At 44.6% G+C, this 144,179-nt stretch overlaps 1 protein-coding gene across 1 annotated transcript; it reads left to right on the forward strand.

The window, feature by feature from the left end:
- The first annotated feature begins 38,653 nt into the window (after positions 1 to 38,653).
- Positions 38,654 to 114,475, forward strand: KLHL23 (kelch like family member 23). Its single transcript, XM_069225302.1, has 4 exons — positions 38,654 to 39,381; positions 47,010 to 48,224; positions 94,038 to 94,190; positions 97,037 to 114,475. The coding sequence occupies exons 2-4, from the start codon at positions 47,012 to 47,014 to the stop codon at positions 97,345 to 97,347; spliced, it is 1,677 nt and encodes a 558-aa protein (XP_069081403.1). The 5' UTR covers positions 38,654 to 39,381; positions 47,010 to 47,011; the 3' UTR covers positions 97,348 to 114,475.
- The last annotated feature ends 29,704 nt before the right edge of the window (positions 114,476 to 144,179 follow it).

The following is a 144,179-nucleotide window of genomic DNA, read 5'->3' on the forward strand; positions in this document are numbered from 1 at the left end:
GTGGATTGCTGCATGCAATGAAAAAAAAAAAAAACAAAAAAAAAAAAATATTTTACAAAAACAAAATGCAGGTCAAAGTATCATTGGCATTGCTTTCAAATTAACAAGCTCTGAGGATAGCGCAATTCAGTTGAACTATAACAGTATCAATGAAGCATCAAGCGCTGAGGAAAGTGCAGTTGTTTTTGAGACTCAAAGGCATACCTAATTAACAAGCATTGAGGAAAGTGCACTCAATTTTGAGTGAACCATCATGAGACATATTCATAGCCAGGAAGTGCCAGCTATGTGTAATTTTTGTTCATGACAGAACATTGTGGAAATTAAATGGTATCAAGCCTTTTTTATCTCATCAAGTGAGTGCATGGATTAACTGCTGAGTAAAACTTATCTGGTTACTGTTTCTCTGTATTTCTTCTCTCTACAATTCCTGAAAACAAATAAGAATCACATATTAACTCCTTAACTGCTGAGCCTTTTCCCTCTAGGAGTGAGCCCTTTTTTTTCGCAATTTAGAGTAGTTTGTACCTAGGGCTCCATAACTTTTTTTCCACATAAGGTATTGTAAAGAAATGGCTCCCTGTTGCAGTTACCCCCCACTTTTTGCCTGATACTGATGCTGACTTGACTGAGAAGTGTGCTGGGTCCCTGCTAACCAGGCCCCAGCACCAGTGTTCTTTCACCTAAAATGTACCATTGGCTCCACAATTGGCACAACCCTGGCACCCAGGTAAGTCCCTTGTAACTGGTACCCCTGGTACCAAGGGCCCTGATGCCAGGGAAGGTCTCTAAGGGCTGCAGCATGTCTTATGCCACCCTAGGGACCCCTCACTCAGCACAGACACACTGCTTGCCAGCTTGTGTGTGCTGGTGGGGAGAAAATGACTAAGTCGACATGGCACTCCCCTCAGGGTGCCATGCCAACCTCACACTGCCTGTGGCATAGGTAAGTCACCCCGTTAGCAGGCCTTACAGCCCTAAGGCAGGGTGCACTATACCACAGGTGAGGGCATAGGTGTATGAGCACTATGCCCCTACAGTGTCTAAGCAAAACCTTAGACATTGTAAGTGCAGGGTAGCCATAAGAGAATATGGTCTGGGAGTCTGTCAAAAACGAACTCCACAGCTCCATAATGGCTACACTGAATACTGGGAAGTTTGGTACCAAACTTCTCAGAATAATAAACCCACACTGATGCCAGTGTTGGATTTATTAAAAAATGCACACAGAGGGCATCTTAGAGATACCCCCTGTATTTTACCCAATTGTTCAGTGCAGGACTGACTGGTCTGTGCCAGCCTGTTGCTGAGAGACGAGTTTCTGACCCCATGTGGTGAGGGCCTTTGTGCTCTCTGAGGACAGAAACAAAAGCCTGCTCTGGGTGGAGGTGCTTAACACCTCCCCCTGCAGGAAATGTAACACCTAGCAGTGAGCCTCAAAGGCTCAGGCTTCGTGTTACAATGCCCCAGGGCACTCCAGCAAGTGGAGATGCCCGCCCCCTGGACACAGCCCCCACTTTTGGCAGCAAGTCCAGGAGAGATAATGAGAAAAACAAGGAGGAGTCACTGGCCAGTCAGGACAGCCCCTAAGGTGTCCTGAGCTGAGGTGACTCTGACTTTTAGAAATCCTCCATCTTGCAGATGGAGGATTCCTCCAATAGGATTAGGGATGTGCCCCCCTCCCCTCAGGGAGGAGGCACAAAGAGGGTGTAGCCACCCTCAAGGACAGTAGCCATTGGCTACTGCCCTCCCAGACCTAAACACACCCTTAAATTTAGTATTTAAGGGCTCCCCAGAACCTAGGAAACTAGATTCCTGCAACCTAAGAAGAAGAGGACTGCTAAGCTGAAAACCCTGCAGAGAAGACAGAGACACCAACTGCTTTGGCCCCAGCTCTACCGGCCTGTCTCCCCACTTCTAAAGACACTGCTCCAGCGACGCTTCCCCCAGGGACCAGCGACCTCTGAATCCTCAGAGGACTGCCCTGCTCTAGAAGGACCAAGAAACTCCCGAGAACAGCGGCCCTGTTCACCCAAGACTGCAACTTTGTTTCCAAAGAAGCAACTTAAAGACAACTGCGTGTCCCGCCAGAAGTGTGAGACTTGCAACTCTGCACCCGACGCCCACGGCTCGACTTGTGGAGAACAAACACTTCAGGGAGGACTCCCCGGCGACTACGAGACCGTGAGTAGCCAGAGTTGCCCCCCCTGAACTCCCACAGCAACGCCTGCAGAGGGAATCCCGAGGCTCCCCCTGACCAAGACTGCCTGACTCCCAGATCCCGACGCCTGGAAAAGACTCTGCACCCGCAGCCCCCAGGACCTGAAAGATCGGAACTCCAGTGCAGGAGTGACCCCCAGGAGGCCCTCTCTCTTGCCCAGGTGGTGGCTACCCCGAGGAGCCCCCCGTTGCCTGCCTGCATCGCTGAAGAGACCCCTTGGTCTCCCATTGATTCCAATTGAAAACCCGACGTGTGTTTGCACACTGCACCCGGCCGCTCCCGTGCTGCTGAGGGTGTACTTCCTGTGCTACTTGTGTCCCCCCTGGTGCCCTACAAAACACCCCTGGTCTGCCCTCCGAAGACGCGGGTACTTACCTGCTGGCAGACTGGAACCGGGGCACCCCCTTCTCCATTGAAGCCTATGCGTTTTGGGCACCACTTTGAACTCTGCACCTGACCGGCCCTGAGCTGCTGGTGTGGTAACTTTGGGGTTGCTCTGAACCCCCAACGGTGGGCTACCTTGGACCCAAACTTGAACCCCGTAGGTGGTTTACTTACCTGCAAGAACTAACAAACTCTTACTCCCCCAGGAACTGTGAAAATTGCACTGTGTCTAGTTTTAAAATAGCTATATGTGAATTATTTGAAAAGTATATATGCTATTGTGATTATTCAAAGTTCCTAAAGTACCTACCTGCAATACCTTTCATTTAAAGTATTACATGTAAGATTTGAACCTGTGGTTCTTAAAATAAACTAAGAAAATATATTTTTCTATACAAAAACCTATTGGCCTGGAATTGTCTCTGAGTGTGTGTTCCTCATTTATTGCCTGTGTGTGTACAACAAATGCTTAACACTACTCCTTTGATAAGCCTACTGCTCAACCACACTACTACAAAATAGAGCATTAGTATTATCTCTTTTTGCCACTATCTTACCTCTAAGGGGAACCCTTGGACTCTGTGCATACTATTCCTTACTTTGAAATAGTACATACAGAGCCAACTTCCTACAGGTATCCATACTAAATTTGTGTCCTTTTTTCCATCATCCTTAGGATTCTAAAGGTGTACAGAGTTTATGGATTCCCCTGGAAGGATTGAGAAAATATGCAACATATACCAAAATCTTACGTTTTTTTTGAAAAATAGGAAAACAATGCTCTGAAAAAAAGTGTCTGTTTTTTTCTTTAAAATTGCATCAAACAACAGTTTGCTGTGCTAAAGTCACCATCTTCCTAGCTTTCAGGAACGTGCAGAGCTGAATCAAAAAAACAAATTTTTTGTCAAAGAGGTAGTCAATTTTTCTTAGTTTTTGTCCTCTCAACCTGCTTCTAGTTTATGGTGGAAACCAGTGTGAAACCTATGGGTGATCCAGGAAACCTATAGATTTTTAAAAAGTAGACAGAATTCCGAATTCAGCAAGGAGGTGCAGATTCCTCAAGGTTTTCCAAAAGAAAATAACTGTTGACATAAAAAAATATTGGAAATGAGTAGGGGAAAAAACGGCCATTTGTGACACCGTATTCATCTGTAACATTTTGTCACAATGGCTGATTTACAAAAGCAATGTACCATTACGTCAGCTAGATCCTTCTCGGTGTGGCGATATACCCAATCTGAGGTATTCAGGGCCATTAACCGAGCTGCACTGCACAATGTTTTTTCATTGTGTACTGATTATGACCAATTCATACGGTCAAACATATAGAGTGAAAATAGGTATTAAGGAAATCTATGTATTGCTGAAATGGGCTCAAGATGTTCTACTATTCTATACTCCCACATGTCTTCCGATAAAAATGATACCACACTTGTGTGGGTGAGCCTAGTGCCAGCGACAGCAATCGGGCCAAACACGACATACACACATCACATTTTTCCACTGAAAACTGACCCTTTTTCCCCAATGTGGGTAGCTGTGGGATTTGGACCCTAGCTCAACCAGCACCTGGGAAAACATAGGAAACCAGTAAATGTTTGAAAACTAGACACTTAGAGGAATCCAGAGTAGAGTGACGTCTGGGCTCTCACCAGGTTTTTTAACCCAGAATGCTTTGCAAACCTCAAGCTTTGCCAACAAAAAACATTTCCCTCACATTTCTGTTATGGAAAGTTCTGGAATCTGCAGGGAGCCACAAACGTCCTCCCCCCCCAGCATTTCCCTAGGTCTCCCAATAAAAATGATACCTTACTTGTGTGGTTATGCCTAGTGCCTGTGACAAGAAAAGGCCCAAAACACAACATCGATACATCACATTTTCCCTCTCAAAACTGACCCTTTCTTTTGCGAAGTGGGTAGCTGCAGATTTTGGGCCCTAGCTATGATGACACCTAGGCAAGCCTGATGATTTTGAAAACTAGACACCCAGGGGACTCCAAGGGTGCACGACTTGCATCAGGTTATTTTACCCAGAAGCCTTTGCAAATGTCAAACTTTGGTAAGACAGTTCTGAAATCAGTGGGGAGACACAAATATCCTACCACCCTGAGTTCCCACGCACCTCTCAATAAGAACCGGTGCCCCACTTGTATTGGTGGGCCAAAAGATAACCTCACAAAAGGCCATAAATCCCTGCAGAATATGTGACAGAACAACTAGGTCCTAAACAACTATAGCCTAAACCACTACTGCTAAACAACTAAAAAGTCTCTACAACTAAGTACTGAACAACTACTGTCTGAACAACTACTGTGTCTGAATAACAATTGCCTGAACAACTAATATATATATATATTCTAAACAACTAATAAACCATAAAAACCAAAAGGAAAACCTTACCTTAAAATTAGTTGTTCAGGCAATTGTTATTCAGACACAGTAGTTGTTCAGACAATCGGGCTCTAGCGACTGAGAAATGCCACCCAGCAATACACCAACACCTTGTCCTCAAACTTTGAAAAAACCCACACAATGTCAATTAGTAGCAACGGGCTGCCCCCTCAGGCGTGGTATTGAGGTCAAGACATAGCTCCTGCAAGCTCATAAGTACAAATACCTCAGGGTCACCATTGATAAGTCGGGTAACTTTGCACATCAAAGAGGTTGCAACATGGGGAAAGGCCTATCCCTATCTTTAAAAAGACTGAAAGCAGATTTGAATAGTCCCACTCACCCCCCTCTTAGAGGTATTAAAAGCTAAGCTCCTGCCAACAATAACCAATAGGAGCGAAATACAAAGGGGTAAAGACTCAGACATTTTAAACCACACCGTAAGCAACGTTTATCGGGCCATCTTCAACCTTCCGAAATACAATTCCCCGCCCAACTCAGACTGGAATTCAGCCTACTGAACCAGCCCTTGGCAAGACGAGGTGCATACATAAACTTCTGGAGTGAAGTCCAGGGAGCCACCTCAGACTCCTTTAACCATCACCTATGGCAGGAGCTTGAGTGCAAGAGCGCCTCACCGTCCAGAGTTTACCTAGAGGATTCACTGTTACAAAAAGACATTGAAAAGTCTGCCTAATATTGCAGTGTGTGTGCTCGAACCAAAGTGGATCATTGGAAACCTCGAGGATTGTTACTTTATCTTCCAACTCCTATCAAACCTTGGTAACGTATTTCTCTTTATGCAAAGATTAAGGAAAAGGTACTACACTGGTAGTAGTAGAAAGTCTTACAAAAAATTTATTATTTCAGTCCTTGTAATTAGATACTACCTCAAATGAACTAGCATGTATATTAATGGTCCACGTAGTGTGTCTACATGGACTTCCACAAAAATCATTTCTGATCGAGTGTCACATTTCAACTCTAAATTCTTGCAGTTGTGGTGTTCAGTACTTCAAATCAATACCACCATGTCCACTAACTTGCATCCTCAAATGGATGGTCAAACCAAATGAGTTTACCAAAATCTAAAACAATACCTTAGACACTATCTAGCTGATTCTCCAGGCTCTCAGGTTGAATTGCTTTGGTTGGCAGAAATTGCATTCAATGATGCAAAACACTCATCCACGGGTTACTCCCTGTTTTACAGTAACTATGCTCTGTTTTCTTTCTCCAACTATAAAATCAAAGGAATCCAATACCACTGCGGTTTTGAAAAAAATCCAGAAGATTCAAAAAGTTTTGGAACTTGGCAAAAAGAATGTGACAGCAAACAGGTAAGAAAAGACAAACAGGACCGGAGTATCAAATCAGAGTTCAAGTGTGGTTATGTACTCGAAATCTCCAATTCTCTAAAAAAACAGATTTAAGCCTTGATTTGTTGGTTCATTTAAGATTCTCCACCAAATCAATCCTGTCATATTCAAACTAAAATTACTCTCCAATTCCACGACATACCCAGTCTTCCACACATCATTATTGAAACTCACAAATCACAATGACAAAGTCCACTGCTTTTGGTAGATGGTCAAGTAGAATAAGAGGCATGGTGTATTTTGGATTTATTGGATTTACATTATAGCTGTAATAAATTGTGGTACCTACTGACATGAGAAGTTTGCGGATCCGAAGAGAATTCCCGGAAACCTGCCACAAATGTACACGCTCCTTTACTTTTGGTGCATTTTCATTCTCAACATCCGCAAAAAACAAGCCCCATGAAATGGTCTTGACAGAAGGATACTGTCACGATCAGGAATGATTATGATCGTTTCATGTATTCTTCCTTATACAAGGCTTGTAAAACAGAAACAAAATCTTTATTTTACATGACTACTAGTACCATGATCCTTTGCCATGATCTGCCTGGGTGTCTCCCGTTTATAAGATAGACACACCTAGTTACCAATGCTTACTATTTTAAAAACTGTTGTTGGAAGGAGAGTACGAGTTCTCTGTCTTGCTTTCAGATGTGAAACTTGTGGTGTCATGGAAGGAGAGTTTATATGCCACCAGCAATCAGAAACCTAATTGGATTAATCGCTCCTGAATTAGCTGAGTGAAGAAGCCTCTGCTCCACTTTTGTGATGTGTGGTAGTTAGAGCTGAGGAAGCGCGTTTGTTTGGAGAAGTCAAAGTAACATCATAGAATATCTGACTTTGTTTTCTGTTTAAGTGCGGAAGAAGTGAATTTGTCTTTCTTGCCAGTGAACGGTTGTTAGAAATTGGGTCTCTAGTTGGCAGTCGGTTTGCACCCTGTCCAAGTAGGGACCCTCACTCTAGTCAGGATAAGGGAGATACCCGCTCAGATAACTCCTGCTCACCCCCTTGGTAGCTTGGCACGAGCAGTCAGACTTACCTCAGAAGCAATGTGTGAAGCATTTGCACATAACTCACAGTAATAAGTGAAAACACTACAAAAGGACACCACACCAGTTTTAAAAAATAGCCAATATTTATCCATATAAATCAAGACCAAATACGATAAGAATCCAACATAAAGTAAGAGAAATATGAATTATGCAAGATTTACTCAAAACTACAGTTCCTTGAAGTCGATAGCTCCACCTGGGGCTATCACGGCGTCGTGATCAACAAAACCAACAGTTCAGGCCGGCCGCAATGTTGCGGGCCAGCTATGGTGTTGGGAAGACCCGCAAACAGTACCTTGGATTTGCAGGGCATCGTGATCCTCGCAGTGAGCTCCGGAGGCGGTGTCACTGACGTCGCAGTGTCGGCTCCGGAGTCAGAGCAGGAGTCGTCGGGCCCTTGAGGTCACACGCGTTGCAGATCGAACTCCAGGCTGATAAAGTCAGGTGCGCCAGCATGGATGGCGTCGGGGCTGCGGTGTGAAGTGGAACGATGCGGTGCCCAAAGGTCACGGTGCAGGCAGCGGCTTGGTGACGGCGGCGTCGGTGAGACCAGGGCTGCGGTGTGAAGCAGGCGGTGCAAATTGCGGTGTCCACAGGTCACGGTGTAGGCAGCGTCGTCGTCGTTGCTGATCGCTGTCATCGGTAGGCCCAAGCTAGCGGTGCGGGACGGGACGGTGCTTCGTGACCCTCACGAGCAGTGTCCACAGGCCACGGTGCAGGCAGGATGCCTGGTGACGACACCGGAGTCGATGGTGCTGGCGTCGGTGGATCGGGGCTGCGGCGCAGGACAGGACGGTGCTTCGTGTACCTCATGAGTGGTGTCCACGGGCCAAGGCGCAGGCAGCGGCGCCGGTGTCACCAGGAGCGGCGTTGTTGGGGATTCCCAGGTTGCGGTGTGAGCAGGTCGATGCCGGAGTGCAGGGCCCACAGGTCGCGGTGCGAGCAGCGGCTCAGTGAAGTCATCCGATGACGGCATCGGGGAGTCCAGGGTCGCGGTGTGAAGCGGGTCAATGCGACTCCGTGTGGCGTCGGCAGGTCACGGTGCAGGCCAGCGTCGTCGTCGGCGTCGTCGTTGTGTTTTCTCCTCTTGAACAGCACAGAACACACAGTTCCCTGTGCTGTAGGTCGAGGAAATTGAAGTCTTTGGTGTCCCTGAGACTTCCAACAGCAGGCAAACTCTACTCCAATCCCTTGGAGAATTTACTCAAGCAGGACACACAGCAAAGTTCACCCTTTGCACTCTTTTCAGGCAGAAGCAGCAACTGCAGGCCCGTCCAGCAAGGCAACACAGCAAAGGGACAGTACTCCTCCTTCAGCTCTTCAGCTCTTCTCCTGGGCAGAGGTTCCTCTTGATTCCAGAAAGATTCTAAAAGTCTGGGGTTTTGGCTCTGCTTCTTATACCCAGTTCTGCCTTTGAAGTTTGCAAACTTCAAAGCAAAGTCTCAAGTGTTTGCAAGATCTTTCCTTGTCCAGGCCAGGCCCCAGACACTCACCAGGGGGTCGGAGACGGCATTGTGTGAGGGCAGGCACAGTCCTTTCAGGTGTGAGTGACCACTCCTCCCCTCCCCTCCAGCACAGATAGCTAATCAAGATATGCAGGCTCCACCCCAGCCCCCTTTGTGTCACTGTCTAGAGGAGAGGTGTGAACAGCCCAACTGTCAAACTGACCCAGACAGGGAATCCACAAACAGGCAGAGTCACAGAATGGATTAAGCAAGAAAATGCCTACTTTCTAAAAGTGGCATTTTCAAACGCACAATCTTAAAATCAACTTTACTAAAAGATGTATTTTTAAATTGTGAGCTCAGAGACCCCAAACTCCACATGTCCATCCACTCCCAAAGGGAATCTACACTTTAATCAAATTTAAAGGCAGCCCCCATGTTAACCTATGAGAGGGACAGGCCTTGCAACAGTGAAAAACGAATTTAGCAATATTTCACTGTCAGGACATATAAAACACATTACTATGGGGGTCATTCCAACCTTGGCGGTAAAAGCCGCTTACCGCTGTCAGAAGAGCGCCAACATACCGCTGCGGTAAACCGCCACGGTCATTCTGACCCACAACAGGCAAACTGCCAAAATACAGACATCCACAAAAGTCCGCAACACCAAAGGGCAGCGAGAAACTGGCGATGACCAAACCTCCACCGTCACGCCAACAGAAATACGCCCACACTATCACGACACACGAATCCACGCGGCGGTCTTTCAACCGCGGTATACCATTGGCGGTACACACCGGCGCGCTCAAAATACACACACACTTACAAAACACAGCCACATTGGACAATTACAAATACACACACCTGATACACATACACACACCACTCCCACACACCCAACATAATATAAAACACACACCCACATCACCCTCAAACCCCCACTCCTACAGAATCGGGACCACGTACTGAGAAAAAGAGAACTGAGCACCCAGACGCGCATTTTACTTTCACCCAGCAATATTTCCACGCACTTCACACAACACACCAATACACATCACCACACAATCCACCCCACACATCACCCACACCACCCCATGGCACCACAAAGACACCCCAGGTTCTCGGAGGACGAACTCAGGGTCATGGTGGAGGAAATTGTACGGGTAGAGCCACAGCTCTTTGGAGCACAGGTGCAGCACACCACCATTGCCAGGAAGATGGAGCTATGGAGCAGAATAGTCGATAGGGTCAACGCTGTGGGACAGCACCCAAGAAATAGGAACAACATCAGGAAGCGGTGGAACGACCTACGGGGGAAGGTGCGTTCAATGGTATCCAGGCACAACATCGCGGTGCAGCGGACTGGCGGCGGACCCCCACCTCCTCCCCCAGAATTTACAACATGGGAGGAGCAGGTCTTGGCAATCCTGCATCCTGAGGGCCTCGCAGGAGTATCTGGAGGAATGGACTCTGGTAAGTCTCATCTTCACTACTTCATCCCCCCCACCCCACCAGCATGCCAACTCATACCCCCACCCTCACCCTCACCCCCATCACATCCTGCTCCTTGCAAATGTCTCCCCATCACAGCCCACCCATCCCAACCCCAAGCCCTGCATGCGACCACAAAGCATGGACACCCATCAACAAAGCATGCCCACTGCACATACCCATCCCCCCAAACCACCGTCACAAAAGCCCCCACACGGGAATGCCAGCACTGGGGTACACGGGCACCCACCCATTACACGCTATGGCACACACAAATGCAATAACCATACTTTTATACCCCTGCAGGACCCGAACGCCACGTCACCGCGCAGGAGGGTCCACAAATGTCCACTCCACCCCCAGAAGAGGCCCACAGTGAGGACAGCAGCTCTGTCGACCTAGATCTAGATGACCAGCCCGGCCCATCGGGGACCTCTGGACAGACGGTTCCCCTCAGACAGCCACAGCCCATAGCAGACCTTCCCCCCTCTGGGAACACCAGCACAGCACCCACCCAACGGGCCCATACCTCTGTCCCCAGGACACGTCAATCAGCAGTGTGTCCACCACTACAGGGCACCCAGGTTAACCCACCACCCCAACAACAACAAGGACCTGGGGGCAGTGGTAGTGGGCACACGGTCCAGGGGACAGAGGCCCAGGGAAAAGGGGAACTGGGAGGGCTGCTGTGCGACAGGGGGGGACAGGCCCAGGGAACCCACTCTCCACGAGGCCCTCTCCTCTATCATGGGAGCCTACCACCACTCCCAGGAGACGATGGCGACGGTCCTGTCCAGGTTTCAGGAGATCCAGCTTCTGCAAGAGGAACAGTATTTGGGGTTCAGGGAGGAACTACGAAACATTAGTTCCGCCCTGGCCACCATTGTAGGGGCTCTGAATCAGGTAGTCACCACATTGCGGAACACTGTGGCACCACAAAGGGCCCCTGACACTAGCATGGACCAAGAACTGCCTACCACCTCTGCCGGCGCTAGTGGACAGGAGGCCCCGCCACAGGACCAACAGGCCACCAGCACCCCACCGCCTGCAGAAGGAGAACCACCCCGCAAGCGGGCCCTGAGATCCAGGAAGAAGACAGAGTAAGATGCCAAGACCCCCGCCAGGAAAGGATACCTCCCTGATTGTCATCCCACTGTCCCACATTGACACCCTGTCCATCCTTATACTGCCCATGCTCCACTTTCCACAGGCATTTGGACAATGCACCTGTGATATTAATAGTCTGGACTCTGCCATGGACAATCCTCCACCATCACCCCTCACCGATTTGCAATCACCCACCAATATAGAGCACTGAAATAAACACAGTTATTGCACAAAACAATCAGGAGTCTGGTTGTGAGTTTGTACAAATGTATTAGACATTACCGTGCCAAAAATGCATATTTACATTGTGATGCCAACATACCACTGTCACACAGCTGTAGTCCATGGGGAAACAAAGCAGATGTCACGCAGTGGGGCCCACATCTCTGAAATTGGAAGGGAAAGTCACAACTCAGTTACCATACACTGGGGGAAAAGGTCAGACGGTAGAGAGGTAGTAGGGGTTAAGTATATGTAATATGCCGGGTTGGAATCTTACCTGTGTGTAATTGAAAATACTGCTGTATTACTGTGTTCCTGTTGTCTATGTCGTCCTCTTCGGCTTGCTCGTCTTCACTCTCCACAGACTCCACAGCTGCTACAACACCACCATCTGGACCATCCTCCTGCAGAAAAGGCACCTGGCGTCGCAAAGCCAGGTTGTGAAGCATACAGCAGGCCACGATGATCTGGCGCACCTTCTTTGGTGAGTACAATAGGGATCCACCTGTCATATGGAGGAACCTGAACCTGGCCTTCAGGAGGCCGAAGTTCCGCTCGATCACCCTCCTAGTTCTCCCATGGGCCTCATTGTACCGTTCCTCTGCCCTTGTCCTGGGATTCCTCACTGGGGTCAGTAGCCATGACAGGTTGGGGTAACCCGAGTCACCAATTAGCCACACACGTTGCCTCTGGAGTTGACCCATTACGTAAGGGATGCTGCTATTCCGCATGATGTACGCGTCATGCACTGAGCCAGGGAACTTAGCATTAACATGGGAGATGTACTGGTCTGCCAAACACACCATCTGTACATTCATAGAATGATAACTCTTCCTGTTTCTGTACACTTGTTCACTCCTGCTGGGGGGTACTAAAGCCACATGGGTCCCATCAATGGCACCTATGATGTTGGGGATATGTCCAAGGGCATAGAAATCACCCTTCACTGTAGGCAAATCCCCCACCTCAGGGAAAACGATGTAGCTCCGCATGTGTTTCAGCAGGGCAGACAACACTCTGGACAACACCTTGGAAAACATAGGCTGGGACATCCCTGATGATATGGCCACTGTTGTTTGAAATGACCCACTTGCAAAGAAATGGAGTACTGACAGCACCTGCACTAGAGGGGGGATCCCTGTGGGTTGGCGGATTGGTGACATCAGGTCTGGCTCCAGCTGGGCACACAGTTCATGAATAGTGGCTCGGTCAAGCCTGTATGTCAGTATGACATGTCTTTCCTCCATTGTCGACAGGTCTACCAGCGGTCTGTACACGGGAAGATTCCTCCATCTCCTCGCATGTCCCAGCGGACGGTGCCTATGAAGGACAACAGCGAGCACAGAGTCAATCAACCCACAGGTACGTAACCACAGCTTGCACAAAACACGATTCCCAATGCATTGAATGGCTTGTATGAGTGTTGATGCAAGGCCCAGGTATGTGTGACGCAGTAAAAAGTAAGCCATGTGGGCCCTTGAAATGGCGGCTGCCTGACCTGTGAAGTGCGACAATGGGATGTGAGGTAAATGCGCTGGCGTGGCACACCGTGGCGGTAGGCGGTCAAAGACCGCAGTGCTAAGCAGCATTGGTTAACATTGAACCCTATGGGTCTCAGGAGCCAATGACGACGTGCGCTGGCGGTCGCGGTACGCACGCCGCGGGCGTGACTGCCATTTTCTATCGGCTTAATCACTCGATACCTGATCTTTGACAGGAGAGGACCTACACTGCAAGTGCTGCTGTGACCTCGGTCTGGAAGAGACAATGGCTCATGCGACTGGGGAAAGGGCCCCTGCCTTCACTGCTCAGGAATTGGATAAACTCATGGATGGAGTCCTCCCCCAGTATGCGCTACTCTACGGTCCTCCAGACCAACAGGTAAGTACACTGGGGCCATGCTTAGCGGCCAATGCCTGTGTTGAGTGGGGTGGATGAAAGATGGTGGGGAGGGGAGCGATTGAGGCATGCATCAAACGACGGATGAGAGCATGTGCCACATGGCAAGGGTAGGGATGGGGGGCCACTCACATTGAGGGTGCAGAAGGTGATGACTCTTTTTCTCCCCCTGTACATTTCACATAGGTCAGCGCCCACCAGAAGATTGATATTTGGCGTGCCATCACCAAGGACGTCCGGACCCTTGGGGTCCACCACAGACGGGGCACCCACTGCCAGAAGAGATGGTAGGACATCCGACGCTGGAGCAGGAAGACGGCGGAGGCTCAGCTGGGGATGGCCTCCCAACGTGGGAGGGGTGCCAGTCGGACTTTGACCCCCCCTGATGTTCCGGATCCTGGCTGTGGCCTACCCCGATTTGGATGGGCACGTGAGGACATCACAGCAGACACAAGGGGGTGAGTACACTCTTATTCTGGTGACTTTGTGCGCAGTGCAGGTGTCTGGGTGGGGGAGGAGGGCTGTGGGTATCCCTAGGCCAGGGCGATTTCTGTAGGCTAGGCCCCTCCGTAAGGCATGGCCCTGTGCCCCCGCCCCCCACCTCTGTAGGGTGGCAAGTACAGCTATTCATGGCCCTGTGTCATCTATGTGTGCAGATGTCGTCCATAGGCTTGTAGGCCATGTCCCACGGATTGAGTAGTGGACCCCAAGTGCGCGGCGTAGTGCAGGGGGCTTCTGTGTCTGTCCTGTCCGCCAACGGTGTCGCCAATGCATGCACTCAACATGTCTTTATTTTCTCCCCCCGCCTTTTTTGTGGTTTTCCTGTTCATGTGTGCATTAGCATCATCAGGCGGAGGAGAAGTGGCATCGGAGCACGAGGGAGCTGCATCCCACATGGCCATGGAGGGCCATGCAACGGATTCCGATTTCACCAGTGGGACGGAGGGCGAGGGGAGCTCCACAGCGGGGACTCGGGCAGACATAAGTGACACGGACTCGTCCTCTGAAGGGAGCTCCCTTGTGGTGGCGGCAACATCTGTGCCCCCCGCAACAACAGGTACAGCCGCCACCCAGCGCACCAGCACTGCCCTCCCAGCAGTCCCTCAGCGTTTGCCCCGTGCCCGCTCACCCAGGAAGGTGGGCATCTCCTTCGCCCCAGGCACCTCAGGCCCTGCCCCAGTCACCCCTGCTGCCCTCAGTGAGGAGATCATTGACCTCCTGAGGACGCTCACTGTTGGGCAGTCTACCATATTGAATGCCATCCAGGGTGTTGAAAGAGAGGTGCACCAGAGTAATGCATACCTAGAGGGCATTCATTCTGGTCAGGCTGCCCTTCAGCGATCGTTCAACACTCTGACCTCAGCACTGATGGCAGCCATTGTCCCTGTCTCTAGCCTCCCCCCTCCAACTTCCTCCACCCAGACCCTATCACCCGTACCTCTGCCTATCCCAGACACACCATCAGACCAGCCTGCACACACCTCAACACCCAAGGGAAGCTCAGGCAGACATAAGCACCACACATCACACAGGCATTCACACAAGCAACATCCACATACAGACATACCAACACCCACTGCCTCCACTGTGTCCCCCTCCTCCTCGTCTCCCTCCTCCCTCCCTGTCACGTCTCCACTCACACCTGCATGCACTACATCTTCAGCCACTACGTCCATCACCAGCACACACACCAGAACCCCCCGCACACGTGCAGTCACCACCCCCACTGCCATTTACACGTCCCATGTGTCCTCTCCCAGTGTGTCCGTGACCCCCTCTTCCAAGATACACAAACGCAGGCAGCCACCCACCCAACAGCCATCCACCTCATGACAGCCTCCAGCCCAAGCAACTGCACCCAAAGACACCAGACTTTAAACTCCTACAACCACATCCTCTTCCTCCACTCCCATACCCACTACACCTACCCCTCCCATTGCTCCTAAAAAGCTTTTCCTGTCCAAACTTAACCTCTTTCCACCAACTCCCCCACCCCGTCCATGTCATAGGACTCCAGTCAGCACCTCAGCCACCAGAAATCCGGGTCCTGTCATGACAGTCTGCCATGGACTATGGAGTCCCCCACCCTCCAGGGCAGCCAGTTCAGTACGGAGCCAAGGCACGGGCAGCCCACCCCCGGAGAAACAATCAAAGATAGGCAGTGGCCGGCGCGAGAGGGTGAAGACACCAGGCACAAAAACCCCTACCATGGCTCCGGCAGGAGGTGTGGAGACAGCTGTCACACCGCCCAAGGTGGGGAAGGGCCACAGGCGATCAGGGAAGGCTGGGAAGGGCAGCACGCCCGACAAGCCCGCCATCAGCCCAGCTGGCCAGGAGGGCCCCGCCAGCCCCATCCCAGGTGGGCAGGAGGCCACCAACATGCCCGGCACTGCAGCCCAGGAGGGCCCCGCCAGCCACAGGACAGATGGGCAGGAAGGCACCGCCAGCCACAGTCAGGTGGCAAATGAGCTCCACGCCATGGCCAGATCCGCTGAACTGGGTTCTTCATCTCAAGCACCGCTGAACTGGGCACTGCCGTCTCAAGCACCGCTGAACTGGGCACCGCCGTCTCAAGCACCGCTGAACTGGGCTCTTCATCTCAAGCACCTCTGAACTGGGCACCGCCGTCTCAAGCACCACTGAACTGGGCTCTTCATCTCAAGCACCGCTGAACTGGGCCCTTCATCTCAAGCACCGCTGAACTGGGCCCTTCATCTCAAGCACCGCTGAACTGGGCCCGCCGTCTCAAGCACCGCTGAACTGGGCACCGCCGTCTCAAGCACCGCTGAACTGGGCACCGCCGACTCAAGCACCGCTGAACTGGGCCCTTCATCTCAAGCACCGCTGAACTGGGCACCGCCGTCTCAAGCACTGCTGAACTGGACATCGCCGTCTCAAGCACCGCTGAACTGGGCCCTTCATCTCAAGCACCGCTGAACTGGGCACCGCCGTCTCAAGCACCGCTGAACTGGGCACCACCGTCTCAAGCACGGCTGAACTGGGCCCTTTATCTCAAGCACCGCTGAACTGGGCCCTTCATCTCAAGCACCGCTGAACTGGGCCCTTCATCTCAAGCACCGCTGAACTGGGCACCGCCGTCTCAAGCACCGCTGAACTGGGCACCGCCGTCTCAAGCACCGCTGAACTGGGCACCGCCGTCTCAAGCACCGCTGAACCATGAGCGCCAGGGGCTGGCCTGCATCTTAGTCGGGCAGGGCTGCACGAAGCAGTCTGGGCACCAGGCCCCACCCAGAACCAGTGGAGACTGTTATCCACTTGTGAGACTGTGGCTTTGCACTCACCAGGATTGAACAGTGGGCAACCCACCCACTTGTGAAACTTGACAGACTGTGGCTTTGTACTCCCCAGGATGGAACAGTGGGCAACCCACCCACTGTAGAGACTTGAGAGACTGTGGCTTTGCACTCCCCAGGATGTAACAGTGGGCAACCCACCCACTGTAGAGACTTGAGAGACTGTGGCTTTGCACTCCCCAGGATTTAACAGTGGGCAAGCCACCCACTGTAGAGACTTGAGAGACTGTGGCTTTGCACTCCCCAGGATTAAACAGTGGGCAACCCACCCACTGTCCAGACTTGAGAGACTGTGGCTTTGCACTCCCCAGGATTGAACAGTGGCCATGGAGGCCCCTCGTGGATCTGGCGTCGTGGACTCATCTGGCTGAGGTGCCCCCCCTTCCCTTCCCCCTGAGGGGCCTGTAGTTTTGCTATCTGATGCCCCTGCAGTGTTCTCTCCATTGGAGTCAGGTATCTTGTGTGGGCTTTGCCCATGTGATTTGGGCCCAGTGGTCCACTGACAATACATGCTACAATGCTCGGACTTGTACATTTATGTATATAACAGTTTTTGATGTAGAATTATATTTTTAAGACAGAAATACAATATATTCCTATGTTTAGAATCATTTCCTTTTGTGATTGCATTCTTCCTGGGGTTTGGGGGGTGTCACTGTGATGTGTTGATACGCATTGATGTGTGTGTTGTAGTGGGTGAGGGTGAGGGTGGGTGTGTCGCGTATGTAATATTTTCTCCACCCCCCTCCCCTGTGTCGTAGGTGCAGTACTCACTGTTGTCTTCTGCGCCGGCGTTCGTGCTCCTGGTAGAGGAGTAGGAACACAATTGCTGGGAGTATGTGGAGTTCGGTTTTCATGCTGTCCTTATTCCTCGTGGGCTGTATGGAGGTGAGCGTTTTCCCTTCGAAATGGCTGTTTCCGCCGAGTTTTTATCGGCGGGGCTACCGCCCCGGAAAAGGTGGCGGATTGGTAGGTTGTGATACAGTGGGCGGTACATTGTCTCCCGCCTGTCTGTTGGCGGTGACCGCCGCGCTGTTTGTTTGTGCCGCCGTGGCGGGCGGTGTGGGAATGTGGCGGTCTCTGTTGGCGGTTTCCGCCAGGGTCGGAATTCCATTTTTTTTCCCGCCAGCCTGTTTGTGGTTTGGCCGCTGGTTTAACACCGACCGCCAGGGTTGGAATGACCACCTATATGTCCTACCTTAACCATACACTGCACCCTGCCCTTGGGGCTACCTTGGGCCTACCTTAGGGGTGCCTTACATGTAAGAAAAGGGAAGGTTTAGGCCTGGCAAGCGGGTACACTTGCCAAGTCGAAGTTACAGTCAAAACTGCACACACAGACACTGCAGTGGCAGGTCTGAGACATGATTACAGAGCTACTTATGTGGGTGGCACAACCAGGGCTGCAGGCCCACTAGTAGCATTTGATTTACAGGCCCTGGGCACCTCTAGTGCACTTTACTAGGGACTTACCAGTAAATCAAATATACCAATCATGGATGAATCAATCAACAGTACAATTTCTATAGGGAGCAGTTGCACTTTAGCACTGATTAGCAGTGGTAAAGTGTGCAGAGGCAATAAACCAGCAAAAACAGACCTGAAAAAATAGGAGGAAGAAGGCAAAAGGTTTGGGGATAACCCTGCAAAAAGGGCCATTTCCAACACAACCCCCTCCCAGCCTAAAGCCAGGGTAGGCCAATCAATAACTTGCTGGACTTCCCTCCTCAGGGCAATAGAACCTGGACAATGGCCCACTACTGCAGGAGCTCTTGCCAGTTCTGCGCCTCTCTGAACCATGGTTGATCCCTCGGTCAACACTCTCAGGGCCCACTGAACTAACCTTGGGGGACCTCTTCTCCTCATCTGAGAACTCCATCTGTGTAACACCTAACCTTACCTTGCTCACAGATGCATCCCAGTAGGCTGACAGTACCACCAGGGCCAACAGTGTGATGTGGCCCATTCTACCCCTGGGGTCTCGCTTCAGTTCCCCTCCCAGGGAAAACTCTGACCACAAGGATAACAACCAACAGAGGCCACTGACAGCTGTCAGTGTCAAGAGCCAGGCCCCAGGCCATGCTAGGGTCTCTAGCCTCTGTGGTTTTAAAACGTGGGGGGCAGTAACCCCAGGTGATTTGCACCATTTTTCAATTTCCCTTCCCACCAGTTCAGGAGTGGTGTCCTGAGACTGGTCACTTACCCTTGGGTCTGTACCCTCAGGCTGAGCAGGGGACAGGGGTGAGCTCTCCCTCCTCCTGTCCCTCTTGCTGTGATCCGGTACCCTCTGCCTTGGAGTGGTACCTCCAGGCAACTGAACAGTGAGGGTGCCTCTGGGGGTCACCCCTCCCAGTTCCCCTGACACCTGGGGCAACTCATTCCCTAGAAGGCAGTCTATGGGCTTCTGGGGACTGACTATGACCCGCCTCTGGGTCACCTCCCCACCCCACTCTAGGGATACCAGGGCCATAGGACGGAAGAAGTCGGCTGGTGTCACCCTACACACTTGGCCGGTGTACTGTTCTGTGGAGACAAGCCTTTCCACCATCATTGTATGGCTAGCCCCACTGTCCCTCAGAGCAGTGACTGGGACCCCATTCACTGTTACCTGGTGGAAGTGACGACTTCCACCCTCAGGGATCACCAACTCACCCTCTGAGTCAACCTCCCAACTAAGGGATATCATGGCATGGTCTATGACCTGCCCCTGTGGGGCTACCTCCCCCTAAGGCCACATTAGCTACCTTGGTAGAGGGGCCACCAATGTGGGTTGTCTTAGGACAGACAGAGTCCCCTTTCATGTGTCCTAACTGGGAACACTCAAAGCACTGGGGTTGAAAATGGGGTGCCCTGGGCCACCGCCTACCAGAATCTCCCTTCTTCCTGTCAGAAGGTGCTTGGGACTCTTTTTCTCCCTCCTTATCCTGGGACCTGTCTGCGTCTCCCTTGACTTCCCTCTCCTTCTTCTGGGAACCCTGCCCACCTTTGGCAGAGTCTCCCCCATAAACCTTCTTGTGGACCCTGGTACTCACCCAGCGGTCCGCCTCCATAGCAAGCTTCCTGGGGTCAGTCAGCTTTCTATCAGTCAAATGCTGGGACAGCTCTGCAAAACACAGACTAGACAAGTGCTCCCACGCAATTAAGTTGTACAGCCCCTGAAACTCTGTCACATTACTGCCCTTCACCCAACCATCCAGTGCTCTGCAAAATGAATCTACACACTCTAACCAGGTCTGGGACTCAGTTTTCTTACTCTGCCTAAACTGATCCCTGTACTTGTCAGGAGTGAGACCATACCGAGTCAGAAGGGCCTCCTTCATGTCAGCGTAGGTGAGGTTGTACCCCTTACCCAAAGCTAGCAAAGTGACCCTCCCCTCCTCTGTGAAGTGGTTCCACAATCCTGCTCCACAATTCTTCTCAGGGACCCCATTCATGTGGATGGACTCCTCATATCCCTGAAACCACCTCTGTATGTCATCTCCCTTCTTGTACTCTCTCCCTACATTTTTAGGAATGTGCACAATTCTGTCTGACTGCACTGAGGAATTGCTGGCACCATCCTGGCTGGACCTGCTCCTCACGTCCAGCTCTTTTACTTTAAGCTCATGGTCCAAAAGCATCTTTCTTTCCTCCATGGCTCGCTGCTCCCTCTGAGCCTCCATTTCTAATCTCTCCAACTCAATCTGGTGCCTCCTGGCTTCTCTCCTGTCCTCCAGCTCCTCTGGGGTCAGTCCTTTTGATCCACCACTGCTGCTTGGCACAGGGGGTGCTTCCCCCCCTGGCAGCTCCTGCACCCTCAGTACATCTTCCCTAGAATTTGTGTCAGTAGACTCTCCATTTGGAACCTCACACTGCCCACTGGCAGTTCTGGCTGCTACCCAGGCCCTCAGCGCCTTCTGTAGCTCCTCCTTTTTGGTGAGGCCTCTGATCTGAACTTTGAGGTTTTTACAAACTGCCTTCAGTTCCTTCATGGAATAGGTTTCCAACCTATCCTCCTCTAAAACCAAATCCTCGGATACAACTGAAGATGCTCTTGATTGAGACATGATGTTGTTGGGGTTCACTTGAACTCAAGATCCAAAATAGGTCAAAGAGAAAAAAAATCAAAAACAAAAACATTTATGTGGCACGTAATAGTCTGCGATATGGTAGTAGTGTACAACAATCAATGTAGGTCAAGTGCAAATTCAAGTCCTATCCTCACCGCTGACAACCAATGTTAGAAATGGGGTCTCGAGTTGGCAGTCGGTTTGCACCCTGTCCAAGTAGGGACCCTCACTCTAGTCAGGATAAGGGAGATACCCGCTCAGATAACCCCTGCTCACCCCCTTGGTAGCCTGGCACGAGCAGTCAGGCTTATCACAGAAGCAATGTGTAAAGCATTTGCACATAACACACAGTAATAAGTGAAAACACTACAAAAGGACACCACACCAGTTTTAGAAAAATAGCCAATATTTATCTATATAAAACAAGACCAAATACGATAAGAATCCAACATACAATAGAGAAATATGAATTATGCAAGATTTACTCAAAACAACAGTTCCTTGAAGTCGATAGCTCCACCTGGGGCTATCACAGCGTCGTGATCAACAAAACCAACAGTTCAGGCTGGCCGCGGCGTTGCGGGCCAGCTACGGTTTCGGGAAGACCCGCAAACAGTACCTTGGATTTGCAGGACGTCGTGATCCTCGCGGTGAGCTCCGGAGGCGGCGTCACTGACATCGCGGTGTCGAGTCCGGAGTCAGTGCAGGAGTCGTCGGGCCCTTGAGGTCACACGTGCTGCAGATCGAACTCCAGGCTAATAAAGTCAGGTGCGCCGGCGTGGATGGCGTCGGTGCTGTGGTGTGAAGTGGGATGATGCGGCGTGTGGTGCCCAAAGGTCACGGTGCAGGCAGCGGCTCAGTGACGGTGGCGTCGGTGAGACCAGGGCTGCGGTGTGAAGCAGGGCTGTGCAACGTGCGGTGTCCACAGCTCACGGTGTAGGCAGCGGTGTTGTCATTGCTGAAGCGCTGTCGTCAGTAGGCCCAAGCTAGTGGTGCGGGATGGGACGGTGCTTCGTGACCCTCACGAGCGGTGTCCACAGGCCACGGTGCAGACAGGATGCCTGGTAACTACACCGGAGTCGATGGTGCTGGTGTCGGTGGACCAGGGCTGCGGCGCGGGACGGTACGGTGCTTCGTGTCCCTCACGTGCGTTGTCCAAGGGCCACATCGCAGGCAGCGGCGCTGGTGTCAGCAGGAGCGGCGGTGTCGGGGATGCCCAGGCTGCGGTGTGAGCAGACAGTGCCGGGGTGCAGGGCCCACAGGTCGCGGTGCAAGCGGCGGCTCAGCGAAGTCGTCCGATGATGGCATCGGGGAGACCAGGGTCGCAGTGCGAAGCGGGGCAATACGACTCCTTGTGGCATCGGCAGGTCACGGTGCAGGCCAGCGGCGTCGTTGGAGGCGTCACTGTGGTTTCTCCTCTTGAACAGCACAAAACACACAGTTCCCAGTGCTGCAGGTCGAGGAAACTGAAGTCTTTGGTGTCCCTGAGACTTCCAACATGAGGCAAGCTCTACTCCAAGCCCTTGGAGAATTTTCTCAAGCAGGACACACAGCAAAGTTCGCCCTTTGCACTCTTTTCAGGCAGAAGCAGCAACTGCAGGCCAGTCCAGCAAGGCAACACAGCAAAGGGACAATACTCTTCCTTCAGCTCTTCTCCTGGGCAGAGGTTCCTCTTGATTCCAGAAAGATTCTGAAAGTCTGGGGTTTTGGCTCTGCTTCTTATACCCAGTTCTGCCTTTGAAGTTTGCAAACTTCAAAGCAAAGTCTCAAGTGTTTGCAAGATCCTTCCTTGTCCAGGCCAGGCCCCACAAATTCACCAGGGGGTCGGAGACAGCATTGTGTGAGGGCAGGCACAGTCCTTTCAGGTGTGAGTGACCACTCCTCCCCTCCAGCACAGATGGCTAATCAAGATATGCAGGCTACACCCCAGCCCACTTTGTGTCACTGCCTAGATGAGAGGTGTGAACAGCCCCACTGTCAAACTGACCCAGACAGGGAATCCACAAACAGGCAGAGTCACAGAATGGATTAAGCAAGAAAATGCCTACTTTCTAAAAGTGGCATTTTCAAACGCACAATCTTAAAAGCAACTTTACTAAAAGTTGTATTTTTAAATTGTGAGCTCAGAGACCCCAAACTCCACATGTCCATCCGCTCCCAAAGGGAATCTACACTTTAATCAGATTTAAAGGTAGCCCCCATGTTAACCTATGAGAGGGACAGGCCTTGCAACAGTGAAAAACGAGTTTCGCAATATTTCACTGTCAGGACATATAAAACACATTACTATATGTCCTACCTTAACCATACACTGCACCCTGCCCTTGGGGCTACCTAGGGCCTACCTTAGGGGTGCCTTACATGTAAGAAAAGGGAAGGTTTAGGCCTGGCAAGTGGGTACACTTGCCAAGTCGAAGTTACAGTCAAAACTGCACGCACACCGACACTGCAGTGGCAGGTCTGAGACATGATTACAGAGCTACTTATGTGGGTGGCACAAGCAGTGCTGCAGGCCCACTAGTAGCATTTGATTTACAGGCCCTGGGCACCTCTAGTGCACTTTACTAGGGACTTACCAGTAAATCAAATATGCCAATCATGAATAAATCAATCAACAGTACAATTTCTATAGGGAGAGGTTGCACTTTAGCACTGATTAGCAGTGGTAAAGTGCGCAGAGACAATAAACCATCAAAAACAGACCTGAAATAATAGGAGGAAGAAGGAAAAAAGTTTGGGGCTAACCCTGCAAAAAGGGCCATTTCCAACAACGGTGTTAGTTGCATTCAGTTTAAAAAAGATCAAAGACCTTTAGCAAGAATTAACTCCTCAGAGAAAAATAAGGCTCACTTTGTTTATCAAGAAGCTCCAGGAAAGTGCAAGTATTCATTGTTTATGACAGTGAGGACCTGTGAACAACATATTTTTTGACAATTACAAACTCAGATCAAAGTTTCATTGACATTGCTTTCTAATATTCAGTTCACCTATAACAGTATTAAAAAAGCATCAAGCGAACGGAGCGTGGCTTGGCGCCGTAGAAAATGGCTGCCTTCACTGGAGCTCCGTGATCACGACGGAGGTACAGAGAGCCGGTTTGCTTCCTTTTGAAGATTTTAACGCTGCTGAAGAGGGGAAAAGTTAGGGGAATATGCCTGGACAGCATAGTTCCCCTTGAAATGCAGTAAAAGGTATTTTTTTGCATCTTTTATCACTAACTTACATTTCTCTGAGGAAATTATTGCGACCGCCATTTTGTTTTTTCACTTTCATCTCATGACTCCGTTTTTACTCTATTTATCGAGCTCTGGGTGTTTCTTTTTGCACTTTTTTCGTCTATGGATGTATATTTAGACTCTTTATGCACCGTATTTTCCTTTTTGGATGATTTGGTCCAGCTTAAGGAGAATTTTGAGCTGTTCTCCTCTTTGAGATGAGCCTTCCTTCATAAAACACATGCTTTAATATATCTTGGGCAGAATTATTAATTTTTGCTTATGGACAGATCTAGAAACCTTCAATTGACTAGCAACAAAGTACAGAGCAATAAAGGTTCTGAAAATATTTCTTTGTCAAACTCATTTTCTCCTTTATCAAATATGGAGAACGCCGGGTCTACTACTCTTGACGCTACACTCTCAATGCCTATTTCTCCTCCTACTGCTATTAATAAAGTATCGTCCAAGCTTCCTGTAATGGTTCCGACATCCTCAAATAAAAGAGCTAAAAAGGATCCTCAATCTCCTCTTAAAGTTGTTGATACCATTTCTATGGAGTTACTCCTTGAAGAAATAAGAGTGCTTAAACCCTATATGGGGGACACAAACAAACAATTACAATTATTGGACGACAAATGGTCTCTTGTGGAAAACAGAGTCTCTTGTGTGGAACGAAGAGTGGAAGTGCTTGAGGATTCAGTGACGTTTATTCAATCTCTGTAGTCTGAAGTTACTCTGTTAAAAAAACATGCAGAGTATATAGAAAATCGAACTCGTAGGAATAATCTACGTATCTATGGTTTACCTGAAGGAATTGAGGGCTCGGATTCTCTATCTTTCTTTCAAACATTTCTGCCCAAGATTCTGCTCCCTACTTCGCCTGTCTTGAATATACAAAGAGCGCACAGACTTAGCCATCCCTCACATTTGGCTTCAACGTCAAAGAAACCAAGAGGAATAACACTTTTTTTTCTGGAGTATGTAGACCTGCTAAAGGTTCTCAGAGCAGCAAAAGCTAAAGGTCGGATCACGTGGTCAGGTTCTACTCTTTTTTTTGCTCAAGACTATGCTAAGTCAACAGCGGACAAACTAAAGAAATTTCTTGATATGCGTCCGCCATTGAAGTTACTTAATGCTCGGTATGGTCTCTTTCATCCATGTTTGTTCAAGGTGACCTACAATAATAAGACCACAACATATAAAGACTCAGTTTTACTTCAGCGTTTTATTGAGTCTTGTAGGAGCGACACAATGGACACTTCCAAAATATCAGAGAGTTGAATATTGTATTATTGTGTTTCTCTGTTTTACAATTATCCTCTTGTTTAATTGGATACGCCCATTTTTGGTTTTTGAAATCTTAAATTGTTTCAATTGTCCACGGTTTTCATTGTTTCATATGTTTCTCTCCTTTTAGATATTCATGCATTTCCATTCCCGTCTTTTGTTGTAGCAACCTATGTGACCGGGTCCCTCTTACCTTCGTGTCTGCGTTCGGGGAGTGAAGGTTACGTCGTCTTCCTTTGTGGTTTCACCACCATCATGTTGTTTTTTTTGTCTTATAGGTATGTTTTTATTACTTGTTGTGCGCTTTTTCTGTAGTTTTCAAGTTTTCTTCTTTATTTTGTTCTCTTTGTTCTCTCTTACTTTACCTCTTTTGCTCTTAATTTTTCCTCCTTTTCTGATCTTTTTTCTATTTTCTCATGCTTATAGCTATATTGTTCTTTTTCTGGATAACAAATGTTTTCTTTTGGTTCAATTTCTCCATATTGATAAGTGGTTTATATGCATTAATTTCATAGTCATATTACATTTTCTATATATTAAATGACAATTAGATTTCTTTCATGGAATGTTAAAGGTTTGGGATCCCCAATGAAACGTCAGAGAGTTTTGACACATATCTTAAAATTGAAAGCTGATATTGCTCTGTTGCAAGAGACTCACCTAACAGCTGATGAGGTAGCTAAACTTAAAAGACAATGGGTGGGATATGTTTTTGCATCTCCGGGTACCGGGAAAAGAAATGGGGCTACTATACTGTATCATAAGGCTTTGAACATTACTGATATTTCTCAAGATTCTGATGAGCAGGGTAGATGGGTTATAGTTTCAATGAATATTAATAAAGTACCTTTCACCATATTTTATGTTTATGTGCCAACCCAACCTGATAAGTCCTTTTGGAATGAAATATTAGCTAAGTTAATGACTCTTTCAGATGAATATTTGATTTTTGGAGGTGATTGTAACATGGTTATGGACACTTTTATTGATCGCAAATCCACTTCTCGATTTGTTCCATCCACCATCTTTTCACAGTTTACCTCCATGATTCAACGAAGAGCATTAACGGATGTTTGGAGATTGTGTAATCCCACACTACAGGAATTTTCCTTTTTTTCCTCAGTACATTTTCCCAATCAAGGATTGATTATCTGTTTGTCTCACAACCTCTTGTACAACATGTTTTGAGCTCGGAGATTGATTTCATATTAATCTCAGATCATGCTCCTGTATGCATTGACCTTGATCTTACCGCACACAATCCCCCAAGTAACAGATGGAGATTTAACAATTCACTACTTCTCGATAATAATTTTACTCAGCTGTTTGAGAAATTTGTCGCAGTTCTTTGTAGATAATGATACCTCTCAGATATTGGTTCAAATTATTTGGGATACATTCAAAGCGGCCTGTAGGGATTTTATTATATCCTATGTTGCCAACAAAAAGAAAATGTCTAAAAACAAATTGCTTAATTTAATGAATTGCATTAATCAATTAGAAAATCTTTATTACTCCTCCAAATCTACAAGTTGTCTTAATTACTTACTTCAAGCTAAATTCACTTTCAATAAAAATTCGACTGATTGCTAATTCTTATCTTCTTCAGTCTAGCACTAAGTATTATGGGGGCCAAAATAAATCAGGAAAACTTTTAGCAAATTATCTTAAAATAAAAAAAGATAGAACAAAGATAGAATCAGTTTATAACTCCTCCAATCTTTTATTATATAAGAATGAAGACATTTTGGATGAATTTGTTCATTTCTACACACAATTGTATACCCCTGTTTCTGTTGCAGTTCACAATCTTATTGATCAATACTTTGTTACCATTAACCCACCTGTACTTCACACTTCTGATTTTTCTGAGCTTGATAATGATATTTCTATTGATGACATTCTTAGGCCCATATTTATACTTTTTGACGCACAACTGCGCCAACGCAGTTGTGCGTCAAAAATTTTAACGCCGGCTAACGCCATTCCAACGCACCATGCGGGTGCCTTATTTATGGAATGACGTTAGCCGGCGCTGCGGACTGGTGTGCGTAAAAAAAAATGACTCACACCAGGCAGCGCCAGCGTATGGGAAAATGGAGGTTGGGCGTCAAAAAATGGGGCAAGTCAGGTCTGAGGCAAAATTCAGGCCTCAAACCGGATTTGCGCCATTTTTTTTGACGCCCAACCTCCATTGACATGACTCCTGTCTTAGCAAAGACAGGAGTCATGCCCCCTTGCCCAATGGCCATGCCCAGGGGACTTTTGTCCCCTGGGCATGGCCATTGGGCATAGTGGCATGTAGGGGGGCCCAAATCAGGCCGCCCTATGCCACAAAAAAAATCTGAAAAAAATACTTACCCGAACTTACCTTTCCTTCCCTGGGATGGGTCCCTCCATCCTTGGGTGTCCTCCTGGGGTGGGTAAGGGTGGCAGGGGGTGTCCCTGGGGGCAGGGGAGGGCACCTCTGGGCTCCTTCCGAGCCCACAGGTCCCTTAACGCCTGCCCTGACCCAGGTGTTAAAAAACAGCGCCCATCAGGCTGTGCGTAATTTATTAAGGCCCACCCCCTCCTATGCGTCAAAATGACGTCAGAGTATAAATATGGGGCACAGGCCCTAAAGTCATTTTTTGGAAGGGAACGCCTACCTTGCATATAATTAACGCAAGGCTGGTTCCCCCTTCCGAAAAATGACGCACATGGTGGAATTTTGACGCCCGCGGGGTCGGACGTCAAAGTATAAATATGGGGCAGGGTTTCCCCCGATTGTGCGTCAAACTTTTTGACGCATATTCGGCGCAAACAGAGTATAAATATGCCCCTTAGTGCACTAAAACCTATTAAAAAAGGTAAAGCCCCAGGTCCTGATGCCTTTACTATTGAATTCTATTTAAGGTTTTCTAAATTATTGGTTCCAAGATTATTTGAGCTTCTTACCCATTTTGTTGAAGCGAAATCCTCTGGAGTGTCTTTCCAGGAAGCATTAATAGTCCTTGTACCAAAAGATAATAAAGATCCCAAGCTTTGTAAGAATTATGGACCTATATCTGTAGTAAATTTAGACTATAAAATTTTTGCTAAAATTATTGCTATGCGTTTGGAATTGCTCCTACCCTAATTAATTGGTAAAGAGCAGTCTGGTTTTATTAAAGGACGCCTATTATCGGACAACACGTGTCTATTTTTTAATATCTTAAGTAAGTCTGTGGCATATAAAGTCGCTCAAGCTGCAATAGCTCTGGATGCTGAAATAACTTTTGATCGGGTTAATTAGTCTTTTATTTTTTCAACACTTTCCTGGTTTGGCTTTGGAGCTAAATTCATAAATGTAATTTTGTTATTATATTCCTCTCCTAAAGCAACTATTTTTCTAAATGGTCTTATTTATCCCTCGTTCTCACTCCATAGAGGAGTTCATCAGGGTTGTCCATTGTCACCGCTTTTGTTTGTTCTTGCCTTAGAACCTTTTTTAAATGAAACTTAGAACTAATCAAAATGTGCATGGTTTCCATTATGGGGAAAGACAGATAAAATGTTCGGCTTATGCAGATGACATCTTACTGTTTAGATCAAATCCGAAATTTTCAGTTCCTTCTTTTCTGTCTGAAGTACAGCTTTTTGCTTCTATTTCAGGATGTAAGTTAAACAAAGACAAATGTGAAATACTCCCTCTAAATAAATGTTGTTTTCCTGAAGATTTTCAATCCTTACATTTTCATTGGAGTAATGATAAAATTAAATATCTAGGTCTGTGGTTTAAACCCTCTTTTAAAGATAGAATTTATTGTAATTTTTTGCAATTATTTTCTGATCTTGACTCTCTTGTTTCTTAATGGAACCCTCTATTTTTATCCTGGTGGGGTAGATTGGATTCTCTCAAAATGATGTTACTTCCTGTCATTCTCTTTTACTTGTCAAATATTCCAAATCTTTATTTTAAGAAGTTGAATTCCCTTTTAATGAAATTCTTATGGAATAATAAGAAACTCAGAATGTCTCTTCAAAAGTTAATGAACCCTAAATGCAATGGAGGGGTTAATTTTCTGAATCTCTGCTCTTATCATATGGCTTTTTCTCTTAAGCAAGGTTCTTGTTTACTGAAGGATGATGATTCTATTTTTTTACCCTTATGGGTTGACGTTGAAAAGTCTTTTGTTGCTCCCTTTACATTTCCAGAGATATTGACTCTGTCAAATAAACCAGCTTCTATCTCTCTTCCGATTTTGAATAACTGTTGTCGAATTTTACAGCCTGTTTTTGCTCCGCACAATGATGATAAAGTGAAGTTTCTAAATTCGTCAATTTGGTACAATAAACTCATTAAGTTGAATAATAGAACCATCTATTGGAAATCGTGGCATTTGAAGGGGCTACGATGGGTATATCAATTATTTGAAAATGATTCCCCGCTTTCTTTTGTACAGGCACATTCTCTTTTTTCACTTCCATCCTCTTTTCATAAAAAATATGATGCTCTAATACACGTTATAAAAACTTGATATCAATCTTTTCCAGCTCAGCAAACACCTTCAGTCCGTTCTCTTCCAATTAAGAATTTGTTATTAAAATCCACATCAGCTTCTTGTCTTTATCAAACTCTTACAGCTCTTCCTGAAGATAGACCTAAGTCTGTAATAGAAATACAGTGGGAAACGGATCTGGATATTTCACTTTCACCTTCTTTGTGGAATAGAGTGTGGATTCAAATATGGAAGTCTTCTAGAGCAGCTAACACAATTTAAACTTTGCTCTTTATATATAATAGGTTATTAATTACACATTCTTTTTTATATAAAATAAATTCTACCCGCCCGTCCTCTTGTTGGTCCTGTAAAACACCGATCCCCGGACTTAAAAACATGCGTTTTGAATGTTCCTATACATTTCAATTTTGGGTTAAAGTAGGGAGTCAAATTAATACTATTTTTAAAACTCAAATTCCCATGAGTTTTGCCAACATATTTCCAGGTAGCCTTGCAGCTGACTGGTCTTGTTTTCCCAAAACTGCTATTATATTGTTGGATTTGTTACTGGCTGTTGCTTTTCAGCAAATTATGAAAAATTGGAAGGATTCATCTCAATGATCCTTACAAGCTTGGTGGTACGGTGTAAGCTACAATCATAGGCTGGATAGAGCTTATGTCTCCCCCGTATCCCTTGCTATTAAGAGAGACATGCTATGGTTACCTATCACAAATTACTTAAACTCTTTGGCTTATTCTGCATGTAATCATTTTCCTAGAAATGAGGAGGTCTCTGAACCACCATGAATTGTTGTTTTTCTTTTTCTCCCTATCTTAATGTACATACTCATATTTAACTATCTCTTATAATATTTTTATTATATGCATATATACTTTGGTTTTAGAGTATTAATATATTTTAAGTATTTTCTTTTGATACGTGTTTTCTCAGAAATTGAACTGCTGTTGTATTAATCTCATTTCTATTATCAAGTGTATTTATATATTTCTTTTTTTTCGCTTGTATACTGTATGATTTCTCACTAAACTTTCTTCTTAAAACTTAAAAAAAAGCATCAAGCATTTTGAGACAAAAAAGACATAACTAATTAACAAGCACTGATGAAAGTGCAATCATTTGAAGAATTAAAGGCATAACTAGTAACAAGTGCTGAGGAAAGTACTCTCAATTTTGAGAGAAAAAATCACGACATAATCATGGATAGGAAGTGCAAGCTATGTGGTTTTTTTGTTTATGAGAGAACATTGTGGAAAATCAACTATTTTAAGCTTTTCTTATCTCATCAAAGGAGTGCATGGATTAAGTGCTGTTTAAAACATATCTGATTATTTTCGTTCTGTATTTCTTCTCTCTATATTTCCTGAAAAACAACTGAGGATCACATGTTAAAAAACTTAATCAACAAATTTTCAAAACAGCCATTGAAGGTTCCAATAAAGTAATGAGTGAATATGTTGTGTGTGATTATAGAAATTGAGACATACACATATTATCCTACTTTCCCTTACACTTGTCGTTTCAGACCTCATTTCCAGCAGTCCCTTTCCCACTTCATTCACCTCACCTGGCATCTTAGAGCTCCTGTGTTCTTCCTTTAGGAACCCAGTGGTGCCTGGAGGTGGGTCCCTCTCTAAAGCAGTGTGCCATTCCTGAGAAGTGTCAAACTCTTTTCTGAGATACTTCAATACACCTACTGCTGGACCAGTGGTAAAGGAACGGATGGTTATTTGATATTCCTGTTGTATGAGATAACTAAAGTGCAAAAATAAAAGGTAGAACAACATTTAGCAAACGAGGAGATGGTGGATGAGGAAATTGTATCCCATTAGGAAATAGCCAAGAGAAAACGATTGGATGAGCAAAAGTCTGTGAGCCAATGTTATGCTCCCATCTGTGATGGTTAGGTTTCTTATGAAGGGTGTATCTGGGGCTTGAGGGATTAGACAATCTTCCCTGGCTTATGCAAATGTTTGTGAATGGTTTGTAGTTTGTAGGCCGTTCTTCCTGTGTTGGTTTGTGAATGGGGTGGCAGACTATCCTAAGACCTTGCATTGTCGTAGGTTGACCACTGTTATTATTAACGCTGTATTTGCATGGGGAGGGTTCAGGTCTTGAAACACTTCTGTTATTTTTTAGTCTTGGCAGGTCACTGTACAGCAAAGACCTTTGTGGGTGTGCATCAGGAGTCTTTGCAGTGTGTAGTTCATATGTTTTCTGACTCTTGACTTGCTTGGTTATTCTACCTACTTTTCCCCTGAGGTGTTACCTTGAATCTGCATGAAGGATACAGCAAGTAATATTTTGGAGAGTGTGACTACTCCAACTACTGTAACCCCTCAGAACACATATATGCCTATCCACAGGTGATCTGGGAATGCCTGTGGTCGATTGCTTGACTTTCTATGAATCTCCTCCAAGTGGACCACTCAGAATGGTATTCGTGTGGACAAGATGACTCGTACTGATTGTGTCTCAGCTATTGTTACTGCAGGTGTAACCATTAAACTCCTTCTTGATGTAACCCCTTACTTAGTGGTTTTGAGTAATATCTCCCATTTGGAGGAGGAGAGACTGAAGAAACAAAAAACAAGGTTATGTATTGGCTAAGCGGACATGTTGATAGTGAGGATCAGTTACCTTAATATATCATCATGGTCAGGAGAGTTGCCTGGAATGGGCCTGATCAAAAATGTTTTGTTGGGAACTTCGTGGTGGTAAACTTCATTAAACCTGGTGTTGCTACTTGAATACTGGCATAATCTATCCCCATTAAGGGGTTTGGCACTGTCATCACTGTGTTGCCTTTGTTTTTTTTTTTCCATAGACCCAACGCGATTTTCCCAAATCTCACATTTTTTCTGACAGCCTACTCACAAAGAAATGGTATGCTGGCTAACTCGACTGTTTTTATTCAACTGGTTCACAAGTTTGAACCTTTGACTGTTTACCTGTTTATAATGTGCAGAAAATACAGAAAATACCTTGGTTAAAATTAATTAAAAAGTTATCTTCTCCCCTGGGTTGTATGGATTTCAGATGATAAGGAAAACGTATCTAACTTGGACCCAGAACACCTTCCTAGCATTGTCAGGCCCGATTGTATCTACTCTTAAAAACTGTTGATAAGATGGAACCTTATCTCTCCTCTGTGACTACTAGTAACCATCTTTCTCTGCGGACTTGATTTAGGTTGAGTCAATTCCACAGGTTGATTTTCCAAAAGGATGGAATGAGGGAGTCAATTTGGGGCCCTGTAGCTGCAACTGCTCCACAGGACACCCTTCATATTGTCATGTTCTGGGGATTTTACTTCCAGCCCCGAAGAGTTTTTTACAATTCCTCTTTATAAAAATCAATATTTTAACCAAGTGCACCCAGCAACAATATCCTTACAATCGTTGAATGATGGTTTTGTTTGTTTATCTGTGGCTTGTTTTTATATCGGCTGCTGTTAAAATCAGATGGATTCCTTGATGAATTTATTTCATTGTAACGATGTTTTATATTGTATGATCTTTTACGGATTTGTACAAATTCTGTAATAAAGATTGATTGATAAATCATGTTTCTACACTTTCACCAAGTAATTGATGTACATCTGTCCTTGCCTTGACATGTTTCTCATGTTTTCTATCTACTTGTCCTTGTTGGAGTAACAGAACAGAAATCAGTGATCGCAAACTGTTGATCCCAGCATATCATTCTTGGCAATAACCTTCGTCCCCTCTCTACCCCACTTACCAGCCAATGATCTTTCAAGAGGGAATAACAATTACGCTGACCCCGTTGAATTCACAGCCTAAAACGGTGGAATACCTTGAAAGCAATCCCGATAGATGATTCGATCTGCATGTGGTTCAAGAAACACCTGAAACCAGAACTTTTAAAACTAGATATGAGCTGACGTTGATGCTGATTAGGGATTTCGACTGAGGAAGACCAGCTACAGCTCACCATCAGGATCATCATTTACAAATACACGCCATGATTCACTTTTATTCCAGACCTTTTTAATTTTTCTTACTTAATCATGCATTGGTCTTATAACAACACACACCCCTCCTCTCTGACTTTGAAGATGAATATGAACGCTATACTTTTTGAAAAATATTTAGTCCAATTATCGATTGAATTATGACACTACTGGAAAATGTCGATTGATTCTGAAACTAACTGTATATATAGTATACTAAAACCTACATGATCAAACTATAAGATAAATACATAGTAACTTGCTGTGACATCCTTAGCTACTTATGTAACTGTATGCTTAAAATGCTATTCACCTGTAAATACTCTGTTATTCTATAATGTGTACGCTTATCTTATTCTGTGCAGTGCTCTGGTACTCTCGGGTCATGTTCCCTCTTTATAAAACTCTCAATAAATAAATAAATCTAAGATTATGGCTGTTCCACTATGTATGTATGTTTTGGTACTACAAAAGTATGATCCAGACTGACTGGCAACAAAACAACATGTGGGGGCATGTCCTAAGAAGGATACATGCAAGGAAGTAGTAGTTAGTGGAATGAGTGACAAGTCAGCCTTTCTGGTATTGCATTTCTTGATTACGTGAGTTTTCAGTTTATTCCTGAATTGTTTGATGGGCGCTGCCCTGGTGTCAGAGGGGATCTTTTTCTAGATACAGGGGGCATAGCATGAAAAGACTTAATTTCTCCTTCCTGTAGTGTTTTGTCCCTAATCTGTCAATATCGGGGCTCCTCATCTGGCACTGACCACAAGAGATAGTTAGTTTGTTAGGTAGGTGGGGGCTTGTTGTAGAGAGCCATGTAAGTGATGTTGCTGATCTTGAAGATCATCCAGGCTTGCAGAAGAATCCAGGTTAGATTTCTTCAGCCCCTTGGGGAACTGAACTCCTATGTGAAGGAGGCCTCTCAGGTGAGCGAGGGTGGTCTCTGAGATGCCACTGAGCAGGGTGTGGCTTCCATATAGGTGGAAGACTACTAAGGCTTGAACTGTTGTTTTGAAGTCTTCCCCTGGGAGAAGAGGTCTCAATTATTCCAGGAGAAAAAGTTGGAACCAGGCTATCTTGGGCCTGGCAATGTGTTCTTTAGGTGAAAGGTTCAAGCTGAGGCTGAATGTGAGGGGTTTGGCGTGTTCTGTCAGTTGGAGTGTGAAGCCTGTTAGGTTAAAGGTGGCGAACCATGAACGGATCAGAGAACTGCTTTGTTAGCAAACAGCAGTAATTTGGTTTTTGTGGGTTTTGCATCGGGTAGTTTGTTGACATCAGTTTGGATATGTTTGAGGCAGGCTTTTAGTCTCTGTATATTGTTGGTTGAGGAGATTGTGAGATAGAGTTGGATGTTATTAGCACACATGATCTTGATATTGCTGTCTGCATGGACGGCTCCCAAGGCTTCCATATAAAGGTTAAAAAATGATGGGTGATAGAAAGGAGTCCTGGTGAACATAATGGATTATGCAGAGGCTAGGATCTGATAGCTCATATCTGAACAGGTTGCTGTTAGTTGTTGAGGTAGGATGTGAACTATTGTAGGATTGTGCCAGTGAAGCGTTTATGGGTTTTCGAGGTGTGGAAACATTCTGAATGGCCCACAGTGTTGAAAGCTGTGGAGAAGTTGAGCAGGGTTAGGAGGCAAGGGTCGTTTTTGTCACTGAGGAAGAAGGTATTGTCATGTACTTCAGTTGTGGCTGTTTCAAGACTGCAGCCAATCCTTACCCCAATTGATCATCTTGAAATAGGTTATCCTTGCTGTTGTGCTCCTGTAGCTGGAAGGTGACTGCCTTCTCATGATTTTTCAAATAAATGTGAGGTGGGTAATAGGATGGAAATTGACATGGTCAGATGAATCTTGCATAGGCTTGTTTTTCAGCCGGGAGAGAATCTGTATGGTCTTGAGGCTGTCTGGGAAAATGCCCTAGGGTAGCATGCATTGATATTGTGTAGAAGGGTTGTGAGGTCTTCTCCTTGCAGAGACTTGAAAATGTAGGAAAAGAGCATGTAATTTTGCAAGAGGTGGAGTTATGACTGAGTTCAGAATGTCGGAGAGGTCTGTGTTGGAGACAGTGTTGAAGGATGATTAGTTAGTAGTGTGGCAGCTGGGTACTGGTGGGGTCCCTTTAGGAATGTTGTGGATGGCGATGAATTGGAAATGTTAGATCAGATTTTGTTACTTTTCTCTCTGAAGAAGAGGCTGATATCACCTGAGGTGTAGCTTCGGGGGGAGGGGTGTTTGGGCTGTTACACCCCCCCTAATAAATGTATTACCTGATAAATAGTTGGGTGCAGGGGCTTTCAGTTGTGTATGGTGAGGTGTCTGTCAGATTTCACCAGAAATGTTTACATACACACACACAAAAAACGGAAACACACTCTCTTTGTTCTGAAAGTCCTAAAAATGTAGTGTGTGGCAGCTGTTGGCTAATCGTAGGATTTTCACCTAAACTAATGACTGCAACTGACCCCACCATCCATTCTGGCTACTGGGTTCTTTTATCACTGTTCTAATTATTTCTTTATGTCATGTGAGCCAAAAAAGGGCAAAATGGTATGTAAGACGTCTCCTCAGAGCCTCATCACTGGTAATATATGCCAATCAAAGACCAAAGGAGACTGGGTAAAGTACTTCTCCCATATAAGTCAATTATTTGATCATTGCACTGCTGTAAATAAAAATAGCGGATTTGGACACCTGCTTGTGTTTACATTTTTTGTTACTATAAGAGTGTGAGAGACATGCACACACACAAACACTCTCTCTGTCTCTCTTGGCAGTACAATTCCTATGCGTCTTTTTCAGAACATACCGGTTGCTATTTGCACCTACTCCTTTTTATTCATTCAGATTGCAACATTTATGATTCTCCTCCCCACTTGACATACTTTTACCTAGCCCTTCATTACCATCACTTGCCAGGACTTAAGGAAAATATTGGCCATAATATATGTTTATGCTGAGATATCATTTCTGAATTCAATGCCAAATATGGAGTTCCAGCTTTCTGTAGTGGCACAATGGAGGTAATTGTTATTGGAAAGTGTGTTCATGATGGGCGCTACATGCACGCCCAGACCCCCATTCAGTCTACTAAACCTAACTCTGGGACACCTTATAGGAGTGACGAAGGCTCAGAGTTTGAAATATTGTTGCTTTTATTTTCTGCTGTATTTTCAAAGCTGACTGCATCACCTCTACATATACCTGTTGCATTATCAAGACAGATTATTCTATACTATCCACTGTTCTTACCCCTGAATCATAACTACAAGTATTCTGCTCCGTACTGCTACAAAACTCAATAAAGACTGTTTAAAAATGGTGGTAATTGTTAACGTATTGTGGGCATGTCTTCTACATGGTTCCCAGCCTTAATGTAATTATTGCCCCGGCTTACCATTGGTAATCCTTGACATTTTGGACATCATCCCTACTGTTTTGTGCAGCTTGTAAGACTGGTGTAACCTGTATCCATCAAGTATTTACTCACCACCTACCAATACACTCATCCATGTATCCAGCCTTACTTACTTCTGTCTATGAACTAACTTATTCAAACATTCACCCTTGCATTCACTCACCCTTTACTTACCAAAGCACTCAGCCACCCATCCAACTGATATCCCATTCTCAGATTTACTCACTGCCATCCACACAATCATTCAGAGTAGTAAATCAGTTAACAAGCACTTTCACGGATAAAATATGGCCAAACCTATTGGTTTTGCCAGTGCTTGTTGAAGTATGTAATTTTCATATCAAAACTAGTATTGAGCTAAAGTTATTAATGAACACAGTAATAAAAGTAGGAGTCTCGGATAAAGTTTCTAATTCATATTGGTATATTGCAGAAGATGAAAAGGCGCTTGGTCGTGTATTGCTAGTACACTATGCCTACAATGGCGGTATAAAGCACTCAAGACCTAGGTAAAGGTCATTTCCTGACCAATTCTCCCATTGTGGATTAAGTATTTCCTTACTTCAAACCGCAGCTGTGTTTACCCTCCTAACTGTCATCCTAGAGCACAACAGTGGCGCGGTCTAAAAATAAACGCACGTCACGATGCTGCCCTGCGCTATGAATATTTAGGTCACAAGGAACTGGAGGGTCATTAGTTGCCCAAATGACGAATGTGTTCGCACAGAATGAGACCTATTAAGCTGAATACTGCAATTACTAATACTGGATCAATGCGGCCGGGCGTTCATCTGTGTATCTCCTCTCAGGCGCGGTGGTCCCTGCTGCAGGGTGCCAGAAGCGACGTGTTATTTCCAGGTGCCCGCTGCTAGGTGTGCCAGGCGGGTGGAGTGGATTTGGGGCGGGGGGAGTGGCAGGTATGAGCACCCTCTCTGTGCCAGGCAAGGAATGCAGTAAGCTTCCGGGGACCGGCTGCGACCCGGAGCACTGAGTGCACACGAGATACCAAAAATACCAAAATAGGAGTTTAAGATGCGCTGCCTGCCAGACTGCGCTCCCGCCGCCCCTCCCCCCGCAACGACTAGACGAGCCCAAAGATGGTCTGTAGCGGGGGCTCCGTGCCCGGCCAATAGCAGCAGACCAGGCTCGACAGCAGCACCACGTTTGACAACAAAGGGGCGGAGGGCAACAGCACAGGGGTGATGCCCCACACCTGAATCTGCCGGGGTATGGTAGGGGTATGAGCACACAGAGACAGTCAACCTATGACACAAGGAGCACGTGACGACAGTGACAGGTCAGCTGCTGTACTGTGCAGAAACCTCTGGCTGTATGTAGCATGCCCAGTCCATGCATGAGAATGGAAGCCCATGATTTACAGTCGGTAACATGCATGACAACAGCAGCAGGTCAGCTATGGCATGTCCAGTCTATTTATTAACAGAGAGGTCCGTGTTTTAAAGCTCCGGTGGCAGTGGTGTGCACGACAACGGGTTCAGTCGGTGTATGACGGCAGCAGTCCAGGTATATCAGTGACTGTAACACGAGCAACAGCAGAATCAGACCGAGTAAAAACTGCAGCAATGAGAGCTCGTGCATGACAAAAGAAGCACAGGCGTAAAAGGCGCCAGTTATAAACGAGACATTAAAACAATCTCCTGTAGCCCATGCGTGATACCACCAACCCAGCATGGCAGCACCGCGGGTTACATCAAAAGCCCAGCGCGACACAGGCAAATCAGAGTCTACACCAGCGAAAATAACAACCCGGTTACGACGTCACGAACAGCCCAAGCGTGGCAACGCCAACGGCTGCAGTACCAGGCATGACGACGGAGGCAGCCCCGAAATGACAACAGCGCTCAGTGTGTGTGGCTCGCGCTCGAGGGCAGCAGCTTTAGCATGGCAGCAGCACCCACTCAGGCATGAAAGACCCAGTGCCAGCCAGTGCGTGGCAGCGAAGACGCAATAGCACCAGCAGGCTGTCTGCACCTCTGCATGGGAAGCGGCTCGCCGGTCTAACTACACAGGTAATGTCTTCCGTTCAATTGCAGCATTTGACTATATGGTAGCGCCTGCACCAAACCGTGGGGTGCGCTGCTGACCCCAGGTCTGGACCCTCACGAGGAAGAAAGATGTTCAGGGGCTGCTGTCCTGCAGCCTCTAGGGAAGCCGGGGAGAGGGCGCACCCGTCCTCCAGGAGGTGCCAGCCTCGCCTGCCTATGTGCAGTCTCTCACTGGCAGTGAACACTGCGAGGCACACACAGCAGGCAAGCTGCGCCGCCGCTCCCAGCAACCGGGAGTGAGCGGAGGCTCGTGTTGACCCGGTCAGGAGTGCGAGCAGGAGGAGGTGGGGGAGGGGTGTCGAGAGGAAGCAGGCACAAAGGGAGAGAAATGTCCACGACTACTGCTGGCCTGCGATCGCCGCCTTCAGTGCACCTGCTCCTCTAAGCATGCGGAGGGTCCTCAAATACATGGGTAATATTTTACAGCATTGTTTCTATCTTTAGAACTGTGGTGGTCGTTTATTCTGAGCGCTATGACAGTGCTTCCTTCGGCCAGAGAAATGCCAACATCGCGCAAGAGTTGTGTGCTTGACAGGCGTCGCCGATTGACTGCAGCCCAGTGGAATGTTTTAAGAGGCATTTAAAGTGCTGGCTTAGAAAGGCAGACCCCAGCAGTGAGACTGGTAAGATCGCCCAGACCCCTAACACAGGCGTACTCGCCGTTTTGTCATTATCCCCGTGTATTTTCACCGGTACCCCCTTCGCTCTGCCATGCGTCGTTCAAAACAGTGTTTTATTTGCTGTAAACCCAGAATGCCCGCCTTATTATATACTGGGCGTGAATTAAATCCTTCGTGACCTAGTATAGTGACCCTGACCCAGTAATATTGCCAAAAAGTCTCAGACCCTGTCAGGCTCGCACCTCCTGGAGGCTGGAGATCTCTGCATACGATGAGAACATACAGCCTCTCGCCGGACTAGAGCATTGGTTGTGCAGGTGCTGCCCAGGTGGAAGAGAGTTGTTCCTGCGAGTACCAGGCCGGTTAGGGCACTGCAAACATTGTAAATACACACCCTCAGCCAGGGTCAAGTGTCGGCAATGTGACACGACAAATATTACAATTACGCAACACCCAGATGGTTTCACGTGGGCACTAAATAATGTCTGTTGGGTGAGGGTGGAGCAAACCCTGGAGCTACATTAAGACGTATGTTGGAATTTAGGGATTTTTAAAAATGTGTTTTGTGCTCGAAGTCTTTGCGGTATCAGAGCCAAAGGAGCTGATTTAAATATCCGAAAGAACAAAAGGAAAATGCCCTTCGTTAGTTATTTTGTTTTTCACACTGTCTCTCCAAGTGTTATGGGCCTGTAATTCTATTGGGTACTCCTAGAGACATGATAGTAAGCCACTCGACCAAAGTCTCCTACAGGTGAGGTCACAACCACGAGGTGTCAGTATAGAACAATAACGAACGTCACCTGCTCAATACTTTTTTTAAAATGTATGCAAACACTTTTTAGGAATCGGTTCGAATGTCATCGTTTACGAGAATGGTAACATTTGGGTTCTCTTTATAGGGGTTTAAATTGCTGATTTAGGGTAAAGAAAAAGTGAGAGTCGATACACGTTATCACGTTATGCTTGTAAATCTATCTATCTATCTATCTATCTATCTATCTATCTATCTATCTATCTATCTATCTATCTATCTCTATCTATCTATCTATCTATCTATCTATCTATCTATCTATCTACTGTGTATCAATCTCTTAGTCATTTACTTTAAGACATTTATTTGTTTACATTTGTCTCATACTTCGTTTATCAAAAAGACTTTACCTGCAAAGTTTGTATCACTGACTAGATCTCTGATATAATCTGCAGTGGGAGGGAGGGGGCATAACCAAGACTGACACCAGGCTGTGTGAAAAAACACTTTATTGAAAAAGGTGTACCTAACAATCAACATTCCCTGGCCTTTGCCTCACAGAACTAACAACCCCACTAAACAAACCATATAACTGTAGCACACCCCACACTCCTACCCCACCCACCACCTTCCCATCCCCCTTTTAATATTGCCCTCCTGTCCTCTTCCTTTTGTATTTTAGTGATTGCTGTTTAAAACTTCTATTCCCACCTGATAGTCATCTGCAACCTTAACTGCCATAAGTTCCTGCTGAACATTTAAACAAGCTGGCTCAACCAGGAGTAGTCCAGTGTACCCTCTCCTTTCCCACCTGGGCTGCCGCTTTCAAGCCTAAAACTGTGCAAACCCTGCAAAGTTAACCTGCCCCACTATGCACCTGCATCCGCGCAATGACTATTTACAACATTTTCCCCCTTTGCGCACCTAAAAACAAGAAGGCATCCCAACTCCTTTAAAAAACTTGAAGCCCACTCCTTAAAGACCAAAGGGTGGTATGAGGAAAAAACCCCGGGACCTAGTCTTCCCCCAGCTATCGTGTCGCCTCGCCAAAATGGTGGGGAGTGACACGAAATGGCCAGTTATATAACCGGAGAGCGGTAAGATGCCCAATAATATCCCAAATGCAGCCCAAGCAGTCTAGGACTGCTCCATTTTACCAATAATCTTGCGGGTTGGCGGGAGACCTCCCATGGGTCGGCTACCCCCTAAAACCCCAATATGACATTGAGACACTGGGTGTTAGAAGGTATATTCGATTTGCGTCCGAACAGTGGATCCAGCTGCTGCTAGCACTATACGCGGAAAACGTAAAACTCCATGCCCTTCTAAAGCACATTGATTCTTAACATTCACTTTTGCTCGCTTTCTCTGCAGTAAGTTTGTATGCTACGTTCTATTGGTATTTTTCATAAACTGCAGTTTTCCTATGTCCTCATCCATTAATCAGTGACTTTACAGATTACATAATATGAAGTCAGCATCAGGGGTGGTTCCTCCTTAATAGCGGAGGAGCGTCAACCCGCCTGCTGCGAGCGCAGCAGGCAAATATCAATAAAATGGCATGTTAAATGCCATTTTAATTTGCCCTCACGCTTCCGCTGTGTCCAGCGTGAGTGCGAGGGAATGGGGTGGGGCTGAATACTGCAATTGCAGGAACACTGCTGCCCCTTACAGTGCGCTTGTCTGGTTGGCCGGTTGTCTAGCTTCTGCCAGCACGACATGCACACTGTAGACCCAGCAATCCCACAGCTGTGAAACAGTTAGGAAATTTCTGGCACAGGCCCGCAGCCTCAAAATGATCGCTGGGTTAGCCTGCTCCCACCAATCCTGATGCTGTTCTTATGCTGAAAATAGCATGAGAGCAGCTCCAGGATTGGTTGGAATCTCTTCCACTGAGCAGGAAGGAAGTCCTACCATTCCTGCTTGTGGACACGGGAGAGAAGTGCTGCACTGGGGGAAGTTTGGTGCCTTTGTGCCCCACCATATTTTTAACCTGCAGGTCGACACTCGTCAGCATTCTCATCACTGTTGACCAAGTGCATCACGCTGCCATCGATCACCTTCCCAATGAAGCCCATAGTTGTAGGCTCACAACCGTAGTCACCCATTCATCAAGACATTTATCCTACTCATTATATACTTAAACCTACTTGTATTCCTTTTTATTCACCAGACCACTCATCCATTACCTACAAACCCATCTAGACATGCAATCACCACTCACCCAGGCACTCATCTACACAATGACCCATTTGATCACCCACCAGGAGACCATTACCAGAGACTGATGTGGATTTGGCGTTGATTGGGATGTGCTGATATACACTGGTGGTATGTGTATACACAATGGTATGTGTGTGGTCATATGTGATGTGTGTTGTTAGTGATTTGCCATATGGTACACATGTATGAAAGTGGGTGTATTGCCATATTTTGGTGGGTGTCTTGACATATGATTTTGGTTGCTTGGAAACATGAAGGTGGATGCGTTAGTGAGTGAAGTAATTAGTGATTTTTCATATTGTGTATTTTTACTTTATGGATGAATAAATGTTTGATACTGGAGTGATTGCATGCTGGGGGTGGGAGTTAAGGTTGACTTGGTACGGTAGGATTGGGACACAAGATGAAGGCAGTAACTCAACTTGTGAATTTCACACATTTTTGTTTTTATGGGGAAGTCACTGTTAACATATTATTAAATCTTAACTCCCATTTAGGCATGGGCGGGCTTAATATCATATAACACATATATTGAGAGAATAGAGCAAGCACAATGGATACAGATATCTAAATGAATATCATGACATCTAGGTCATTCTTAAAGCAGTATAGCAGTCCGTCATCACCCATATAACAATAGGATTAGCCTGGTGATAGCGTCCAATCAATCAATCAGGGTTCTTATATAGCACGACTACTCAACTGTGAGGGTCTCAAGGCTCTGGGAGGGGCTGGGTTTGGAAGGGGGTATATGCGGATTAGTTGAAGAACCAGGTCTTGAGGTCCTTCCTGAATTGTGGCAGCGATGGTGATTGCCTGAGGTGCAGAGGAAGGAAGTTCCAGGTCTTCGCAGTGAGGTAGGAGAAGGATCTTCTTCCAGCCGTGGTCTTGCAGATCTATGGGATGGTGGCCAGGGCAAGTTGGGCGGAACAGAGATGTCTGGCGGGAGTGTAGAAGGAGAGGTGTTGGTTGAGGTATGCAGGTTCGGCATTGTGGAGGGCTTTGTAGGCATGCGTGAGGAGCTTGAAGGTAATTTTTTTGTTGATATGTAGCCAGTGAAGGTTTCCCAGGTGGCCGGTGATGTTTCTGTGGTGTGGGATGCTCAGGAGGAGTCTGACGGAGACGTTCTGGATGTTCTGTAGTATCTTTAGGAGTTTCTGGGTGATGCCGATGTAGAGTGCATTGCCGTAGTCAAGTCTGCTGCTAACGAGCACATGGGTGACCATTTTTCTGGATTCAGTAGTGTTTTACTTGAAGATCTTTCGAAGCAGGCAGAGTGTATGGAAGCAGGAGGACAAAACAGCATTGATTTGGCAGTTCATTGAGAGCGAGGAGTCCAGGATGATGCCAAGGTTTCATGCATGGTCCATGGGTGTGTTGCAGAAGGGGGGGGGGGCGTTTGAAGTGCTGCGGGCCACCAAGAGAGGTCCATGGTGGGGGGGGGGCAGGATGAGGACTTCGGTGTTGTCTGAGTTAAGCTTGAGGCAGCTGGCCTTCATCCAGGTTGTGACTGCCTCATCTCATTGTGGAAGTTGCTCTTGGTGGGTGTGGATTTGTCTGAGAGGGAGAGAATCACCTGGGTGTCATTGGCTCAGGAGATGATGTTGAGTCCATGGATTTTGATGATGGCTGCAAGTGGGGCAATTTAGATGTTGAAGAGGGTGGGGCTCAGGGAGGATCCCTGAGGCGCTCCGCAGCTGATCTCTGTGAGTTCCGAGTTGAATGGTGGAAGTCTAACTCTCTGTGTTTGGTGAGTGAGGAAGGGGCGGATCCATTCTAGGGCATTATCGCGAATGCCGGTGTCTTAGAGTCTTCGCAGAGGGTGTGGTGGGAGACGGTGTCGAAGGCAGCTGAGAGGTCCAAGAGGATGAGGGGCAGCAGTTTCGCCTTGGTTGAGGAGGGTGCGGGTGTCGTCTGTAGCGGCGAGGAGAGCAGTCTCGGTGCTGTGGTTATCATTCCATCTTTAAATCATAAAAGTACTCTCTTTTGAGACTTAGCCTACAGTAACTAAAGTCAGTGACACAGGTAAGTAGCAGGCCCTATGATGAAGCATGCCAGCCCAGGTTGGATGAGGGCTCAGCAGCCTAAGAAGCAGGGACTCTACACCAATGACCACAGTTAGAGAATAGTACATCTACCCTACTTGGATTTATTAATCCTTTTACTTGTTTATATTTCCTGAAGTACCTTGGGAGTGCGCATATAAAATATTTAAACCTTACTTTTGACGTTGCGTGCTAATAGTACTTACATTTTAGTAATTCCAGGTGTAGTGACTGGCATTGTAGCGACTTGCGTTGTAACTGTCTGCATAATAGTGACACATAACCATTTTTTCATTGTGAGTCTGCACCTAGTTATTCTCGTCTGTAAAATGATCCTAGCATGGAGGGCTTGTGACAACACACATTGATTTCTCAGGTGAGTTAACTAAATAGTCGTAATAGGATGTAATTTGACCATTTAATTGTCATACTAAATAAGCAAATGTATGTTAATTAGTACACTTCCTATAAATAACACGCTCAATTTGCTGGTCATTACTCCAGTTGAGTATGGGGAGGAGTCATCATGCACAAGCAGTGACGCCTCAATTGGGTCATGCTGCCCCCCCCCTCATCCCTGCTAGTAAATTGATTATTTCTCAGCGGCTCTGCGTATAAAATGTATGCCATGTTGTTTTTTCACTGTGTTGTAGTTATAAAAAAAGACATCTAACCATATTCAGAGCTCAAATGGTTAATTCATGCAGTGAGAATGACTAGGTATTGTAGGTGTTCCCTCTGTGTACTTGTACTGTAGCATTTACATGTAATCTGACACCTGCACTGTAGTAATAGATGTCAAAGCGCTTTTTTTTTGTAAACGTCACAGAAAGAACATTTTTTGTGTGCCACATTGGTTTTGATTGGCATAGTATCAATATATAGACAAGACAGGGGCCCAGTCACCCCTTAATAGGTAATGTTGGCACCTAGCTCCTTAGGAGGTTCCGTTTTTGAATCCCTAATAACCTTTGCACTGAACTGCAAATCAGTCATGGGGGAACAGAAAACAAAATTAAAGTAAAGATCTGTCAGACAGATTTGCATATAGCTGGTCTCTGTCTGGAGGAGCATAGAGGACAGAAGTAGTTCAGTATAATCAGAGGCTCCATGTATTATCCATTCACCTGTGACTGATCTGGGACTCAGTATTATCCCTTTCTCACTATCACCAGTGGATTAGTGTAGGCACTATCAGTGGCTCAGTATGACGTCTTGATTCAGTTCTACAGAAGTCATCAGACTGTGGGTGCAAGGAAGGAACTGCATCAGAGAAATATGCATATTGGACCGGCACTGATGAGAAGGTAGATCAAGGCTGTATGTAGACAGAATAGTAGGGAGGGCAGCAATTTCAAAGGTATTTTAGTTTCTGCAGCAGGAATACTGGTAGCCGTCTCACTGGCAAAAGAACAGCGATGGCCTTTATATCTCCTTGCACACTGTGTAAAACTGATGTTGTTCCTCTTGCATAGGATTTAAGTTGAGATTTATTTTGTGGACCACAGTATATCACATATCCATTATTTGCTGTACTTCAGTTGGTTCCAAAGAGAGCACAGTCTTCTGCTGGGCTTACAACTGTTGTTGCACCTGCATAGAATTAATTTTCCTAGGTACTGTGAAGACGGCCACACACTGACATTCTTCATGAGTTAGGTATAATTTGTTACTATGAATTATTTGTTTTTAAAAACTGTCCTTGAAAGGGTTTCAACCGAATCCCTTTTGAAAAGGATTGGCTTTCTTACTGCGTTAGTCAAAAAATGATCACACCTCATATAACTTGATTGAAATTACGGCAGTATGTGAGGGGGTTTGTTTGAGGTGAAATATACACCTCCTGTCACTCTGGAACTGTAACCTGGCTTTGTTTCACCCTTTTACAGCCAGTGAACACATTGTCACAATCCACTGTAGAACTAACAATGATTTCTTTACTTTTCTTTATAGCAATGTCGCTGAAAGGGCAGGAAGACTATGTGTATGTCTTCAACAATCCTTCTCACCCAGTGGATTTTCTCGAGGCCTTTCGAAAATTTTACATCGATGGGTTGTTTACTGATATCACTTTACAATGTTCATCAGGTCGAATCTTTCACTGCCACAAAGCGGCCTTGGCTGCATGCAGCACTTACTTCAAGGTGATGTTTACAGCAGATATGAAAGAAAAATCCAAAAATCAAATCAAACTGTCTGGGATTGACCACAATATACTCGAGGCCCTTATAAATTACACGTACACAACGCAGATAAGAATAACTGAAAGAAATGTCCAAAGTCTTCTTCAAGCTGCTGATCTTCTTCAGTTTGTTTCGGTGAAGGATGCTTGTGAGCAGTTTCTTGTAAGACACCTAGATGTGGACAACTGTCTTGGAATGCACTCATTTGCAGAATTTCATGTCTGTTCAGATCTGGAGAAGGAATCTCGAAGAATAATCTTTTCCAGATTTGAAGAAGTCTGGAGACAGGACGAGTTTCTGGAAATAAACAGTAGGAAGCTTAAGTATATGCTGTCCGGAGAGAACCTCAATGTTTGGAAAGAAGAGACGCTGTTGGAAGCAATCATCAAGTGGATTGCCCACGATGTTGGAAAGAGAATTGAACACATTCATGATCTGCTCAGATGTGTCAAAGTTGATATAGATGAAAACTATTTGAGGGCTTCTTTGGAACTACGGAAAGTCTACCTCCTCAGTGAAAACAAGATCCGGGCCCTTATATACTGTGCTTTAAGACCACAAACAAAAGAGGCATCCAAAAGATCCACAGCTAACATGTACGTAATTGGAGGCTACTACTGGCATCCACTGTCAGAGGTCCATGTGTGGGACCCTCTGACCAACACTTGGGTTCAGGGAAGGGATATGCCAGATCACACAAGGGAAAGCTACAGTGCCACTAGCCTAGGACCAAATATTTATGTCACAGGGGGTTATCGTACAGACAATATAGAAGCCTTGAACACCATGTGGATTTATAACACTGAGGCCGATGAATGGACAGAAGGACTTCCTATGCTCAATGCAAGGTATTATCATTGCTCAGTTACATTATGCGGATGCGTCTATGCTCTTGGAGGTTACAGAAAAGGGGCTCCAGCAAATGAAGCAGAGTTTTATGACCCACTCATTAGGAAATGGGTGCCGATTGCAAGCATGATTAAAGGTATGTAGCACTGCTATTATTATTTACTCTTGAATAGCTTTCCTAATTGGTTTAATTATATTGCTTGCAAGTGAAAGTGCAAGCTGAATAAGTTGACATTCTTAGGTAAGTTGCAGATCTGATTAATTTGCTCATCAGCAGCAATCAGTTAGTTGCACCAAACTGATTTGTACATCAGCCAAATTCAGGGTGCAAGTGCATTGCCTAGGGTGATCAACTGCACCTCTTGATTCTGTGGCTCTTGACTTCCATCTCCGATGGTCATTGCTGGCCAAGTCATTTGGGCATGCTGACTTGGGATAGCTTTTAGGGATGGATGGGTTGTTCTGACTTAGTCTTGAAAACACTGCACCAAGATATTTGAAGAACTGAGCACCATCAGTACTCATGTTTTTTTAACACTTACTTTGTGGGGCACCGTCCCTCGCAAACCTAATGGAAATGGTGAGGCTTATCCAATATGCTCATTCATACTGTGCAATGTGAGGCTTGTTTTAGCATTATTGCCAGGACTGTTTTAGATCCCCGTCTAGTGCTGTGAACTGTCCGTTTGCACCAGGAAATCAGATGCAGACCTAAAACTATTAGGGGAAGATGTCTGTCTCTTCATCTTCAGGCCTTTCCACTTAAGCAAGGTTTTCCTGACTGCCCTTGTTTAATTCACAAGTATATTGGCAATGTTGGCTGCTAGTCACCGAGGCCATGGTAGTGGTCCATCAAGAGTGTCCACACCAGATATATTCCTCACGAACTCCTCACACACCAGCAGGCTGTTTTTTCTTCCTTTATTTGTTAACTTCACTATTCTAGTTACTGTCCATAAGAAACTTTCTCCTATTGGTTTCAAAAGGCATTATACAGCCTTGGAATTCAGGAACATGGCGTCAGCTACAAGCCACAATTCCTTTGACTGCTTTGACTAATGGGCCCACGCTTTTCTTTCTCTCACAACAATGCCAACCACTACAAAGCATTCTTTTTCAGAAAATGTTAAAGTAAGATAAAAAAATAGATAAAATATCCAAAGTACTAGTCACTAAGAAATAAAAATGTAATTTTCGTGTTTAATGTTTATTTCACACAATGACAACAGTTCACCCATTCAATGCACAGCAACAAGCTCTCTTTGCCGATTTGTATATATATTCTTCTAGTCGTAGAATAAGCCAAAATGGATACATGAACATGGCGTGATATTCACAATAGCGCAGTCGATGCACATATGTGTATTCAACTAGTTGTGCACTATAGGCAAAAAAATAACTCATTATGCGCATGTCAAATTCAACTGGATTTGCGAAAGTAGGTTTTGTAAGATGTGAGTCAGGGGACCGACTGACCAGGGAAATACAATGCAAATTAGGTTACCTCCCCACAAATCTAGAATGCTAACCTCTTGCCCATTCACAAAAACCTAATCATAACCTTCCCGCAATTATGAGTACACTTTACTTTCTCCCATTATGTGGGGGTTCTTTTAACCTTTTGTTGTCCCTTACCACTAGGTTTTTCACTGTGGTAAGGAATAGTAATAACTGGGCATTTGACTGCCCACTCTATATCGGACGAGTGGTCCAGTGACCAAACTTCCAACGGCCCTTACACTGTTGATCGACTAGATTAAAGTTTTCAGATTGACCAGAAGTGTGTGACAGATCCCTTGTAGCAGATATGCCTTATGTGAATCTAAGAGGCATAACTTACAATTGGCTGCTGAGTGTTACGGTATTATTATTAGCATGGGCCAGAAATGTTATAAATGAATTACACAAGTATTTAATACCTCAGCAAACTATAGGTCAGCCCTCCGTAACTTACTTGCCTATCAAAGTAGTTGCTAGCTGGATTGTCTAAAATCTACGGATTGTAATCTGACGATTGAGTCTGGGGGTGTCTTTGCTTAATTTGCACAGTTAACCGATAAATTCCCGGTATATTATAGATAAAATCGGATTAATGGGAACGTACAGCAGCAAAAATGATACTGTACTAATAATGTGTAGTTCCTAACTGTTCTTAGATTGATTTTAAGATTTTTTTTTTATTGTGCTTAAACGTTTATATTGACTTATCAAATGGTATTCAGCCGTATGTGAAACATCATGATCTCAGCATTTTTGCATATATTGTTTCATTTAAGATGCTGTACTGCTAATATATATTGTCAATTTGCAGTTTATGCTTTTTGCACTTTTTGTCCTCGACTATATGTGGAGATCGTACAAGATTCTTTTAATGAGATGGATGATGTTTTTGTTTGAAGACTATTGAATGAATGAGTCTGAGGGTGCAACTGTCTTTCCAGGATTTGTTGTTGAGATGTGGCCTGGTGTAGTTGACTTGAAGATAGCCATGTTTTCAAATGTCGTTTGAAGTGTATAGGTTCCTGGGTGCTTTGATTGCTGATTGTTTGTATTGCCTCAATTGAACATGTGGACATAGTGGTCTTTTTCCTTAGGAGTCTCTGTGTTCAATGCCAAGTTCCTTGAAAATTGCTGTTCTAGCCATAGGTATCCAATTGTTTAATTGCAAAACCGGAGTCATATGTTCTCTCGGGTCAAGGCAGCTAAGAAATCTTGCAGGAGCATTTTGGATGAGTTGTATTATGTGTGTGATGAATACAGCTGCACTAAGTTACAGGCTGTTGACATAGTCAAACTTGGTAAGTATAAGTGCGAGGATGGCTTAATTTTTCTGTTGGTACCCTTGCTATGGGAAGAAGCAACATAGTATTTTCATTGTGTAGACAGTACTCTGTATGACATTGTTAAGATGTGGTATCAAGTATAGGTCTGAATCTAAGGTTACCCCTAGGTTTCTGATGTCGCTTGATATTGTTTGAGTAGCCTGATGTTCCTTAGGCTATATGGCGGTAGGCTGGTATTTTGTGGCACTGTCCACGAATCCTATTCTCTGTCTTTGATGATTATTCATCATCCATGTTTTTAGAGGCCAAAGGCAGTCATCAAGTTTTTAATTGAAGGGGCCTTCCTTGCCATCCGTTTTTAAAATGATTTGGTTGTCTTCTGCATAGTTGTTACAGGTGAGGGTGAATGATTTAATCGTTCTTTGAAAGGCAGTTAGGTAGATGTTGAATACTAGAGGGGACTCTGGCCTACTGGGGGTTTTGTCTCAGCGTTTGGGGAATAATTTTTTCCCTTTTTACAACTGCTGTGCTTTTCACAGCACATGCGAACAGGAACAACAGCATTAGAGTGTCTGCCCAAAATAGGGCAGGATGTTCAACACTGCTTTGTTAGCAGCTCTGTAGCAGATGGGCCTCCTGCAAAGGGTTTCAAATGGCAGAGCTAGCTGGGTCTCCATCATCAGAATCTCAGCGGTGTCCTGATCTCTAAAGGACAGGGAACCATGGGAAATCTAGTGGCTTATGGTAGATCTACCACTCCACCACACTCTAAATCAAGAGTCACTCTATTAAGTATGCTACAGTGCTTTATTCATTCCCTCGTCCATATATCAAAGAAAGCAGGCTAGACGAGATACATCGTAGGAACTTAGAGTGGTTATGGGGGTACCGCTGGACACCAGACTTTAACTAATCTCTGCAGATAGCTGTGGTGATGGGGTATTGGAAAAGAGTAAATGTAGTACCAAGTCACAACGAAGCAGAAAGGATCCAGGCAAGTTCTCTGGGTAAATTCAGCATAGGAGGCCCATTGTTAAAACTCAGTAGTCTTCTTTGTGCTCTAAATCTACTAACCTCATTTCTGTCTTCTATTTGTATTGAGTGGCCCATCTGATACCAAAAGCCACTGCGGGGCCACCTTGAAGCCCTTCCTTTTCCATTTCCCTTTCAGGGGATCGCTGCAATCTGGCCTCCAGCTGGTCTGAGTCACAGTGCCTGCATTGCTTCTTTGATCGGATTCTCCGCTGTGTGAACAAGGCCAGACTGTATTGGGCGAGATGATGGTGCTCCTCCTATTTTTATCCTCTCATTGATCCAATGCTGGCACCTTCTCCACATCAGAGGTGCCTGTGGTGTGTCAATGACACAGTCTTTTTGTGCAAGGAATTGCCTGCGGCATACACATGGCAACTAGTGTCTTCAAAGCATAAAGTTAGATAATGTAAAATCAATTAAACATAAAATATAACTTCTTGAAGCCACAAGATGTCAGGATTCGCAGCTGTATGGGTACAGCAGAAAAAAGTCATGTCTTAAACGTCTAATATATTTCTTTGAGTAGATGACTATGGTCTCTAATCAGGGAAGGCTGATAGGTATGGGCGACATTAATTTCAGTAACGCCTTTGGCACTCACGGCTCGAAGCCCATGGAAGGGGCAGGGCGGTGCAGGAGGATGAGGGGGGAATACAAATTAAATAAAAAATAATAATAAACACTTACCTTGCTCACCGCCGCAGCGCTCCATCCGCTCCTTCATCCTCGAGTGCAGGCACAGTCTCCCAGTCTGCCCTGTGGCCAATCCTGACGCGCTGACTGGGAGAGCCCAGCCAGGGCGCTCCCAGGTAGACTGGGAGCCTATGCAGGCTCTCTCCAGCCCGGCAACTGTGTTGCTGGACTGGAGCGAGCCTACTGTGCATGGGTGTTTGGCCGGCCCGAGATGGCTGGCCAGACATGCATGTGCTCTGAGGGGGAGTGTGCAGCTAGTCACTCCTGTGGCCCTACCCCTTTACAAGGAAACAATAATAAACTGAGTTTATTATTGTTTCCTTGTAAACATTTTGCAGCTGCTGCTGCTGGTGGGGGAGCAATGCTCCTCTGCCATAATGAAGGAGCCGCCCCTGGCCTTTGGTACTGTCCTATACAGCAAATGTTTGGGAAAGCTAAACAGCTTTAGGTTTAAATGTGTAATGGGGAACTGAATTAGGGTCGGCGATGGAAAGAACTGGGTTTGGGTGAAAAACAATAGCTCTTAGTAGAGCAAGTGATCAGAATTATGACCCAACTTTCACTGCTAGGCCCCATGCTTTTCAGTGTCTTTATGATTATCACAGCACAGGGGGTAAAATGGCAGATGTGCCTCTAGTCAGAAGGCAACTAAAAGAGCAACACTATTGATATGAGGAAGTTATAAAAAAGAAAAACAACAAATTATCTAAGAAACCAAGAGAGTGGCCAAATTAGAGCCAATTAGTATTTAGTTCTGCCATTTCCAAAGTTACATATTTTATGCACAAAGACGGGAGGGAAGTTACAAGATGGAGAAAGGCATTAATGCATTCACAAAGCAGAGGAATCTTAGGGCCTGATTTGGGGTTCGGCAGATGTGTTACTCCGTCACAAACATGATGTATATGCCGTCCATTGTAGGTACATTATATCCAATGTAATACTGCGAACTGGCCACGTTTGTGACAGAATAACCTTAGTGTTAACTTTTCCTGTGAAAGCAGTGTCACTGGGCTGTGCAGAATGCCAGGGTGATGTTAAGGTACATGGGGAGCGTTTTAACCAATGAAAGAAAGTAAGGTCTACAACCAATTTGTAAATCACTGGTGAGCTATTACCTAGAGTCCTGTGTCCAGTTATGAAATCTAAGACACAAAATAATGATAGAAAATAGATTACAGACAGGGCCACTGGAATTATGTGGCGGGCAGACCAAAGTATGCGACAGGGAAGACCAAATTATGTGGCAAGAAAAGGCAGATTATGCAGCATAATGCAGCACATTTTGTGATAGTATTATTTTGTCATTTTTACACATAGTGACACTGTTGGGGCAAATATTTCACACCATTAGTAACAGTTTAGGAACCAAATACAACGATGAGCCTGCATGGAGGGGACTGCTCTTGACTGGATCACATCCTACCTTCAAAACAGAGCAAATTACATCCGTACTCCCCCTTTCTCGTCCAAACCCTACTTCACAAAAGCAGGGGTCCTTCAAGGCTCAATCATCTCATCCGTGCTTTTCAACATCTACATGATGTACTTACTGGCAACGATCAATGAATTTCAACTCACATACTACAACTATGCAGAAGACACACAAATACTCCTTAAACTGGAATTCCCCAAATACATTGGAAACTCACAAATCCTCAATTGCCTCAGAGCTGTTGTTCAGTGGATGACACGGAGCTACCCCAAACTGATTGCTTCCAAAACAGAAATACTCACATGTGGTGATTGGAAAAATTATGACCCACTCTGGGTCTGGCCTGATGATCTGGGACCACCTCCTAAAGTATCTAAGGATGTTAAAAACCTTGGAATTACCATGGATTCCAAGTTAACAATGAATGCTCAAGTGGACAAATTAGCAAGATCAAGCTTCATCACCATGAAAATTCTGTGACGCATCTTCCCCCACCTGGGATTTCCACCCAACGTCCAGTCTACTGTCTCTCTTGTACTATCTAAACTGGATTATGCCAATGGCCTCCACCATGGGTCATCTCTCTCTACTATGAAAAAACGACAACGCATTTAGAACCCGGCTGCCAGATTACTTCTACGTGTGAAGCTACAACCCCACATCTACCTTGCCTTGAGGGTCCTACATTGGTTACCGGTTTCCAGAAGATCCACCTTCAAGCTGCTTTATATCACCCACAAAGCAATACAAGGAACAAGACCACTTTTCATCAGGAATAAAATCTGCTCAAGGTTGGCACCCCACCTCAAACCACCACCATACAAGAAAAATACAATAGGTGGTACGTCTTTCTCTGTTCAAGTGGCCAAACTATGAAATTCATTACCCCCAAATATAAGATCCACTGATAACTATGTTGTCTTCACAAGACTACTCAAGAGTTGGCTGTTTCCTACATAACCACCATACTCAAACAGCAGTGGACTGCACATCCCTGTATATGTAAACATTTATAATTTAATTATATGTATATAGCTAGATATGTGTATTTCTTTGTACAAATAGGTATAATAACTATTTTATCTTAAAATATATACATACTCTACGTCTGTTTCAAAAAATGTATATTTCACTTATGGTTAAATGTGTGTATGTATGTATATGTATATGTGTAGATGTATGTATGAGTATATATATATATATACATATTATTATGTGTATGGATGTGTGTGTATATTATTTTGTACGTAGCATGTTCATAGGTCATTGCATAGTTTCTATATAAGTTGTTTGATTAGATGCTTAAAAGCCTCTGTTTTTATTCTATCTCTTGCAATAGGTGAATTTTATCTCAACTATCTACAAGCATTTCACTACTGAAATACTGAGGAAAGATAAAATAATGTTATAAAAGTACACAAATTAATTAACTTCAAATACAGCAACTCTTAAAAGTCTGTGTTAATATGATACAACTTAAATCTCAATATATTATATTCTTTACACATATATTCCCTTACTATGTAATCATGTATCTATATATTTATTACTTTAGTCCTACAGTACAAAAGGAAAACAAATACTCTCGAAAGCCTTACTCTGTCTGACCATCACCCTATACCTCTATCAATCTATCCTCTATCTCCACTCTCTGACTCATCCCAACCCCATTCTATTACTATCATCTCCAAAATAACCCTTTCTAGACTCTTCCCTTCTCTACCCCTCCTGGCTCACCCCAAACCTCATTTCACTACTATGATCTCCCAAACAACCCTACTGAAATCTCCCTCATTTATCTCTCCTTCAACTCATCCCAGACCCCATTCTACAGTCTCTTCCCTCCTCTATCTCCCTTTCACTCATCCCAAACCTCATCTTGCTACTATGATCTCCCAATTAACACTTCTGGATTCTTCCCTCCTATATACCTCCATTATTCTATTCAATCCAGCTAACAGACTGACATCCTCCGCTCAAATTAAATCATGCCTCCCTATTCTTATACCAATACTGTACTCATATTTCCCTATACTAATCCACCACTGATTCTTTTGGGTTCCGGAGTAGCGTGCTACTTGCCGAAAAGCATTTTGACGCCTAATCAGGGGTAGTAAGTGCTATATAAATACAATTACAATTACGGTAAGTACCAGAAAGAGGGCCAGTCAACTATCCTGAATGGCCTTTCACTTCATGGGAACCAATTGCCACATTTTTAAATCTTTTGATCTAGAAATAGTTTTTTTTCATCAAAATCTCTATATTACGCAGCCAATGATGGATTATGTGTTAACTGCGGCAAACCCATAATTATGTGCACAGCACTTCAACATTAAATAATTCCAGGAGCCCTGGTATGGAAAGTCCAGCAGAAAGGGGGATCAATACGTTAGAGGGTCAGCACCAGGAATAATAGGGTAAACACTCTAGGTTTTAGTGCCACTTATGCAAAGATGAGTCAATGCACAGGCATTCAGAGTTCTACAGACTCCTTCAGATGTGCTCCAATACCATCTTATAGAGAAGTCTTTGTGGTTCTCAAAGGTCCTGAATTGCACTGCATTTGCATTTTATTTTCAGTTGGTCCATTAAAAGGTATGCAAACTTGGAGTATTTGTATCAAGGGATGTGGGAGAAGGAAGGAAAACATATGAAGGAGATACTCATATAACAGCTGGGAGCCAATCAGAATAAAAAAGATACCTATGAGGGAAGTCTTTGAGGCTCTGTCTGAACAGTCTACATACCACGACTACCCTCTAGCCCATTTTGCCCCTAAACAGAAATATATGCATTTTAGTAATAGGCAGTTGATTGGCATTAAGCATTAAGTAGGGCTAGTTAAAACTCAGAGCCATTACAGGCAGCTGGTGTGGGATATATAGAAATAATGGGAAGTTTTGTATTTCCAAGAACAACGTAGAGGAGAAGCCCCATCGTGTGAAGCTAGTTCACCCGTTGTACCATGAAGTACCTGAATGCTTTCTGGAGGGGAGGAGGATTGGCTGTGGCTTGCTGTTGGAGCAAAGAAACATCAGATCATCAGGACTTTAAGATACAAGCACATTTTGTATTGTTTTAATATGTTTCAAGGTTTTACATTTTGTATGTAGTACATGTAGTACATATGAAAATGTGTTTGGTAATTATGTTTTGGTGTTCACAAATTAGTAAATGACTAAGTAAATGAATATGATGGGAGCAAAATCAGAGCAGACGCATCCTCTAGACAGGCGATGAAGATAGAAGAGACTTAGCATATTAAAGACTAGCACTTGAAGACTCGATGGCGCAGTTTGCCTACATCTGCCATCAGTATCTACCCATCTGTTGGATTTATCTGTACCCAGCAAGGCTTGGCTACTTTTATTTTTTTTGTATTTATAATGAAAATTGAGTATCTGTTCCACACACCATCTGAGCTAGGAATCCACTTGGCTCCACCAGCCTGCCTCTGTGCCCCTGACCCGCCGACTGCTGCCTGGACTGAAGTTCAAGGCCCTCCACCACCCGCAGGCACTCGCCTGCGCCACATCCCTGGTGCCTAGTGGTAGGCATATCTCGCTGTGCTCTGCTATTATTTTTCCTTGTTTCTCATTTTTGTTTTCATTTTCGTTTTTAATAGCTCTTTTTCGCTATCTGCATTGTATTTCTGTCCCCATTGTGTTTTTCTGCATTGTGTGCCCCTTCTGTAATCGTCCGTTTGCTGTGCTCGCCCATTTTTCAGCTAGCTCTCGCTGGTCCCGTTTGCCCTTCCACTGTGTCCCCTGCGGCCCCACCCATTGGCCTTCCCTCCAGCCTCCCAGCTGCTCCATCCTCCTACCTTCCCCTCTTAAAGGCGGCCGCTGCGCGGAGCCCTGTGTGACTCCCTGACCTGGTTCTGGCCAGGAGTCCACTTGGCTCCACCAGCCTGCCTCCGTGCCCCTGACCCCTCCGACTGCCGCCTGGACTGAAGTTCGAGGCTCTCCACCACCCGCAGGCACCCACCTGCGCCTCATCCCTGGTGCCTAGTGGTAGGCATATCTCGCTGTGCTCTGCTATTATTTTTCCTTGTTTCTCGGTTTCGTTTTCATTTTCGTTTTTAATAGCTTTTTTTTGCTATCTGCATTGTATTTCTGCCCCCATTGTGTATTTCTGCATTGTGTGCCCCTTCTGTAATCGTCCGTTTGCTGTGCTTGCCCGTTTTTCAGCCAGCTCTCATCGGTCCTGTTTGCCCTGCCGCTGCATCCCCCGCTCCCCCCCTCGCGCACCCATTGGCCCTTCCCTCCTGCCTCCTAGCTGCTCTACCCTCCCACCTCCCCCTCTTAATAGTGGCCGCGCGGAGCGTGAGCGCCTCTGGCGTGCCAGAGGCAAACCCATCTGCACCCGTCCACGCCTGGCCCGCGCCCAGCGCCAGTCCCCCTGCCCCTCGCTGCCCCGTTCCCCCTAGGCAGCATTACTCCTCCATAAAACTCCACGCCCTTAACCCAGGACAGCACCCCACCTGCACCCAAGTGAACCCCAAGCACACACACACGGACCTTTCACATGTCATGTATGCCGCTTCTCCTGCACCCCCACTAACACCAACAACTCTAACACGCCACACACCAACTCTAACACGCACCACAACAACACTAACACGCGCCACAACAACACTAACACGCTCCACACCAACTCTAACACGCGCCACACCAACTCTAACACACTCCACACCAACTCTAACACGCCACACACCAACTCTAACACACCCCAGAACAACACTAACACGCTCCACAGCAACACTAACGCACTCCACAACAACACCAACACGCTCCACAACAACACCAACACGCTCCACAACAACACCAACATGCACCACAACAACAGCCCCCGCAACCACCTTAACTGCATACTCCTAAACACCCACTCCGTACACAATCACGCCATCGAACTCTGAGACCTGATCACAACACACTCCCCTGACATCGCCTTCCTCACGGAAACTTGGATGAACCCTTCATCTGAACCCGACATAGCCATAACCATCCCAGAAGGCTACAAAATCTCTCGTAGAGACCGTCTAAACAAACCGGGAGGAGGCATCACCATCATACATAAAAGCACCATCAAGATCACCACCAACACCCACGACACCCTAGATAGCGCAGATCACCTACACTTCCTAATTCACATAAACGCCAACACCACCCTCAGAGGAACCCTCATTTACAGACCACCAGGACCTCGCCCCCCTTTCTGTGACACCATCGCTGACACCATCAGCCCCCACGCCCTCACCTCCACCGACTACATCCTCCTTGGTGACATCAACTTTCACCTGGAAAACACCCACGACCACAACTCCACAACCTTGCTAGACAAGCTCATGAACGTTGGACTCAAATAACTGGTCACCTCACCCACTCACACACCAGGACACACGCTAGACGCAATTTTCACCTCCAGCAACCACATAACATTCTCACACACCACGGAGCTCCACTGGACCGATCACCACTGCGTCCATTTCTCCTTCACGAAACCCCCCATCCACTACCGACAACACACCACACCCTACCATATGTGGGACAAGATCCCCATAGAACACCTGAATGCCAAGCTTGCACAAGCTCCTCCCCCTTTCACCAACGACCCCAACATTGCTGCCCACAACCTCACACAATGGCTTACAACCTGCGCAGACTCCCTCGCTCCTCTGAAAAGCAACAACACCACCCGCAACATCAAGACTCCCCCTGGTTCACCACTGAACTCCAAGCCTCCAAGCGTGAATGCCGCAAAACCGAGAAAGCTTGGTACCAAGAACCCACCATGATCAACTTCGCCACCCTCAAAACCACCCTAGGCAAACACCTCCAACTCATCCGAACCACCAAAAGGGCTTACTACAAAGATCACATAGATAGTAACTCACATAACAGCAAGGAACTCTTTACCATCATCAAAGAGCTCACCAAACCTAAATCCTGCAACATCGACCTCACTCACACACAAAACCTCTGCAACTCCCTCTCCAACCACTTTCATCTCAAAATTTTAGACATACACAACAGCTTCACACCACCTGCACCCACCATCACCACCACCGTCACGAACAACAACACCACTCCCCCCCACTCCAACCATCTGCACACCTGGGCCCCTACCGACGATGAAGAAACCGAAAAAACTATGAACTCCATCCACTCAGGCTCCCCCACAGACCCCTGCCCCCACCACATCTTCAACAAGGCCAGCCCAATAATTGCTCCCCAGCTTTGCGCCATAATCAACAGCTCCTTCGCCGCCGCCACCTTCCCAGACTCCTGGAAGCACGCCAAAGTAACCGCACTCCTCAAAAAACCCAAAGCAGACCTGGAAGACCTCACAAACTACCACCCCATTTCTCTTCTCCCCTTCCCCGCCAAGGTCGCTGAGAAGATAGTGAATGCCCGCGTGTCTCACTTCCTAGAGGAAAACAATGCACTTGATGCCTCTGAGTCTGGATTCCACAAGAATCACAGCACTGAGACCGCCCTCATCACCTTCACTGATGACATCAGAACCAGGGTTGACAAGGGCGAGACAGTCGCACTTATCCTCCTGGACCTCTCCGCAGCTTTCAACACTGTTTGCCACCAAATCCTCCGCGCACGCCTTTTTGACGCAGGAAACCGACACAAGGCCCTGGACTGACTTACCTCCTTCCTCGCCGAAAGAACCAAGAAAGTTTGCCTCCCTCCCTTCCAGTCCCCAGCAACCAAGATCATCTGCGGGGCTACCCAATGGTCCTCCCTCAGCCTTACCCTCTTCAACATTTACATGGCCCCGCTAGCCAACATCCTCCGCCCTCACGGAATCACCATCATCTTGTACACAGACAACACCCAGCTCGTCATCTCCCTCACCAGGAACCCCACCACCGCCAAGACAAACCTCCACGCTGGACTCCTCGACACTGCCAAATGGATGACAGCAAGCCACCTCAAACTCAACTCCAGCAAAACAGAAATCATCATCTTCGGCCCCAAAAAGACATTATGGGACGACTCCTAGTGGCCCACCGCCCTAGGTCCACCCCCAACACCCTCCACCCACGCACGCAATCTCTGCATCATCTTAGACTCATCTCTCTCCATGGCCCAGCAAATCAACTCCATAACTTCCTCCTGTTTCAACACCCTTTGCATGCTACAAAAGACCTTCAAATGGATCCCCATAGAAACCAGGAAAACCATCACCCATGCACTCATCAGCAGCAGACTAGACTACGGAAACGCCCTCTACGCTGGTACCACAGCCAAGCTTCAGCAGAAACTCCAGCGAATCCAGAACGCAGCCGCACGTCTCATCCTGAACCTCCCACACCATGAACACATCTCCGCCCACCTCAGATCCCTTCACTGGCTACCCATCAGCAAAAGGATCACTTTCAAAATCCTCATCCATGCCCACAAATCCCTCCACAACACTGGACCAGCCTACCACAACGAACAAGTGAACTTCCACACACTCACTCGTCTCCTCCGCTCTGCTGGCCTCGCCCTCGCCACAGTCCGTTGCATCCAACGCACCACCTGGGGAGGCAGATCCTTCTCCTACCTTGCCTCCAAGACCTGGAACTGCCTCCCCACCAACCTACACAAAGCCCAAGACCTCCTGACTTTGAGAAAACACCTCAAGACATGGCTTTTTGAGCAGTAAATCGGCATCCCCCCTCATCCCCCCCCCCCTCAGCGCCTTGAGACCCTATCGGGTGAGTAGCGAGCTTAATACATTTTTTGATTGATTGAGCAACAGGATAAAAAACAATAATAAAGCAAAGCCCTCCTTAACAATAACCATGTTACCCTTGTGTGTTTGTACTTTGCAATGTAATAAAATACTGGTCGGTTGTCCTGTTAGGTCAACAGAGAGCAGGCAATCTCTATTGAGGCCCCTCCAAGGAACAACATTAGTATTTCCATGCCAAGTGCTTTTCTGTGGTGGTGAGTAACTGTCAGCCAAGAATACCATTATTCAGTTCCCACTGCATGTTGGGGGCACATATTGCAAGTCGTTGCTGTAGGTCCTAGAGGCCCAGTGATTTGAGTAGCGAAGTTTCATAGCTGGTTCCCTCCTGCAGGCAACCATGTGGCAGGCACCCCCTGAACCTTACCCCTAACTTTCGACACCCTCCTGAGCCAGCATAAGGGCTCCCTCATTAAAAGCTGAAGAGGTCCCACACCTACTTTTGTCCTGCAGCAGGCATTCAACATTGCAAGCCATTAGACGGATTGGGATTGCCATCGATGTGCAGCACAGTTGCATTGCCTCCCTCGTTCGTTCCTTCTGGGCTTTCCTTCCAAGGAGTTCACCTTTCGTTGGCACCGGAGGCAGCACAATAACTGGTGTCCTGTTCACTAAAGCAGTTCTTGGAACAAAGGCTTCCTGGCCGATATGGACACTGTACACACCTCTTTGCAGAAAATACCTTTCTGTCGGAGGCGGTTCCAACAGGATATCCCAGTACATGAGGATGCCAAGGCTTGACAACAGTAAATACCTTTGGGACCGTGCTAGAGACCATACAGTCCAGCAGGCGCTCTAGCATACTGTGACAATTGACTCATCACCTCCGCGCCCTCCCAGGTTTAACAAGTACTCGAGGCAGTGATGCGAATGGCGAACTTTTGCACTTTTCCTTGATGAGCATGAGCTTAGTTCTCCAGCCATTGATCAGTGTTTTTCGAGGTAGAATGGTATATAGGAAAATTGCGAGGTAGGTCAGGGGCGGAATCAGTAACATGACAGCCATACTTGACGTGTTCTTGACTGTAGCAACCCCTGCTTCCCTTACCCCTGTTGTCAAATCTCCCTAGTATCCTCTATATTAGTACTTAATTTGTGCTTTTTGTTTCCGGTGCGGTGCACCGGCACTTATTTGTCTGCCTCAGGCATTTACTGCGAGCAAAAGACACGCCCGGGAAAAACGGTGGAAAAGAAAAACGAAAAAGCGTTAGAAAGGAAGAAAGGAGAAAGCTGCAAGAGGGAGCTGAAGGGGCAGGGAGTGGTTTTAAATAGATTGAAAAGGCCCAAGGTGGCTTCAGGATTACGCCGCCTCAGTATTCCGTGTTTGCACATTTAATTGCAGCATCCGCGTGTTTAAGAGGAGGTCTTTGGGAACCAGTACGTTTTTAGTCACAAATTAAGCACTGCTCTGTATTAGAGGTTCTTAACCTTTTGACTTCTGTTGACCCCCCACTGAATCACTACTGGGAGCCGGGTACCACCGCCTAAGCAATTTCTACAATTTGAATAGGAATATAATACATGAAAATACAGAAACAAGTATATATGAAACAAGTATACAAATTCTGAAATATTTTATTTAATTCACAAACTAAAAATATGAGAAAATCATTTTTAATGGGTAGCATGGAGTTTTTCAAAATGCATTTGTTTCTTCACAACACGTAGCAGTTATACTTTAGCATAAGCAGCCCTCCTGCAAGGTATCATGTGGGTGCCCATACCCCCACCCAACAAGGCTTCACAATGCCATCCCATATGTGAGTGATTACTGTGCACTGGTGCTCTGGACAACAAACTGTGTATCTGTGAAGGGCTGAGCTTGGACCTGCAGCCCATCAAACATGCTGTTTGTGTTAAATTTCTCCTTCTACTTCTGCGCTGAGCTGCGCTGAAGAGGCGGAGCTACAGCTTCAAACCCTCAGAGTGACAAAATAAAAAGCAGCTATTTAGTGCCCATTGGCCTTAATGGGCAAACTGCCCCTGCTTGCTAACTCCCTTTCTCTCCCTCTACCATATCTGTTCACCCATATCAACGTTTTGTCTCGTGTCTAGCCGTACTCCATCCCTCACATCTCCCACGTCTTGTCTCTCATTCTCATTCTACCTCAATTTCACATCTCTTCAATGCCATCTTCTCTAGGCATGGGCGAAATTTGTGGAATTTGCTTTTGCGTTAGTACAGGACATTTCAGAAAAAACAGGCAAGTGAAACATAATTTTGTAAAATTGTAAAACCATAGGTAGTGCTATATTTTAGTGCGAAATGCGTTCCTTGTATCCATTTTAGATGCAAGGATGCAGTTTGCACAAAAAAATAGGGCAAAATGCACAAGTGCTGGAAACAGCCGTAACTCGAGTTCCGGTCGCTCGTGTTGTTCCCATGTGGGCACCCTAATTTTTTTGCCACAAACATTAATTAACGAAATGATGCAAGAAAACTCGCATAGCGGAATCATCACCCGGGTCTAATTTTATCTTCTCTCCTGTCTGTCTCCAAACTCAGGTTGTCTTTCTTCTCTCTCTTTTCTATTTCTCCTGTCTTCCTGTCTCCCTTTTTCTCACCTGTATCTAACAACTGCCTCCCTCTTTCTCCAAACTGCCTCTCTCTTTCACAACGCATGTCCCTGTTATCCCCCCTCGTTATTCCTACGGTTGTTTACTTAGATGTCTCTTTGGTAGTGATAGTGTCCCTGTATTCTCTTCTGGTCTTTTTTCCTTCACTGGTTCTCTCTTCCGTTTCTCACTTCTGGTCTCTCACTTGTCTCCTCTGGCTCGACTTTTTTCCACCTTGCTTTATAACCACTTTCTTTCTCCTGTCTTGCTCTCTTTGCTTTGCTCTCCAATTTCTCTCTTTCACTCAAATGCCACTTACACACATGCCTCTCTTAGCGCCTCTCTCCATCTCCCTGCTCTGTCCATCTCTGATTTGTCCTAACCTAGACAGTTTCTCTTTCCCTGTTTGTTTTTCAGCTCTAGTTCGTTTTGTTTTTCGAATGCTCGGGGACACAGAGAGTTACAGGTGCACTTTGTTTTGCAGGCCAACTATATTGCAACAATAAATTAAAACTGTTGCAACTTTGTTGTTGTCTGCTTATCTCTGAGGACAGCATTCATAGCAGGCTGCAGCCAGGCAGCAGTAGGTACTGTTGATTATGTGGCTGGATTGTACAGTCTCTGGATAGGTGTGCAAGTGGCTCCCTTCACGGTGGGGAACCAGAGGCCCCCCATACTGCAGGGCCTGCGGGGCCCTGCGTTACAAACCTCTGTAGCACATTACTTTGCCTTGTTTGCTCCTTCTGCATGCTTTCTTTTTGTTGGTGCTTCCCAGTGCTGCTTCAATCGACGCAACCAGTCGTCTATGTTAGATTCTGTTTGCTGTACGTGTGCTGCTTCCTTTAATCAAGATAAGGAAACCAACCAAATGTTTAGCTTCAAATTTAAATTCCTTTACATTTACAAAGCATTTTAAAGCTATCAATTTTCACTTTTCATTTTTCGAGTACTATTTATACCTTACCTTATACCTACTTTATTAATTTGCAGATATTGTTTAATTTTCTAAACAGTTGCAGACCTCCTGATTAGGCGTTACAGACCCCCAGGGGTCCACAGGCCACAGGTCAAGAACCACTGCTCTTGTCCGATAAAGTATACAAAAGAAAAAAGAAAATAAGCGATGCATGGAACGCTTGAATTAATCTCAGCCAATAGTACTTATTTGGGGCTGAATGTGTGTCCGTATTTATTTCAGGGAGGTCATGGTCTGGCAGTTTGTGCTGGACTGTTCTAATTGGAGCAGGTTCAATGCTGATTTGCATATGGATGGGTCCAAGCTGAGGTGACATGGGGTGCAAAATAAGTACGGACTGCTATGCGGCCTAATTGCCAGTGACTGAGATTAGTTCAAGCATTCCATCATCACTATTTTCTGTACTTAATGATACCATAAGTGGGATGAGTATGCCCAGACATGAGTACCATGCACACTATGCCAATGAAACCAAGCTATACCTGACTGGCAGTTCAAGCTTGACTATTCCTGTTGGGACAGGGTAAAGACTGATTTGCGTACATCAGGGTCCAAGCTGAGGTGGCCTGGCATGCAAAATAATGATGGACTGGGATGTGGATCTGAGTAATTACTAGTGGTTGAGATCAATTCAAGTATTCCATCATCACTTTTTGTATTCACCTAAACCAGTAGGCTTCTGTTATTTCTAATCTCTTCCTAGTTTAAATTGGTGGGACTTTGGCAGTGTGGCTTGAGATCTTCTGGCCAGGGATGGCTCCTGGGCAGGTGCTGATAGGTGTGGATTTACAGCATGTCTTTTACTTGAAGGAAGAGCATACACTGTCTCCTGTGGCGCTCAAATACATCTGAAAGGATAGTACCAGCGCACCTCTGTAGGAAGCAGGTGCTGTGTAATGGTGAATCAACCAAAGTGATGCTTGTAAATGTGTGAGCCAACACTTCTTGTCCGTTAGGAATTCACTGCAGCAGCGCTTCATTCCTTCGTTCCAAGCTCATCTGCACCATCACCAATGCTGATAAACAATATGCAATGCTTTTCCCACCAAAGGAACAGTCAAGTCAGAGTGGCTAGACCCACAGATCCTTAACCCTAGCATGTGAGCAACCCAAGATACCCTCTGTTTTTCATTACCTTTTTCGTTGGACACAGATTCTGATGTGGATCCTAAGCTTACTGTACGAATGGCTGCCCTTTTCTGATGCAGCATAATAAGGCTGAAAGATGTCTTGGGTGGTGATGTTCCTTTGGAATCTCAATGTAACAGTGAATACTTGCACGTTTTCTTTTAGGTCCGGAGTTTTAGCTCTTGCTGCCAGTGTGAAGCATGCATGACAAAGTGGCCCTAGGCAAATGCATATGCTAATGGTGAAGAAATAATTGTTCTGGGGTACTGACCTTGTTGCCACCATAATGCATCTGCAACAAGCATCCTTCGGACATGAACCCCACACTTTCTCCCTCCACCAAGATTTTCACCCCCTCACTATGCCGTTTTTGCATCTATATCAGAACATTTCTTCCATTTATCACTGAATTGGCGCAGAGGTATCACTCTTACATCGATAATAACCACATTGTGATTTGAGTGTATATGTTGGAAGAACAAGAACTAAAATTTAAACTGTGCTTAAATACTACAGATGAGTGGATGAATCTTATGTTTCGCCATTTAAATGCTAACTGAAAAAAAAAAAAAATCCCTACAGTTATTGATTGCTCTCTAATTTTTTTAGGCAGTCCTTAATTGTTTGGGGAAAATGAAGAATCTAGGAGTAAGTATGTAGCAATTGCTTAGCAAGTGAATTAGGATCAGAACATGTCAACATTATTCTGCTACCCCTCATAGCAATTGGCTTTCAATAGTCCACTCGGTGCTGCATAAATGGCAGAATTCCCTTCATTGTTTATCATAAACTAACATATTTGTTACACTAAGGGTCGAAGCATTAACACTTCCTAGTTTAGAATAAATTCTTAATTGATCTTGATGACAACTGTACTCAATATCTACCACGAACAAACAGTTTGCCACTATATTTTTATGTCACAGCAAGACTATTTAATTGTTTCTTCATGTTGCACCTTAGTATTTTTAATTCACCAGTTTGCATCACAGTCAGATCACTGAGCACATCTTCACCCACACCTTTTAGTACCCTTTTGCAATAAAACATTACTGCGTTATTAACCACATTTTGAAATTGAATATGGTCTTAATTCACTATCTTGTAATATATTTGATTGATCTTCTAGACAGCTATGTATTCACTACCCTTCAAATGTTGTGTTTCACTTTAAAAAGACTCTGAAAAAAGAGAATATTATTTTGAGCTTCAATAACATTATCAAACATATTTACTATCATCAATCTATCACTGCTTTAACCAATACATTAAGAGGTTTGAGGCACAGGATCGGGCCCTCTGACTCTCAACAGTCTTCAGTCTTATGCCAATAAAGATAACGATCTCAGATCAAAATTTAAAGTGAAAACCATAAAGGTATATTCAAATTTAAGAGAAATTACACAAGGCAAAATTGTAGTTACTCAAATTCAAATCAGCGCCAATAATGCATCAAATAATGCCAATTGCAAGAGATAACAACACAAATTAAACTCTCAAAGCAAGTAAATAGCCAGAACCAAATTATAGGTCAGCAACGAACTAGCACAAAGCTGCTCAGTTTGTAAGGCAGGAAAAGTCTAAGTATAACTTAAATGGACAAACTAATGTATAGTCTGCCCAGTTCAAAAGGTTAGAAAAGATTTGCACACATTCCAGAAAGGGCACATTTTATAGGTTTCAGGCAGTGAAAGTTACATCATAGACCACTGTAGGACAGCTAGAAACTATTTAACCGCACAAACCAGTTAGTCCCCTTTCTTTTCAGTTGTCCACCTCCCTGTGTCAGCTGCCTAATCACCCCAATACTTAGAAGAACACCAAAATGGAGAAGCAATGTTCCAAAGTCTGATGAGTGTGCAGTTAAATCATCAGGAATCTTGTCAGAATGCTGTAAAAAATTAAATTCTTTATTGCTCTTTTCAATCTCCTTCATAAAATACAGGCAGATACCCAACACGTTTCACTCATATAACAAGAGCTTCCTCAGGGAAACTAAATCATAGGGCTGTACAAATTAAGTTTAATCCACGTAGACCAATAATAAAGCATGAAAATAGGATACATTGAAATAAGAACATTTAGGAACACGTACTTTCCCGCATAATTATATTAAGGACTACACAGGAAAACAGTACATTTGTGCAACAGTTAAAAACAATACACAGTCCAACTCATTATAAAAAAACCAAGGGGAAGAGCTTTGGATATGTTGCATGTACTGGAACATTTAGCACATGTTTTTCTTCTACATTAATACATTTAAGCTTGACAAAATAAACACCACCACAGAATTAATACCATTCTGCTTATTTTCTGGAAGGAAAAAAAAAGAAGAAAAACATGTACATAGGAAACTCATTCATATAATTTTAATTTTAAAGGCCACATTTTCTCTGTCGCTGTAAAACAAATGTTAATACAGGCTGACTTTGGCCTAATCAAGTCTGTTTATACTAAGTAAAACACATTTAAGTCAGGCATTATTTTCTATTAATTAAAAATGCACAACTCACACATAACAAAAATTATTATCGTCCTTCTGGAGTTCTTAGACTTTTTATGGTTGAATCTGTGGTTAACAATTGGCTTTATTGTGCCAACGTTTTACACTTTGGAATTAACGGTGTAGTCTGGAATTTTTAAATGGTTGGTCTTTGACAAAATGTCATTGTGCTGACAAGCAACTTCATTAGAAAACTTAACGGATATCACATAGGCCTTTTCTGGGAATACTGGAGAACTTCAAAAAACAATGGGCCAGTATTAATGGCTTACTTTGGATATGTTTTAAAGACAATTCTGCAAAGCATTATGGCCATTTTACCACAAGGAATTGTCTTGGAAGTTTCATAGTATATCAAACTAACATCATAATTTAAAACTATGGTGAAAAATGTGGTGATAACTGGGCTCGACTTTTATTTGGAAGTTTGGTATCTCCACCAAAGAAAGTTTAAGAAGCCTTGAGGAAAAAGGTGCCCATTAGGTCCTCACTACAAGCCAAAAAGGGATAACATTTTAAAACAAATTTATAGTGGGCCCTGTGGGTTCTCAAACCAGCATCTTTAAAAAAACAGGTGACACAAGTGATAGTTTTTAAAGCCTACTGGGCTACATAAATAGATTAAATAGATTTGGTGTTCACCATCAAGGAAATGGTAAGACAAATTGAGGTAAAGGTTGTATTTAAAAGCATAATTGGGCTAGTACTAGTTAAAGTGGTTAGGATCCTCTAAGTCCTACCACCTGTTTACTGGGTGTGGTCAGACAACCCAAGGGTCGAAAAATCTTGCACAGGCTTGCCCTGCTTGTGTTACCCCTAGCAAAACATAGGGTTGCAATTGGGTGGATGGGTACTAGGGCCCTGCTGGTGGCTCACTGGTTACGGGACCTTCTGGAATGGGAGTTGGCAGAAGAACACCACATGCGGCTGGCCTGAACGGATAACAAAGCGCCAGAAGAGATAATGCTCTGCGCCCACTGCTTGAAAAGTTTAACGAGGACGAGGATCAGTCCACGGGCAAGGACTCTGAGGGTGAGGAGTGAGTGCTGGGGATATTCTCCTACTGTATATTTGACGACCAGGTGTGGGAGCACTGTCGAGATGATGTACTGAAATTAGTTTTTGCTCACAGACTCGGTCTAATTGCCATTGCTCTCTCGTAATGCCTGTGATGATTTGCCTCTGAATCGTACATCATGTGAATTTTCCTTCTTTCTGGGAATGCTATGGGCATGTACCCGTGGACCTAATGAATGTGACGTCGAAACTCAAGCACTGAATATCTTAGATATGTTAGTTGTTTTTTCAAAATCAATAAAATTCAGTTAAAAAAGAGGATTAGATTTAAAAGCTGCAAGTTAAGTGGTAGAGGGACTAAGGGCTTGATGTAGAATTTGGCAGAAGGGTTACTGTGTCACAATGGTGATGAATATCCCATCTTCCATAATATAAACCCCATAGGATATCATAGGATTTATAATTCAGCGGACGGGATATCTGTCACTGTTGTGATGGAGTAACCTCTACGCCAAGCTCTAAATCAGGTACTAAGTGTTTTTCATCTAAGGATATGTTAATTACATTGGTGGTGGCATGAGGACATTCAAATGCAAACCGGTAAAGAACCATTCATCAAATCTGGGTGACATTTAAATACATCACTAAAAGTGGTTTGGAAATGCGCTGTGTTTGAACATTTAACTATGTTGATTTTGAATGCTACTTTTGCTAGTCTTCACTCCATGGATCTGTCAAGCTCCCTGTCCATTACCAAATTAAAATCACTTTCAGCACTGAAATCCATGTTAAAAAATTGGCTGTATTCTAGGAAACTATTTTAGGAAATCCTACTTAGAGACTAGGTCAACCTGGAATTCTGTGGTCAACCTGGAACTACTGTGTGAGTGCTTGCTTATGGCGGGCACTGTAGACACACACCGATTTAAAGCAAGCAACACCTCTTACTTATGGTCAATCCCTTGGTGGTAAGAAGGCTGCAAACTTATCCCTTAAATTACTTGTTAGGCAGAGCAGTAAAGAAACTGGAAGAAAGTTGCAGACTTTTCACACAGACTGTGAAATAACATGAAAGCAGGCATTGATCCTTACCAAATCATTTGCAAGTAATTCTAGGGCACTTCCAAACTTAAGTATATGTAAAATTGGCAGCAAACAACAAAGACAGAACATTTCCTAAGCGCTGTAAGCACCATAAAGCAATGGCTCATACGGACAATGAGAATAAAACAGAATACTAAGAAGTGAAGTTTCTGGTTGCTAATTACAAGTGCTTCCAAAAACTGTTAAGTAACACAAGTATCATTTGTCAGGATCGATTCCTGCTCTAACGTCATTGTCTTACAAAAGACTGCTTCCTGCTAAAGGAAGGGCAACTTGCAAGGATGTTGCACATGGGCATTAATGATAACTGAAAGACAGCTTTTATAGTTGAGCTTTTTCACAGAAAATTATAGATATTAAAAAGTAGCACATGTATTTGAATGTATGTCTACAGCTGATATAAGATATATAGGACCGCGGCCGGTCAGTATACTTTACTGAGATGGCAGTAATTTTTATTTCATGGCAGGTAAAACATTTGGGAAAATCAGCAAAAGTGAGTATTTCCCCGTTTAAAATATATACTTAATACACACAGTAAAAGATGAAATGGCTTAAATGTATTGTAGAGCTACCTAAACTATTTTCAAATGACTAGGATGGCAAAAAGAGGTCAGTTCCACCTTAAAATGAATACCGACGATTTTAAGCAAATTACCGGTTCCTGTCCCCTCCTGAACTTGACAGCACAAATGAATGACTGATTATTTTTTCTGAGAAGGGTAGCAATTCTAGCTGTACACAATAGATTAAAGGGTCACAAAATATTGATCCTCTGTTTTGAGGTCGAGCATGCAAGCGCTTTGACCTGTTGTAAGTACTTTGGGTGTTTAACCACACCCATCTCACACCCATCACTTTCATTCGTTCCTGGGCTTGCCTTTCAAAAGTCACTTTATGTTATTGGTGAATGCTTTATGTTTGTCCTGCCTTGAGGCTGTTTTTGTCACACTTTGCAGGCTTCCCCTGTTACATAGATTATTGTACGATTGCCACTATACTTCAGCATGGGCGAGCTATTTTTTAGGGGCGAGGGCAAAGTGCTCTGTCCCCTGTAGTAATCTCTCTTTGGGCTTCCAACCATGCCCATGTCATGTCAGTCACTTTCATTGGTTCGTGGGCTTGCCTTTTAAAATCCGCTTGCTTTCATTTGTGAAAGGCATGCATACTTCATGACTTTTCCGTTTAGACCACCTACACAGCACCGGTAAACTAGTAAAAACATACGAGGCTCGATGTTTTTATGGCTTCTGGACTACTTTATCTGTTTATTTTCCATGCAGCGTGATCGCGCTGGGGTTTACATAGCGCGATCGCGCTCGGTTTTTCCGTTTTCAATTTCAGCACGATCACACTGCATTTTACATAGTGCTATCGTGCTGCGTTTCTTTCCTTTTAATTTGTGTGGCAAAAAAAAGTCCAGTTAGGAGTTGACAACGCTAATAGTTCTAACTCGAGCAAATGCGAGATCCGTTGCATTGAAAATGCTTGCTTTCTTTTGTCTCTCCTAAATGCACAGCACTAGTGAGTATTTGGTAAAGGGTATGTGCACATACACATCTTCTGTGTACATTTACAGAACATTACTAGTCAGAACATGTGCAGGATTCTCACAAGTTCTTGTGCCTTGGTGCAGAGCTGTCGATGTCACAGCCTGCTTAAAGGTCCTGCTGGCTGCTGTTAATTTTCAGACAGAATGATTAATGAGCAGTACATTTTTCTGGTATGCAAAATGATAACACTGTCAGCGGGAGATGGATTCATAGCACAATGAAGTACCACTGGCTGCCGGGGACAACTTCCAAGCTCCAGGCTCTCGCTTCTTGCAAGTAATATCACAAGACTAGAGTCCCTCACAGTTGCCACCTTGTTACCAGAGAAATAATCTCTTTTTTATGATGTTCCAGATTGTTCCAGATGTTGCCATTTAAACTAGTTATCCTCAGTGCTTTAAATGGGGAAAAATAAGTGCACCTACTCAACCCACTGGCCTGCACACTAGCGGTGGTGCCAAGCTGTTAATGAATCTTATTTCTCAGTCGTCCTCTTCTAATCGTTTTATAGTAATTTTATAATCAGGTATGTTATTTCAGTAAACATACCTTTTGCATTTCCCCTTAGCCGCTCCTTTATCTACCAGGTCTACATTTTTTGGGTATTTTACCCCTCTTTATATTTATTTTCACTCTTTTCTTCCATCTTTCCAGTTTCCCTCATCAGTCTAACCACTTTCTTCTTTTACTTCCCCCCCCCCTGTGCTTTGCTTTATTTCCTATTTCTCTGTTGTTTTGTCCTTGTTTCTTCTCCTCCTCCTTGTCTCTATTCCCATCTTCCCTAACCCACTGTATTTTCTTTTCTTTTCTTCCAGTCAAAAGCTTTCTCCTTCTCTATTTATCTTTATCCTTCTGGTGATAACCACAAAACTGCTACCTCCTTGTGTCCTTCCTCTCCTTCCTTCTTTCTCTTTCCACTTCATGGTCACTTGTCTCCCTTTGATCTCTCATAAGATGGGTGGCTTACACATGCGCCCCAGGATAACAACCAATAGGCCTGTCGGTCCGAAAGATAATGAGGATGGGATAGGGTCAGTCTTATCTTGTTATCATGCCCTACACAAGACTTGACAGGTTCTGCCCCCAGTCCAGCAGACGTATCGTTTTCCAGTCCTATAACTTTGGCGGGTCCTCGTTGCCAGCGGCCTGGCGCTCTGCCTCCCTCCACCCCCTGCAGCCGGGCCTGGCCCGGGCTGCTGGCAGAGGGAGGGCTGGAGGATCCGGTCTGGAGCTGGTGCCGGCAGCAGCTCCATGCTGCTGCGCTAACGTCAGGCTGAGAGTGCACACTGCATCCCAGTTACAGACTGCACAGCACAAGCACAGACAGTCTGCCCTTCCACTGTGCCCACACGACAAGCTCTGCTCCGCTGGCAGTGCTAGCGGAGCTTCTGGGTGAACTCCGAGCGTGGAGTGGCAAAAACTCCCTTAGCTCTGCCAGCGGACCGGAACCACCCACAACTATCAAGATTGGATTAGGCTCCTTTACAATGACCCCTCAGCTGTGGTCAGGGTGAATGGTGAACAATCGTCTAATTTCCCAATTGGACGTGGTACCAAGCAGGCTTGCCCCCTCTCCCCTTACTTGCTTGTCATGACTCTGGAACCATTGGCCTGCTTGATTCAACATCACCCAGAGATTATGGGCTTAAGCATGGGGGACACCGTGCAGGAGGATGAGAGGGTCTCTCTCTACGCTGATAATGTCCTTCTCTACGTCACCCGCCCAGAGGAGCACTATTGCAGATGTTTGCTGAATATGGGGCCCATTCTGGATACAATATAAATTGGGAAATGTCACATCTATACCCAATTGGATGGGAGGCGACATTGACTGACTTGCCTCGTCACATGGATATAACACAGGAAGGGTTCAGCTATTTTGGTATATATGCCACACTAAATAGAGAAAGAGATCTGGACTGAAATCTCTATTGGGTGCTGGCAGACTTTCAGAAAGATGTGAACAGATGGGTAAACTTACCACTGACTATGATGGGCCGCGCAGCAATGTTTAAAATGATAACGTTGCCTACATTTCTTTATATGCTGCAAAATAGCTACTATCTCATCCCGAAGAATATTTTACCAAGATCAACGGGGAAGTACGTAGAATAATATGGGGGGGCAACCAAGGATAGCACTGCAGACCTTAGAGAGAAATCAATACAATGGAGGCCTGACCCTCCAAGACATTAGGGCATATTACTGGGTGGCTCATTTTATTGTCATTAATGAGTGGGGGCACACACCCACGGACCATTCCACCTACCAAGTAGAATGCCTCCAATTTCAGGCACATCCATACCTGCACTACTTATATGGCGGCCAGGGTTGGAAGAAATTGCTGCCAAGTGGTAATTGAGGACTAGCTCAAAACTAGTAAATATCTATATCTGGGATAGGTGGGAAAGGTTAAGCAGGAGATTAAACTGTGGCTCAGTCGGAGCTTTAGAGAAATTGGGAAACTAAGAGGTTTTCGGTCATGGGACCTCAGAGGATTAGCTAAACTGGGAGATCTTCTGGAGAACGGGGCGTTGATCCCCTTTGCCTCTCTTCACTAAGATTACCACCTATGCCCCACACAACACTATAAATATTTGCAATTGAGACATACCTGGCGAGCACAGGGAATTGATATAACAAACATTCCAGAGTATGCCCCACTAGATGGCAGGTTGCTCCAAGAAGAAATACCAGAAAAAGCAATATCATATACATATAAAACTATAAATAATAACGTCCGGACACTCTCCAGAAACTAAGATAAACATGGGGTAGGAAACTGGGAGAAATTGATGGTATTGAATGAGAGACAGCCCTCATGCACCCTAGAGAAGTAGCCATAAAACAAAACTGAGGCTGATACAATACAAAATACTGCACAGGACATATTATGATCGAGTCAGGCTTCATAAATTTGGGAGAGCTGCGTCGTCGGAATGACTGAGGCATAAAACATGACCAGGAATATTTCTGTATATCCTATGGGACTGCCCGGTTGTCCTTCAGTATTGGAAGAAAATACTAAATGAATTAGGTCATATCCTCAACATATCCCTACCAGCGGATCCCAAGTATGTGCTGCTGGGCGTCTCCATGGAAATTAATATCCCGAGAACACAACTACTCTTTTGTAACCTGTGTCTGGTGGGGGCCAAGAGGGATATCGCCTATGGGTGGTGGGGGCCTGAATCGCCAATGATGGAAGACCAAGGGAGGGATCTAGATGTCTATATGGTGGCCGAAAAGGTCACATAAAAGGCCGAAGGTTGCCCGAAGAAATTTGGTAAGATCTGGGGTCCCTGGTGTAGATACTATGTCCTGGAAGAACCAGGGGACTGTGAACTGTCTACATCGGAATGAATGTGGTACCCCTCCAGCACACCTAAGTACAAGGGGAATTATGTCCAACAATGTACTGTTCATCTTTTGGGACACTGGGTCTTGCTATGCACTCGTATCTCATGCAACTGTTTCCTACTCGATGTCACGGCTTATCATTTGTTTAAAAAATCAATAAAAATATATTTTTTAAAAGAATAGTATCAATTCAATTCAATTAACTGTATTAAGAGCCATTGTAGCATCCATAAAAGTGTCATAGAATACAAACAAATACAATTCATAATCTGCACAGAATAAATATATACCTCAAAATACATTAAAATAGCAGCAATATTGAAACAACATGGGCCAACTTACCACTGACTATGATGGGTCGCGCGGCAATGCAACAGCATGGATCTATGTACTCGTACAGCAGATTTAAAAAAAAAAAGACCGAATGTGCAACACAGTTTCCTCATGAGATAATTGCAATAGAAAATCCAAAAGCGGGTCTACATTGTCTAATATTACAGCAATACTTTAAAAAAAAAAATTGAATTAAAAAGAGTCTAGTATACCTTACATAAAAGTAGCAAAAAAGATCAAATTAAGCATAGATTTGCCAGATACATCATCACAAGGACATGGCTTGGATTCCAATTTGTGTGCAAAACCCAAGGGGATGCAGAGCAAATATTTCATAGAATCTGATCTTAAACGAAAAAGCAGGGAACGTTCCCATCGACTCCAGGCACACCAAATATAATCATTGGCACAATCAAAATCTAAAGTAAAATATCTGATCACATTAGGTTTCCCCTCCAAATCCCTCAGCCGCCGAGATTCCAAAGAATTATAAAAAGCATTAGTCACAGTCTTCTTATTTACACTGACACAAGATGATGGATCCATAAAAATAGAATGCATCCCAATTTTAATATATTTGGCCATCACATATGCGGTCCACAGGATTAAATAGCCATCTATCTAGGGAAAGACAGTCCATTATAATGTTTCTTGACATGGCAGCCTCAAGATTTTGCCAGATTGAAAGCCACAATAAAATCGTCTGAGCCCTAATCAAATCAACTATGTAAGCCCAAGCTCTTTATGAAAAATAAAATGTGACGCTAGCATGGAAACAGATAGAAGCTTTCTACAAAATCTGTTCTCTTCACATTGGATAGCAGAGATACCCCACACCTCAGCCCCATATGAAGCAATTGCACACATTGTGTCTTGTATATTTGTAGCAGGGAGTCAAACAAATACCCCCCGCAGGTTGTTTAAGGTTACATAATGACCGATTGGCCATAGAAAATTTATCAGAAAGGTGCGTGACATTGGGAGGCCGTAACCCATGAGCAGAGACAATAATACCTAAATATGGAAAGGTACTGATACTGGTCAACCGATGAGTACCAATTAACATACTCAAGAGGGGTCTGCACTTAAGGCCACAAGATATAATATGGGATTTAGAAAAATGTGTTTGAAGATCTAGTGGGCCATGAAATCAACAAAGGCATGCACTAACTGGTGCAGTACCCTGGGGTACGTGCTATGAGCACTGCTGCATCCGCATAAAGGAGTGTGGGAAGTGGCTTGCCTTTGATAATCAGTACATTTAAAGTTAAACGTGTTAAGGAAAGGGGAAGATCATTAATATAAATAATGAATAAGAGGAGACTTAACACCACCCCTTGTTACTGATACGAACCCCGGCCCTCATGTCCTTGTGTAGATAAGCAATGAAAATGAACTAACATTGGATCCAAACCTTGTGCTATAAGCAGACACTACAATTTATCTCAGTTCACACAGCCATAGCTGATAAATGCATGAACACTCAATGGAGAGGGGGTTGTTTAGCCACTGTGTACTTTCCAATAACCAGGTTTAAGTTAAGGCACTGCTCAATCGATCCTACTTTGTGCCTGAACCCAAATTGGCATTGATGTAACACTGACTCATCTCCTACCCAAGCCAATATCCTGTTATAAATAATTCTACCCCTTATTTTGATAGTAGTATCAATTAATGAGATCGGCTGGTAACACCCTGGGAGTGAACGATCCCCTTTTTTTAAAATGGGCGCTAAAATAGATGTGCCCCATTTGCTGGATAATTTTTTTTTTGCAAGATCGTTAAAACATTCATGAGAAGAGGAACCTAAAAAGTAACATTACTTTTTAGCCTGGCAATAGAAACCCCATTGAAACTCGGCACCTTACTGTCTATACTTTGATTGATGGCATACTCAACTTCAAGTAAGATTGTCCAAAAACAAGGTGATACAGGACAGGGATCAATAGTAAAGGTATTAAAGGATACTGGTGCTGCATATATTTTACTAAGATGTTCCTCCCAGATATTACTAGCAATATGACATGAGATAGAACTAGCGGGACTAATATTACGCTTCGGTTCGGATACAGTAGTCGAAAATGATTTGCTACTGCCGGACTGTGATGCTTAGACTAACATTTCCCATTTTGTCCCAATTACCTCCTGCCACCGTTTAACGGTGAATTTTTTGTATTGTTTACGCAGAAGAGCCACTAATGCTGAATCCCTGGGTTCAGATACCAGAGCTAGGCGGAGTTCCCTATTTTCTGCTGAACATTCAGAATTAAACCATCTTGGCGTGTCAGGTGTAGAGCGAAGAAGGGGTCACGAGAGTCTTTCTGATCCCCAAACAGAGATCTGTGAGGGTCTCTACCACCTGACAACCACGGACCTCCTCACTCAAACACAAAGTCACTAACTCCAAATTTTCCCCAGTTATTGCAATAAAAAATTGTGCAGGACCACACAATCTCCACACCAGCCTCAGGTTGTCATTTGCGGATTGCAGGCCCCTATGTCCCACATAAACTTTCCCTTAAAGCGAAATAATGGCATACTTTTAATGGGATTATGGTCACTGTAACCAGATGGAACAACCCTGCCATGTGAAAGTAAATCCTGTAGCTGACGACTGACAAAAACATAATGTATTATGGAGGGGCTATCTCTGCCCCTGAAAGTAATTACCTTGCAGCCAAGCAAACCCACAATTTCCAAAGCATTTACCAAGTCAAGTAGGGCAAGAAATTAAATTAATTGCATACTGCTGGGTCAGTAGGGGGATGAGATGCTAAATTTAGGTCCCCAAAATTAGTGGGGAGCCGCACATTAGAATCTCCAGCTAAGCAGAGGGACATCGTATGCCCTGATAGTGCCAAAGTATCTGCTATTTTGGAAATAAAATTGAACAAAGGTGGAAATTAAATTTAGTATTAGGTATACCAAATTAAGTGGGGCAAGAAATGAAATTAATTCCACACTGCAGGGTCAGTAGGGAGGGGAGATGCTAAATTTAGGTCCCCAAAATTGGTGGGGAGCTGCACATTAAAAACTCCAGCTAAGCAGAGGGACATCATATGCTCTGATAGTGCTAAATTATCTGCTATTTTGGAAATAAACCGGAACAATGGTGGAAAGTAAGCATTTGGTACACTTCTGAAGTTGTTAATGTAAAAGTTCACAATGTATAGATTTAAAACAATCTGAATAACTATAATATGAAAACTACTGTCATTAGTCTGTATAGTTTTGACATATCCCAGATAGCAGTGCTCAACCAAATAGCCAACCCCCCCCCCCGAAGCACGGCCACTGCATGATGGTATGGCAGGGACACTGAAGCAATGATACCCATCTACAAAAACGGGCAATGTGCCCCATGTCTCTTGACATAGGACAATATCATAGCCCTTGATAAAGCTGAGCCATCCGGCAAATTGGTCTTGGAACTGAGGCCAGCCACATTACAACTTAATATTTTAAGTTACATGTTTCTCATATTTCTCTTGTCCTCAGTATTTCTTCTATCCGCTGTGTATGTCCCTAAGTTAGCACTATTTAAATACCTTGCTAGACCCTCACTGCTGGTAGGAAAATGGTATGGTTCTAACGTACTGCATCCACAAACTGCATCAAAAATAGAAATGGTGGTGTGGGCAAATCGTTAGAAGTGACAGGCTGGATGGTCAGTCGTGTACTCAAATAATAGTGCGCAAAAATTAGGTTCCTGAAAAGGGAGTCCCTGACCCTAGAAATCAGTTAGCAAGTGGGGAGGATGAGTGGGTCAGTAACGAATCCGCAACAATAATAAGTCTCTACCAGATAATTTGTTACCGAAGGTAAGTAACTTGTTCATCTTATATATTGCCCCCCCCCCCTTGGTACGCTGGCATTTATGCCTGAAAGGTGAATGTTTGCTGTTGACTGCCTGTTCCAACCGCCTGCCTTTCCTTCCCCTTTTTTTTTTTTTCTCTTCTGTGTGTTTGTTGATATCCCTCCACTGGCTGCATATTGTTATTATTGCACCATGGTTAATATAATGGCCCCGTGATAATCTGATATGGATGCAGCATCCAATGGTGGAAAGGAACTTAGAAGAACAAATGGTCTGCAATGATTATTGTGTAATTATTTGATCTCCCTATGCTAAACGTATGTAGAGATTAACTGTGGACAGCTGTTATATGTTGAATTGTGCTGCTTGGGGGAGATAGCTGTTGCATTGTTGTAAGTTGATAAAATTGATAAATAAATAAATAAATAAAAAAACGTGTTCATCTTATAGAGACTTCTGGTTGCAGACTCCTTACCTTAGAATGGATACTCGAGCAATTCCATTCTCAGACGTGGGCTGTGAACCAAGATCAGACTAAAAAGTCTTGCAGGACCGAACGGCCAAAGTAGCCGTCTCTAAGGACCTGACTGTCCAGGCATTAGTGCTTTGTGAACATGTGCAGGGGTGCCCACGTTGCAGCCTGGCAAATGTCCAGGACCGGAAGTCTGCATGCAAACGCAGTTGTTGCAGCAGTTGCTCTGGTGGAATGAGCACGCACACCCTCGGGTTGCATTTTAGCCAAAGCAGACAACTTATTGAGAGATCGTTCACTTGTGCACCGCCCGTCCTTTCTTTGCACCCACATAACCAATAAAGATTTGATCGTCCACCCGGAAAACTTTGGTATGATTAAGTTAGAACGCCAATGCTCTTTTTGGATCCAGATGGTGGAGTCTCTCCTCCTCATGAGAAGGATGGGGGGGTGTAAAATGTAGGCAAAGTGATGGATTGGCCTACATGAAAAGGCGTGACCACTTTAGGGAGAAAAGAGGCTGTAGTAGGAAGCACCACTTTAGAAATGTGGCTTTGAAGAAAGAGATTGGAGCTCACTCACTCTGTGAGCAGAGGTGATGGCAATAAGGAAGGCTGTCTTTAAAGTGAGAAGCCGCAATGGACAATTATTTAATGGCTCAAAAAGAGCACATATAAGGTATGTAAGTACCAGGTTCAAATCCCATTGCAACATTATGAACAGGGTAGGTGGGAACATGTGAGTGAGTCCCTTAAAAAATCTCCCAACAATGGAAGATTTGAGCAAGGATGGTTGATCTGGCAGTCTAAGAAAGGCAGATAGGGCAGATAGGTAGTCCTTAAGGGTGCCTGAAGCAGAGCCCTGCTGGGTAAGAGAGAAGATGAACAGTAAAACTTCAGACAAAGGTGCAGAAAGGGGATCAACAGCTTTGTTGGTACGCCATGCCACAAATTTGTTCCATCGACAGGCGTAAACCGTTGGAGGGACGTGGAGGGACATCTGGCAGCCAAGATTACATTACAGGCTTCGGGCGGAAAGTCGAAAGCTGTCAACTGCTGCTACTCAGTCTCCACACAAGGAGGTGGAGACTGGACAGGTGCGGGTGGAGAACCGTCACTTGCTGCTGAGACAGATGATCCTCCCAAAGAGGCAGTCTGATCAGAGGATCGATGGCCATGCTCAGAAACTCGGGATACCGTACTCTTCATGCCCAGTCCGGAGCCACAAGAATGACTTAGGCCCAGTCGTTCTTGATCTTCTTCAGAACTCTGAGCAGAAATGGTATTGGTGGGAAGGCGTAAAGGGGGCCTGAGTTCCACTTGAGATGAAAAGCGTTGTTGAGCGAGTGCTGCTTTGGAAACTTTGGAAACTCCAACGTGCAAAACAGCTGACAGATCTAACCAAGCCTCTCCCCACTGCTGAAAGAGACCCTGCACCACCTCTGGATGGAGACACCATTTGTGATCAACCATGCATTGACGGCTGAGTTTGTCTGTTCTGACGTTCAGAGAGCCCGCCAGATGTTTAACCACCAGGGATACGCCCTGATGTTGCAGCCATGTCCAGTGGTGTAGAACCTCTTGACAAAGGGTCCACGACCCCACTCCGCTCTGCTTGTTGCAGTACCACACTGCGGTGGTGTCCGTGAACACCTGCACCACACTCCACTGGAGGGAGGGAAGGAATGCTTTCAATGCAAGCCTGATCGCCCTGAGCTCCAGAAGATTAATATGGAGCCCAGACTCTGCCGGGGACCAGACACCTATGATCTCCACCTCCCCCATGAGTGACGCATCTGTCACCACTGTGAGATCCGGTTGGGGATGGTCGAGGGATCTGCCTCTGATCTAATCGTGATTCGAAAGTCACCACTGCAGATCTTGCGCAGTTCCCTCAGAGATCTGGACCATGTCAGAGAGATTTCCCATATGCTGCGCACACTGGAACTTTAGGTCCCACCGCAGAGCCTGCATGTGCCATCTTGCATGTGTCACCAGCAGGATGCAGGACGTCATGAGCCCCAGCAGCCTCAGATTAATTCTCACAGAAAACCAGGATAGAGGCCAAAACTTCAGTATCATAGCCTGAATATTCTGAACCTGCTTTTCGGGAGGATAGCCCCAAAACTGCATTGTGTCCAGAACAGTTCCAATGAAAGGGAGCGTCTGAGTGGAAGTCAGATGTGACTTTGGCATGTTAATATTGAACAACCAGCGAATGCAGGAGGTTTGCCGTCATCTGGAGGTGGGAGACGACAGCCTGAGGTGAGCCCGCCTTCAACAGCCAGTCATCTAGGTAGGGGAAGACTGAATCCCCTAGCCGGCGCAGATGAGCTACGACCACTGTCATCACTTTCATGAACAAGGGGCGGTGTTAAGGCCATGAGAAGCATGGCTACCACGAATTGCAAGTAACGTCTGTGGGCAGGCAGGACGGGAACACGAAAGTAGGCATCCTGCATGTCTAACGCTACCATCCAGGATCCAGGGCAGATAGGACCTCTAGCAAAAGTGAGCATTTTGAACTTCTCCTTTTTGAGGAAGAGATTGAGGGGCCTGAGGCCTAGGAGAGGACGGAGGCCCTTGTCCTTTTTGGGCACAAGAAAGTAGCGAGAATAACAACCACGACCTACTTCTGGCACAGGGACTCTCTCTATGGCTCCCTTGGCCAAGAGAGCTGTAACTTCCTTGCAGGAAAGTGCCAGGTGATCCTCTGTCATCCAATCATAGGATGGTAGCATGGCCAGAGGGGTATTCTCAAAGGGGAGGGAGTAGCCCCTTCAGACTATTTGCAAAACCCACCTGTCTGTTGTGATGGATTCCAACTGGTCCAGAATGGAACAATGGACTAGGAAGGTTTGGAGACTGCAGGGGGGGCAGAGGTGGACTGCACGGACCTCTGGCTTCCTGATCCACGAGCATGTGGGATCATGTGTCCAAGGGCACGATGAGGCTGTGCAGCATGTGCAGCATGGTGGCGGGAGGGGGATAGATGTAGTTGGGCGCCCCTTCCATAGCCATGAAAGGGGAGAAAGAAGGCTGTTGCAGGAGAGGAGCAGCTGCAAGGCCAAGAGACCGAGCCATAGCCCGGGCCTCCCTAAAGCGCTCGGGCACCGAGTCGCTGTGTCTCAGAAGAGACGGGTGCCATCAAAGGGCATGTCCATGAGTGACTGTTGGACATCCCCTGAAAAGCCAGATGTCATCAACCAGGCCACCTTCGATGCAACCGATCTGCCCATTGAGTTGGTTGTGTACAGCCTACAATATATAGTGAACATGGCTGCATCCCTCCCATCAGCAACAGCTTGGGAGAGAATGGCCAAGGTCTCCTCTGGAACCTCTGGCAGCACCTGTGCGACCGTACCCGATAGGGTATGAGAATAGCAGCCCAAAAGGCATTCAGTGTTCACAGACCGCAATTCTAGACTGGCGGTAGAGAACATTTTCTTCCCAAGTTGATCCAGTCTCTTTGATTCCCTATCTAGGGGTGCGGATGGGAATGCGCCCATACAAAAAGAAGCCTAGATGACAAGGCTCTCAGGCGTAGGTTGTTGGGTAAGGAATTTAGGGTTGTTCAGCGCAGGCCAATGGCCGTGGGTGATCATCCTGTTACCAGGAGCCCCTGTCCTGGGTCTGGACCAGATATCCAGAAGGACATCAGTGAGACCTTCATTAAAAGGTAGGAGGTGTTATGAGGCGGAAGCCCCAGGCTGAAGCACCTCAGTCAGCAGGTTAGTCCTGACTGCCATAGAAGGTAGCTCAAGGCCGAGGACCTCAGCCGCCCTTCGCACCACCATAGAATACGACGCTCCCTCGTCCGTAGCCCAGTAGGGGGAAAAAGCAAAGCATGCCAGCATCAGGAGAGGTATCCAGGCCACTGTCTTCACCCAATTCCTGTGCCCAGTCCATTTTAGGGTCTTCCAGCTGGAATTCTAAGGGGTCCAGTGACCTCTCCACACTTTCCCCGTATCCGTACCCATAAGAATATGGGTCAGGAGCCAACCTTGGGAATGTAGTCCCATCGAAGAAGGAATCGGCTTCAAGCGGCATCAGTCCTCCGAGTCAGAGTTGGGTAAACGTATGGGCTTAACGCCAATCGTGGGCCCGACCGACCTCGGAAGCGTGTTGGTACAATCGGCGACAGCATAGATCTGACAACGAATCCCAAGGAGCCCTCGGGAACTAGGGCCAAAGCTGCCGGTGCGGGGCACCACCCCAAACCCTACTGGGCCTGAAGGCGTTGCAGGGGGGTGTCGTTCTCCCCAATTATGAGGCGCATGGCCTTACAGAACTTTTTAAGTTTGGCAGGGGCTGCTCTGGCTCCCAGAAACTCCGGGTGGCATGGAGTCGGCCCAGAAACAGGCTCCAAAAAACAGGGGTCTAGATCGTCGACGCTCTTCTCATGTTTCATTATCTGAGCAACGGGGGAAAGACGTTCGTTCTTTGACTTCTACTTCTTGTCACCCGAATGGCCAGAGGACTTTGAATGGGACGAGGAAGAGTGGTGATGGCTCTGCGAGCGGTCTTGTGACCTCCCTCTCAATCGAGACCGGGAGTGACGCAGAGTTGAGTACCACGCCACCATGAGCTTTAGGGATGACACCCTCAAAGCTTTCGGGTTCATGGGCTGACACTCAGAGCACAACTTCGGGTCGTAGTCACGCTGTGGGCACCACAAACACACAAGGTGCAGATCGGTCACTGACATCATGCGGTGACATCATGCGGTGACAGGAGTCACATGGCTTAAAACCGGTCTTCCTCAATGCACCAAAAAAAAGTGTCAAGAACTCGACAAAATGGTCGAAGTCAGTCAAGAATGACTCTCTCAGGATCTGCAACTACAAGTCTCTATCAGATATGTTTGTACTTATACAGCCAATGTGCAACCTTATTCCAAAGCCAGACTCATGATTCTTGCTGCCTGAATATAAAGGTGGCACCCTGGCCAGAATTAAAACATAACGGCAGGCTTTAAGAGGAAGAGCCAAGATATCCTGGCAAGGAGCAGCAGTGGGAGTACTAGGACTGCTAGGAGACTGAGGAGTTAAATCATTTGTGGTAACAGCATGGAAAGCTGGACAAGCTGTGCACTAGTATTAGAATTTTCTAAAGTTCCAGTGGGCACAACATATGGGGAATCTCTCTGACATGGTCCAGATCTCTGAGGGAACTGCACAAGATCTGCAGTGGTGGCTTTCGAATCACGATTGGGTCAGAGGCAGATCCCTCGACCATCCCCAACCAGATCTCACAGTGGTGACAGATGCGTCACCCCTGGGATGGGGTGGCCACATGGGGGAGGTGGAGATCATAAGTGTCTGGTCTCCGGCAGAGTCATAATGTTTGAGGAGGCTCCATGGTTGCCCTTATAAATCACTGAGGGGTTTTTGGTTGAGCCCTGCAGACCCGTATTAGCGAGGTATTCATAGCCGCTCCCTTTATCCCTTACATGCACAGTAGGTGTGTGTTTGGGAGCATTAACCAAAAGTCCCTCAAGCCAATCCAATTGCCCTGTTAGTGGTTTAATTGTATCCTCAAGAATATTACCTAAGCATATTAACACAGCACTGTGCACTGGATCATATGGATGCAAACTGACCACAATACAGTACATATTATAACAAAATTAGCACTCTACTGCATCCTATAAATACCTATCCATCACACCTCAATGCTTGATAGGGACATTTTTTTGGGTGAATTTGGTAGAGCAAGACAATCATCCCCAGGTGGATATCATGGCACCAAGATTCTACCTTTGTTTTTAGTTATGATACTGAGGCAGTCTTTCTGCAAAATGCAGTGTTGGCGTTATGCTCTAAACAACCATATTTGTAACTTTTTTCTGAACTTAAGGTGATCATCAGTGAGGCGGAGATCCAAAGGTAGTGTGTTCCTTTAGACTGCTGCCACATGAGAGAAAGGGCAGCCCCTGAATCTGACTTTTTAAAATCTATTTTGTTTGAGCCAGAGCGAGATTGCGTGATCTCAGATTACATGTTGGATTGTATAATTCTACTGTAGCTTGTAAGATTACTGGACCCGTGTTGTAAAGAGCTTTGTGGGCATGGCAGAAGAGTTGAAAGTTCACTCTTTGGCGCATTGGCAGCCAGTGGAGGGTTCAAAGAGAAGCTGAACTGTATCTGTCTCTATTGCAGATAAGCTTGACTACTTTTTTTGTATCACTTGGAGTCATGTAAACAAATTGCCAGCCATGCTCAGATAAAGTGCCTTCCCATAGTTCAGTCTACTTGTTATTATAGCCTGCACTACGGTTCTTCTTCTGTCAACTGGTACCCAGCAGTATGCCCTCCTTTGGACTTGTTCCTGCATTGATAACTAGTTGTCTATGAGGACACTGAGATTTTTAGATACCTTCTTGGGCTCTGGGGTGGATCCTAGTGAGGCAGACCACCACGATGAGTCCCAAATCTGATGTGCTCTCTCGAAGAGTAAAATCTCAGCCTTATTGGTGTTTTATTTGAGGTAATAGTCAGTAATCCAGTTGGCTACCTCCAATAGGCAATTGGTCAGTTTGTCTCTGGTTTCGGCAAATCTCTTCTCAATTATAGCCTAATGTGTATCATCTGCATTACAGCGGATATCAAAGCCCCACTTTTTGACAATCCTTGCAAGGGAAGAAACATAAATATTAAAAAGTGTTGGTTCTAGAATGAGACCTGCAGGACTCGGCCTTTAACTATCTTGGGGCATAATCTAAAGGTGCTTGACTGAACTGATTGTGTTCTGTTCCTTAAAAAGGTTCTCAACCACTGAAAGAGCTGGAATGGAGTCCAATTTCATGCAAGTTTTTGATCAATAGGCTGTGCGAGACGGTGTCAAAAGCAGCAGAAAGATCTAGTAGTACCATGGTGGCAAACTTACCCTGATCTACTATTAATCTGATGTTATCCAGCATGGCAAGAAGGGCGGACTCCGTGCTGTTTTTGACTCTGAAACCTGTTTGAGAGGAATACAGCAGGTTGTTATTCTCTAGGTAAGTGGTGAGCTGGCCCTTGACTAATCTCTCCAAAATTTTGGACATATATGGGAGCAGAGATATAGGTCGATAATTGGAGAGAATAGAAATATCAATGCTTGATTTTTATTGCCAGGGGTAATAATAACGCTTGTTTCCAAGAATCAGGGTAAACAACCTTGGATAATGACAGATGGAAGATATGGGTTAGATGGGGATGCAGAATAGAAGCTAATCAGGAGTAAATGAAATGGGGACAAGGGTCCAAGGAGAACCTGACTTAACCTCTCTCATCAATTTCTCAACCTGCTCTTCTGAGATCAAATCAAAAGCTTCTAGGTGGCTGGCTGCATCAGGACTGGGGCCCATTTGTTTCCATGGACGCTCATCTAATGAGGGTGTATTGTAAATGTAGAGTAGATTTTAATAATTTTATCGTTGAAGAAACTGCTAATTTCTTTACAGTGGGCTGCAGAGGGAGTGAGCGACTGAGAGAGGCAGGTTGGGTGAGCTAGCTCTTTAAATAATTAAACATTTTCCTTAGAGGAACTGCTATTTTCCTCTATTCTTTCAATAAAATAATTTTAAGTGCTCTACGGTATTTCTTCAGTTCCTCTTTATAAGTTTGCCTGTCCATTAAATTTCTGAAGGACTTCACATGTGCTCCAAAGATTTACCCTTTGTTTTGGCTGCTCTTAATTTAGGGGAATACATTTTTCTGAAGGTGACCCGCTAGCTGATTTGTGTTTTTTTTTCAGAGGAGCACATTAGTCGAGAGAGTTTGGGATAGCCGAATTAGGGTTTCCTACATAGTTCATAAGTGATGTCTCTTGGTTGTGGATAGGTGGAGAAAAACGATTTATGAATGATGTAGTATTTATAAGGCTCCAGAGTCTTTTCAGGGCCACAGTCGGGTGAGCAGGTGTTTTTATCCCTACTGGTAGAGTGAGTGAAAAGGAGACTAGGGAGTGGTCAGTCCAAGTTAAAGGATCAACGCCTTGAATCTTTGTGGATTCGATATTTGAAAAGAGAAGGATCAATTTATGACCAGCAATGTGTGTGGGTCCGTTAACACATTGTTTAGGTTGGAGAATGCACATGTCATTCTGAAGTTGTTTGCAGGAAGGGTCATCTTTATTTTCAAAGTGTAAACTGAAATCTCAAGTAACTAATTATTTATCGTGTTTTAGGCTCAGAGGGGAGAGTCGTGAGATAATGTTAGCAATAAATCGTGAATGTTATCCAGGTGATTTATAAATAATGGCTCCCCCAAGTAACTGCTGTTCTTTAATAGATAACTGGAAGGCTAGAATTTTGCATTCCATTAAAAGGGAATCAAGTTCCTTGGAAGATACGTAAGAGTCTTTAAAAATGATGGCCCTACCGCCTTCTGTGTGCCCAACTCTGTCACATTTTAGAATCTTACATCTTGTAGACATAGAAACCGTAATTTCTGGAAGTGTTGTTTTGTTATTACGATCCTATTATATTATATGGAAATCGTAATGTTGCGGACGGGATATCTGTCACATTTGTGATGGAGTAACCCATTCACCAAACACTAAATCAGGCCCTAAGTCAGGATTGGTATATGTAATAATGTCCCAAATTTCGATCTTTACCCTCTTACACTACAGTACAATGCTTCCCAGGGATGCAAACACAATAAACTGAATCTTAGGAGTGCTACCACACAACACCACATCTTTGAGACAATGGCAATTTCAATTTATTGGCAGGGTGCTCATCCACCACAATGAAGTATTTCATAGGGACAATATCCTACTGCTTTCTAGGGGCAATATATTGAATTCTAGGGACACCAATTCACCATATTGCACCTTACAGACGGCAACCCACCAACATACACCCATCCCAAGAGTGCTATTCAAGCACAGAGCATTGCAGCCTCTAGATTCTAACCTATCACCTTGCGCTGCATCTCAAGCTCTGCCTCGTACCGACACCAACCCACTACCCAGTACCCTATGGATTCCAACACAGCACACTATACAAGATCCCCGGAATGTCAACCTCTTTCACAGTTTCCTAGGTACATTAATTGCCCTCACTGCACTGAGTCCTTGGGGCACTACATTGCACACTGAGAACACTAGTCCACCACACTGCACTGCATTCTAGTGGTAGTGGCTCACCACACTGCTCTGCATCAAATTGAGGCATTGCAGGAAAATTAATCATCATGTGGCACTATCCTACCCCAGTAAACTGCCATATAGGGGCACTAATGCACCGCACTGCTGTGCATCCTAAGAACACTGTTGCATCACATTACATTCCATCACAGGGACCCATTGCATTGCAGTACATCACAGGGACCCTATCCCACCACTACTAAAAGCATCCCAAATTTACCAACCACTTGTACTATGTTGCTGTATACGGATATTAACCCACTATAGTGCACTGCATCCTTGGGGCCCTACCGCTACGCACTGCATTCTTAGTAATTCCAGCACAGTGCTCTGCATTTCACCTTAGAGATACTAGCCCACTGAGTGATATCTTCAGGATACTAACCCACTGCAGTGTGTTGTTTTGTTAGGGTCCTACTTTAAACACTAAGAACACTAACCCCACACTCTGCATTGCATTCTGTTAACCCACCACACCCAAAGGACACTAATCTATCATGCTACACTGCATCCTATTGGTACTAACCTACCAGTGGACACTAATGGCTGACGTCACTGCATCCCAAGGGCACTGACATATCACACTACACTCTTCACTGCATCATAAGCATACTGACCTGCCACAATGCAGTGCATCCTAGGGACACTAGCCTATTATACTTTCCCGCATCGTATGTATGCTAACCCATTACATTACAGTACAGAATAGGGCACTTCTTAGGAACACTAACTGAGGGAGCACTAGAAAATACTTTCTACCTTGAAGGCACTAACTTTCCAAGCTACACTGTATTGTAGGGACACTACTACAGCATCATGCACCCTTCGAACTCTAACCTACTGCATCTTTACAAAACTGACCTACCACATTGCATTAGTTCCCAAATCACTAACCCCCCACACTGAAGTGCTTCAAATGCGTTATGCTTCAAGTGAACATTAACCTGTTGCTTTATAAGGGCACTACTCTGCACCCTAGGGACACCACACACCACATTCCACCTTAAAGATAACAAAGGTGTTTCATTTGTAAACAAAAATAAGTGCTGGTGCTCAAGGTTTTGCGAAGGAGGTCCCTGTCCACTTCACCACTGGAATAGCCCATTGCAACACAGGCATTTCCAACTGTACTGGGCATTAGCACCAGACACACCTGAAAACAGTGACGGCTAATGAACCTTTAAAGTAGTTGAGCATAATTACCTGCATTAAATAATTAAATAGGATTGTATGTGAAAGCCAAACAAGCAAGCCTCAGTTTTTATAAGGTTGTTTGGGTGGGTTCTCCCTGAGATTATATCGAAAGAATAGTGCCAAATGGTGAATTGTACAGCACATTTTTCACATAAATGAACTTTAAAATACAGTAGTTCTAGAGGGGCACTAATGAAATATTCCAGTATTTGGTGCGGTGCTTGGCAATCCTTATCCCACAAAGGGGTTATCTGGGCTTTCCAACTGAAGACGCCTTTGAAAAATGGTGGTAAAACAGTGGAGTTTTCATTTTTTAAACACAGACCACTTACAGACCTTTGCTGTAAACATGCATTGGTGGCTTCCTCTAGGCCCACATTTTGTCTAGGAAATGCTGCGCTCTTTCTAGTTATGCACCTTCTATTTCTGTTGTACAGCCCCCTGTACTCTTACACGGTATGCACCCCCTAATTCTGTCATAAAGCCACAACATCCAGTACAGGAGTGCAGAGGGACCTGCCTACCGCTAGTGGTTGATGACTTGGATCATTGGTTCTCAGTGCCTGGTGTAAAACAATCCTTTTTGTTCCAGGGAGCCGCGGTGTCTTAGATGGGTGAGCACTGCTTGTTCTTGCCACAAATAGGTCTGCAGCTGGTGCTTGTATCTGGCCTATAAATGTTCCATTCAGCACAGGCATGATTTGCTGGCTATGAGAAACATAAAACAGTGTTTCTAGGAGCGGTGTCAAACTTAAGTGTTGTAAAGTTCATTAGTTCCCATTTCGACCTATCAGTAAAACCAAAGGCTTGTTGGCAAGTTTTACTATGTTTCTTGGGGAAAAGAACATCCTCGAACCTCTCACAAAAGCATCAGGCGCAGAGAGATGTAAACATTTTAGTCAGGCTTTGGTTCCCAGATCAAGCCTAGGCAGGGAGCAAATAATAAAGATCTTGTGCAGTCTGTTTTTGTTATGAATTCTGCTTCTCTAAATGGCAGATTCTCTTGTCTCCCTGTAAAGAGGCACTCGGGCTTCGAATTTTGGTCATTATGTCATACCACAGTGAACTTACTTGGATATTTAAACTCATGGTCCACCTGCTTCATTTAGAGTCAGGCGGGCTGTAAATATTACGTCGACAGAGCCCCCGTTGATGTAAGGGCCACCAGAGGAAGGACTTTAAGTTGTACAATGTATTTAGAGTGGATGGTGTAAAGGCTTCTTTCTTGTCTGTCACCGCCAGGAAAAACACTGTGGTAAGGGACAGAAAAAACCCATTAATGACCCCACAACCTGGGAGACCACACCCAAGATGTTAGGGCTCATTAGTTATTTTATTTTTCAAACACAAACTCCCACTTTGAGAGTTTGTTTTGAAAAACAATACACTTTTGAAAAGTTTGACATCAGGCCATCATAGCCAAAAGTATTGGCCATCAAACCTTAAATAGACGGAAACCAAGTCGCTGCAGTTCCGGTCATTGTAAAGAGTTGTCTACCTGACTGGTGGACATCTCTAAACTTGACAGGCAGAGGTCCCTCGGGATGACAGAAGAAATGTCCTCCGTCCTCCTGATGGAGTATACTAAAGCTGCAAATCTCTAAACCAGGCCAAAACTCTTAGGAAGGCAGGCAAATATCCCACTCAAGGAGTTCATAAAAAACCTTCACATAACCCTGCAACCAACATCTCAAAGAATGCAATCACAGAACAGGTGACAACTTACACTTGTGTTATATAGTAAATGACTCTTCCAGTCCATGTGCCAGAGCTGGCCAAGAGTTTTCCAACCAGTCCTATGTCTTCCAAAACATTTCAGTGTTCCAAACTTGGAGTTTCATCGTAGTCACAGGTGTTTTTGCAGTCACAAACCCTGGGATTTTGTGAATTATAGGTTGACTAGAAAATACCTATGTTCTTAGGGAAAAAAAAGCGTTTTTGCACCCTTCATGATAAGCCTCAGGTCCAGAGTCCCAAGAATTGTAGTGCACTCACCGTGCTCTCCAGTACCCCTCGCAAAATGAATTTTCCCCTAAGGTTCGTGGATATGCAAAAAGACTGATGGGAGAAAGAAAAAAGTCTTAGCAAATCAGATTTGTGGCACTATTCAATCATATCCGAAACTGGTCCACAAACCTAATATTTAATGTATTCTTAAAAAAGTAATTTGTGAGTATGTTAAAAAACAGCTAAACAGATTTACTTCAAATTATGAAAAGTATAGAGTACACTAACTTCTATGTGCTGGAGCTTGCGAAAATGTGCTTAGCATTTCTTTAGCTATTGATCAGCAAAAGCTATCCTAAAGAATTTGAGTGGAAAACACAGATATATTTTTGGACTACCTCTAGACACTTTCCCTCTTCCGAAGAGCAGAAAATTGGACAAGATTAAACATACCGGTTTCATGCAGAGTAGTCAAACTGAGCCAGCTGTTAGTAAGCAAAATCTTACTTTTCCTGTGGACTAGTGATGCCATCCTAACTCCAACTTTTATACAATGTGAACCCACGTTCGAAGATTGGTATAGAGTATGGCTTTGTTTTCTATGATACCAACACAGAGGCTTGCAATGATTCCCTCAGTCTAGCTCATCAGTGCATGTTACCGCAAATGTAATCATAGCTCTTGCCTAGGGAGGACGTCTTGCCTTGTCTACGAGGGGCAGACTGGAAAATGAAAATATAGGATGTTTAACAGGCAAAATGTGTAGGCCATCTGTGGTGGAATCTTGCGGAAAGGTAGGGGGGATTATATGCATAGGTCTATGTGCAGCACCCAAGTGCATTTCAAAATACATGCTAGAGAGAAGAGTGAAGGGTAACTCTTCCCTATAGCAGGTCATCAAAGCAGATACAGATTGTATTATAAGCGCATCACCTCAATAGGGGCTAAAAGTAAATATTGGGCCAAACATGCTGAGATGCAACTATTATAGCAGTATTGCAGCTGTGCTAGACATTGTAAATTCAGTTCCCTGTGCAACTCCTTGATATTTTAGGTTTATGCCTACATTTCATGTGTTTGAGAGTCATTAAAGTGAAACTGAGAGTACAAAAATAATTTATAACTGATTTATTTTTGTATGTACACAGGTGTTGGTAATGCCACTGCGTGCGTCCTGCATGATGTAATCTATGTCACTGGTGGTCACTATGGTTATAGAGGAAGCTGTACATATGATAAAGTTCAGTGCTACCGGCCTGATATCAATGAATGGAGCACAGTCACCACCAGTCCACATCCAGGTAAATTTCCCACTCTGTTAGAATTAATATTCCGCTATGGTGTAATGTCCTTTAAAAAAGTGATTTTTACCTGATCATACGTCATTTTATCTGGCAAAGCACATCTACAGGGCGTAGTTGAACTGTTTCTAGGTTTTTTCTTCTCTCATATTCGTGTTTTTTTCCACACAATTATCTGGCTTGCAGTGTGGTTCACATTGAAACCAATAATGCAGCAAAAAGAAATCTAAATCAAGGTCTCTACACACGATGCATGCTGAATTTCAACAGATTAAGAGCCAGATAGATAATTTGAGATATTTAAATCTTGAATGCATTTTAACAAAGCTTTTATGCCTGATACCATTGAAACAACTAATGGATTGTATGTGAAATAATCACAATAATTTGTAATGTCTAGTTGTAAGTTATGTTGTACTCATTTCATTTTGATAAAATTAACCTACAAAGGTAATCAGCTATGTAACTTTACTTACATTGGGGTAAAAAAAAACAAGTGAAATCTACCAAAAGCGAACCATAAAAAACTATTTCTCCTTTGATGTTATAATCAACTTTCCCTCCGACGGAGTCGGCTAATTACAATGGAATGCAAAACTTATTCAGACATTCACAAAACAACTATTACATAATGCAAATACGGCTATGAATTTGGGCTTCTAAAGCAGTCTCTGCCTTCTGAAGTATTCCTTTCCTAGGTCATCCCTTGTTTGATCATCTCAAATTATTCCCTAAAAAAGCAAGTAAACCTGGTTAGCAGAGTCATGTGCCCTGCTTTCTTTACAAAAATCTGTGGCTATAATATGATAAGATTGAATAAGTCATTAATGAGAATTCCTGAAAAGGAGAACTTTCACCATAATAATATTTGGGATAGCTTTGTTTGCCTCACTCGATTGGCCAACTATGTCTTCCACTTAAACAGTCTGGAACACAGCCATCAAAGCTCAGGAGAGTTTAAACTCACATTAAAGTTAGTATATACTGACTAGGTCTTTCCCACCTGGATAGGGTTACCAGCACTGTATTTTCATTGGAAATTGTTTATGACACTGCATCTGTGTTGCAGTACTGTGTACGGTGGTGGCTTGATGAACCAGTACTTGCTGGGTATACATTTGACAGATAAAGGCATTCAGCTCTTAATCTGTACCTGGGAGGCTGTGTCACTAATCAATGCTGGCACTAATTCCTAAGGAAAATGGTAATTCCTTTTTCTACTATCAAAGAAAAGTTTTAAGTTTACCAAGGGGCTGCCAGTAAACTACCTAATTGTTCAAACCTGTCTGACTTCTTACTTTTGTCATTATGTGATTTTTTCATGTCTTATATTTTGTTTTTGCCAGATGATGGTTTACATTCAACCTACCTCATCAAGAACACATAAAATGGAGGTCAATTTTGACTATAAAAACACTAGGTTTTCGAAAATCATTATAAAAATTATATAATTGACAAATAAAAATGAACGTTGTGGAACTCATTTCCCATTCGATCCTGCTCCCATTAAACTCTGATTATGCCCTAGTTAAGTGATAAGTGTGAGAAGGAACTGGAACGATACACTCAGTGCGGTGGGGGCCAGCGACACGCATTTGGCAGACCAGCACTTATTTTTTCTTATCAGACATTTACTGAGAACAAGAAAGAGAAAAACACACAAAGCTCAAATACCACCTGAAAAAACATCCACAGACTGAACATGTCTTTTGCTCTCTCTTGGCACCAAAACCAGTTAGGTACCTAACTAAATACATCTCCTAGCTCCCCACAATGCTATCTGCTATCTAGATGTAACGTCCTATGTAATTACAAAACTGTAAATGTAACTAACTTATTTTGGTCTTGAAATCTGTTCTAACCCGACTTGTTGAAATGTCTGTTGCATATACACTTTCTGTTGCTTTGGACCAATGTTATTTTGTATCATGCCCATATATTATAACGTGAATTACTCGTATATGTTATGTCATGTGTATTTGTATAGGGTAATACTCACCAGAGAGGTTATCCTGGAACTGGTTTTCCCTTGATTAAAAACAAAATTGCGCTACAAAGGAATCTACATAAATAACGAGGACAGCTGTGAGAAAGCGAGTCTGCAGTGTAAAATGGAGATTTTGTTTCTTTTGTTTGTACTTTCCATGTGAAAGAACGCCCAGAAATTCACTTTGTATGCTGATGAAAGGCCGAGAACGGTATATTCTGACAAAAGAGAAACATGATCTTCAACAGCTTGTGTAGTTTGTTCACAAATGTGCAATGAAACAATGAAGCTGAGCTTTTAAGCTATGGCCCTGTTCAGGTGTATGTAAGGCCTCCATTTAATGCACTAGGGAGCTGGACAAGTAAAGCTTTTTTTAAATGTTTATAAGAGGTATACCTGCATCTAAGTGTCACAATAAATTCGGCTAAGATTTCATCAGTTAATTAATTAGTACTGATAGCCATATGGTGATTACGAAGAAGTGCACATATTATTAACAATTTATTACTAACAAAATTTTTTTTTTTTTCTTCTACAAAACGTACCCTTTCCAAGAGTCAGGTTATAGCCACCAAAGCCAATTAGTTAATTAATCAAGAACTCAACTCAAATGTTTCTTAGTTTTTTGTCCTGAAAACGTGGTATAAATCCAGCAGAGTTGAACATTGCTACTCCATGTCTATTGTCAAATGGGTGCGAAAAATATCTCTCCTTCTGCCATGCGAATTATTAATGATTTCTCAGATCTCACAAGGATAAGGGTCGTACTTCCGGGTTTTAATAAATCGGCATGAGCTTTTGTGGGTTTTTAAACCATGTCCTCACGTTTTTTTAACGGGTTTCTCCATTCTCCCCTCAGAATACGGATTGTGTTCTATTCCTCTGCAAAATAAACTGTATCTTGTCGGTGGTCAGACTACGACGACCGGCTGCTATGACCCAGAGAAGAATGAATGGAGTGAGATGGCGCCAACGATCGAAAGAAGGATGGAATGTGGAGCTGTTGTTATGAATGGTTTTATATACGTGACTGGAGGGTACTCATACTCCAAAGGAACGTACCTGCAAAGTATTGAGAAGTACAACCCGGAACACAGTACGTGGGAGATCGTGGGCAACCTTCCCAGTGCCATGCGTTCGCATGGCTGTGTTTGTGTGTATAGTGTATGACGGAATGCTTTCAGTCAAAACATAATGACGCAGCTACCATGTGCTGAAGAGACACACCATCTAATGTGCCATTGAGAAGCTTATAGAGCTTTACATTTTAATGATGTATGTAGCCGGATCAAATTCCATCTCAGGTTTGTCTTTGCATACTATTTTTTGGCTTTCCCACCCAAATATTTCTCTGTGAGCGCAAGTTAGACGCATTGGGGAGCACTATGCCCTGCATCGTATTTACAAGGTGGCGTTAAGCCACTTTTCAGGGCTTAACACCACCTTGTAAACACAGCCCTTTCACACACAGCACTGGAAAGGGCATGCAGTGGGTGTTGCTGTGGGTGTGGCACAGCAACACCCATTGCATTTTGAGTTTTCGTAAACCTGAGGCAGCGCCAAAACCTAACGCCACCCCAAGGGTGTCGTTTGCATGACACATCTAGGAGAATTACTTTTACTCTCCTAGTTTTTTGCTCTTTCTATGTGTGCTGCAGCACACAAAGAAAGAGCAAATCACCATTTAAGATTGTTTTTGTGTAGGAAGGTGTCCCTTCATGCACAAAAACAATCTCCTCCTCAACGCAGCCATCCTTGCACCATGGCTCAAGGGTGGCTGCGTTGGTGCTCTGCTGCAAATTTAGCGCCGGCGAAGGGGACAAAACAGGGGTGCGCCGTATTCAGTTAAATACAGCGCATCCCTGCGTTGGGAAAATGACGGAGCACGGCGCTGCCAATTGTGGTGCTGCGTAGCGCTCCGTCATTTTCTGTTAAATATGGGCCTTAGTCTATCTGTGCTTAACGCTATTTTGAAGATGTCAGACGTCCACATATCCAAGGCAGGCAGTCCAAACGTAAGTGATGTTGACAGACACAGGTTCACAAAATATGTATCTTAATAGCCCACTATAAAATATCCAAGCCCGTCCTGCACTAGGTTGATTGATTTCAATGAAATTTGTACTTGTTGGATGAATGTTCTGCTAGTTCTTGGCTGTTTGGTACCTTTTTCATGGTTTCATGGTTGGTTAACTGCTCTATCTTTCTTCAATTAGAGTGAGTTTCACGTACCGTAAAACTGGCAGTATTCAACAGCACCCTCTGCTGTTCCTTAATACTATTTCTCTCTACCAAAGTGCTTTCACTTCAACATGGGGCATTTTGTCTCCTTCAACTCATATTTATTTTTTCAGTCTTCTACTTTTAGGATTATGAAACTCAAAAAGTAAAGTGGCAAGATCCTACAGTCAAATGATACCAAGACAACACTTTAAAATTATTCCATCTGTCTATCAAATTGTATACATTCCAAAGAACGATAATGTCTCACTGTACCCAAATGCAAAGAAATTCTAGTGTGACTGTTTTCATAACCAGAAAGAAATGAAAGCACACAAGTGTGCGTGCTGCTGCTTTAGCCCAACAGATGTCCTTTTTACCACCCACTTTAGCCCACTTTTCTTGACTTTAGCTGCTCAAGCCATTGTTTTTTTACAGACAGGAACTAACCATATGCAAATCCTTTGTAGGCCCACACCAAAAAGTGGAAACCCAGCTCTAGCTGTCAGAACACATCCTATCTAGTAAGGATGAATACATTGCTACCAAGATCAGAAGTGCTGATGGTGGATATGTATATATTGAAGCAAGTGTCGGCTTGTTTTCCCAAAAGCCTTTTATCATTTACTGATTTCAAATAAGGAGTTATTGCCATCTGTTCAAAAGTTGGTGAACTCAAACGTATGATGAAATGCCCTTTAATTCACAGTCTTTTTAAATTCATCACCACATAGGAACAAAACATATGCTCCTGGACAGATCCTATTAAAACCCTCCTGTGCTTTGCTAGCACATGTCTGGGTATTCTTCAAGTTGTTTACAAAACTTTGATGCCTCAGTGTAGTGATAGATAATGTTCTCATTACCTGCCATAGAGTACATCGGATCCATTGAAAGGCAGAAAACACAGGACCCAGGAGATGGCTGTCCCTTCTGAAAGTACTCCCTAAACTGGGTTCCCTGTGAATGGCTCCAAGACCTCAAATACAAGCATCCCTACACCAAAAGCCTTACGGAGATCATAGTGGGTAAACTTAATGGTGGAGGCAGAGGGCTCAGTGGACAACACTAGGGTGAGTGCCCTTTTCAAATAAACCACAAACGCCTCAATTTACCATTAGTCTCCTGACCGGAATAGGGAAAGAAAACAAAGCGTGTGTATACTACTTTTCTTCCTTTAGCCCTTCCTCTTGTTTATCTCAAGCAAGAACTGCAAACTTAATGCACAAGCCTGAAGCAATTCATGAAGTACTAGGGCATTGCCTCATAGAGTGCAAAGTCACATAATGAGTAGAAGCAACCATTACCATTTTCAGAAAGTGATTTCCACATGTCCAGAGCACACTACACACTCCCAATTAAATGGTCTAATTACTTTTACATTCTGGCCTTCTTTGTCACAGTTCTTATTAATGGAGGCCGAACCTTGGCTGAGAGACAGGCAATCTAGCTTTTGATCTCAGGGACGTTGTTCCCTTTCTAACACCCTCTTTCTCTTCAATAAACCTCACTCTCTGCTAGATCATAATGCACCATGGCAAGCTGAAACTGGGGGGGTCACTGCAGCAGCAGGGGTGTGGAGAGAGGGAATGCAATGACTGCAGTGAGAAATACTGGGAAGTAATTAGATTAAGAACCTTGTCCCAAAACCTGATGGTTGGGAACTCCCACAACAAATGTATAAATGGTGTTAGAGGTATGTAGGGATTTCTATTTGGTGGTTTTAGAAATATCCAGAAATGGAAAACCCTCTTAATCTCTAATGTAAAATGTGGCCACAAATCTGATGAAATTGCCCTAAACTGTATCCAGCGAAGAGAGTCCTGCTACTTTGTAAATGAAGAAATGGCCAAATTAGTCTACCTGCTTAGAAGAGCAGTACAGGACTCATTTATAGAAAATGCCAAATGCACTTCTGAAGAGCCTAGAAGATCTGGACTAAAGACCTGTTGGGAAACAGTTCAGATTCTGGCATACCCCATACTCCCTCAGCCAATGATCACTGTGGTTGATAGACTGTTTGATGCCATCTCCTGAAGTGGCTTAAAGAAAGCAGACTGAAGGGTAATAAATAGCAATTTTAAGTCAAGTGAGTACTGGTCTTCTTCGAATAGAGCTATAAAGTAGGCAGAACACCAAATTGTCAATCTGATGGACCCCTTCCCTACCTCTCAAGGGTCCCTTATGGCTTTAATTGCTACACTTTGGCAACAAAGGAAGAAGATTCAGAGTTCTACCTAAAACCTGTCACAGATAAATTCTAAGATCTAAGTAGCACGATGAGGAAAATTGTCCCCAATGTTGGAACTAAACCTCCAGAAAATTCAGACTTTGAAATTGGTTGTTACAAATCCCCACTTTCCTTGACTAAACCAGACTCTGCTGGTCTACTTTATATTTTCAGTTGACACAGGGAGGTTAAGTATACAGGGAACTGCCAATGAACCTCCTGGGTTAGCCTGCATAAAAGAAAACACCATGGCCTAAAGAATTAAAATGCGATAACTCAATTGTGTATGTCTGAGTCTTCAAAAGAACTTGGTGATTATCTGAATGTTTCAAAAGACATAAAGGCCCTCATTACGAGTTTGGCGGTTGGCGGAGGCCGACTGCCAAACTCATTCGGGTGCAAGACCGCCACTCCAGTCTTCCGCCCTCTGGCACTATTACGAGTTTCCCGCTGGGCCGGCAGACAGAAACAGTGTTTCCGCCCGGCGGCCCAGCGGGAAACAGGGCCTTAACATTGACGCCGGCTCAATTATGAGCCAGCAGCAATGTGGCAGTGCATCAGGTGCGACAGCACCCATCGCGCTTTTCACTGCCCATAATCCGGGCAGTGTAATGCGTGACAGGGCTGTCCATAGGGGCCCCTGAACTGCCCATGTCAAGTGCATGGGCAGTGCAGGAGCCCCTATGGGGCCCCCGGCAATCCCTTTCTGCCAGCCTTTGCATGGCGGTCCAAACACCATGCAAAGGCTGGTGGAAATGGAACTCGTAATCCGGAGGCCAGCGCTGCTTACAGCACTGCCCTGGGGGATTAAGACCTCCGGCACCCCCAGGCTTCGGCCACTTGTAATATTGCGATATTGGTGGTCGGACCGTGGCGGCTCCACCATGGTCGTAATGTGGCGGTCGAACTGCCACTATGGCGGCGGTCCTACCGCCACCGCAAGTCTGGCGGTCCATGGACTGCCAGACTCGTAATGAGGGCCATAGTCTGGCAGAGGACCAGATGAATAATAGTGCATCACCCCTAACATTGGACCGTGGCACAGAAGGATGCCTGTACTGAGTTTAGGTGTGGCTTGGAGAGTATTTTTCTCCATCGCAAGAACATATAACCAGCAAGGTCTGACCCTCTCGGACAGTGCTTGTAAAATATTAGCACACAGTGAGGGATCAGGTAGAGCGTGACCGTCTAAAAAATGACAAGACATTCTGTTCATCCCAGAAACCATTGCAGAGAACCATGTCCATTAAGCTGGGCATCTGGTATCTACTCAGTTTTTTATGTAAGATTGTTTCCACCAACTTGTCTGTTGTGACTAGGACTGCCTGCCTGAAATGTTGAGAGACAGTTTTGAACTGGTTGAAATGCGAAGTTTCTCACTGTGTCCTTTATATTTTATTAGAATGTTTGGGGTTAGGTAAGAACAGAGTCACATCAGCCAAGCTCCCTGTTGGTACTGAAAGGAGAAGAATATACTCTTCATAATATCTGAACAAGTGGCCCAATGGCTGAGTACATGGTGAGAGGAGAGCATGTGGAGTTACGGCCAGAGCTGCTGACTTTAAAACTGAGGAACCTAGTTCGAGTCTCAGTGTCAGCTCAATATCCTGTGATTCAGGGCAAATCACTTTTAATATACATGTGCCTACATAATGAATCTGACCTTGTGTAATGTAACTAGTGCTCATGTAAAGTACTCCAATACATTTGGGCCAAGTTCACCCTATATAAAACTGCAAAACATGAAATAAAAATGGTAAATCAGAACTTAGAGGTTTAAGTGAGCCCCAATGGTTACCTGAATGCAGGTCACCATTTACACTTGTACCTGGAGCCATTCTCTGGGAGTGGAATCTCTCTTTAGTAGCAATGCCAATAGCAGAGCTCGATGATCCAAACTTCATTGTAAGGGACAACGATATTGCCAAGGTCTGTCTTGAATGAGCCCATGAAAAAGTGCAGCTGTTGTGTTGGTCCCAAAGGAGATGCCTCCTTGTTGAGCAGAAAGTTGTGGGGTTGTAGAATTTGGCATGCAACCTAAGCATGAACGTGAGCATTGGGAAGGAGTGATGCACAAATTAGCCAATTAGTGAGAGGAAGTGAAATCAGTAATACCCTTGTTGTGCCTTAGGCCAAACAAGGGGGATAGTACCCCTGTGAACAGCAGCAATACCAAAGGGGAAGGATGGTGAATTGACACTGGCTGGATTAACCAGGATGGCAGCAATGCATCACTTTTGCTGAGTGGCAAGGTAGTCTCCAATATGTACCAGTGGATTGATGCATTGAAGGGAGGCTTTTTGAAAGCGAAGACGAGGAATGTAAGGAGTCACACTCTTTTTTTTGTATTTAAAAAAAATATATTTTTCAAAATCTAATGGTAATCCTTAATACAAAAATCATGACATTCTCCAGGTGGGGTACACATTAGCATATGCATATGGAGACAGTGTACATATAAATGCTTGGGCATCACTGTGCATTGCACTGGTCCAGCTCATGGTCGGGCACGGGAGGGGGGGTCCAGAGCCCAGGTTGTGGGCAATGCATCAGCTACCCTGAGTCTTATACTATTTATGTGAGGAGTGGCACACCGCACTGGCTGTGCAAGTGTCCTCAGGAATTTTCTCTTAATTCCTCCTGTGGGTCATATATTTTGGAGTATTTTTGGAGGGAGCCCTGTGTCTGGTAGATTGTCTCCTCTGCATGCATGCACCAGTCCATGTTGCACGCCTAGCAGGCCACTCCTGGTAAATTTCCGCTGCCCCACAGCCGAATACTGTCTACTTTTGCCACCATTAAAACAAGGTTGCAAAATAGTAAGGGATGTTTGGAAAGGGTTTGATCACTTCAGATCCCTAGGGTAATGGCTGTGGAGTAATCTTTAGTGACTCTTTCAGGACTCTGGATATCTGCTGTTGAACTCCCGTCCAGAATCCCTGGATCCTTGGGCTGCTCTAGAGGGTGTGTTCCAGTGAACTTGACATTTGCATTCCGTGTAAACAGTTAGAAGTGGCTATTCTTCCCATTTTATACAGGTGTGTACTAGTAAAGTACGCCTTATGGAGTATTTTAATTTATATTAGTCGTAAGCCTGCTCATATCGCTGCCTCCATGGGTTACCGACAGGCCTCCGCCCACACTCCGTCCTCTAGGGCTCCAAGGCCAGCCTCCCATTTGTATTTATGGTTCACCAAGAAGTCATGGGTGTTGGTGATCAGTGTCCTATATATTTGGGATATTGAATATTTGTGTAGTGGGGCTATCAGTACCCCCCTCCAGGGGGGATTCATCTTCATTTGAGTCTAAAAGAGGTCTATACCCACGCAGCACATGTTTAAGCTCTAGGTAGAGGAACCACGGGGCTTCAGTCAGCTCATATTGTCATTGGGGTTCATTAAATGGGAGTAGTCCTTCAGCACTCCATATGTCCCCAAGTTTCAATATGCTCAGAAGGTCCCATTTTTTAAAAAGCTGCCCGGTGTCATCAGGTCTGCCAAAAGGGTTGAGTCTCACAGTGGTGTTTCTAGTGTGAGTTTTTCCCCCCACCTTAGCTCCTTGTTTGTCTCCCTCCATATTTTGATAAATGTGGCTGTTTGGGGTTGGTATCCGACTCAGAGTAGTAGCACTGTAAAGATCCCTGGGATATCCCTAGGTGACCTGGCTCTGTCTGCTCTCACTGAGAGTTCCTGCTGATCTGCAAATGCCCAGTTGTTAAGGATCAGAAGGTGAGAGACCCAGCAGTAAAGTCATAGGTTTGGTAACGCTATACCCCGCTCACCTGTGTGTGTAGTCCTATTCTGGGGGTTCCTCCATCACATAGCAGGGATCTTCTAGTGCTAGCCATCCATGCACTTCCCCTCCCCTACAGAAGAAGGAGTCTGGGCCCTCGTAGGGTGTATTTTGCAGCATATAGAGAAACTGGGGCAGAGAGATAATTTTAAACAGTGCTGCCCAACCCATTAACTAATGTGGGCATTTCCTCCAGTGTTCTCCATCTGTCTTATAGTTCTCCAGTGTTCTGCCAAGGTTCCTACACAGGACTGACTGATTCTTGAGTGATGTACACCACCACATATGTGAACCCTTCTGTTTTCCTTTGTACAGTATTCCCACATGCTGCCGGTGGTCGCCAGGGCGTAAGTGGGTATGCCACTGATATATGCCAGTTAGTGCGGACCCCTGTGTAGTTCGCAAAAATGTGTAATATCTCCAGCAACCTGGGGATTGAGTGCAGTAGGTCTGTTACATATAGGAGCATGTCGTTCACATATAAGGAAATGACAACCTCACAGTTCCCATCCCAATGAAGTCCTCTCAACTGTGCATCCCAGCAAATCCAATTGGCCTCGGGCTCCACTGCCAGGGCATAGAGCAGAGGGAAGGGGACCTCCCTGCCTTGTTTCCGGCCTAAGCGGAATTTTCATGACACCATTGCATTCACACTCACCCTTGCCATGGGATCTGTAAATAGTAGTTTGATACATGTCAGAATTTCCACACCCAGCCCCATGTTGCGTAGGGCTGCCATAAGAGGAGGCCCCATCAGGGAGTCGAAGGCCTTTTCTGCATAAAGGGCCAGCATCACTGCCAGCTCCCAGATGTCCTTAGCTCTGGCCAAGACCCTAAAGAGGCGCTGCAGGTTATATCTTGTTGACCTGTAGGGCATGACCCGGACTGGTCTTCATGGACAAGCTTATCTAACACTTGGTAGAGGGTTTTGGCTAGTACCTTGGCCAGTATCTTGGTCTCCGTGATCAATAAGGATATTGGTCAGCTTAAGGAGCAATCTCCCAGGGGCTTAGCATGTTGATATATGAGGGTGATTGTGGAAAATCCTAGGTCTTGAGGAAGGGAGCCTTCCTCTTTAACCCCAAGGTACATCTGTAGGAGCGGTTCCGCTATTAGGCCTCCAATGCATTTGAAAAATTCTGCAGGATAGCCATTGGGGCCCGGGGTTTTCCCTGACTGCATTTCTTGATGGCTTCTTGAATCTCCGCCAAATCCAGTTTTGATCCAGCTGGGCCCTATCGTCCAAGGAGAGGGCCAAAGCTGGAAGGTCCCTAACAAATTCCTCCATCTCCCAGGGAAAGCACCGCACCCTGGAGCGATACAGGGACTCAGGATGGAAGGCAATGGCCTCTGCTATATCAGGCCCATCTCGATGAGATGCCCATCAGGTGTCTGAGGATTTCAGACCCATTTCTGCCCTTCTTCCCTATGTGCCATCCAGGCCAACAGATTCCTTGCCTTATTGCCAACCTCATGGAAATAATGCTGCTTGATATGGAAGAGCACCTTTGCTTACTCCTCTACCACATGTCTGTACTCCTTTCTCAGAAGCTGTATATGGTGCAAGTGCTCCCCTCGGGGTTTGGATGTATTCAACTTCTCCCATCTCTAGACGTTGTGCTAAGTCCCTTTCCTTCCCTTCCTTGTCCTGTCTTTTACCTACAGAGATGGCGATGGGTTGTCCCCGTACCACTGCCTTATATGCTTCCCATAAAGTTACTACTGATGCCACCAACCCCCGGTTCTCATGTTTTCTTTCAGGTAGGCTACAGTGGTCCATCTCTGCCGTATCATAATATTCCAGTTCCACAAGAGCCAGGGTCTAGCCTTCAGTCCACCCACCCCATGGGGTCTTCATGTGTAATGTGGTCATGAGTGGGGAGTGATCTGAGAAGCCCTGAGGCAGAAACTTGTGTTCGCAAATCTACCACCCTGTATGACTGGGGTAAAGAAATAGTCTACCTGAGAGAGGAAATGCCTTTTGTTGGCCAAATATGGGTACTCTGGTACATTGGGGTGAGAGTCCCTTCACAGGTCCAGAAGGCCCAGGGCCTTGAGGAAGTGTTGCAGACATCATTGTTCCTGTCGTAGTGACAAGTTCATGTCACCTCCTAATTTCAGATGGCCCCCTGGGACCCTTGCTAAACATTTCACCATGTGTTCTATAATGAACAGCTGTAGACCCGGCTTGAAGTACATCAACACTACTACCATTCGTTCTGTGCTCCATTCTCCTTGTATTGCTACATAACAGCCCTCTTTGTCTGTTCATACTTGTCCAACTGCGAGTGGGAGCAATCTTCACATCAGGATGACCACGTCCCTATGAATCTGAGATGAACCCAGAGTGGACCAGGACTTTAAATGGTCACCTGCCTCTAAACCTACAGTTGTTGCCCACGAAGTGGGTTTCTTGTACCAGGTCTGGGTCTTATATGTTTAGATATCTAGTCACTATACCTCTCTTCAATATATGGCTGAGCCTATTGATATCTCATGTAAGGGTCTTCAGATTCAGGCTCTTTTGTGCCTCCATTTTGGTGTTTTGTGTGTACCTCAGTGCTCTATGAAGCCCCTCTAATCACATATTGTGCCCGTATACCCATAGTCCTGAAGATTCCAACAACACCCGTCAACCCCTCCCCACCCTTACCTCACAGCCTACTGCCTCATTCTGCAGGCTTAGAGCTGCCTGCCTCTGTAATTCACAAGGTACCTGTAGCCCTGCCTAATAGAACTTTTTGGCTTGCTAAACCAAGATCTAGGAGGGAAGAACAATTCAGTTTCAGTCCCTTGTGACCTCACTGGATAACATACGGGGGTGGGGACACCCAGAAAAGAAAGGAACTGAAAGAGATGTTGGAGGGAAAGAGAACACTCTTGGTTTGTGGCTTTCGTTATACCAACCGCCCACTGCTTCCAAGGTAACCTGGCTATTCAGGAGAGTATCGTCGCATTGGGATCAAGAGTCCTCTTGCATTCTATGTTCTGCTGAGTCATCAATTGACTCTGTTTTGCAGGGGACTTTTGTCTCAATGGTTGTTGCAGGGGAGGATTTCCCCTGCTGCTTTTTATTGTCGACCGGGGGCCAGTCCTCCAACCATGCCGCGGCCTCCTCTGAGGTTGCAAAGAGCCAGGACTTGCCGTCAGAAAGGATTTTTAGCTTTGCTGGGAAGGTCATTTTATATTGAATATTTCATTTTCTCAGTTCTGCGTTCGCCCTTTCAAAGAATCTTCGCTTCAGTTTTATTTCCTGCGAATACTCAGGGAGTACCATGATTGTGTTGTTTTCATATTGGCGAGGGGGATTGATGACTACTGCCCTCAGGACGGCATCTCGATCTCCATAGTTGGAGATCTGGGCAGTAAATGGTTGGGCTCTGGCTTCAAACTTAAGGGGTGCTTCAGGTATCCTGTGGCTCTTTTGGTCATAAAATGTCCAAACAGGACAGTGGGGTGAACAACATTTTGGACAAAGTCCTCTAGAAAGCTCTCAGGGTTTTTGCCTTCACAGCATTAAGGGGGGCCCACTGCCTGGATATTATTGTGTCGGACCATCCTTCTGCGTTCTTCACCCTGGCATGTAGTCTTTGCCTATGTTACCGCAGTTGCCGGACTTCCAGCTGCAGAATAGTGATAGTATCTGAATGTTCTGTGACCATTTGCTCCACCATACTGACCCTAGACAAAACTTTCTTACAATTGGACCTGATAAAGGGCGATATCAAGTGATAATCTGTCTATTTTGTGCACAGTTGTGGTATTCTTTAATGGCTCGAAGCATATCTTTAAGTGAGGTGCCCAGTCCATCTCTCATCTCTTGTCTTTCTTCCGAATCAGCAGCACCACCTTCTTTCTCACGCATAGAGACATATTTGTTGGGCTTGTGCCGGTTTGTGCCCTTTCTCACCCCATAGTGTTGCCTTGCTTGGATTAGGCAGTGCTGACCAGAATACAGCCACTCTGGCCCAGCAGCTCATGTGGCCTGTCGCTGTTGATCGAGAGTCGCTGGTCAGATACCACTTCAGATCTGTCCAGTGTCTGTCCACCCCTCTGGCTGTAATACTCTCCCCTCCCCCAACACCTTGCGGCACACACAGATAGGTCACCACCTGGTCCATCAGAGGCTCTGCAGCCCTCTTACCTCTGGCGGCTGGGCCCCTCCTAACCAAGTGGGCTCTATGCTGGTGGCCCTGTCTCTGTTGGGCCTCCACTACTGGTCAGAGACCCTCTAATTTGTCAAGGGGGGCCCACGCTCCTCCAGTCTCTCTGGGATCCAACACAGTGCAGAGTGGTGCACCACCGCTTGCTGTCTCCACTGGATCTGCTTGTTTTCCACAAGCCCTGCAGGCTCCTTACTGCCGCCCAGCCCGGGGACGCTCTACTCCTCCGGTGAGCCCTCAGATTCATCCTAGTTGCTCTTATGTCTCCAGGTGGACCCAACACGCGGCCCCACTAGCGAGCTACCCCTCCACTTCAACAGCAACAAACAGCATGACTCCAGCACCCAACCGGCAGGACAGCCTCTGCTGCAGTCCTGATCACAGCAGTGCCACCGGTGTTCCAATTGTGGCGTGTGGTGGCCATTACTCTGTGTCCACCTCCATCTTGATATACCACATGTCACCAACTTGGTTTCCCAGGGCTGGTGCCTCCATTCTGGTGTCTCTATTGCATCTCAGAGTGGGCCGGACATGTCTTCCACCAGTGCACCCTTCAGTGAGGCACCAGGAGCTCGATTGTAGTCGAATGGGTGCTGAGTTCTCCCATCCTTGGCAGGATCAGTCAGCAATGGCACAATCTTGCCTCGGCGTCAGGCATGTCCCCCAAGGATTCATATTCTTGAGAACCAAGGTTTGGCTGTAATACATTGAAGTCTTCTGAACCAAATCAAAAATGGAGTATGCTCATTTCCAGCACTCTGCTGCTGGGACAGCAGCCAATGCCTAGACCTTGGCAAATCACTATTTGGTTGATGGGACACCATGGCAGTGGTGTAGGGATGTAAGTTGGACTAAACCTGATCACACAAACCAATCTTTCAAGGAAGAAATGAAGTAAGATCTGCCCTCTGGGCATAGTCATGTCAATGAGGTAGAAAGTACATTTGGAGAGGTGTACTGGTGGGTATTTCACACTCTCTGCCCATGTCCCTTCCTCAAAAGGAGCTTCTTGACAGGGCAACAGTAGACGATTCCAATGCTATTTGAAATAAGAAAAATTACCTCAAGATGCTTATTTCCCTGAAATATAATTTTCATCTTCAGATGACTTTAAGAGTCGATCCTCGATCTAATGAGATTTCCAAGACCTCATACATATTTGTGTTGTGGTGGCAATTGTGGAAGCTGTAGGGAAGCACAGAAACTTGGAAACTATTTGATAAAAAAACAGTTTTGTTGCTCCATCATTTCTAATAGGTCTTAGCATTCCTCATCTTTAAGCATGGTTCATACAAGACTTTGTATGTTCCCCAGGAGAGAATGTAACATTTACGTGCCAAAAATGGATTGATGGCAAAATTTGTTGCTGAAAAGAAGCACCTGAATACAGCCGCCACTCTTTGACCTATCTGCTCAGAAGGACAGGTTTCATCTGAGACGACACTGCAAGACCATACTAGAAATGTATTAGTCTAACTTCAGTACTGAATAAATTTGTTCGTAAAAGTCACCAGCTCATAGCAGTGAACCAGGAAGCAGGCAAACACTGTTCGGTCCAACTTTTTGCACTCTTTTTCAAGGTGTTACATACAGCCCTATGACCATTAAAAGCCTAGTTATAGAATGTTATTGATTACACCACTTTTGAGTGCTTACTATGTAAAAATAATCGGTCTGATTAGCAAAGGGGCTCAAACCCAGGGAGGCTTAGGATACTATTCCTTGCTGCAAGTCATTCAGAATAACTTGCTAAGGGCAGAATTCCAACTACTGTGGTCTAGCCTCTAGGTTACACAGGGTAAAACAGTAAAAGATCACAGTGTACTCGTTGTGGCAGTGTAACTTCTGCAGTCTGGGTAGCAGATGGAAATTCCAAAGCATCTTAATAAGATCAAAAAAATAGGTTATAATTTAGCATGTCTCTAATTACTTCTGTATCTGAAGGTGCCCGCCTCCGTTGCCCTGCAATCTCATATTAGAACGCTGAAATATTGAGAGCTCCATTGAAGGCAATAGAATGTCGGAAGCCAATTAATGGGTGCCATGGTTTTTGCTCCAGAATTCGAATTTTTCTCTTTGCGTTTCTCCCAGTTTAATTTAGAACAGGCTTCCCTCAGTTAGTACAACATTATATCCCCTTTGGGCTATATCAATAATACAAAGGCGCTCGCCCTCTTTCATGCCCTCTTCTGCAGGTCAGTTTATATCTCCAACAGCAGGCCTTTAACAATCAGTATTCAGATTCATTAAAAAACTAATAAATCTGAGATGCATAGACTTATAAAGATGCAAAGCTCAGACTTACTTTTTGGTTATTCTCAAAAGCATGAGGTTTGCGGCAGGTAAGGTTAAAATATTTTTTTACATTTCCTGGTGTAGTTACCCTGTGGCAGCCAGTCCTCCACACTGCAGAGAATCTACAGGTGTGGGGGGAGCTGGAGTAAAAGTGAAATTTCACATTTGCTTTAAAAAAATCACAAGTTAAAAAACTTTACAGTGAATACACCCCTTCTTTATTTCCCATTCAACGTATATTGTTTCCAGGCCCGTTTATCGCACTTACAGCACCACTTACAGCTGGCCATCCAAGGTGTCATTTTGAACATGCAGGAAACGCATTACTAGATTTTCTAAATACACTCAAAATTATAACTTTGTAGATTTCATGTCATTTGCATGACCCACTATATCCTGACATTACCCTAGGAAAACCCACTTACCCACTGCTTCATGACACTCGAGAATGCAGAACAATATGCATGTTACACATTTTTCTCAGTCATAATATCTGAGGCTATGAAATCCCACAAACTCATGCATATTTTACATTTTTCCACACGTAAATAGCGCTTACTCGTGGAAACGTTTTTGTAGGTTAGCCCTGTAATGGTTCCAGTAACGTGCTCCTCTAGCTATGGTCCTCACAGAATATGCCATGACATCTGTATATAGTGCAGCAATTGAGATTTGCGACGTGAGACAGATTTGCAGTGACCCTGTGAATAAGAAAAAGAAAGAGGATCTTACGAACAGTGGCAAGACCAAAGGGGAAGGATACTGAACTAAGTTGTTTTGCTTATAGTCGGATGGTTTGGGGCAGTGAAAGATCAGTTTCATGATGTTGCAATAGTGCACCACATATCTGCATTGAGCTCTGGTGCTACCGGCATGCGCATGCGTTAGTGCCACAAATTAAATTTTTAAAAAGGCCAAATTCACTCTTTCTCCGAGCCAATTGTGTCTTGAAGTCTTGGGGTCCTCATTTAGGGCTGCAAAGCGCGTGTATTGTAACTCAGAAGTGTTCACCGACTTATGTGTCTTTGTTCTTGTAAAGAACTGCACAGCAATGCACATTCATACTATTTCGGAGTGCATGCCTTATTTGGTTCATGTACACATTTCCAACTGAGATGTGTTTTTTTTCTGGCTAGAGCTGTTTCTTCTCCCTAAATGCACAGAAACGGCCACTGCTTGTGTGATCTCCAGTTGCTTTAAAATGCAGTCTCCCAGGCAGATAAGAAAGGCTCTCGCTCCCGGTCATGGGCTGGATTTGTTGCAAGATGGGCTATTGATTGTACAGATTCTCTCAGTCAATGAATTTCACACCACACTCTGAGGTGTATGCTGAGATGCCAGAGCAGGCCTTGTTAGATGTATCGAGGCATCAGCTCCACTCCATGGGAGCTACAGCCTTCTTTGCAGCAAGCCTCATCCAGAGGAATTCTCTTCTACCACAGCTCAGAGGATCACCCATGCTCTCCAGCTATAAGGAAGCTCTGACAGCCTATTTCTTCCTGGCCATCCTGATGAGCGGTGAAAGAGATCTCACAGAAACAGTGTGCATCTATGAATTTATTTTTCTTTCCTTTATTTAGTTGGTCAAGATGGCCACTTTATCTAAAAAAAAGCTCAGGTAGTGTTTACCACTGGTCGTTTTCCAGATTTGTACACAGGTCCCTTCCTGGTCATGTTACTTTAGCATAACGTTGCAGACACCTACATACCCCAGCAACCAGTCTACATAGACTCTGGCTCATGTAGGTGGAGGAGAAGAAACCAGTTCCTATGGGATATTATCCAATGCAGCACAACCCAGCACCTCCTGACCACACCTTTCGCACCACCCATCTTCCGCCACAGCACATCACCAAGGCAGAGAGGCCAGCTCAAGTATGTGTCGTATGACTCCTGCCTGGCACCCTTAGCTGCTAAATGCACCATTCATGGTTAGACAGGTACTTTAATAAAAATCTTATTGAAGAATTTTAACGCAGGCTTTGTGTTCAAAGGCACTTTACAAAAATGCATTATTTATTTAGAAGATGTGTTAATTGTAGGTATACTTTCTAAATGTATTATTTTATTGTGATCTCAGATTATCTAGCACCATCTAAATTATATACAGTTGAAATATATTTTTAATTAATGAATCAAAATATCAGTTTACAAGTGGAGTTCTGATTGCTCATGTGACTGAAGATTAAATGAGTGTTCTGTCATTTAAAAATTGTACACAACTATTCGTCACACGGATTAGACAACATGATGTATAGCCTATAAACTATAAAATAAGACTGAAATAGTCCGCTCATTACCAGTGTGTAAATGTGTGCATCGAGCTGTTCAGTGACTGTGCAAAACCACTTATTCTGATGCTAAATGTAGGCCACTTGCAAAAAAAAAACATTATACTGCCACTCAACATTTAAAAAACAGGGGACCGGATTACATAGACTGCATCTCTGTAGGAGAATTTTTGCACTGACATTTCTGCATTACAGATTGCAGCCAGGAGCATAGCTATCACTGGTGTAGCAGGTGCAGTGGCACAGACGCAGGGGTCTAAGAAGCCATAGGCACTGCAGTTTTAGCTGGTTTTTACTCCCCAGATGGGAGCCTGGGATCCATTTCCTCGCTCGCATAAGAGCCTGTAACACTGTCACTATGCTACTGATTGCAATGGTGCCACAGCAACTTTGCATTCAAGTGTCCATATTACTTTGGATCACACTAGTGGCGGTGTTTTTTTTTTTTTTGCTGAAATGTTGATATTACGCAGATTGCACTTGTGCCAGTGCAATTATGCACTAACATTTCCAGATCACATGGACTGCTGTGGTGCTAATATAGTTTTTCACCAACATTGTGAACAGGCATGCAAAATGTCATTTTTGCACTGGCCATCCCGCTGCAGATGTCCAGAGGGGTATATGATGGTGCAAACTTGCACCATTGCAGACTACTTACAGCATACATATTATTATGTCATGCTAAATTGTGCTACTGATTATTTCTATAGCATAGTGTTTGCCAATCACTTGCCCTCTTGATGCTTTGGTCTGCTGACGTCACGTCGTTCATCAATAGGATTCTCAGATAGATTGATGTGGGGGGTGGGTTGAACATTGTATGCTATCCTTATGGATATACTTCAAAGTGGGGGGGGAGGGGGGAGGACAGGTCTTTTAGCCTTAATCTGGAAATGCCAATGCCCAAAATATATAACCGGTCCAGAATGCTTTGTGGGATGCTGCATATTTGAGGTGCACATGCACAGATCACTGTTTAAATGCTAGATCTATACTTATGTGAAACATGTCTGTGTTACGGTTTTGTCCGATTGTTTCATGCCTAAAGTATTTACAGGGATTAGTAATGCCGCCATGTGTACAGCTGCAAGATTTTTTTATGGATCGCCAGGGATATAATGAAAGAACAGTGAGAATCCGAATTTCTAAATGTGTTCTTTATATTGTAAATTGCCATTTAAAAGCAAAAAAATGCAGTTCTTAACAATGTTACAAAAACTACTGTGAATTTTATGAATGTTTTCCAACAACAATGTGAGCCTTTTAACATGAATTGTGCAATAAAAGCTAATGTTGTACATGTATGTTGCTGACCTTGTAACGCAGTGCTTTGTCCATCCGGACAGTGAGAGGGGTCACTATAACTCCTCTCCTGGTGGGTTTGATGGCTGCCTGGTATGATCTGTCAATCACACCCCTTCGAGCTCATTCGCAGAGGTGTGGTAACCAGGCTGCGTGAAGACAATGCGCCGAAACAGCATTGTCTCAGGAGTTCCTTTTGCTGGGATTTTCAGGTAATTACTCGTATTTTGTGTTGGTAATTGCGCTTTAAAAAAGCATTAAACCCAATAGCGAGGGTGTGACCTCACGCTATCTGACATGTTTTTCACTAACTTCTCTCATGGTACTTCTGTCAGATTTAGCGCGGTATAGTGAATGTGGAGGCTACTTTCAGTCAAAAGGGAATCAAAAGATAGCGTCTGTGTGTGTTTTTAACAGGGAACCATCAGTGGTCCTGAACACACAAAGGCACATATTTATACTTTCTTAGCGACGCATTTGCGTCATTTTTTGACGCAAAAGCGTCGCAAACTTGCAAAATACAATTATATTTTGTAGGTTTGCGCCGTTTTTGCGTCAAAAAGTGGCGCTAAAAAAGTATAAATATGGGCCAAAGTCTCAAGCACGGATGTGATCAGCACGAGCAACGAGGCAGTCCTGCTTTCTCTGGCTTTACAGCAGGTTGCGGCGTGGTGGTGACTCAACGTCAGGGATCAGTTAAAGTCTGCGGAAAAAAATGTGTGAAAATCTGAGTAGAAGCGAACTACACTTGTCCACTGAAGAGGACTTTAGTATTCAGACTTCTCTACCTGAATCTTCTTCCCTCCCCAGCACTAACATGTACATAGTAAAATCACACACAGGGGTTTCCAGAGTTTCCGTGTACAATGTATGCAAACAAATCATGCATTCATCCGAAAGTACTTTGTATCCTATTTGCATTTCTCATACAAAACATCTGCCTCTCCGGATTCAGGCAGTTTCACCTCAGCTTCTATCTCTGCTTAAAAAACACTCCACATTCTACCAACGGATCACCCACTTCCAGACGTGCGCATTTAAAACAAGCATTGACAATGCCAATAGGTCTCACATGTGCGAGACTTAAAGCTATTGGTTTTGTAAATGACAATGGGCCTGATTTAGATGTTGGTGGGGAGGATAGTCCGTCACATCGTGAGGGATATCCCATCCGCTATATTACGATCCCCATAGGATAGAAAGGAATGGTAATATGGCGGATAGGATATCCATCACGTTTGTGACAGAGTACTCCCCCCACCCCCGCTGACATCTAAACCAGACCCAGTGTCTTTCACCCATGTGTTATGGAGTGAAGTGGATGTATGTGATGTGCAGTGAATTTATGTGGGTTGGATTGAAATTGTTAGTTGTGGAATTGTGTGGCGAGAATTGTGTGGAGTGGAATTATGTAGCATATAGTTAAGTAGAGTTATGTGGATAATAATTATGTGGTTTTGAGTATACCGGAGTTATGTTGAGTGGGATTGTGTGTCATGGAGTGTAATTATGTGGAATGGCTTTTTGTGATGTGTAGTGGTATGTTATGGAGTTTAATTATGTGGTGTACTGTTGAATTTTGTGGCATGATGTGGTATTCTGTAACGTGGATTCAATGTATGTCGTGTGTTGTGTAATTGTGTTGTTGAGTTGAATTAAGTGATTTGTTGCCGAATTATGTGGCGTGGAATGGAAATTTGTGGAGTGGAATTGTGTTGCTTGGAACTGTGTAGCGATGAGTGAAATTATGCTGATTGAATTGTATGGCATGATGTGGAGTGTATTTATGTGGACTGTTGCTATGTGTCAGTTGCCAGTGTCCTAGAGTGGAGTGACAAGAGTAGATTGTTGTTGACTGTATTTGTTGGAGTAGAGTGTCGTAGAGTGAAGTGGGGGAGTAGAATGGAATAGCAGGGAGCAGAGTTCAGTTGCAGGGAGTGTCGTAGAGTGCAGTGTCTCAGAGTGCAGTGTTGTAGAGTGGCATGGAGTGGGGTGGAATAGGGTGGAGTGGATTGAGGTAGTGGGATGGACAGGATTGGGGTGGTTTGGATTGGGGTAGAGTGGGTGGAATTGATGGGGTGTATTGTATTGAATTGGGGTGGATTGAAGTGGGTGGATTATATTTGTTTGGGGTGGGGTGTATTGGGGATGGTGTGGTTTGTAGTAGGACAGATTTTTTTGGATTGGAGTGGGGCATATTGGAGTGGGCAGATTCCAGTATGGTAGATTGCAGTGTGGCAGATTGGAGGGGGCAGATTGGAGTGGGGCAGATTGGAGTGTGTATGTAGCTAACATGTATTTGGAAGATTTGAAATAACAATGTTAAATAAGGAGGTGGTTTTACATGAAACATAGGGAGGGTGACCAAAACAATGTTGCTGTTTGGTAAAGCAAAGTGTTTCCTGAGACTTACTGTTGATAGGGTGTGTGATTTGAACCAAAGGTTTATCAATGTATGTTAAAAAGCACACATACACACTGATGCACATATGCAAACACAGATACACTCAAGCACAGACACACACACAAGCACACATACACAAAAGCACACACACACACACACACACATACACACACACACTCACATAGACACACTCAACCCCACACAGACATACAGTTGCAGTTTACAACTCTGCAGAGGTCATTTTATACACCTCAGAGGGAAGAAAAGCAGATCTGGCTAAAAGTGCCATCATTACGAGTATGACCCACAGTGATTATCACATCTATATCTGGTGGACAATAGTACCCACTGGTAAGGCATCTCAGTGGGTTACAGTACTTGCTGTGGAGACACAGCAGCTCTCAGATCCCAATACGTGTAAATACACCAATTAATAAGAGTGCTTTCTCTAGAGATCTGTGAGTAATTCAGGTCGAGGGCTTGAATGATGAAAGAGTTAATGGACCAATCACCTCTGAAGCAGCCTTTGAGACTCTTTTCCGAGTGCCTGCCTGGGGCCCCGCTTTGAGTTTGGTTTGAGGAGGTGTAGGGCAGGGGATAAAGCAATGTCACAAACAAGCCAGAGGCAGGCAGCAGTACAGGGCAGCCAGATTTTGCCCTGCTCTGTAACTCACGAATACTCAAGCCTGACTGTTGTCAACACAGGTTAAGGGAAGAGGTGGGTGCAGTGGCTGGGACAGTGTAGTCCATCACAGTGAAAAGGAAACAAATGGAGCCCCTGAAAGTTACTGCAGTAACACTAGTTGCACTTACAACCTTCATGGTGGCCTCAGTGGCGATGCTTGCCCGAGGTGGGTTGCAGAAGTAGAAGATCAGTCGGCCTGGACCCAGAAGTGGCACTCTGCAGTGATGGCGGTGAGCGGGACCAGCCAGGAGCAGGGGTGCTCGGAACGATTATTTAATAATAAGGAGGGGGTAGAGGGTTGTGCGAAGGGGACAGCACATGGAGAAATGATGAAGATCCTGAGTGGTTCTTGTGTTGTGCCTTGTCACTTGAGGCCTCACACCTCTTCTCAGTCTGAGGGTCAGAACCTGATGCGATTCCTGTTGTTGTCAAGAGCTGCTCTTCCTGGAAGTGGAACCATTCACCCAACGTCAGTAGCATATTTTGGTTGTGAAATATACAACTTAGAAGGAGCTGGGAACACCAGAACCCCTAACCCGGACACAAGGCAGGCTTCCTGGACACAACTCCTGGAAAGGGAACACTCAGAAGCATGATAATAATGTGTTAAATTGTGTCGAGGCTTTTTCCTGGCTGCATTCATTCTACTGGGTTGGGCCACAGATGTCATGTGAGGACGGGAACCACAACAGAAGACACCGTAGATCACTAGTCAATAGAGTGAGGGAATTCCGGGAGTCAGAGGAGGTAAACCCATGACACTTTAAGGACTGCATTTTATTATGAAATCAAACATTACTCCAAAGTCCACCTGCCTTCAGCTCCCTACTCAGGGTCTGTTAAATTACTATATCTACAATCAGCTGACGACTAATATCAAGTGTCTAAATGCTTCAACGTGTCAGAAAAAATCTAAACTCATTTTAATTGTTAGTTGTATCTAATATACCGTGTTCAATTTCCCAGATCAATTACAAACTAAGAAGAAACCAATCCCACTTGCTTATTGGTAAGAATGCATTTTTTTATCATCAGGAAATCAAATGGAAGGTGATTTCTTAGCTCTTGGTGTGTGTTTGTGTGTGTGTGCAAACGGCAGGAATATCTCATAAAACTCTGCCTTTCCAAAGCATCTTGAATCGAATTCATGCTTTCAATAAAAAGGTTCATGTGTATTAGATGTATTTTTTATTTGTTCATAAGCCTTTATTGACGTTTTTCCAAAGAATGTACATGTGTTACACATAGATATATAGAAGACACAAACACAGCCCTGCCTTGTTTATTGATCTACAGGTCAAGTCATACCAATGTCCAGGGCATTCTTCCGAGGACAGTCAAGCAGAGTCAATGGGCTGACAAAGGTATCCAGGACCATGCGTTAAGCAGTGTAGTTCGGGCTTATATCTGGAAATGTATAAGGGGAAATGGGGACAATCGGAGAGGGAGGTAAGAGAATACTCACAGAACACATGGGGGCATATTTATACTCTGTTTACCCAGAATTAGCGTCATTTTGTTTTTACTCTAATTCGGTGCAAAACTAACTCCATATTTATACTTTGGTGCTAGACCTGTCTAGTGCCAAATTTATGGAGTTAAAGTCATTTTTTGGAAGTGGAGACCTACCTTGCCTTAATGAGATGCAAGGTAGGAGTTCCCGAGCAAAAAATGACTCTATGGCCTTAACGCCATATTTAAGGGGCATATGTGTACTCTGGGGCATATTTATACTCTGTTTGAACCGAATTAGCGTCATTTTTTTAACTCTAATTCGGTGCAAAACTAACTCCATATTTATACTTTGGTGCAAGACCCGTCTAGCACCAAGGACCTGATTTATACTTTTTTTGCGTCACATTACTGTCATTTTTTGACGCAAAAGTGGCGCAAAATATTGGCCCTTATTTATACTTTTTGCTGGAAAACTGCACTAACTCAGTTTTGCACCAAAAAGTTTAGCACCGGCTTGCACCATTTCTGTGCACCAGCCGGGCACCATATTTATGGAATGGTGCAAGCCGGTGCAAAGGGTAGGCTAGAGTAAAAAAAAAAAGACTTTAGTCGGGGGGGGGGGGGGGGGGGATTGGTTGGCTGGCGGTATAGAAGAAGAGGGTTTAGCACCAAAAAATAACTTTAGGCAGGCTAGAGTAAAAAAAAATGACTCTAACCAGATTATCGTAATTTTATGGTGCTAAACCTACCATGCCACATGACTCTTGCCTTAGAAAAGGCAGGAGTCATGCCCACCACCCCAATGGCCAGCACAGAGGACAAGGGTCCCCTGGGCATGGCCATTGCACCCTGTGCCATGTATGGGGGCCCATTTCAGGACCCCCTATGGCACTTTCAAAAATAAAATGCAATCTTACCTGTACTTACCTGGGATGGGGTCCCCCATCCTCCGCAGTCCCTCTGGTGTGGGTGGGGGTGCCCCTGGGGCCTGGGGAGGGCACCTGTGGGCTTATTCCATGGTGTTCCACCATGGAAATACGCCCATAGGTTCCCTGATGCCTGCCCTGACCCAGGCTTTAAAAAATGGGGCGAAGCAAGCTTTGCACCATTTTTTGACCCCTCCCTTGCACCATTTTTGCATGGGAGTATAAATATGGCCTTAAGGCCGTAGAGTAATTTTTTGCACGGGGCCGCCTACCTTGCATCTCATTAGGGCAAGGTAGGTTTCCACTTCCAAATAATGACTTTAACTCCGTAAATTTGGCCCTAGACGGGTCTAGCACCAAAGTATAAATATGGAGTTAGTTTTGCACCGCATTAGAGTAAAAGAAAGTTATACTAATTCAGTGCAGAGTATCAATATGCCCCTTGGCGTCAAAAAATGACGCTAATCTGGTTACAGTCATTTATTTTGACTCTAACCTGCCTAACGTCATTTTTTTTGCACTAGCCTACCCTTTGCACCGGCATGCACCATTCCATAAATATGGTGCCCAGCTGGTGCTAACAAATGGTGCAAGCCGGTGCAAAACCTTTTGCTGCATAACTGCGTTAGTGCAGTTTTGCACCAAAAAGTATAAATAAGGCCCATGGTGCTTTTGGAATCTGCTTTTAATCCAGGAGAAAGGGTAAATTGCTGACTCATAAAGAAATATAGACATGAAAGAACAATCAACCATAGAACACTGAGGAATTAGGTACCATTGAAAAGTTTCATGACATATATGAATACACCTCTGCAGTCTATCCATCAGAAACTAGGGAGAGTTGACTACCAAATGTCTGCCTGGCAACATTCCCAGGTTTCCAAATTATACATAAGATACTTTTCCATTGGGTTCCACCATCTAATATCATCACTACCTAGAGGAAATTGCCAACTTGTGACCTTTACATACTTCTTTGTGAAGTTTTCCACCACGCACAAGTGGTTAGGGTAAAAGTGTACTTCACTCTCAACAATCAAAGTGAACAAAACTGATCGATTTACCTGCATAAATTTCAGTATAATTCTGCAAAAACATCCTAGAAAGCTTACGTTGCACAATGGAAGATCCTAAGGCCATGTGTTTCCATTTGAGGGATCAAAGTGCCACCATTCTGGCCCGTTATTCCTTGGGGTTCGTACAGCACCAAGCTAGAAAAAGTAATTTGTTTGAAGAACAGAAGATCGAGCAGGGCCTTTCCACACAAAGTGCAATTTTCTTCCCTACTTTTCATGCGTAGTTTACACGATTGTGACAAACAATGCCAAATTATTTCTTGATTTAGTTTGATGAGGAATTCCATGAAACACAATGGCTTTCTCCATAGTGCCAGAAAATCAAAGGCAAAATTATTTTTTTATGCTGATAAAATCATGTAGAAAAAGCAATCGGGGTTTAATGCTGAACTAGTCCCCTGACAATTTTGAAGGACTTCCTGCAGCAGTAAACTATCACAGAACAAAGAGGATCATTAATGCTCCAGTGCTGATAACACACCAAATCGAATTAAATGTTCATTCATTAACCCACGTCTAAAAAAACAGTTATTGGTGTTAAAACCCTGAAAATCAGAGACCTACAGGAAATGTTTTCTAATCAAATAGTAGAGGAAGCAGACCACATCAAGAGGCGGGAATTTCCGGAAAAAAACCTCAGTATCCTTTCTGATGCACAGCCTGGCTTCTATCCCTGTAGAAGGACTGAATACATCCCAGTCACAAGGACACCAGTTAAACTTCAATTGGAGCATACTAAGTTCATACTGGCCTACAAAAGCAACACAGCCTGGATCACTGAAGCATGGATCTCCCCTACTAGTGTTTCTGAACTATTAACCAGTAAGTTATCAAGGATTGTCTCAATTGTGATCAAGGGGTGTACATTCTGTTGCTGTCATATGTTAAGCATTTCTTCGAGCAATGTTTGAGGATCCTTGTTCAATCTATAAACTAGATAAAGCCTGGCTAGTGCATCCTTAAGAGACAACGCCTTGAGGATGTGTGTGTGTGTGTGAGAGAGAGAGAGAGAGAGAGAGAGAGAGAGAGAGAGAGAGAGAGAGAGCAAAGAATTAACAAAACCTATAAATTGGACAATATGTTGCCTTACACACCACGCTTGGCATCAAACCCTCCCTATTGCGTCTGATAGGTCATTGGTAAAGGGCCTCATCATTTAGGTTTAAAACAGGCTCCATAAGCAGTTTACTTTGTTATCTCATGGGCCAGTGTGGAAATTATTGTATTACTGAATGTCCTTGTAATATTCACTCTATGCACACGTTGTTACACTTTATTTTCTTATGTATGTTTTATGTAAAATATACCAAGAGGTTGTTATTACTCTTATTGAAATTTAAAAATTGTAATACTTGCAGAACTGCACTTTATTATCTACAGATGTTACAGGACCCGGGGGTTTGTTTTGCACTACGATCATTTCTTAAATCAATTGCTTATTGTTGTTAGATCTATGTCTACTTATGAATATTCTGTGACATTTTAAAGATTGTATTTTTTATGGTTATTTTATATAATCAAATAAACTTTTATGACTGACTAACACTATGGATGTATGCGCCCCAGATTGGTTAGGAGAAACCAAACCTATATAACACCATGGTGCGCTTGAAAATTAGAACAGTTAAAACAGCCCAAATGGAGAATGGAAGTGAAATGGGCCAAACCTCATAACTTACAGAGCAAAAGGAGCTATTTAGCCAATTTGAAACACTATATGTAAGCTATTAGGTAAGCTAAGAAAAGTACTAAGCATCCAATATTAATAGTGCTTCTATAGACAAGGTCTATTTTACATATGCCTTCCACTCCCTCTTCTAGCTCAGCTTAGGTTTTGTGCCTACAATATTTTAATGATAATTTGAACACATTGTTTAGAACAAAGTAGAAAAAGCATATGCATACTCTGCCACAGTACCCCAGAACTTTAATCCACCTTTCCCTGAGACTGAACATGTATGCACCATTGATTTTCTCTATCAGTAATTTCTAACTGTGCAGTCTCTGAGATCCTTACTAACCTAAAATCTACTGACTCTCCACTGCAACCCCCACTCACCTGGGTTTAAAAAAAATGTGCTGATCTACTCAGTTATTTGTTACCTCCTTGATTAACCCATCCATCTCTTGGAAGGATGGTTAAGTCACGCCTCCCCTAAAAGAAACTCAACTTGAATGTCAACTCTGCAAGTAATTTTGACCCTATCTTCAACCTGCTTCGCGAACGTAACTAAGAACATTGTAGTGGACCAACTCCGAGAGCTTCAAGATAGAAATGAGGGTCTCATTTATTTTAATGCTGATGTTCTATGAATGGCAAATCACTGCAATTGTCCGCAACTAGTTCTTCAAATCTTTCTCTTGTAGAAAATTCTGCCTTTCCTGTCTTTCCAGAACAAAGCCATCGTAGTACGTGCAGCTGGGACTTACAACTGGAGTATATGAATGCTGTGTCTGCCGTTCTCCTTAACTCCCTTTCGCATAAACTACAGGTAGTACACAATACCACTGTTAGAATGATTTTTGGTTTTCCCAAAAAGACCATATCTCTGACTCATGGAGATTCACTCAGTGGCCGACCAGGTTACTTTGAAGGTTGAAAAACTCACATTCAAGTGTTAGTTTGATTTAGCTCCATCCTAGACAGCTATCTCTACCTATATTCCATCACCTTGGTCAGCCTTTTCTGCTAGTTACTGCCACTCCTATTTTTAAATTGTAACTAGAGACACATCATTTTACAATTCAAGCAGCTCTCACGTGCAATCACCTGCCTGTTTATATCAGGGTACACTCTAGTCTTCCAGCATTCAAATGCATGCTCAATGCACACCTGAATTAAGACTGAACTTAGATACTAAGGGGTACGACTGTGTTATGTGAATATACTCAGTTAGTCAATGTCTATGTACTGCCTAGACAATCCAATTATTAAGGGTTAAACTATCTCCCTAGTGTTAAACACCATCCTTAGTCTTTTCCCAGACTTGATGCAAGCCTCTGGTTCTGTTGTTTTAAAAATGCAGTTGACTCACAGAAATTGCAAAGCCTCAATGTCACCATGCCCTCAATATTTGTACGTTACATACTCTTTAATTAGATGACGTCCAATCACTCTAAATACAATCTGGACAAAATAGAAATCCTCAGTCTTGGAAATTGGCCATTTGCACAGATATCCCATCCTTACTTAGAGAATCAGAAAAAGGTACCTCGCTCAATGCACATAGTAAAACTTGAGTGTAAGACGATGCCCTATATTCTAAATATCCAATAGACACTTTTCTAAATCTTCTTGTAATATGCACCAAATTCGAAGATAGATTTTCTCATAATTATGCTTTCCCAAGAGATCTTAAGAAGCAGTTTCCCTTGTACAATCTCAAATAGGTTATACAAACACGTTTATATAACAGCACCAAGACTTTTAATAAACAAATTGCAGAGTGTCTAAAACTGAGCTGTCGAACATGCATCTCCTCCATCTTAAATCCTGGGATTACAGTATTCCAGCCTTCTTAATACTTCACTGGGTTCCAGGCTCAAGCTAGAACGCTTTCAAGGCACTGCGCATAATATCCTGCGCAGCCCAAGGAACTGGACCATGATTGTTTCAGAAAAGAAATTACACTCAACATCCTCAACAGAGCCTCTGCTTCCACAAGTAGAATGCCAGATTTTAGCCAAGGTCGATCTTCTCTTGACAAGTGGCAGCTGAGTACTATACACATGCCAGGAACCCTAACATAACACGCTAGTCTGGTATGTCAAGTTGGAGAAATGCTTGCCAGCCAGCACTCGTATGTATTTAAAGAACCCGTATTTTTATTTGGGTGAAAAATTAAATTGTAACTGTATTATTCCATATTTATTTATATTAAGTAGCGATTTACAAGACAACAACATGTTTTTTGGTAATGCCCTACCTGGGTGGGGATAGGTGGTCAAATGATGAAGCATGACACTATAATATGTGTGAGACCACCTGTTCCGTAAGGAGGAATCCCCCAATAGACCTCCAGAACATGGTCATCACAACACTCTATTTTCAATTAGATCACGGAAAAGAATGATCTTATGGCTAGGAGAACAAGCCTCATTGGTTTGTCCTCTTGATTCCCCATACTTTTTGTGGATATGGTCTCTGAGGTAGGGAGGTAGTATGGGAACCAGAACCTCCACCACCTCGCTCTATGTTATGTTATGTTATGTTATAACTGCTTATATAGCGCCTAAAAACTGCCTAGAGGCCTCGTAGCGCTTATGCTGCAACACGGACATTATCACCATCTATATTCGTATAGGGATTACGTTTTAAATAACCAGGTTTTCAGGGCCTTCCTGAAAGGAATCTCTTGTGATTTAGATCTAATATTAAGAGGAAGGCTATTCCAGAGTATAGCCCCTTGATACGACAGAGATCTTCCCCCCCATCTTGCTTTCTTCACTGTTGGAACTGTGACCAGCATAGCTGAGGAGGATCTAAGCGGTCTAGTCGGGATGTAAACAGATGCCAGGGTTTTGAGCATTTCAGGGCCATGATCGAATATAGCTCTATGAATATGGCATAAAGCCTTGAACTGAATCCTTTTATCCACTGGGAGCCAATGTAAGGATGAAATTCAGGCCCGTATGGAATGATGTTTAGGAGTGTTTAGAAGTAAATGTGCGGCTGCATTTTGCACCCTCTGCAGCCTTTGAATCGCATATCTTGGTGCTCCTACAAACAGTGCATTGCCATAATCAAGACGGGAGCCTATCAGTGCCTGAACAACCAATCTCCTGGCAAGTAAAGGCAGTATTGTTAAGACCTTCCTCAAAGTCCTAAGCAAAGCAAAGGAGGTTCCAGCTATTCTGTTGGCGTGTTGTGACATTGAAAGTAGGGGATCCAACCACACCCCAAGACTTTTAATGAGACATTTAGGGGGCGGGCGACTAGGAACTCCTATTGATGTGCTTGGATTGATAGAGGGGGCTTTTGGTAGAACAAAAAACATAACCTCCGTTTTTTCATCATTGAGTTTCAATTTACTTCCTGACATCCATGCAGCAACTGCTTTCAGACAGGGACCCAGTGCTGTCCCCATGTCAGGGTGAGTGTTAGAAAGGGAGACAATCAGTTGAGTATCATCTGCATAGGACACCAAGTTCAGTCCAAATGGTTCAATAATCTTCGCTAAAGGTCGCATGTAGACATTAAAAAGTAGCGGGCTCAGAGCAGACCCCTGTGGGACTCCACAGTTGCTGAGAGTACGTTTAGAAGTACACGATCTATCTAGGACCTGGAAGGATCTTCCATGAATGAACGAGAGAATCCACTCCAATACGACTCCAGAGATGCCACATCCTTGCTATTTATCTTTAAGGATATTCAGATCAACCGTATTGAACGCCGCACTCAAATCTAATAGGATGATAGCGGTTTCAATTCCTTTATCCATGTGTAAAACAAATCTCAATATTAGGTCAATATTCTATTCATGAGAAGGATGAGCTGCATAGGTCTCCTGATGAACAATATTAGCAGAGGTTGTGTGTTATTAATTGTAGATTTCAAAACAGAGCACATCTCTTCTCACACTCGGTTGGCAATCCCCATGCTGAAAAGCACATTGGTCTTCTGCCCTTAGGTTTCTTCTATAAACCACTGCACCAGTCCACAGGCACTCACAGGCAGCACGTCTTCCCGTTCTGGTTCCATCAACCTTCGGTGTTCCACTGTCTGGAAATCGTTTCTTCCCACTTTCAGACTTGAATGAGATGGACTGACAATAAAAGTGTATTGCCATTTCCAAGGGCAAATATGTCAAATATGCAGACAGGAACATCCACTCCTACCTCTGGTTTTATCTGATCCCAGTTGTATGTTGACACATTTCAGCATGATATGCTGGAACATTACTGGTGTACCTACCAAACTCGCCACAAAGATTGGCTGAATTACATTAAGATATAAGGCAATCATGTTGTAATAAACTTGGGTCACTAAAGAACTAAAGATCTTGTGTGGGAAGTTATTATAGCCAGCGATGGCTGTTATAGCATCTGTAAGTTAGCTATCCTTCAGCTCGGGTGGACTGAGGACTTAATAACTTTCCTCTGGGCATCTTTATAATTTAAGTCTGTGTTGGACCCTGGAAAATAGTTATAGTGACCACAATCTCAATAACTTGGTCCTTAGTGTACCTCCATGTTGTCCCAGTCTGCACCTGCTAGGCCCACCAGATATTTCTACTAAGGATATGGGACTGTGCGCTAACTGGTGGGTTGCAGGTATCCAATTATTACTTTGCAATACAATCTAGACATATTTTGTTTTGATAAAGGAGCACTTACTGGTAAACCCCCGGTTAACTCGCAGGTAGTAGATGCCTTTATCACTCTTGGCCAAAACATTAGACTCTCACTTATGACTCCCATAAACCCCATGGACATTCAGCCTAGTTAGTTTGAAAGGTCTTGTAGGGAAGCTATTCAGTGCCTCAGGCTAGCCATTTATAACAAACCCAAGGTTAGGGCACACATCATTAAACTGAGAGATGAATATAAACAGACAAGGAGAGGAAGAAGGTTATTAGAAACAAAACATGGAGAAATCTAGTCAGTGCATGCACAACCAAAGCCTCTGGGGATTTTTAGAAAATAGTGAATTCTATCAAATCCTTTACTAGGCATGTTGAATGCTGGAATTTAACATCCAAGCTGATTCTTGGGTTCAGCCCTTTACAGCATTTTACTGCCTTGGAAATTGCAGAGATGACTCAATGACTGATTCTGACCTGCAACTTCTGCTCAACTTTAGATTTGAACTCCACGTGGTCGAGATTGCAACTGCTCATAGTCCCTTTGAAAAGCACCCAAACTGGATGGGGTATAAGACTGAGCCAGAATTCTAGGCATCTGTTATCATCAATGCCCTAAATTCAGCAGTGAGCTCAAAGTTATCAAATTTCTGACCTACTGCTGTCATCATTCCTGCTGAACTCTGTGGTCAAAACTGTTGATCCTATTAACCTGCAGAAGATTGTGGCTCGAACTGAAGGTTCAGGGAATATGTCACCTAACCAGTTTTTTTTTAAGGAGGGGCTTTGCAACTCGGATTTGTATTTACCTCTTATGCTGCTCATAAATAAATATACTGTAGCTAAGAAGGGGGCTTTATATCTTGCCTTCATGGGCCTGAATTGCACTTTCAATTGGGTTAACTGATCTGAGCTCTGGGGTACTTTTGTTAAAATGGGCCCTCAGCAAGACCTAATTGACTTTCTCTGTGAGGTTTGTGTGTGAGGGCGAATGCTCTGGAAAAGAAGGTCTGACAAGACGTGTGCTTGTCCAATTCTGTTTTTGCTATACAATAATGATCTCAACAGTGACCCTAGGTAGGGATATGCCCTAAATTAAAAAGCCTCCCATCCCGCATTACTGTATGTACTGCTCATATCTCGCACTCCACTAGGCCTTAATGGACTGATTGACAACTATGTAAAACATATGGACTGCTTAGATCTTGAGACAGTCGTCACTAAAATGGACTATATGGCTTGTGGTTCCAGGTTGTCCAAGATAAGACCAATCTGTATCAAGAACAAGAACATTGAGGGACTACACTGTTCCCCGTACTTGGCGATTACCTTTGATTCACTCGGCACATGGGCCCCCTGCCTTGCAAGTAGGCCTATTGGATTCAATTGCTCAATTGGGGTGCTTTTTAATTTTGCCAAGAGAGTTGGAAGCAAACCAGTATTGACTTTGCTAGAAACTTATAGATGCAAAAGTATACCAATACCAACATATGGTGTGGCTAGTTAAGGATATTGGGACACAAAAATTATACTAGCAGAAGACAATAGATTTTTCAGGCATCTCCTTGGTTTACCCCCAGCAGTCTTTACAATTTTATTAATGAGAAGCTTGGGTTATGTTATGTAAAAGATTGTATCAATCTAGCTCCCCTGCTATTATGGCTGTTGGTCTGTGTCAGCAAATACGCTATCCTCGACATGGGCAATACAGAGAATTGCCTTGCTTGTGACCTGGGGCACAATATTCCTTAGCTCATATATATTGTACAGTTGTCTAATGAATTAGGTAGGCCCGAATTGTACCATATGCCCTTCCAGATTACTAAGTGGGGGGAAACTCGGGTTACAGGGACCTATACGGACACTATCTCTTTGAGTAGTAAGATGAATGCAACTGGAAAACCTTCTTACATGAGTATATCATCCAGACTTCCCTGGACCTTCAGCCTTATTTATCCATGGTAAATAGCATATGGGAAAGAGTGCTATTGACTAAATTCCGCCTGTGTGCTATTAGATGTCACTCATGTTTCCCTTTAGGCAAATACAACCTGGCCTCAATCCAGTTATGTTCTGTGATGACATTCCAGCCCAGACATTGATACATTTTGATTCCTTTTGTAAGTTTTTGAAGTCTTTTTTCACACCAGTACTTGCTACCGGTTCTTAAATCATATGTTTTTTTGAAAATGTAAGCCAGAGTTTTATTTTCTCAAGGCTTTGTGTAATCATAAAGTTGACCATTCAGTTAGTAGTTCACTGTGCAGTTTTCCAACTCAATGTTTTTTTTAATGTAATCATGTTTAAAAAATCTAAAATAATTTTTAAAATTAATGATCAAAGGCACCATTTTTATTGTACTAGCCATTTCTTCCAGCAGTTTTAGGATTATGATTTTTTTTGTCCTTTGTGCTAATTATGCACACTTTTATGGGTAAATGGTATCAAATAAAGGTATTTGATTGACTGATTGCCTGTGAAGGTGGTTTATTGTGATCCCCATGCACACTCCACTTTTCCTGATCCTTCCATGCCTGTTTCCTTTACTCTCTTGCTGTCAACACTGTAAGCACCCCTTGGCATCTGACTTTACACCCACTCCTTCTTCCTCAACTTCATTTCTATTTGCAGCCCAATGATTTTTCTCACTTATCTTTCGATCTATTCATTTCTTTTCCTTTGGACTCTCATACTCCAAAACGTTTTCTAGTCATGCCATCAACAATTTGACGATTGTCAGACATCTCAGCACAACTTCCTATTGTGCTTTAAGAATTACAGCGTGGCTAATTCTCCTCTTCTCAAACAAAACTTAAATCCAAACTAAGCGAAAGGTCCATTAGTCCCCACGTTAATCCTGTATCTGAACTTGAATGGCCTGAATTCTCTGTTTCATCTTTCCTTTAAAACTGATCTTCTTACCAAGATAACAAATCAACTATTTCATACCACTTTTGGTCTCAACTTCTGCCCTCCGTCCAACCACTGCCTTATTAGTCCTGATGTTTACAATAAACATTTGCTTGACACAAGCCCTAGAAACAAGTGTGACTTTCGCAGCTGTGGCAAAAAATCAGTTGTCCCCAAAGTCTTCCCAAGAAGACTCCTACTATCTTACTCATTCCCACTATCTCACCTCACAACTGCCTAAGAAGGCCAAATGTAGCAACCATATCGTGGACCCCCCTTTAACCTTTAATTACTTCCCTCTCCAGAATTGTCGACTCCCCAGTACGATTTTGGCTGTCATCCACTACTAAGTATAGATTGGAGGTAGTTGATTTCATCATTATTTTTGATCTTGATCTCCTTGTCTTAACTGAAATGTGTTTAAATGGTACCACTAATAATATAAAGAACCTCCTTCTCCCTCCAGAGTGTTCCATTGTTAGATGTGATCGTGAAGATAGGTGCGAAATGGGAACTGTGGTTATTCGTTAGAATTTGATTCAATCTAAAATTATTCATATTGATCAGTATCCTTCAATCAAATGACTGCTCCTGGAAGTAACTTCAACCAAAGATCCCAAAATTAGATATATTGTCATTTATCACCCCTTGGGTGGTAAGAATATATGACCTCCTCGCCCAACTTCCTTGTCCCAGTCCTTACTGGTAGAGTCCACCTTCTGGTGCCAAACAACACAAGCAAGTGTAAATAAACTATAAAAATGACCTCCAGCTACTTCCTGTGTACATCTGATTATAGCGAGTAATTGTGAGTTGCGCCAACATTATTTGCTAACTAATTCTTTAATATTTGGCGGTCCAGCTCTAGCAGGCCGCCTTTATGATTTATGTTTAGCACTTTTCCCTTGTTACAGGTTAAGTGATAACAGCCACGAGGTAGGGCACAAGTCACCACTTAGACATGCTGAAGTAACCTGGGGGCAGATTTATACTTTTTCACGCAAAACTGCGTTAGCGCAGTTTTGCATGAAAAAGTATAGCGCCGGCTAGCGCATTCCAAGATGCGAGGCAGCGCTACAGGGCTGGGGAGGTGTAGGGGGAACCGGGGCTTGTGTGCAGAATTATGGTGCTACACTGTTTTGAGGCAAAAAATTTGCCTCTGAGCTGTGTAGCGACATTTTCTGGTGCCCAACCCCCAAGGACATGGGTCCTGTCTTAATAAAGAACTGGGCATGGCCATTGGGACCAGCGCCGTGCAGGGGACCCTAAGTAAAAAAAAAAAAATACTTACCTGGACTTACCAGGGATGGGTCTCTCATCCTTAGGTGTCCTCCTGGTGTGGGTGGGGCTGGGTGGGGGTGTCCCTGGGGCCAGGGAAGGGCACCTGTGGGCAATTCTCATGGTCTCTGACCATGGAAATATTTCTACAGGTCCCCTTACGCCTGCCCATACCCAGGCATTACATAATGGTGCTAAGCAAGCTTAGCGCCATTATTTAAAGCCCCAATCCCCCATGCTGGATTTTAGCACGGGGGGATAAATATGGCGCAAAGGCCATATCGTCCTTTTCTGGATGGGAACGCCGACCTTGCATTTCATTGACGCAAGGTAAGGTAGGTTTTCCCATCCAGAAAACAATGTTAACACCATAACTTTGGCGCTAGACGTGTCTATCGCCAAAGTATAAATATGGAGTTAGGTTTGTGCTGAATTAGCGTAAAAAAAATAACGCTAATTCAGCGCAAACTGGGTATAAATATGGGCCCTGGTCTATAAAAGAATGCAAGACACTTGCTATAGTGGTCAGGCATTCATGGATGAGCTACTGTAAAGGGCAGCGATTCTTATAGAATTTGTGCGACCTCCCAGAATGATCTTCTTTTAAGCGTGAAGTTCTTGTTACAAATAACAACAGGTTTTAGAGTAACTAGTAGTAGTTGTGGAAGCAGGTTTTGTAGCCAGGGAAAGGGCTCCCCCGCCTAAGTTACCCAGAGTGCACTCAGACACTACTGATAACACTCAGTATGGTGGAGAGGATGAAACAGTCATGGGCGGTATGTGCAGTGACAGGACTTGTCAGATTTACAATGGTACTTAAGAAGCAACCTCTCTTTGCCAGAGGCCCTAGGTTAATTTACTGAAAAGGGTTTCTTCATTCTCTACCTGCGCAAAAAACTTCCCTTACATCCCGTGATAAGAAAGGTGTTGGTGACTGAATGGAAGGATGTAGATTGTCAGTCTTTCCCAAGGTTTTTAGTGCAGAGATATCCCTTGCTAAATGTTTCTGAGAAGTTCCCACCCACAGTGAAGGTAGATTCTGCCATGGTGGGTCTCTCTCCTCAAGTGATAATTTTAGAGGAGGCTGTACTTGCAGAAGCGGTGGATAAATTGGTGGCATTGCAAATGCAGGTAAAAGGTGCTTGTCTATGAGAGAGAGAACGAGAGAGAAAGAGTCAGAGGGAAAGTAAGAGGGAGAGAGATTCTCTCTCTCACTGGGGACCTTAGTGTTACTTTTGAACCCCTGCAATGCTTAAACAATGTTACAGACCAAGTAGATAAAACCTTCGGAATCTGTACCCTTGATGTGATCCGTTAAACTCTCCTCCAGCAGTTGGTTTTCAACTTGCCTCCTTAACTCTTACATATGGCCTTTGAACCTATAATGGTGGTTATTCATCAGACAAGGAGAGGTCATTTACACTTACTAGAGGATTCCACAGAAGTAGATTAGATTATTTTTTTCTGGACAGTCAACTCTGGTAATAAGTAGTTGGTTTACAGTCCTAAGTAATTGGACTAGTAATCATAATGTTCTCCAACTTATTTTTACTGAAAATATGATCTATGAATTATCAGAAATGAGTAGGCTGACTGCTAAGTTCATAGTATTGGAAATAACAGAAGGCCAGTAAAATACACTAAAAAGCGAGGCAGAATTTTTTGTGCAAATTTATAATTTTTTCAATATTATTTTAACCGCTTATATTGATTTCCATATGTGTGCCATTCTAAGCAATGGGATTCATAATTCCTTATTTGCTATTTTGAAGAAATTATCTACAGAGGTGATAAGAACTTCTCCTCTTTCACCATATATGTCCACTCTATGGTATATTAGTGATTGTAGAAAAGCTAAAACTGCCCTTGTCTTAGCAATAAAATAGTGAAAGCCATCTGCTATTAGAGAAGCACAAGCTAACCACAGACAACTTTTATATGTCAGTAGGAGAAATTGTGAAGAAGCAAACTAGGTGGACCTCCTTGAAGATGCTTTAAAGAATAATATTACAGTCTTTTGTACATGGGAGTCGGAATGGCAGTACTGCCATAGACCATTCTGTACAGCCAATTTATATTCTAATTGTATGGGTGAAGTTACCTTAGTTCATATTGACCCAGTGTCCAGCCCTTCAGTTTATACCCCAGAAATTGACATTCCTTCTTTTATTGAGTGAAACACTGAAAGCAATAGAGGCAGTAAAATTGGGAAAGGCTTGGCGTCCAGACAAAATTCGAAGGGATCTTTATCAATTCGAGTTGTCATTTTGGGGGACATATATAAATGTATTGTCCAATAGAATAATTTCTGGATCAAATATCCATGTGTCCTGGTGTGGAGTGCAAATTATAGACCAATTACTTTAGTAGATCATCTATAAAAAATATTTGCCAGACAGCTTCTTGGTAAGCTATTAGAGTGAATGAATGAGACACAGGTTTTGTCACATTATCAAATGGGATTCATGAGTAAAATAAATACTACTGACCATGTCGTTAGGTTTGCCTTCATTAGTTGGATGTAAAAAAAGGAGCCTTTGTAAGACGTTCTCGAGTCCCAGTCTCAGGGATCGACAGCCCGCCACATGCCAGGAGGGACGTGGCTAGACCAGTTACGTGCCTGTATCCAGGGCCCTGTTACCAAATTATTAAAAAGAAAGAGAAAGAAAATAGGAAGAGAGAATTGACAGCTAGAGAGGGTGTATGGAGGGAAGTAGAAACATAAGAAAGAGAAAAAAATTATATATATTGGAGAAAAGGGGAAATTCGTCAAGAAAGCTAGATTATTAAGAAAAGAAAAGCATGACTTTTTTTTTCTTTCCTTGTTTTGTTGGAGCACATTTCACAATAAGCACTAAATAAACCTATGCTCACAAAACAAATCACATTGATACAGTGTGGTCACGTTTGGCACTAAAACCATCACTTTACCATCCTGACTATATGTACTATAAAAGTATATATCCCCAGAAGAACACACTTACCTGTCGCCGCCTTGTGTTCTATTTTCTTTTATGCTCCTATACAGTGGCAATGGGACCCTGAGACACACCTGAAAGAAAACAAAAGATGGAATAACGTAGAAGATCACCAAGGAAAAACTAGAAGGGGACAAAGAATGAGAGAGAGGGAGAGAAAGAGAAAAAAAAAAGAAGGACGATTTAAAGAACTTTATGTAAGGAGTGTAAAAAGGGGGGGAAGTGCACAGAGGAGAATAGAGTAACATCTATGTTTAGAACAGTTTATCTTGAGTTATCTGGTTTCTGAAAAACCTCCCGAGGGGTGTTAAGAAGCCTTCCCAAGCAACCCACTACAGTGGCCTTTGTTAAGTTGAAGGCTGCTTTCGAATTTATTCCCAGCAACAAACATTTGGACACCTTCAAGTCAATGAGCATTCCAGCAGATATCTTAGATACCATAATTAGGCTCCATGAACACAATTATGCCCAAGTGCAATGGAGCATGCAAGGAGATCTAGGTGATTGTATCCTTGTGGAACGTGATGTAAGAGAGGGGTGCGTCTTAGCCCTAACCCTGTTTTCTCTTTTGATGAAGCTATAGGTTTCATAAACAATTGTCTCTATGATGCTCCTAAATTGAATGGCAGATATGTACCTGCAATTTCAACTGTGGATGATACTCTTATCATGCTAGGTACCCCTATGGGTTTACAGAATTGACTTAATAAATTTACTGACTTCTGTGCCCTTAGAGGCACACAAGTCCTTTAGGGTGGGTGGACAACTGTTAAACAGGGTTGATAAGTTTGAATATTTGGAGATTAAGGTGGAAAACTCATTCCTGGAGTGCCGAAGTGCAAAAGATTAGAGTACTTTTGCTCCATAGGGCATCAGCTGTTAGGAAAATGTATAGAGCAACAATCTCTTAGTCCATTGGTGCAGGCTATTGCGGTATACAGAGCCAAAGCAATAGCAGCTGCACCCTTGGGTGCAGAATTATGGGGAATGCCAGTACACCTGACCTGTCCTGGGGTAAGATTTGTTTTGTAAGAGTGTTATTGAATTTACCCGAATGTACTCCATCTATTCCATTGTATTTCAATCTTGGCCTGAAGAGGTTAGTGGATTTGGTAGTCCTTAGGCCCCTACTTTTCTGCGTTCGACTCTGGTCAACACCTGAACTATCCTCCTACCGGTGAGGGCTCAAAGAGATCCTAAACATAGACAAGGACCTTAAATTGCCATGGCTTACTCATGTAAAACATTGGGGGAAAACTTTGGGTCTGTAAACAGTCTGGCATGATTGCAAGAGGACTGAGGGGGGTTTTAATTGCAGTGATTTGGAATCATGTAGTCTTTTACTGCTACTGTTCTTTAAGAAGCAGCACTTTAATGGATACAGCTTTTGGCTATACACTAATCGCGTCTTTTGAAAATGTTTTGGTTGATATCTTTCCCAACTGACAAAACATTTAACGTTAAGTTTAGATTTGAACCTTGTTAACAAATAGCTTCACATACAAGTGGAAAGGTCGCTACGATTCTACCAGGAATTATTTGACTTGCACCAATGTTCTAGAAAACACTGACCATATTTTGTCTTGTTTGTCCAGAATATAATTATTCTAGAAGAAAGTGGATAAGACCACTCTGAACCTGGGACTCACATGGCTTCCAGAGTGCTTCATACTGAACTGAGTGAGCACACTGTCTTTGGCCTTAGTAATTTTTTATGTGCTGCATGGCTTTGAAGGAAGCAGTAAGGGCTTCTCTTTTAATATTCAGTCACAAGGATTGTTTTAAAATATGTACTTACGGGGGAGGTGTCCAAGATGGAGCCTATGTAGATGCGCCTGCACCAAGCTCTGCCGCCCGCTTTGATAAAATAACAGATGCCACATGCCTCACAGCAGCTTCAGCATCGCAGACTTGGGGGAAGCCAGCCATTGTAATGGAGTGGCATCCATGGGTATTGGGCAGCTGCTACAGCATCAGCAGTTGGCTTCCCCCGGCCGCAAAGAGGAGAGCAGACACTGCCAACATGGTGGCAGCCTCAAGGACTGGCAAGTGACCACCCGGATGAGAAGAGCCCGGAGGACTGCACAACACTGCTTAACTTAAAGGGCCCAGGAACAGTTCAGGTAAGCCCCACAACAAGGGCTGGACTCATTGCACAGCAACATACTGTAGCTCGGTGAGTGAAACGCAGCACCAGGGAGCCCCGCCAGGCCTAGTGATGTAACCTGCGCTGGGGAGCCGTACTGGGTCTCATTCTAATCTAGGCTGTGACTGCCACCCGTGGGGCAGCCAGCAAAGTCGGATCTTGCTCCAGACGGACCTGGGGATGCATCGCCTCTCCTGGCTGGTGGCTGAGGTTCAATACATGAGGCACTGAAAGAAGGGCCATCAGGGCAACTGCTGCAATTCAACCACCTAAATTAAAGTGCTGTTGGCTCAGACAATGCACCACTTGCACTTGCAGTCCTTTGCTTAACACAGACATGGAGCGCGCCCAGAGGAACCTTGTCCATACCCCCAGTACAGTGAGATTGCTGCCCGACCACTGCCTTGGCCTACTAACAATAGAAGGGTGCTGACCATCCCAAAAGAACTGAGGAGCGTCCAAGCCCGCTCCAACGCTATTGACTTCACAGCAACTGGCATAGTGACACTACTAGATCACGGCTGTCCTGGATGAGGCCTGGCACATGAGGGTCCTTGGCTACAATGAGGTGGTTGGAGTAGCAACAAACTCACCTTCTATTTCCCCAGTGGCTTTGCAACTGGTCCCTGGCCCCTACATCATGGATGCACTTCAACCACAGGAATGGCTGACAACCAACCTCAACATCAAAGACATGCTCAGTAAACCCTGCGCCACCAAAAAACATGAGCGGTCTCGGGAGGTCTCACCTGTGGCCTGTGCATGACCAGTTCTGAATACCAAAGAATTATCAGATGAAGGAGCTCCGGTCATCTGCACCTCCTTAGAGACATAGGCCCTCATTACGACACACCAGCGGTGGCAGTTGTACCGCCGCCAGTATTTTGGTGAAGACCGCCATATAGCGACCATGGAGGTTATCCCACCCAAATACAGCCAATGACCTGCCAGAACTGCCAGTGCGGTCCGACCTCCGATGGCGGCTGCCATCTTCAGGCCAGCGGAATACCCTTCACGCCTGCCATATAATGACTTAGCAAACCTCCAGGGTTTCCGGGGCAGTACCACCACCATGAAAACCCTGGCAGAGATGAGCTCCATAAAAGGAGACACTCACCTTCTGGGACACAGAGGAGTCCGCGGCCGCCATGGTACCCGAGCTGGAAGTCTTCCTGATGCTGTACCACGCGATGGAAGTTCAGGAGCAACAATGTTGACAAAGACGACAACCATGGGTACAGTCGCCTAGCACACAAGGGAGGGAGGGGACAGTGACACACCCACGCGCAACACACACACCTGCCATGGACTGCAACGCATACATATACCCCAAACAAACACCTGTCCTGATTCACACACACACATCCACAAACACGCCAATACACACAAACTATAGACACGCACACCCAACACTCACACAACACGTACAACACACACCTTACACACATACTACACCCATGGAGAACAATCCGCTTTAAAATACAACAATTACATAAGCCATAAGAAAAGAAAGGCAGGACAAATACCTGTGATTTTACCACTGTATTTAGCTGGGTATTTTAACTTAAAATAGGTAACACTTAAACCAATAACTTTAAACAAAGGGCATTTGGCCAGTCCAAATGTCCATATATATATCTCAGGGCACAGATGGCCCACAAATAGGCCCACCTTGATTCCTGACAGCCTAATTGACTCCACTGGCCGGGGACATCCATGTGGAAGTCAGGCACCTTAGGGTTCAGGGGGTGGGGGCGGTGGGGGGGGCTGTTTTGAAAGGGGGGTTCTTGGACTTTGGTTAGGGAGGGGGTGGGGTTCGGTTTTGGGTCTAGGGGTGGGGGAGTGGGTTTGGAGTAGGAGTGGGAGTGGCTACCTTTTGCTTCGTAGAGGGAGGATTTTTGGTGGGGGAGGGACATTGGAAACACTAGGGGGACATGGGAGGACTGGAAGCTGGAGGGACTGGGCTGGGGGAGGGGAACCTGACGTTTAGAGACAACACGGGGTGGGTCAGGAGGAGGGAACAGGTCAAGGCGGGCAAGGAAAAGTTTTTTAGCTACAGTGGGGCAGACTGTGGGAGCAGGTTTGGCAGAGGAGGTAGAGGGAGTGGTTGTAAGACCTATAGGTGTGCTGGACTGGGATGTACGTGCTTGCAAAGTGTGCTTGTGTGAGGTGGATGACTGTTGGGTGGGTGAGTGGGGGCGTTTCTGTGTTTTGGGAGGGGGTAAGAGAGGGTGGGAGAAGATTGGCAGGTAGGGTGTATGTATGCTGTGGTGGTCTCTGCAAGTAAGGTGGGTGTGGTTGTGATGGTGGTGGTGGTGACTGCGCATGTGCTGTGTGGGGAGCTAGTCTGCATGTCTGCTGTTGTGGTGACTGTGGGCAAGGCCGAACCAGTGGCAGGATCTGGTACTGAGGATGCCGTGCTTGCAGATGTGAGTGCTGATGTGACTGTGAGGGAGGAGGTGGAGGGAGAGACAGTGGAGGCAGTGGCTGTTGTGTGTGTGTCTGTGTGGTGGCTGTGTGTATGCTTGTGGTGTCATCTGTGGTGCTTGTCTTTGTGAGTCCTGTTTGTTGTTTTGGGTGCATGCTCATCTGATTGTGTGCTTGGGATGGGTGGGGGGGAGAGAGTTCTGGAACTGGGTACAGATTGTTGGAGGGTGTAGGAAGCTGGCCTGGTTTGTAATGGGTACCTAAGGTACTTACGCCTTATACTAGGTACATTTATCCCTTATTAGTGAAATTTAGGCAGTGTCTAGAATCCAGGCTCTCTCGGGACAGCTGTAGCTGAGCAGACAAGGCTTATCTAGGAGACATGCACAGCTCATGCAATTCCGCTGCAGTCAGACAGTATCAAAAACATGAAAGAAAATACTCTGGCCCATATTTATACTTTTTGACGCAAAACTGTGCTAACGCAGTTTTGCGCCAAAAAAATTAGCGCCGGCTAACGCCATTCTGAAGCGCCATGCGGGCGCCGTATTTATTGAATGGCGTTAGCCGGCGTTAGCCGACCGGCGCTGCCAGGTGTGCGTGAAAAAAAACGACGTACACCAGGCAGCGCCGACGTAGGGAAAAATGGCGTTTGGGCGCCCCAAAATGGGCCAAGTCAGGCTGAGGCAAAAAAATCGTCTTAACCCGATTTGCGCCATTTTTTGGGGGCGCCCAGACGCCATTAACATGACTCCTGTCTTAGCAAAGACAGGAGTCATGCCCCCTTGCCCAATGGCCATGCCCAGGTGACTTATGTCCCCTGGGCATGGTCATTGGGCATAGTGGCATGTAGGGGGGCACAAATCAGGCCCCCCTATGCCACAATTTTTTTTAAAAAAAATACTTACCACAACTTACCTTTTCTTCCCTGGGATGGGTCCCTCCATCCTTGGGTGTCCTCCTGGGGTGGGCAAGGGTGGCAGGGGGTGTCCCTGGGGGCAGGGGAGGGCACCTCTGGGCTCATTCTGAGCCCACAGGTCCCTTAACGCCTGCCCTGACCCAGGCGTTAAAAAGAGGCGCAAATGCGGGGTTTTTTGCCCCGCCCACTCCCGGGCGTCATTTTTGCCCGGGAGTATAAATACCACGCACATGCCAGGGAGTCATTTTTTAAGACGGGAACGCCTACCTTGCATATCATTAACGCAAGGAAGGTGTTCACGCAAAAAAATGACGCTAACTCCATGAACTTTGGCGCTAGACGCGTCTAACGCCAAAGTATAAATATGGAGTTAGTTTTGCGTCGAATTTGCGTCGAAAAAAACGACGCAAATTTGGCGCAAACGGAGTATAAATATGCCCCTCTGTGTTACAAAAATAAAGGCACTTGATTTTGGTGACACAAATGGCAAAAATACCATAGAGACTATACTCACTTAGGAGGTAAGTAATACACAAATTATATACACAAGTATGCAGAAATAGCTATAAAAACAGTTAGAAAACAGTGCAAATAGTGAAAATCACAATAGTTAGAAATGGGCCTGGGGGAACACAAGCCATATACTAAGAAAGTGGAATGCAAATGTCGGTTTCCCACCTAGGCAAGGCAAGTGTAGTGTGTAGAGGGGCGCTGGGAGTATTAGAAAACACCAAAGGTAATTAATAAAGCCCACCCAGAGCCCAGGAAAGCTGGAGTAAATCACAGTAACCTTCCTAGAACACACAAGAACACGAGAAAGAAGATAATGTAAGAACCAGAAGAGACTGCATGACACCAACAGTGGATTCCTGGACCTGAAGACTTGTGGAAGAAGGGGACCAAATACAAGACGCACAGATGAGTCCAGGGTGAACAGGAGCCCCTGCTACACTGGATGAAGGTGCAAAAGAAGAACCACCGGTGAAGAACAACAGTCAGTTTTGCACCCAAGAAGGTTGATGTGGGTTCCTGATTGGTGCAGATGTCCCACGCCAGATGGATGATTGCAGTCTGGTTTACGTCACTGGATTCCGCCAACAAGCCTTGGAACATGCAAAGCTCGCAGTTAGTGAAAAATGGTGCTGCCCAGGACCAGGAGGGACCTGGTGGACTCTACCCAGGAAGGGGAATCAGAGGGGGCTCTCAGCAACTCAGAGAGCCCTCAGAAGACCAGGCAGTGCGCACAGGAGTCCCACAGCATGGGGACAAAGAAGGTGCAAAAGGAGGCACACGCAGCACTACAACAAAGGGTCCCACGCTGCTGGAGAACCATGCAGGCAGCTGTGCGTCACAGGATAGAGTGCTGGGGGCGGAGCTGCATGGTGCACGAAGAACTGCATGTAGAAATCCTAGCAAATAACTAATACCTATTGTACATACCACTCACCATTGCTATGCAGAACTGTACACCATTGCCAACAATGGCTTACTTAGGCATACACTGACTATTACCTTGGTATCCAAAGACTATGCCAGTATTAAGGGAAAAAAGAACACTGTGAGTACTCGTCCCTTTGTGGCTGCTGTGATGCCCTCAAGCGCCCATCCAGCTCTAGGTTGGCCACCGCCAGTATGTGGGCCATTGTGGGGGGTCAGGGTCCAACGGGCACCCCTCCCTCGATGGGAGGACATCCACAGCTGGGCCTCGGTAGTCTTCTGGGCCCAGCTGTCTCAGGTCCTCCCACTGCTTTCCGCAGTGGGTGCTCTAACGGCTATGGACCCCAGAGACCGCACGTCCTTGGCAATGGCACACCATAACCCTTTCTTCTGATGGGCGCTGACCTGCATAGGAGACACAGACAAAAGGACAACATTAACTCCAGTATACACTTCAGTCATAGTAATGGACTACATACTGTATTGATCTTACAATCATCATACACATCACTTGTACCTCTGTGTACATTTTGCATGCATCAGAAAATACTCCGTAAAGGAAACACTGCATGCACACACATACATCAACATTCAATCATGTCGCATCTAATATGTCAAAATGGTGCTCACCTGTTGATCTGGAGCCTCATACAACAGTCCATACAGGTGTGGGACCCCAATCCACAAGCTTCTTGAGTTCTTCGGGTGTGAAGGCTGGGGCCCTATCCCCTGTAGCACGGCCATTGTGACTTCCATGCACAGGACATTGCAGCTCACACAGTGGAGGTCTTGATAGGGTGAGAGAGTCAGGAGTCAAGTGAAATGGGCTTCTGAAAATGGCAGTCACTTCCGAGCCAGTAATCACTGTCACCGCTGGTGATGATCATCATTGGCCCCTGTTCTCCATAGACCTCAATGTTATCCAATGAAGAGTTGCAAAGCGGTTCTGACTTCCTTACGCCATGACAACTAACGCTGGCGGAGTGAGGTCCCTTCCATCTGTCCTCTGCATGCAGGACAGACGGATGCCATTTTCTGAAGACTGTTATCATTGTAGCCAATGATATAGGTACTTATAGTACACCCCAAGGCAATTCCTACATGCTAACATTGTACATTTGGTGGCAGATTTCTGCCTTACAATGTTAGGGGCATATTTATACTCTGAATGCGCCGGAATTGCGTCATTTTTTTTTACGCAATTCCGACGCAAAACTAACTCCATATTTATACTTTGGCGTTAGACGCGTCTAGCGCCAAAGTCCATGGAGTTTGCGTCATTTTTTAGCGTGGACACCTAGTTTGCGTTAATGATATGCAAGGTAGGCGTTCCCGTCTAAAAAATTGACTCCGAGGCATGTGCGCCGTTTTTACACTCCCGGGCAAAATTCACGCCCGGGAGTGGGCGGGTCAAAAAAAATTACGTCCAGCCGCTTTTGCGCCATTTTTTAGCGCCTGGTCAGGGCAGGCGTTAAGGGACCTGTGGGCTCGGAAGGAGCCCAGAGGTGCCCTCCCATGCCCCCAGGGACCCCCCCTGTCACCCTTACCCACCCCAGGAGGACGCCCAAGGCTGGAGGGACCCATCCCAGGGACATTAAGGTAAGTTCAGGTACGTTTTAAAAAATATTTTTTTTTGTGGCATAGGGGGGCCTGATTTGTGCCCCCCTACATGCCACTATGCCCAATGACCATGCCCAGGGGACAGAAGTCCCCTAGGCATGGCCATTGGGCAAGGGGGCATGACTCCTGTCTTTGCTAAGACAGGAGTCATTTCAATGGGGGTTGGGAGTCGAAAAAAATGGCGCAAATCGGGTTGAGGCGATAATTTTGCCTCAGCCTCACTTGCCCCATTTTTTGGCGCCCAAGCTCCATATTCCCCTACGTCGGCGCTGCCTGGTGTACGTCATTTTTTTTCACGCACACCAGGCAGCGCCGGCGGCTAACGCCGGCTAACGTCATTGAATAAATACGGCGCCCGCATGGCGCTTCAGAATGGCGTTAGCCGGCGCTAATTTTTTTGACGCAAAACTGCGTTAGCGCAGTTTTGCGTCAAAAAGTATAAATATGGCCCTTAGTGCTTATACCAGTGCACTGCTTGAATAAAGAGTAGTTGAAGAACATAGAAAATGATACAAATAAGGCCTTACTACTTAGACTACAATTGTGAAGCAGCATTATTATATAATAATATTGGATAGTATTAGAAGTCAATTTGTTGAGGCAACCAGAGCACATTTCAAACATTGGTTGTCTGAAATGTTTTCGAAAGCTCTATTTTCTGTAATATCACGTGTTCAAATCCTTTATGGTTTTTCACAGTTGTGATGTTTGGTTTGTTTAGATACCAACCACTGTGGAGGAGGAGGAATGCACCCATGTATAGACCCCTAGTTGACTTGGGTACAATGGAGGAACACCATATAATTCTCACCTATCGTCTGAACAGGGCACAATCATTGAACTGTGTGCACAATTGAAGCCAGATCTCATTCCTGCTCTTAGTAGTCCTACTGCAATACCTCCTACAGTACAGATGCTGTCAGTGCTCCACTTCCTGGCTAATGGATAATTTCTGGTGACAGTAGGCTTGGCTGCAGGTATGTCTCAGCCAATGTTTACCATAGTGCTGAAAAATGTTCTGAATGCCTTGCTGAGACACAGGAATAGCTATATCACATTCCCCCAAAGTGATGATTTGCCCACTGTTAAGGGTGCTTTCTATACAACGGGAAATATTCCACATGTGCTTGGGGCCTTTGATGG

This window comes from Pleurodeles waltl, chromosome 3_1 (genome assembly GCF_031143425.1).
Source record: "Pleurodeles waltl isolate 20211129_DDA chromosome 3_1, aPleWal1.hap1.20221129, whole genome shotgun sequence".
NCBI classification, from domain to species: Eukaryota; Metazoa; Chordata; class Amphibia; order Caudata; family Salamandridae; genus Pleurodeles; species Pleurodeles waltl.

Bases quoted from the DNA above. Each gene is read 5' to 3' on its own strand.
- KLHL23 (XM_069225302.1), top strand. From the start codon at position 47,012: ATGTCGCTGAAAGGGCAGGAAGACTATGTGTATGTCTTCAACAATCCT. The intron at 48,225-94,037 runs GTATGTAGCACT...GTATGTACACAG, and splicing joins GATTGCAAGCATGATTAAAG to GTGTTGGTAATGCCACTGCG. The intron at 94,191-97,036 runs GTAAATTTCCCA...TTCTCCCCTCAG, and splicing joins CACCACCAGTCCACATCCAG to AATACGGATTGTGTTCTATT.